We start from the raw sequence: 144,179 nt of genomic DNA on the forward strand, positions 1-144,179 counted from the left end.
CAGAGGAACACCCATTCTGAATATCTAAATGTGGGTTCATTTAATGATACACAGAATAACTCTACTAACACATTAATATTTCCAGCATACTACTTTAAATGTCCTAAGGCAGGTATTTGAAAGTGAGATTCCAGTGCTGCTGACCTTTTCATAGAAGGAGTTTGGAGTAGACATTGCTGCCTTCCCACGGTATAGAGCTAACATGTCTTGTCCATAAGTGGAATGGTATAGACCTGCCATAAGAGAGACGTTGGCCCTCACCACGCTCCCATTCACTTCTCTGCTGAGACTTTAAATGAAGATCCCAAGGCAGTTGTGAGCTATGATGTGATGATGGTAAAACCAAGTCATTCAGAACTAGACTCCTATAACTTAGGACTTAAAATAACCTGTATATGACATCATTGCTTTAGGGACATAGTTGAGCTGCTGAGTCATTAACTCTAACTGGTTTGCCAAATACCTCTAGCTTAATAAATTACTGACAATATCAGTGTCGTGAAATTAATAAGCAGCACTAACATTCAACTGTCTGAATTTCCTTTTCTATTTGAAAAAATAAATAAGTATGTTCAGAATAGATTAGACAAAGATTAGCTGCAGGAAGACGTTTCAACATCCTAATGAAAATGGTGAACTTCAAAAGAATTACTATATTTTTTCATTTAATCTTTGTGGCTTACCAAAAAATATCATTAAACTAAGTTCAGAAGATTTCATACAAGGGATTTCTTTGGAATTTGCTCTTTAACCCTTTGCATTGTCACGATTGCCTACCTCTAAAGAAAATGATTTAAAATAGCAAAATGAGAAAGTTAAATGGGAATGATATTCAAACACATTTAAACTTTGTGAATCTTGAATATTTATACTTGTACCTGTATTTACATTATTTGCAGTGGTTTCTTTCTGTTTATTGCAATAGAGTTCTGAGATTAAGTGTATATAAGTAGTCAGTAATTAATATTATTAACAGAGATTTTGCTTATTTCTTTTGTCTTAGAAACACAGTAACCCTAATAAGTGTTATAATGTAAGACTTAGAGCATTTAAGTAATAGCAACTCTCACGATTACCTAGACCTCATGCCTGAAATACGAAGCAAGCCACAGGAACATAGAAGCAGCCCCAATTCCTGTGCTGTGGGATCTGTCCTCTACTCCTGTGTCCTGCTCTGTGGGCAAAGCTTTCTCCTTGCTCCAGTAATGAGTGATTTCTTCCCTTGGGCTGGGATTTGCTGTGGGTAAGCTACTGTCTCTTGCTGCAGTTGCTTCACTGGTAAACACTGTCCTGTGCCTTTTTAACCCCAGCCCTGAGGAAAGGGTTGTGGTATGGGGGAGGATTACGCTGCCAGTTATATCTACATTTAAACTCCTCCTGGCAGTCAGGGGTACAGTCGGCAGGATTATGTTGTATATCCATACAGTCCCTAATATATCCATATATCCCTAATGCTTAGGGAAGTAAAATAAACAGTCTTCAGGTCCTAGCAAAAGAGTACAGGAGACACCTTTAGTGAGGGTAGAACTGGTCCATATTTTCCAAACAGAAATGAAAAAACAGCACTTAAAAATTTCAAAAATATAGAGTTAAGTTGAATAACATTTATTTTAAAATCTCAAATTGAAACAATTTTACCATCAACTATTTGTGGGGGAAAGGTGTGGGCAGAAGGGGCAGGAAGGAAAGAAGGGGGGAAGGGGGCTAGGAAAACTTTATAATGGTAAGAATGAAGTACCAAAGTAAAGCACAGAGTAAAATGGAAAATATGTTCTTTTCTCCTTGCATATTTTCCTGTCCCTTGTCAAGCCCTAATTTTGAGTTAGAGAAGTAGAGATTCTTTGTTTCTTTCCCCTTCCCCACAAAATTTTCCAGATCTTATTTATTCATCATGGAGAAATAAAATCTCAACTGTTTTTCTCATGCACTCTCTCTTAAATGAAGCAAAAAAGTATAGATTTAACCATACAACACATGCCCCATAGAAGTAATACTAAAAGATTACATTAATTCAATTCCTGAGACTGTATTTTAGGATGTTTTACTATGTCTTACTATATACTAAAAACTTAAGAAAATGCATAAACCTTCACAAAGGATTTAAAATATTTTAAATATTTTAGAAAAATTAAGTGACTTGAGGTATGACAAGTTAAAAGCACATCCAACAAACACAGTCTTAATTGCACTTCACTAAATGGGATATTCATGGGACTGCACATTCACATTGCAGTACAAGTAGATACAGTCTTGCTTCTATGATGAGAGTCACACCAGTGTTTAAAAAGAAATAAAGTAAGTCAAAAACATATGCGTCTAACTCATCTTTCACAATTAATTGAGCATGTTCAGTGCTAGACTAGGTCTTCTATGACAATTCTGAATTAAATCTATAAAGCTTTGATGTCTGTTGCTCCACTGCTGACTTCCTTCCCCTGTTCTTGCAGCTGGTCTGCGGAAAGTGACCACTGATAACTCTCCTTATCCGCCACAATCACATAAACATACTCCTGTTCCAGTATCATTCTCTTAATGAGACTGTGCTTTTGCTTTTCAGGGGTTTTTCACTGCTTTTTACCTTTCTTTTCAATTATATTCTGCCTGTGAAAGGAAAAGAGAGATACAAAGAAGAAGTCACAAGGAGGCCTGCAGAGATGTGGATTCCAAATCATTTTATGGAAAAGTTCATGTTTGGTGAGGCAAATACATATTAACCTAGTGATTCTGAACTCATTGTGGCTCATCTAGCAGTATTCCTTTGAGTAAATAAATTATAATCTGTTTCAGATTAGTTTTCTCTCACAGCTTTTTCTTCTTTAGTTGCAGGATGTTGTTACTGCGTCAGGTCAACTTGGAATAAAATATGGTGGCTTAACTGGAGGTTCTGGAGGTAGGTGATCCAGTTTCAAGTGGAGCTCCGTGAGCTGGACATGGTTAGGAAGTAGCCAGATAACATTATATATTGTTATATAACCTTTCGGTTCTCATCACACCCTCCTCAAGGTTCCAGCTCTGTTCACTGATAGAAGTCTATACATACACCTGCAAGAATCACAATTATTTTTAGAATTTGATATGCCTCTTCACTGTGCGCAATACCTGCAACCAGCGAGAAAAGGAGACCAATGCCTGGGAAAGGAGTTGAAGGCAGACAAACACTATTTTAAGGAAGCTATGAAAAACTGGTTCCTACCGCTGCCATAAAGTATTTTAGATTGGAAAAAAATAATTACTAACTGCTGTATTTACACTTCCCTATTAATTTTTACTATGAGAAAACCTGAGCTCAACAGGAATACAACTAAAAAATTCAGAAGTGTTATAAATATATCACAGAAATCTTAAGGGAAATAATATCCTAACATTTTTAGTCTGGACACTTAGTATGTGGGTACTTTTCTGTAATTTTGCTCTTAATCCATCTCTCTGTCAGTTTTCTATTTGGAAAGGTATGGTAAATCCATGTATTTGCTTAAGTATACTGTGTAATCAACCTTTCAGATATTATGATGAGGGTAATTAAAAATGTACTTCCAGAAGTTCAGGGCTTGGATTTTTTTTCTCTGATCAGTACCTTTTTATTTTAATTAATTGCTCTCATACTTAATGAGCCCTGGGAGCCCAAAACATGGGTTTAATTGTTACTCTGAATTCACATCAGAGTCTGTCCTATTTAGTTCAGCTTTTAAAGCATTCCTAATTGTTCAGTTTGGGGTGCTGAAGGCTGCCAGACAAAGCATTACCTGTATCACTCCAACCTGTGCTTCAGGCTCAAGAAACTGTCTCATTTCATTCTCGTCTTCTGGAACAGACAGTATATGCACTTCTGTAATTTATAATGATGCATATGTACAGGAAATGGAATTTAAATTATAAAGGCAGGTCAAATTTTTACATAGTTTTGAACCAATATTGTTGTGGGGGTTTTTTGTATAGTTTATTTAAACCTGGAATTGCAAGTACTTTTTCTCGTATCTTCAAAACAATACTTTACAGTATTATCCTAAAACATTGGTGTGGAACTCCTGTGGTTTCAGCCTGAACACAGTGAGAAGTTCCAGAAAAGTAGTGGGCAGCTAGTTAATCACAATCATGGTTCTAGCTCATTTTTTCTTTCATTCTCTTAAAAGTTAGAAAGGTTTTATACATCTGTATGTTTACTGTTTTCACCATAGAACTACAACTCTGCTCTTTGAATCCTTTTTTTAATGTTGCACTTGTGTTTAGTATCTGATTTCCATTCTGCATAAGTATATTATTTTTTATGAAATGGGAAAAAGTTAATTGATTATGATTAACATGCAATTATTACTATTTCTATGTGATTCTACAATTTTGTTACCACTTGTGCAGTTTTTATAAAGAATGATGAATGAACTTCATACTGTTCACTTTGGTTTCAGTTCTGATAAGCATCCAAATATTTTGATGCTTACTCAAAACTTATCCAAACTTTCCTAAGCTCTTGAGTCTTCAAAACTAATCTGAACAGTTAGAGAAGGGCTTTCCTCGTGAGGTTTCCAGTTGTTCCACTAGTGGAACCTGATGGAAATACCATGAAGTCAGCTTTTCTTCCAGTTGCTCCAAATATTTAACATCTGGACAGAAACTGGAAGTGAGAAATCCTGCCCAGAAGTTGTATTGTAGGAAAAGTTGGGTTCTAAAAATAGGTGAATGACTGAGTTTTTTAACTCCTCCAAACTGGCTAATCCATGACTAAAAAAAAAATAAAATCAAGAATCCAGAATTAGAGATTAATAAATTTAACTGGTACCATAAAAATATAGCCCTACTCAGCTGAAACCCATTGCTCCTTAGAATTTTTTTATTTGTGAAGTAACATATGTGGAGCAAAATTCAAATTTGTTGACATTTTAGAATCTTTCAGGGATGAATATTTATTCTCATTCCAGTCAAGTATGTATTCATTCATGAGAAGGTTGTACACAGATCCCAGCAGGAAAAGGTTATCTTGGTCTTGTACAAAAATATTGGTGTGTTTGCTCCCAGCATCAACACTGTGGGAGAGACCCCAGCTATCAGTGTAACCTTCTCTAAATAGTTCCAATTTCAGAGTTAATCTATTGAGGAGGTGGGGCAGTTTAACTGATGTTGAATTTACCATTGAAATGACTTGCCGCCACAGAGCCACATTGGATAGCTTAATCCGATAGTTTACCATGTTCATATCTAAGAAATTCAAAAGTATACTTGGCAGAATTATCTCTTTGATGAAGCCTCTGTTTTCACTACTGAGCTTTTTCCCCTGTGCTTTATATCACACCGAATTGACTAGCTCTCCCTGCGTATCCTCTGATTCTCTCTTACCAGGTTTATCTTCCTGTTCAAACACCAGACACCATCTCAGATCAGGCTGCCAGTAATTTTTCATTACTGATAACAATCATCCTACAGGTTTTTTATAGTAAGAGTGCATCATCATGTAAAGTGAGCACCACTTCTAAGTTCAATCATTTGAAGCTAGAAAAAAGTTATGAAGCTCCTCTTCCCCTTCAGAGAAATGAAAGTTCAGGAAGCAAGGACCTCCAGCATCCTCCCAACCCCACAGATCAGAAATGTGTGCAAAACCACCAGTGGCAGCATGATCCAGCAGGCTAAGGTTTAGGACCCCTGGAGTGCCTGATCAAGAGTAAGGAGTTGAAATGGGCTCAAAACCAAGAGTGATCAAAGCTATCAAATATTTTGTGAAAACCATCCAAATTAATTTGCTGCCTGATCTATCTCGTGCTTTGCTTGAGGTCACAGACTTTACAGGATTTTACGGAGTGCAATGTGTGCAGGCACTGGATACGCCATGCTCTCAGCACTTCATCAAAGACATCTCACCTGGCACAATGCACAATGTTTTAGCTAGTGGTAACCTCCCTGACAGGAAATATTTCATAACCTAAGTTTTATGCATATGAAAGCACACAGACAAAGTACCAATGAAGCAAACATCTGAGTGTATGTTAGTCCCTGAACTTCTGCACGTGCATTGTAAAAATACATTAGAGTTACAATTCACTTTATGCTTGCTTTCAGAAGATAAAAAATTAAATTCAAGGACATACATGTCCTTGAATTTAAGTGCAATCATTTATAGGCAGTTTCACCAATTACTAACTTGAGTCAACATGGTCCTTACAATTTCCTTGCCTCCCAAGTTCCTGGAAGCCCATGTTTGAATGGAACTTGGTCAAGCACGCAGGCTGCATGCCATTCCTCCCTATCTACTGGGTCAGCAGCCTCTAAAACACGCTCACTCACTCAGCATTGTACTTAGGCAAAACCATTGTGCCCCTGCCCAGTACTTAATTGAAACCATTGCACTAAGGGCCACAGTGAAAACTGACTTGCCACCTCTTCAGTCTCTTACTAATGGGAACCAGCTTTGTCTGGATGGCATCTCAAATCTGAAGGGAAAATATCTCCCTGGAAAAAAAAAAAAAGAACTAAACAAAGTAAAACACACTCCTGATCCAGTTCACACTGCCTTTACACCTGAAACAGAAACATAAGGCTCTTAATCTCTCAGACAAGGGAAAATAAGGGAAAAGGAGCTGTTTAGAGACCTCCTGGCAGTAGAAAAGCCATGAAGTTTGGTCAGATTGTCCTGTGGACTATGAAAAATGAATTCTGCAGTGACCCAGGTAGGGGCAAACAAGGCCGATCGGTGCTGGGAAATCTGGGAGCTGATTAAGTAGTCTTTAGAGGGATAGAAGACTCTCAAAAAGGAAAAGCTGTGAGACTGTAGAGACTACTTAATGTAAAAGCACAGTGAAACAGAGTCCTTGCCTGCTATATGTCAACAGTCTGAAGTACTTCTTGAATTCTTGAATTGATGTGAACTGCTGTTCCCAACAGTTCACATAAATTCTGCTACTTCACCTTTTAGACCAACACCCAGACTTTGATCCTGAAAACCAGCTTTTGAGAGCTCACCTTTGAACTTTCAGATTCAGGTGTGGGTATCTATCATGTTTTCTCCAAAACAGAATGACCAGGCAGAAAGCCTGGAACGATTGTAAAATGCAAAGATAACTTTTTTTTCCCCTTGGACTTTTTGAGAATGCATATGATCTTGAATTTTCTTCATGAGGTTATAGCACTGCACTGTTTATATTCAGCTTCCTCTTTATTGTTCCAGGTTAAGTGTTTTCTCTTTTGCACTGTTACGGGCAATAAAGTTGCAGTATTTGCACTTCTTTGGAAAATAAACACAGATTTTCCTAAATGAAATTGATATAATAAAGAGGAAATTTTCGAAACAAAAGTTCAGTGAAAAATCATGTGTCTCATAGGTTAAAATGAAGTATCCAGACATAAAATATGGTATTTCTTATTATTTATGAACCATTCTTTGACATTCTTATAAATATTTTTAGAAGTCCATGCAAACTTGCACAAAATATAAGAAAGCCACCCTAACTGTAAGCTTAAAGAAATACATGAACAAAGCCATAAAAATAGGGGCCTATAAAATGAATACAAAATATTTCACTAATCATCTCAGAATATTCATTAAACGTTTTGGATTATTTGTAGAATATGCTACCCCTGTACCTAAAAATATTCAGACACCATTGCTTATAGTATAGTAAAAATAAGTGTGAAGCCACATTGTCACTACAGATGCAGTAAGAAGAGAATAAAAAGATGTGCTTGCCTTTCTGGTGGCATCACTCACTAGATGTCAATATAAAGTACCTTTCAGTTGTTGATTATAGTGCTGTTTTCCAGACTTTTTTAATTTTTTTCCCTCTTAATCATATTGTGCAAAACACAGCCTGCAATGTTAACCTGAGACGAGTTGTTGTAAGGTAGCCTGCAGTTTGTCACTGTAATCTACACAGAAACTCTCACTCTTGCTAAGCAGCAGCCAGAAATGTAGCCTTCTCTGCCTAGCCACTCCATGCCAAGTTGTTTCACTATTGATTAAAGGCAGATGTGGCACAGTGAGCTGCTGCCAGATAATGATGGGCATTTTCTCATGACCGATTAGGCTTCTCTTTGCTGCTCTGCAGCTCTGAGACTGTCTCCAGCAACATGCTACTTCAGTATCCAGAAAATCTGCACTGCACATTATCCCCACAAGACAGTACAGGCATTTCTCACTGGGCAGTGTCCAGTGAGATCCAGGAGTAGCAGTGCTCCTATTGTGGAGCAGAAAGCAGACTGACAATTGCAAAACTATATGACAGCAAATTCAGAACAGGAGAATTAACCAAGAAACAGCTCAACAAAAACATGATAGGGAAAAAAAACCAATGATTTCTTTTTTTCCTTTTTTTTTAGCTTGACTGCAAGGTTCTGGAATTGCAATCACCTTTAATGCCTTCCAAGTAGGGAAGGAAGATGAAAGTTTCCAACACAGCCAGCAAATACACACTACACACATATCACTAATCTCCTTATGAATGGCAGATTGACTTCTGTCAGATGCTCTCGATTTACTGCGCACATCTCATACACAGTGGGTCCAATATGCCCAGGAGATTCAGAGCTCACAGTGAGTCCAGTGCATTCTAGAAGCACAGACTTTGCTGTGCACATAAGGTAAATGCAATCAGGGGGTGTACAGTAAACCCAGGCTGTGAGAACTTTTAGTTTGATTTTGCCCAAGCCTGCACTGTTGGCCATGTAGATTTGGCTGACACAGGCCCAGAGGTTCCTGCACCCACATTCAGTGCCAGGAATTTACAATGAAAGCAGGCCTATAGATTACAGGTTTTAAAGACAGAGAATAAAAATTGACCAGAATAAGTGAATATTAATGTTCAGTATAAAGTTCATGAAAAATTTAGTGATGTTTTCTTTATTTTTTAAAATAGGAACTCTGCTTGCTTGTAACTGCCATTGCAGGCTGATAACTTCATTGGATGATTCACTTTCTTCCCCCATCCTTGTTCATCCTACGAGCTCAGATCCATAGAGTACTGTGAAAATTTTGGATTTCTCTGCTGACCTTTTGGTTTTTCCTTTCTATCCATGTTTTCCTACCTACCTGTAGTGCAGTAGCACATTGGACAGATTTCAACTCAACAAAGCAACTCAGGATCTTTAGGAAATGGCACAAGCTACCATCCTCCAAAAACGATACCCAGGAGCGAGGTGTGGGCCAGCACTCTATGTGGGAGCAGCATTACTGCCTTGCACGCTTCAGAAAGTAGGTCAGAGCTGCGTCACCTCCACCTACCCATCTTGTATCCCAAGTATAGTGTGTTGTATGCTTCAAAGGAAAACAACACAAAGTGCCTTGGGGTCTGTGTCAACAGCTCTGGGACACAGTGAGACAGAGTGTTGGGGCAAGCAGGCACATCTGTGGGCGCTCACCTCTGCAGTGCACGTTGTGGTGGGTGTGCAGGGTGTGCTTGCGCCCAGGGGCCTTGCTGCCACTGGGATGCTGCAAGGTGCAACATGCCCAGGGCGCTGTGACCACCAAGGTCAGTGTCCCTGGTATGGAATCTTCTCAGAGGAGGCCCGTGTCCTTTGCGGGTGGCTTTGGGCCTGTGGCTACCACCCCCTGAGGGGTGTTTGGGGGCTGCACACCCCTGGGCTGGCCCTTAACCATCGAGCCGGGGCGCTGCATGGCCGTGCCGCGTGGTGCCGCCCGGGGAGCGCCCTCCCAGGGGTCGCCGGCAGCGGGGGCCCGGTAGCCACCTCTCTGCCCAGAGGGGCGCGCCAGCCCCGTGGAGCAGGTCCTCGGAGCAGTGCGCGGGGGCCCCCGCTGGCGGCTCGGCGGGTCCCGTCCTGCCCCCGGTGCGGCGGGGGGGTCGGGCCAGCCCGCGGGGCCGCGCCGGAGCCTCCGGAGCCGCCACCTGACTGCGGGGCGCAGGGCGCGGGGATCGGCCAGCGGGCGGGGCGGCCCCTGCCCTCTGCGGGGGCGACTTCCCTTCGCACCGAAGTTTCCTCCACTTGTGCAGAGAGAGGCAGGTCCCGGCGCGGCGCGGGGTGGGGGAAGCATCGCGGCGGAGGAGGAGCAGATCAGCGCGGGCGGGGAAGAGAGGTGGGCAAGGAGTGATGACCTTTGCGAGAAGCCGGCGAGGGAGCGGGCCAGAGGCAGAGCGAGCGGCAGCGAGGGAGGATGGTTGCTGAGAGCCGGAGTAGAGCCGTCCCGTAATGTCACCATGTAAGTCTCTTCTCCGGTCTCTGGGGCGAGGGCTGCTGCCGGCCACCCGCGGCGCTGGGGGAGCGCGGATAATCCCCGCGGGCTCCATCGTGGGGCAGGGAACCCCGGGCAGAGCGGCAGGGCTCCCCCACCACCACCACCCACAGTAGGTGGTGAGTAATACCAGGCTTGAGCCGCGCAGGTAGGTAGGGCTGAAGGAATGGGGAAACGGGGGAATTTCACGCCGGGAACTCAGAGGGCAGGACTGGCGGGGCTCTGCCCTGTCCGGGCTCCGCGTCCGTCGGCGGCTGCCCTGCAGGCTCCCGGACGGCCGCTGCCTTTCACAGGGCACTCTAATCCCGTCCTTAGGACCGTCCTGGTGAGTTTCCCCGTGTTTGCAGACAAGTAGCGAAACCCTCGGCCCCGCTCGCCACTTTCCTTGAACGCCGGTGCCCCGGCACCCGCCCGGTCCCGGCCTCTCGGCTCGGGGCCGCGGTCGTTCACGTCGAGAAGCGCTGGCACCACAGGCACCACGGGGGGCCTTCCAGGTGCGGTGCCAAAACAAGTAGGGAAAAAATAAAAAGGGGAGAGGCAGTGCCGGACGGCCTTCATAAAACATTCCCAGCCCCACCGCGACTCTCCGCAGCGCACGGCGGAGCGGGGGCAGCGCGGGGCTCTGCCGCCGTCGGGGGACGAGGGGCGGGCGGGGGCGTCGTAGCCGGGTCGGGGGTTCTCCCTCCTGCCGTACGCTGCCTGGCCCCGGGCGGGCTGGTGCCGTTGCCTCTGGGCGCCTTCCCCGAGATATTTCTCCTTTACTGACTGTCTCTCGCCGACGGTAAGGAGAAGTGCTGAGGTTTGGTGTTTGACGTTTCGCCGGTGCGTTCGCAGTCAAGAGCGAAGACCTGTGGCTAGACCTGAGGGAATCCGTACAAGGGGAAGAGGGTAGGGCGTCCACACAGTACACCGTGAAGTTGAGGCAGAAAATGAAAAGGAGTTCCTAAAGACCTGATGTTGCAGTGCTACTGAGCTGGAAACAGCCAGCAGATTTGTTGCCTGCAACTTGGAAAAGCTTCTTTTGAAAGGAAAACCAAGGGACTTAGATGGCTCTGATAGAGCTGATACTGTTCAAATTAAAAGGAACAGTCTTAATTTTTTTTCATCTCTTTTGATGAGCATGATAGTGTTTTCAAGGTTGACTGTAAGAATAATTAGGAACAAGTAGTGCTTAACAAAATGAAATTTTTAAGGGGTATTGTGTAATTAATCTTTCAAGACATTCATGTGCTACAGTTTAAAGCAAGGATTTCAAAGTTAAAATCAACTCCTCTATTAACCTGTGTGAACTAAACTGTGAGTTGCCATCGCCTTTTACTTGTAGTTCACTTGAGAGTGATTAGGCTTAAAGTATTTTTGTTTACAACCTCTATGAGAAAAAAAAATTGTGAAATTGATCTTATCTTTCTTTTAATTTTTAAAGTGTCAGCAACATTTTTCCTTAATAGCTTTAGACATGTCAAAGACCAAAGAAAGTCATGTCAGTGTGCCTGAGGCACACTGTAGAATTCACATGTTACTTCAGGGAACTTTGACAAAGCTCTGAACAAGGAAGATGGTGTATTCAAATTTGTATTGCATGTTTTGAGACTGTACAGTATACAAATGATATGCTTCAGGATTATTCACATTTTGTGTATGTTGTCTTGCGGAGCTATATACTCCCTAAAAGGTGATAATGTTGTTCTTGCTAGCTGGCTGCTGGCACGTAGAGTAAAAGATTTAGTAGTTGGATGTAGCAAAACTTGCAGTAATCCCATCTTGGACTATGTCAAGTTACATCCATTTATGGTTTAGATAAATTACGTGTCTATTTTGCTCTTCTGGAATGAATTGTGAATAAGCTCATTGTCTCCTTATGTTATAGGAAATAAAAGTAGCTGTGGACTGGACTTTACTGAATTGGTAGCTAGAGTGGTCATATCACACAGTGTCTACTATAGGAAATGCAAGTCCATAGAAAAAAATAGTACTTCTATCAGACTCCACAGAAGGCCAAAAAACCCCAAAACGTTACGAGGGATTGCTGTTTTGAGACTACATCCAGCTGTAATGGATATACTTCTACCATAGGTGTCCTAATAGTTTCCAAATACATTAGGTAAAATGTTTTGGTTCTCTGTTTGACACTTTACAATGATTTCTTCAGAACTGCTAGAGTGTTACCAGCTGGGGACAGAACAGGGCTTTTTCATTTAAATTGATACAAAATAGAGAAGAAAATAATAGAGAAGAACACTTAGTATGCTCTCCGCAATTTTAATGTAACCAAAGCTAAAGAGTGAAATAATCCATATATGTTGCTGTGGACAAAGATCCGTCCCTTTGCTTACTCATGGTGTGTTTTAGTACATTGCTGTGCAGATAGCCATTCTCTGTGCTGCTGCTGAATATTAAATGACAGAACACATCTTTTTAATACTATTAAAAATAATAACACAAGACCAAAGAGCCATCAAGTCAGTGCTGTCAGGGGACCATATCATCCCTTGATAAGCTATAAACTAGCCCAGAACTGTTTGCTGGTTTTTGTACTGAATTATTCGTATGCTGTTTGGATTCACTTCTAGATGTTAATTAACACAAATAATCAAGAAAAAGAACTTTAAAATAAATATAAACATAGTGGATATTAAGAGGTGAATATTATCTGCAACTAGGCTGTCTTTTTAATGTCTTGGAAGTATTTGTCAGTTACTACAACACCTTATCGTAATTGTCTGGGATGTCACACTAAAAAATATCACGGATGGATTTTGTTGTGCAAGAAGCCTTTTTGTTGGCAATGTGTTAGCTGACTTCCATCTCTGACAATTTCTTGTGTGGACAAGGGTGTGACATATCACAGTGGAAAACTGTAGGCAGTCAGTTTTCTGAATTTTGACTTTTTATCTCCACAAGATCAAATATATATCATATATATCTCAAGGGTCAATGACCTTTCCCAAATCTTCGCTCGCGAAGACTGGCCATTAATATCTCATATATATAAATAAAGTGATTTCCTCACTTATTTGTAGCACTCAGGTAGAGGTTATGCTTTGTAAAATAGTTCTTCAAAAATCCTCTCCAAAAGAAACAGTTCTGACTCATGGTGCCCACATTAGTGGAGTGTTTTGGTAGCATGCCTCTCCTGTGGTCATTCTTGTGTGAGTTTGATAAACCTTTCTTGTCAACTGAGATGATGTAGTGTAAAGAGAATTGTTTTGTCCTTCAACTGTAAAACATGTAAGTGGAGAAGACAGTTTTGGTATTGTTTACATATTTGTTTATTTATTTTGGTGGAGAATTGTATATTTTTTTAATAGCAATTTTATAACTATCTAGCTTTTTTTTCTCTGGGGAAAAATCTTTATACCTACTTTCTGCCTTACTGTTTGCACTTATTTATACTCTGCTCTGTTGTTGATTATCCATGTTCTTGAAATCTTTCTTAACTTGTACTACTTTCATAAGTAAGGAAACAGAATGTAAACTGTCACCAGGGAGTACCATGAAGTACTGGCCTCATGAGCATTACTGCAATGCAAGTGAACATTAACAATAGCAAATTGGCCAAATTAAATACCTCTTTCAGACTAATGCAGAATTTCATATTCTTTAAGAAAGGCACTAAAGGCAATGTGACTGGGTAGATTCACACCAGACCTAGGCAGCAGAAGCTTGTCATGTTATTTTTCCTCAAGTATTTCAAACTCAGTGTCTTGGATTCCCCAGCTGTTAAATGAGCAAAAGCTTTGGCTGAGTTCACAGACACATCAAAAGTGATGATACAGACAATGTTTCGGTTTGATAAAAACCAACACAGATTTTTTCTGAGTTAATAAATAATTGTTTGCAGCTATTTCCTAGTCTGATAACTGTATCTGTGCTTGCTCAAAACAAAGCAACGGTCAAAAACTAGTAATGCAACTGCTTCTACACATTTGCATTCGTAGATTATGCAGCAGGATGGCATGTAGCTCATCAGTACCTGCGAATTCTTCTGTAGGAAGAGCAGTGTTCTCTTGTATCTCTGATATGTCATGCTGCTAGCCTCAACATTTCCATTTCCTCACTCTGTGAAAACATACGTATGTTGTACATGCTTGCATGTGTGTGCAACTGGTTTTGTATCTTACAAGGACTTCTGTTCAAATTGTGTTTTCTAAATTAATATTAAAAGTACTGTGGATTTATGAATTGTATACATTGAACAGTAATGGTTTCAAAACCTCTGCATTCTCTTGTCTGAAATTTTAATAGGGATTTTGGATATTAAGTTGAAGGACAATAATTCTATTGTTTGATAATCTGGTTACTTTGTGTGTCTGGCTTCATCAAAGAGATTCTTGTATTTCAGAGCCCAGTGTTTTCTGTGCTTGTCTTCAACACTTGTTAAGTTTGACTTTACAGTATTTCAGAAAAAATAAGTCTGCTTCAGATTCTTAATTTGATACAACTACCCATAAAGAACTGAAATTCTTTTGTAATCAGATACCTGTTCTGTGTAACACTGCACTAAATGAAAGCCTGACTGACTGCAGTCTTCAGCAGTCTGCTGAAGTGCCATTTACTTGGGCCCACTGGCGTCTGGCCCAGGGGGGTGCTTTGATGAACTACCACTTTCTAATCTGAAACATTAGTTGTTCCTTTATAGTGGTTTATCTTGCTGCATTAAGTTTGGCTTCTGCTTTGGGAAGAAACAGAAGCTGATACTGGGAAAGGTTTTATATTTGCCCCAGCTTTCACTGGCAGGTTCACAGCCGTGTCTGTGGAGCAAACAAGTTTTCTCCCAGTATAGGTAGATAATATCTTACTGAACAAAAAGTCAGTTATCATCACCAAATAGGAGGGGAAGGAGTTGGTCAAAATAATGTGTGTTGTGTTTCATTATATGTTGCTTCCTTTTGCTTGCCAGTAATTTGTTGAATAAGATGAGATGGTAATGTAGTGGAACACCGTTCATTTTGGATACCTGGTTAAAGACCTGTCCAAATTTATTAAGTCTTTTTTGCTTCCTTTTCTGCTCACTATGGAGGACACATTTTGGTTTAGCCATTGAATATCCTGTATGCTTCAAGGGAAAGGAAGCTTCAATTTCAAGCTATAACTGATAGAGACTTTTATATAATTGCATTTGTTTTATTAAAGAATAAAGCTGTCCCTGACTTCACTGGCAGCACAGATGAGCTCCTAGATTTTAGCAAGGAAAGTTTCAGGATTTTCATAAAAGTTTTCAGCAGAAAATGTTATAACTCTCAAAATATTAGCACTGCAAGATGGAAAGCCTTGTTAAGGGCAGAGGCAAATGATCACCTACCATCTTTATATATGTATGTATTATATATGTTTAAATAGCATAAATGTGTTTATATGTGTAAATTAGGTAAATTAAGCAAAAGTATTTAAAAAGAACCCTACATCTTAACTCATTCAGACTGTGCTTCTTGTTTCTTTTACTGAAATACCACCCACATATATCTGCTTAGAAGCCCAATGCTGACCAGTCTTACACTTTGTTGTCTGCTAAGAACCAGACAATATAATTTCTGACCCTTTTTGGCAAACTTGTGTCCCCATTTAAGCAATACTAGGGCCATCCATAATTTTCAAGTGCTGCTTTATTTACTGCTAGTTACTTGTTTGACTAACAACAGTGTTTTCCTCTTTTTCTTGTCTTCTTGGAAAACTCCCTGAATTCTTTCTTGCTTTTTCCCCCCCCCACAGGATGTCTCATGTAAGTGAAATGTGGTGCTATCACTGGAAATGGAAGCTGCAGTACTGTCTCATTTTGTTAACCACATATATTATATGCATGCAGAAAGCAGGTAAGTCAGCAATTTATCTTCTTGCATAAATAAGTGGTCTAGGAGCCAATGTTTTGATGACTGAGGATTATGCTTATGTATGACTGAATTATGTACAATATAAGAATTTGATGAAAGTTATGCATTATAGTAATTGGTTGTGATTTGTTACCTTGTTCTGCTACCACTGAATTTTCTTTTTGTTGTTTTTTTTATCATTTTGCCTTGCTTTGTTTTGTTACTCATTATTTTTGTTATTAAGTGTTACTATTTTTTTCCTTTTTTTTTTTTTCTTTTTAATTCTTTCATGCTGTCCTTTCTTTGTGTTTACCTTGCCTATCTCTTTTGAATTTCTTCTAATTTTTGGAATACTGTGAGTAATCATGTAGCTCTTCTATTTTCCACAGTACTGTTTGTGCCTGTAAATTATGTATTCAGTAACTCTTCACTCTAGTTCAAAGTTGTAAAATAACTGTAGTGTGCTTATTATTTTTAAATGCTTTTATGATTCATATAATAGAAACATTCCTCAGCAATTTATATGTATCTGAGATAATAATACACTGTAAAGAAGAATCAGTTTTAACTTGACATCGTCTTGATCTATGGTGACACTTCAGCACAGCATAATGTAATACGTTCTGACTGTTTTCTTTAAATAAATGAATGACAGGTTTCATTTACTAAATGTCTTGTCCTAACCACTAGAGTGCAAAGTATATTAGAAGCTCCAGCTGCTTTACTGGAAAAAATCTCTGGAGTTTATTCTGGAGCATATGAAAATTTTGGAGCAGCTTGTGCTCAGCTGATTCCATATCGGATGAGTAGTTTTGCTTTTACAGACTTGCCATTGGAAAAAAGGATTGTTTATATATAGCAAGAGCTTTTAACTTCTTTGATAATGTTTTTTTTTTCCTTTAGGTAAAAGGTGCATTTTTTTACATTTTTAGTACCCGCACTTTTAGAGAAAAAACAATGCAGTTGCTGTGCAGTAACAGTTTCCAGATTCATGTCACTTTATTAGGTGTTCTTCATTTTCATTAAATTGTGTAGCCAGAAGAATACCTGGGATCTGCTCTTGCCTATGACTCCATTGGCTGGCAGATTTTGTGTCCCGGTGATCCTGGGCCGTGCAGCTGCCATCCTTAGCATGAAGTAAATCGGCAAAACCTGATCTAATTTACATGTCCTGTGGGCTGTTACCTGGTGACTAGAACATTAAGACCAAAGATTATTAGCCTTTGCTAATTCCTCTCGATAACAGTTCAGTTATTGAAAGTGCAGGTGACACGGCAAGCCTAAGTCCCGTGAGGCAGAAGGTCCAAGCCAGTATGCTGTGAGGACAGAGGAAGCCAACCACAGGCTCACCTGTGCATTCAGCTAACCACAGCGTGCCATCGCTAGCTGTGCTGGTACTGAACAAGTAGCTGGGTGAAAAGACCTGTGCCAAACTCCAAGATGTGTTTTTATGAAATCGTATATGCCCCTGGCTAACCACTTCAGCAATAAAATGGTTGGTGTCATTGGATTGGTAAAAGCAGACAAAGTGTTCCAGCCTCTAACTGTTCACGCTTTTTTCTCAGGCACTGGCTTGGCATGTAGGAAACTCAGAACCAGGTCTCTGATGGAAATCAGAGCAAAGACCTGAACCTGAGTCTTTTACACCTCAAGTGCATCCCTGTGGGGGCTTTTCCTCTCTTGACTCCACAGGAACAGATTTGAAATCTTCAAACCTTTCAATAAATGCAAAAGATATTTCCCTATCTGTCTGAATGATAAGTAGATAAAGAAGGTACCCTGGAAATGCCCACATTCAATAGACAAATGTTTGCTGTTCAACAGTGAAATAGATGATAGGTAGTCTGCTGTTAACAGTCGACTGAAATGAAATGAGACATTTACCTTTACAGGAACCTGTCACTTGGCAGTGCTTGCCTGTAGACCCCCAGGATTCATATTTCTTTTTACGTTGATGTAAAAGCATAGGTTATGCTGGAAAATAGAATATTTTCATCTGCTTTTTTTAATAGAGCAAGACACACAAAGTGGGAAACACTGCTGCTCCTGCATTTTTTTATTTCATATTCTTAAAAGGTATTGGTCACCTTGGCTATGGGTTCATATGGTATTCATAATCTCTCTGGCAGCTTAAGCTTTGCTAAAGTTACAGTAGAAATATCATGAAGCCTGACATTCATACAGCCTCTCTAGTGAGCTGTAAGCTTAGAAATCTTTTGGGGCTTATTAAGCTTTGCCTAGAGGAGGTTACATACAAGCGAGGGATTAAGATCATCAGGTCTAGGTTTTATGGATTATTTAAGGGGCTATTCATTAAGATAAAGATATCAGTCACACTGTGACATGGAAAAATGCAAAAGTAGTAATTTTATAGTTTACCTTGAGAAAAACTACAGCACTTGGCCTGCTTTCAGAAACAAAGGTTAGGAGAAGGCTTACGCCGCAGAAAATTTAGAACGGGAGTGGGATGGTCTGTGGAAGCAATGTTTAGCCACAAATTGATAAGTAAGGTCCTGACAAGCAGGTGCAGCAAAAGCGCAGTCCCAAAATATAGCTCTGATACCTCAAAGGAATCAATGGATGGACTGTGACACTTGAAATAGAAGAACACAAAGAAATTATTAAAATGAAAATAATTTATAAAAATATATCATGTTAGTTAAAATCTCAGCAACCATAACTGTTTTGGCGGACTGGCTTAACATCATGTGTTGTGACACGGGGTGAGGTTACAGCACAGCTCAGTTAGTAACTTGACAAGTTTCCGTTCCTCTCTGGGGCAGATGTCTCTGATGGCCTTATGTGAGTCATTTAGCTGTGCCTCAGTTTCCCCGTGATGAGTGTATATCTCGCCTCTGTTGTAAACAGCTTACATATCTTCCAGTGAAAGGACTGTATAGAAGCTGAGATGTTAGAATGAGGGTGCTTTAAACAGAATTAGTTAAATCTGCTTTTATATCACGTTCACACATTCCTAACTTTTTGTTTCTACGTACATTTCATTGGTTTCAGAGAGCCCAAAAGAGAACAACAAGAGTGAACAGATTTGTGGAAAACATAACTAATGAAGGCAGACTGAAAGAACTAAGATTTTTTGGTCTAGAGTAGTCAGAGGGGGAAATGCATAAAAATTGAGATTATTTAAAGAGATAGTGGGAAGGGATAGACTGATCTTTCTGGGCAGTTGGAAGGGAAAAAAAGAATAGGCCTAAATTACAGCAAGGTAAATGAAGGGAGGACGTCTCATCAAAAGGTTTAGAGGAATAGACTGCCAAGAAAGGCTGGGGAATCTCAGTCCTTGGGAATGTATAGTAATATCTGCCAGAAATGGTTTAAATCTACATTCCTCTTTCCTTGGGGCCAAGAAATACATTAGATAATTTCCAAACTTCCCTATTTCTATAGTGCTTCCGTAATCATTGCCCTGTAGAATCTATTTTGGTTAAAAATCTGGGAAATGAGGAGATCCTTTGGAAACTGCACTTCTCAGAATATGACAGTGGTTTTGCTCTGCCTAAAATTTGTGTTGGTGTTTGTCCTGTTGCAGTGGCCTCATTTTTATCTCACATAAGGAAGCAGCAGTTCACTACAGAAAGTAAAAATCAGTTGCTTCGACTGTGTATAGCCTCACAAAAATGTTCAGTTTAGTCCCCCCTTGCTTTTCACTTTTCAGTTGTCATAGCAAAATGTCTAATGTTTTAACATTGTGCTATCTTTTGGAGTTGTCTGTGCTCTCTCTGGTAACCCAGGAGAAGAACTGGAGTTTTCTCAGTGACCTTAAAAGCAGATTCCAGTTTACATAATTGCTTTCCAGTCTAATTTTCAAGTGTCTTGTCAGTATTAGACTTTCAAAGTTTTGAACACTTGAACATTTGAGGAGATCACATCCTCATAAGAGTTTTTACCTTCTTATATCATTAATAAACATATAATTACATAAGAGTCAATAGACATTTCAAATGTTGACTGCTGTGCGACCATGTTTAGTTTTATTCAGAATGTGGAAAGTATTTATCTTAGTAAAACCATGAGGACATTTGTAATTCTTACTATACTATTTCTTATGCCCCATACTGATGTTATCATAGAATTACTATGACTGTAGCTAATGCCAGGGTGAGGATTTGTTGTTTTGGTCATCTGTTGGTAAAATGCACTGATGTCTGTAATCATGATTCCATGTTCCCAAAAGGGTTTAATCAGTTCCTAGAAGTTCACCAAAGAGTAGTTTCAATTCTATTACAAGCCTTGAAATTTTAATTAGTGGTGATTCAAAGCAAAATTTTGTGCTATATTTAATTCATCAAGAAGGAGAGGTTAGGAAAAAGAATAAATCTGAAAGCAGGTCCTTCACCCACGTGGCTGATGATGATCCCAATATCAGATCATCTCTGTCTATTGTGCTCCTTAATTGGGCCTATGTAGATAAAGGGGAGATTAAAGTCCTCTCTCGTTTATGGGAGTATTTCAGATTGAACCTGTGGGTTCAACAGCCTAATAAGAGATTGGAAGTCAGTATGGTGGGAAGTATTGCTCATACCACCAGCCCTAGCAGCAAGAGTTAGTGACGTTGCCATTCGTGAAAATGGATTGGGTTTTATCTGGAACAGCCAAATCAGGAAGTGTGTTTTTTCACCACAGATCTCAAGCTGTGTACCCCAGACAGGGGCCAAAGATCCTATCACTGAGCAAATGATGAAATGGTTGTCAGCACATTGCCTTATCTTCCTCTTTCTTACCATGTGCACAGCAAGAACCGAAGTGCCAAGGCATTAACCCTGTCACTCAGCACAATCCTCGCGTACAGCAAGGAATGATTTTATAACATTGTTTTATAACTGGTGCTTTGTGAAGCTTCTTTCATGGCATTCCACAGGTGGGAACAGATGTGCATAGGTAAAGCAACAGCTGAGTAGGGTAAATGTGACTGAGAGTGCCATCCCTGACTCAAGTATGGAAATTCATGTTTCTGAAAGCTATGGAAAAACTCAAGAAACCTGAAAAGTTTGAAAAAATGTTCAGTCTGGTAGTTTCTTTCCTTACACAGGCCTCATAAGTAATTGGGAGATTAGTCAGAAGGAATCTGTGTATTTAATGAAAAGTTCTCAAGTATTTTTATTCTTTCTCTTTTCTCTGTCAGTCTTCTTTTATATTTTAATTTAGCTTAAGCAAAACATATGAAAAGCAATCCTCTTCATGTTCTGTTTAATATCTCCTTTTTTCCTGACTTGAGGCATGTGTTTAGAATTTCTGTTCATACAAACCTTGCAGAGAAAAAATTGCTAGTTGGCTTTCTTGTATTTCCCCTAGTTGACAATTTGTTAATGTAAAAGTAAATTACTGTTGGAATGAATGTCACAGGAACCTGCCTCTCATTACCTCTGTTTACTTTTTTCAGCTATTATTTTTTATGGTGTTGATAATTCTTTTCCCTAAAGAGTTTGGACCTCCTTGCAGTAACCATAACAATATTGCCTTAAAAACACGGTGATTTTTCCCGCTCCTCTGGTATGCACTGATAGCTAAACCCACATGGAATACGCTCAAACATCACAGAATTTCAAGGCTGACTGGGACCTCATCTTACAGGGTCTCTGCACTCCTTTATTAGAACATAGGCTAAATAATTTACCTTTCCATAAAGAGTATACCTTTAAAGAAAAGAACAATCTGGCACTGAAGGTCCAGTCTTTATGACCTATAGGATTTCAGAATCCATTTATAAATTATTTTTGACTCATTTTTTTCTGTTCACTGTTAGAAATTAAAAACATAGCCAACAACAATTTGGATGTTTGTCTATGACAAAAGATAATAAAAGTACCTACCTGAGTGGTATATCCAACAATAGCCCCAAGATAACTTGTGACTGTGCTTTACAAAAGGCTGCCCTTGATAAAGGTTATTATTTTTTAAAAAAATTAATTTATGCTATTTGTCAGTTCCTCTCAATAATGTGAATGAACATTTTAGAGCAAAATGTGTTTCTCTCTTACTAAAAGACTGAAGTCTTTGAGAATGTCACTTTTTTCTAGCATGTATTAGTAATGGGACAAGTGTTGCATCATGAAGTGAAGGTGTTGATTAGGAATAGAAGCTTTCCAGACAAAAGTTCCGTACATACAGGTCTAGCAATCGTGTGATGCACATTTCAGTATGCATCACAATTAATACTGAGTAATTAAAATGGTTGATTTAATATCCCAGTGGACCTTTTAGAAGTGAGTGATTACCACTGTAAAGTCAGCATTTCTCAATCAGAAGAGCTGATCTTGCAGATTTGAGGTGCCTATTGCTGTGTCAATGATTGTTTTGCTAGAATATAGGATTTGGTTACTTAATGAGATTGCTTAAGTGATTTACACAAGGTATAACATGCAACTAACTAAATCAAGGCCTCAGTTATCACTTCCTGATAATAAAATGTTAAAATTTGCATTTTTATAAAACCACAGCACAGAAATGTCTGAGATAAATATACAATACTAAAATGAAGAAAAGTATGTATGACTTATTTTTCAAAAATATGGAAAAAATCATGGACTTGTAGCTACAATTTAGTAAGATACTATGATACTTTTCACCTAGAAAAGTACATTCCTTGTTAAGATTGTGTATGAATTACCTCTGATTAAATAACTTACCTGTACTGTTTCCAAATTTTTTCCAAATCTCTCCTATGAGAGAAAAATAAAGTATTTTAGCTATATACTGTAAACATTTTCTACAGAGCTAATGAAAATAATAGTGTAATAATGGTAAGTTGCATCAAAGAAGTACATCCCTTACAGTGATACTTAGAACCAAAATATAAATTCCCATATCAAGGGAAGGGAGGACTTCCAGAAACACCTCTTGTTTTGTCTGAGTTCAGTGCTTCTTGGTCTGCTCAGTTCCTGTAAATGACAGACTAAGCTCTAACTCTTGCTGCAGTACGGGAAAATTAAGTGTATAATTCATAGTTAGAGGACTGCTTATGTAGTCTGGCCTCCAGTAGTTAATTTTGTTTGCCGTCTCTTGAAAGATCAAGCCAATTTCCACCCTAAACACAATTCCAGTCACAATTTTTTGGTACCACTATGAACTTGTGCTCCATTATTATCATCTTTCATGTTGTACTTTTAATCTTCCGTGTTGTAGGGGGTTTTTTGAGTTTTTTACCCTACTGTCTGGGACTACAGCCGCATGAACAGTATGCTGACTGTTTTCAATTTGTTGGTTGGAAACTATTTTGCTAATTGTCCTCAAGATTTCAGCCCCCAAACATGTTTACCAATTCCCATTTTGTGAATTTCCTTTTCAGCAATTTCTGAACATCTTTTCAGTTATTTACTGGTTTGTTCAAATTCCAGTGTTGCAAATAGTCAAATTTGACAATCGAGGCCACCACGGTGGTAACTCAGATTGAGTAATGCTCTAAAACTGCAGCTATGTCTATTAAGATGCAAGATACTTAATATTGTGTAGAAATGTCAGCATGGCATATTTTCAGAGAACTTATTTTTTGAAAGTTCTTGTAGACTGAAAAAACGTGTTGGAAAATATTTTATTCAATTAAAGAGTGACAAAAAGTTAGTTCCTATTCTTGAAACCATTTTTCTTCTGGATATCCCCAAAGTAGTCCAACTGTCTCCCAGTACATTGTAAAACAGCTGCTTTTTTTTCCAGGGCTAAATATCTACAAGAGTTAGCTCTTGCAGAACATAGGGTAAATTCATGAAAAGATTGTCACACAGCTAACCTAATTTTTGAAAGGATACAAAGCAATCAGAGTTTTTCCCAATTCCAGCTTTTTCCCTCATGAATATGCTTCTTAATGGGTGTCAGCCAGAAAGCTGCGACTCCCTATCTTGAACAGAGTTTGTTTTGTTCGGATGCATGCTCTGGCTTCTCACAGCTCTTTTAATTAAGAGCTGTTCAGTGAGAAATCCATACTATGAAGCTGAAGGCATTTTTTAATCAGAACTTGCTATTTAGGTGGAGAAAAAGACCTCATGGTTGAAGTTATCACAGAGGCATTTGTACAAGTGACCCAGTCTGTGACATTTGTTCCTGTGTTGTGAGGACAACTGTTTTTTCTCATTGTCTTCAATTTACAGGAAAGGTCTCTAAGCAGGTTTAAATTTTGAATATTTTAGTGTTTTTTTTTCTTCTGATTCTGTCTAAATATCTTCCACTTCCAAAGTATGTTAGTCATATATTATACTGCACTTTAGAGAAACTGAGAGCATACAGAGAATCCTGAAATCATCTTGACTGATGATTTGTTAGAAATACACAAAGGAACACCAGTAATATGTCTTTTGTAATGAAATCTAAAATAACTTAGAGATTTTGTGCTGAGTGTGGGTGCCCACCTATCCAATATTTTGAACAACAAATCACCCAAATGGTGTTCAACTCATGTTGGATTTTAACTTTGGTTTAGAGAGCCATTATTTTTCAAGTATGTATTTAATATACACACAAGAATAAAAGGGCAAATGTAGGTGTTGAACAAAGGCATCATTCGTACAGTGAGTTACAGGTTGTGGGGCTTTTAGAAAACAAAAATTGTTTGACTGATAAAGATATTTAAAGGAAATGTAATAATAAAAATAATGAACCCCCTCGCTCACATGGGTAAGCCCGTTACCTCAGTTATGCTGTGTCCGCCAGCTGCTCTGGTTACAGTTTATTATGTAAGTAGTTTATAAAGCACAGGATTTTTTCTTTGACCTGTCAGATTTTGGGAGTATACTGTTTCCATGATGTCTAGTATTTTGATCTTGTTTTGGATTGGGTGTGCTTCTGTTAAGATATTGCCACTGGAACTGGCAAAGGCATGTATATCAGAAATGCTACCTGTCGGGGCTTCCCTCTGTCTGTCTCTGCATATGAGGAATTGCTTTTCTGTTAAGTGATTATTTCACTGCTTTACAAGTGATTTGCTTTTAACCCTTCTGCATTCTTGGAAGGATGGAAGTCAAAAAGAAAGACGTCGCATTGGTAGAATAATAAATTTCTCCTTCTGGTGGCCCATGGCAATCATAAGATAGTACTGAGGATTAAAAAGGCAAACATCTCTCTATGTATACAGTCCTTTCCTCTAATAAAATGTTCACATTTTTCATGTGTGGGTAGTACCAAATAAGCAATTTTTAAATCTTGCCAAACACTGGTAACTTAGAAGTTACCTGCAAATAATATCTGGCATAGTCGGTTGTCTTTTGGTTTAGGTGGTTTTCTTCCTCTCATTTTCAGCAATGTTGATGTGTGTGATAGAAGTATCCTTTTTCAGGCAACTCCTGTAGTTACTGACTGTTTTGACTGTTATCTTCAACAAAAGTATCTGAAGTTGTTCTATTTGGAAAAAAATGCTTGGCTGCATAAAACTTTTCTGAATAGCACATCATAGCAATGGAATGTATCAGATATGTAGCTGAGAAGAGTCCAGTTTTTAAAGATGTTGTTTTCAAAACATTTATCTTGCTTTATCATCTTAATCAGTTTTCTGATGTAATAAATACTCTGAATTTGAAGGAGAAAATTATGTTCATTTTAAAATTTCAGCGTGTTTTCTTAAAAGAACGAATTTTCTTAAATAGAGATTTTTTTCCAAAAAAAAGAAAAAAACTTAGTAATAGTATGATTGAAAAAATAATGAAATAATCTCACAACAATCATGCAATTTGCTTTTTTGTGCTTAAGAGTGGTGAAATTGAGACAAATATGCTTTAACCTTGAAATATTTTTACACAACTTCTGGAATAAGATATAAAAAAACTCTTCAGTGAATGTTCAGCTGTGTATGGTCTGGTCATTTTTCCATTTTAACTGGATTACGTATCATTAAATTTACTGGGTCCCACCAAAGTCAATGCAGGTTTTACTATCTTTGAATAAGTGCAGAGGTACATCACTGTGGAGCTCTTTGGAAAATCCCTCCCCAGATGTCCAAATAGAAACTACTTGGTAGTTCGTGTCTTAGCCAAACAATGTTCCTATGTTAGAGGAAGCCAAAGTTGTGCCCCATGCCTTTAAAGATTTAACTTGTGTGGTGCTGCATCATTGCTGTTCACTGTTCAGAAAGGAAAAAGGCTTAAAGAACTCTAAAAAGAGTTGCTATGTACACTTGCCAGTGATTATATGCTGTAACTTGTGGGTTTTGTCTGCAGATTACTGTGATCTCACCCAGTGAAATGGAAGAGGTTTTTGTATTCTGCTTTTTGTCTGTGTAATTCTCATGTCATGTGAATCCCTTCTTGGTACTTAAGAACTGACTTGAGCTCCAGCAAAAAACTCAGATGCACAATCTCTTCTGAAAGGAATATTACTGAATTTTTCTTCCAGCACTTTTCATGCTTTGTGCAGGACAGACACAGTAACATTTGCAGGAGTCAGAGAACCTCTGATTCTGAGATTTGATGGGAATTAACATTCTCAGCACTCAAAAACTAAGCCAAGGAGAAACCAGCATTTTTGACATATCATCCTCTTTTTCAGTTAGGTTGGGGATTGTTCAGTAACTGGCAGAGTCATTTAAAGTATCGTAAGAATCCAGACATCCACTCTTGTTTCTACCTACCCATCCATCCATAATCTGACTGCTTTTTAATCCTAACATGCAGAGGAAAGCTTTCTTTTTCCCCTTGAAGTGGATTGCTTTTGATTATAGTGGCATGATTTTTTGAGCTTTCCTCATATTTTACTGTAGTTTCTGTTTCTAATGAGAAGACAGCTCAGCCTGACCAGAGTTTTAATCTTTAGGGTGAGGTCTCCAATGCTTCTTATCTTAATCAGCTACTGTGTTTATTCACTTGAAATATGTGGAAATCTGTAGAAACATCTTCTATTAGCAGGGATCAAGCCAAACTTAAAAAAAAATCTAGTCTCTTAGCAATTTGTAGTATTTCACATTAGGTTTCTATTAGTTTTCCTTTACAGAATTCAATATCAGAAATGATACAATGACAGTAGAATGGAAAGTAATGTTACATATTCTAAAAACAAAGGAAGGTCTTAAACTAGAATCTGGTCATGAAAACATGAATGCTGTGAGTCACAAAAATAAATTACTTAATAGCAGTTGGTGAAACTTTTTGTTTCGTGCAGAGAAGCTCTTCCGTTTGTTCTTTGCAGTTTGTTCTTTGCAGTTTGTCATAATTTATTTGTCTTTATGTTTGTGGTTCAGTATTTTATACTGGCCCTCACAACAGTTCTCATCAACAGTCCCCATTATTCCTTTTATATCATTCCTCATAATAATTACAGCCTCAGAGTGTAGACTTAGAGGTATGTATACAAGTACCAGTGGTAACAAATACCATGATAGTCAAGTGCTATGCAGGTAGACTTTGTATGGCTGAGGTAGTCTATACATTCAAGAGCAAGTTACTTCAAATGCAAGGAGACATTCTGCACCATTAGATATCAGTGTTGGGCTATGCTTACCAATTTGTCAACAATTATGAAAAACACTGAAGACCAATATGCCCAGTCTAAACAATGATCTAGTGAATATGTTCCCTTAGGGACCTTTTTTGGGGTTATGGTATGTATTACACATACAAAGTTTTCATTAAGGTTAACAATTTGCCTGTTATATTTTTAAAGCTACTCCAAGAGGGTTGTCCCCTTGAAGTAATAATATCATAATAATATAAATGTTAAATAGTAATAATAGTGAAATGGTTTCTTTTTCTCCATATAGTATGAACTTTCATAAGTAAACTAATACTAGTCAGCATTATCATATCTCACCGGAGATACATTGTTTGGAGGTAGGATTGACCATTACCCCGTGCTTGCATACTGCTATAAATAAAGTTACTTGGCTTATTCTCGAACACTACTTTAAAAATACAGTAATATAAATTATATGCAATAAAAATGACTGATAAAAATTATCCTAAAACATTATATGTTTAAAAAGCAACTTAAACTTTGATACGTTATTGTGTTTATTTGAATTGTGCAGGTGGATCTCCTGTACTGCCTGTGTGCGGTGACAGATTTATAAATCCAGCCCAATAGCACAGAGCCTTTGTCCACCCTTTAAGTAAATTGTTCTTGAGTAAAGGCTGCTTTGATCATGGAAAAATATATCTCTATGAGACTTGAATGAATAATGGTTTTAATTGTTAGCACCTTTTTATCAGCAGCAATAAGAGAGGTTTGAGTAAATATCTAGGCTCCCAATTATATACAAATATCGCCATATCCCTGTAATCTGTCTTTTCTAATTATGACACAGTATGTTTATTTCTGAAATGTCATATGCTTTTAAATGTCTCTTACTTGTCTGTTACTGCTTTAAAGTAACACAACCCTTCAATCACACCAATTCTGACAGAGTAAGACATTTATATATTTTTACTTTCTCATCATTTCCTGTCTTATGTGGAGGTGAGGAAAAGCTTGGGATTCAGCTAGTGCAATAGAGAACGATAATCTAGAATCGGCACTTGCTAATTCAGTTGAAATGTCAGATACCTGTGTGGTAGACGAGGAGGGTAGGTTTCCTTTGACTGTCACACAAGGGTGGTTTTCAAATTTGACTTATTTTAAATAACAGAAGAAAGCTTTACTAAGAAAATAATTTAAAGAAAGCATTAAGGCTAGAAAGCTGTCAATTCAGTAATTTGGAAATAACGGAATGGAAGAATTCAGGTTGCCTATGGATTTTTCCATTTTCACATCCACGGTGATGATGCAGTTTTTATTACAAAGCCACCTGCTTTTTGTCATTGGCCTCCAGCTTTGGACAGAGCAGACGTGATATGAGGCTGAAAACAGGTTTTAAGATCTTTGCTTAAACTGTGGCCAGAGGTAAAATATGTACACTAAATGAGGTACTGGATTGCAAGAAAATCTCATTGCTAGGGTGGCTGAAGGCTATGTTAGAAAACTCTGACTCTTTTCTGCTAGGGGTGGCTAAGCAAATGAATTTCATGGCTGTCTTCAATGAGTCTCATTTTCTGTGCCTAATTTAAACCTATAGAATGATTTGCATCTGTAATTGCAACTGAAGCGAAGAGGAACTGTATTTGACTATATTAACCTCTGTATAATGCCGGAAATCACAAGTAAGTTAGGTCCTGTGTGTCTGAAATGAGATACCTAACATCAGAAGATTCTTCTGATCTTGATATTCCCCAGATACACTTCTGTAAAATGAATTTAAGAATACTTCTTCCCTCACAGTAATATTGTAAGTTTTTAATTAAAATAATTGTTGAAGAAATGTTCAAATGTTACACTAATGAACACCAGAGAAAAGCTCATGAGGAAATCAGTGTTTATGTCTTAGGAGAGGTCTGGAATTGCTTCAAGGCTGAGGGTAACACTTTGAAGAATTGAGGTAAAGCAGGATACTGCAAAGTTGCTTATTTCATGTGTTTTGTCCTTCCTGTGAACTAAATGAGATCCAAAATGAGTATGTGATTATGTAATTGAGGCGTTTTTTTTTTTCAATTATCTATGTACAAAGGCCAGAGGAAGGTTAACTGTGGCATTTCCTAACTTCAGTAGTCCTTGATTGTACAATCCTAGTGGTGTCTGAATGTTTCTGGGAGGAGTTTATATTGTTGAGATGACTGTGTATATGTAGATAAAAATATAATTACTCTTCAAGGTGCTGAGTTAGAATTTTAATGTATCCCATATGCAGAGCAGAAAGTCTTGTTAACAAAATATAATTTACTGATTTTTCTTGTATCGCTCATATTCACTTAATTGAGATGTTCTCCACTATATTTTTGAGACAGTTTAAGAAGGCTGAAATTGACAGTGATTGGAGTAATCAAACTACTTCCCTGTGAAGCAATTTGCTTAGAAGACCTTTCTTTTTAATTTTATTATTTATTGCATCCTTTGAGTGATCCAGCAGTTAGATCAACAGCAACCTGGTCCTGCATGACCTAAGTAACACCAGAACATAGTCTTTTATAATGAAAAAGAAAAAAAATGAACAGAGAGGTATTCCATGTACTTCCCACATGCTCCTACCACTTGAAAAAAAAAATTCCCTTTGATTTTTTATTCCATGGGTATTTCTGGTTGCGCATTTGAAAAATATTGTTTCTCCATCTTCTCTAGTATTCTCTCTAGGGTGATACTGTGCATGGGTGTGGTTTGGTGTGTTTTTTGGGTTTTGGGGATTTTTTTGGCTTGCTTGTTTGCTTTTTTGTGTGTTTGTTTGTTTTAAGGCACTGTAATTATTAGTTTATTGATGATTGATTTGTATCATGCTGTTGGAAAAAGAAAACAAAACGCTTGGCATTTGGAATAGAGTATTCAATGTTACACTTAGCAAAACACTGACAAGAAAATATCTATCTAGAGAAAAGATGTTCAGTCTTTCACTTCTGCAGTGTTAGTTTCTGGAGGAGCACTTGGGGAGTGTTGGAGTTTGGATGAGTAGGTCCTGTGTGGACTGAGGTTTGAACGAAGGTGGCATTTTGCTAGGAAGTGGGCTTCTCTGAAACACATAAAATCTTTGTGTATCTGAAGTAATGGCAGGGTGCCCAGAGCTTTGTGGAAAGATTCCTAATTCTTCAGCAACAAATAAGTAAATAAATAAATATATTCAGTAAAGAGTAGGATATCTTTGATGTGAAGATATTCTGCTAGATGAAAGACTGGAACTGGCATGCAGTGCCAACCATCCCCCGGCTTCCTTAGCGCCTTTGGTGCCAACATCCTCAAAAAGAACAAGGATTGTAATCCTTAAGACATCAGATTTGAAAAAGGATTTCCTTTAGAGCTAAGGGTGTTTTTCTTACCCTCCAGACATGTAGCCAGTGGTAAGACAAATGAGTCTTCCAGAAATTATGACATGTTTAATAACTGTGGCAGTTTTCAGATTACAGGTCCTCAAATAATTTAATTTTCCTGTAACTGTGGACAAGGTCCTGATGCCCATCTGCCCTTGGAACAGAAGTAAGTCTGTTATTGGTTGAAGCCAGGGGTCAAAGCAGCCCAGTGTTTATAGATGGGCACCTGGAACAGAAGAGTTAAAACAAGGCCTGTGTACATGATGCTTCACCACAAAATTCTCCCAGTCTTCAACTATTTCCATTTGGGGAATGCAAATCTCACTGAGGCTGGTGTGGCTTGCCTTTTTAGTAGTCTGTAATGGATTTCTGCCAACTAGTTGCCCACTCTCCCTTTGAACTTGCGCATCCACAGTTGCCCTCAGGCAGGGAGTGCCATGTGTCCACTTCCCACTGCATGAAGAATCACCTTGTTCTCCTTACTTTGAACCAGGCTTCTATAACATGGGGTCACCAAGTGAAAACAGTGAGCAGGTACTCCCTATCTCTCTTTTCCCTGTCCCCCAAAGACCTTTTGTAGACCTTTGTCAGATGTCATTATATCATCTCTTTCCCAGCTTGAAAAGTACCTGACTACTCCCTCTCTTGCCCTGACCATCCCCACCCCAGACCCAGACCTATGCATTTTCTGCCTGTGGCTCAACATCTTCATTGAACCCAGGCTGGGATACTCAGCTGTCACCTGGTGGGAGCAGTAGAAGCTGGGTTGTCCATGATGGAGGAGGATCTGGAAGCCAGGCTGACTCCAGCACAGAGTTCTCACTGACTGGCACAGTCTCACCATGTCTCAGCTGGTTTAGTAGACATGGTGAGGTGAAGAAGTAGGCCCAGGGTCAGTCCAGGAAGTCGTGTCAGGAGCAGCCAGAGACAAAGGCCAGATACAGATACACCTACAGCATATGTCCAGGAACAACTGAAAGCCAATTAAGGGCTTTTAGTGCACTCAGGACACTGTCACACTTATCTATGTTGAATTTTATTTGTTATTTTATTGCCCAGTCACTCTGCCTTATGAGATTCATTTTTCTGTTCTTTGCACTTTGCCTTCAAGGTATCTACTGTCTGGAGGAGCTTTCCATCATCAGCAAACTTTGTACTCTTCTACTGCTTTTCCAGATACTTTCTGGGTATGTTAATTAATGTGGATCCTAGCAAAGACCCCTATGGCACTCTGCTGGTGACTTTTTTGTGTTTTTGCAGCTTCATATTTGCTCCTATACCCTAACTCTTAACCAGTTACTTATCTGTGCCAGAACCTTCCATTTAATACAATGGCGCTTAGTTTCCTTTAAAGCTTATGGTGAGAGTCTTTGCCAGAAAGTTTCTGGATATCCAAGTGAACCATGTCAGCTGGATTACATTAACCCACATGGCACAACTAAACCCTGCAGAGAACATCCAAGAAGTTTAAAAGACAAAATGTCACTTTTTATTTGTCCAGGTGTCCACTAATTCTAGCATTTCTTATACCGCAGATCCTTTGCGGTAGCGAAGACACTGGTCTGGTCAGAGGGAAAAACTGGAGTAAACTCGTTTTACCTGACTGCCAGTTACTGGCAACCTTTACAAGTGTTAACATTATTAGCATACCTTCAGGATGTGTGACTTGTAATTACACTCCTCTCCCAGTGCTCTAGACTAAGACTGCATCTGGCAGAAATGGGCTTGAAAATATTGGGATATGTTTGATCATGTTGACAAGCAGTGGAAAAGACTGAGCTAGTACTTTACTAAAATGTAATGAAAGCTTGAAGCAACTCACTTGAGTGGTAGCTCCTCACAACTGTAAACATAAGCAGAAGAACCTTTTCAGTTGCAACAAATAGCCCGACCACAGTTTTACCACCTTGAGAAAGGTGTCAAGTGTCTGGTTTTCATATAATGCTCCCTGAGACTGTGAAGGAGAATAAAAAGAACCATCACTGGAAAAAGAAAGCATTAATTTCTGCTTTCTTCTGAAATGCAGAAGAGACAGAAATAAACGAAGATGAAGAAGGAACCAAGATAGTCAGCAATTCACCATATATTCTATAAGTTCTTTCTCACAAATGAGGGAACAAACCTGCTATTCTGCACAGTGCAGATCTGGTAACCATGGGACTAATGGTTCTACCTCTCCCTAGAAGGATAGAGCACTTCTGCATATCCTCATATCAACTCAGATATGGTCACATAAATAGATGATTTCTTATTGATGGGCAGTTCAGAGATCAGCTGGCTCAGACACAGATGTTTTCAGACCTTTCCATTTGAAACTGTTGTGCTGGTTTCAGTTTTTTAGTAAGTCCAAATGCCAAGAAACTTCTGATACTGTTACTTCCTGTAAAGTAACTGCTTTCTCAGAACAGGAAGGTTTGGTTACTTGTAAATAAAATAGCAAGATTTGCATTTGCAGACAATAACAAAATTGGCTTTGGAAGAAAAGGTGCAATTGTTTGCCTCGTCATAAATGAATGAAGACTCTTCTGGCTAATGTCTGCAAGTCACAGCTGACAGATGAATCTAGGAGTTGCCTGATTACTTACAAACAACCCTTGCCCATTTCCATAACCAAAAACTGCCTAAAGTTGCTGCTGACACTTAATTATATTTAAGTTTAGAGTTCAGGCTGAAGCAAACTTACCAGATGAGCCAAAAAAAGTGTTGAGACTGACACCATTAGTTCTCTGTAGTGCAGCGTGTGATTCAGTACTGGAAGATGTGGTCACACTTTCGTAACCATTTAGATCAGGATGACATCAACTTTTTGTTTCTATGGCATTGCATAGATACAAGTGGTACCTGAATGGTTCTGTTGGAAGGAAGGCATTCCACCTAATCATCAAGTGCTCTTCCGTTTTCATTACTGATACAGACTGAAGAAAATATGCAAGCAGTTACCATCTGAGCTATTATAAGAATTTTTTCCTTCTTGTGATTGTTGCAGCCTGATCATAATGACTCAATTACCACACACTACAAAATGCTGTAATTGCTGTTCTTCTAGTAAGCTGTCAGAGCCTGTTTTGGCTGTTCTGGGTGAACAGTCTTGAGTCTGACTACAAGAGGGGATGGGAACTGCCTTCACTGAGAAAAACCTGCAGTCATGACAGCCACAGAAGAGCTGTCTTGCACACCCAAAAGCTTTTTAGACTACAGATGGATCTCCAGCACTCTGTCTCATTTCAGAGTTTGCTGCACAATAAAAAGAGGAAAGAAAATATTGGAGTTCCTGGAAAGCTTGGATGAGGAATTCGGTTGTTATTAAATAAGATTGATTTTTCTTCCCCAAACATATTGTTTTTGTTTAAACTGAAAAGTATATCAATTTTAAAGAAAAGTGACAGGATAAAAATGCTAGATTAAGTGTTTTAATGATGGAGAAAAAAATTTTGCTTTGCAAATTCAAAACAAATTTTTAAATAATTGTTTTGAATTTCCTTCGATATTTGAAAAAGGTTTTCTAAAGGTTTTGAAAGTGATGACAATGAAAAGGTTTTACAATTATTTGCTATTACTTTACAGAATATTTTTGAAGGAGATTTCTTAATTTTTCCTTTTTTTGAAATAAGATTTTCCATCTAGTTTTTCATATGCTACTTATTTTCAGGAGGTTACTTCTTTGCTACATCAAATTAATGTCTGGATCAGCTGACCAGGTATTAGGTTCATATTAGATTTAATACCTGCAGGTATTAAAAGGTCTCGACTTTTCCATGTGTGCTAAGGGAGAGCTATACTGAAGCTATTCTGAACCATACTGAAGACTTCCCTGTTGGTTTGCACACACTGACTGCTCAGCAACTTTTGCTGAAAAACTTGCAATGATTGATGCTAGTGCCAGCCACACAGCTACTAAAATAGATTTAATAGATTTCATAAGTACTAGGAGATCTGGAATAGCCTGTCTCTTAAGGAAGTAGATACAATAATTCTTTAACTCTTGGCCAACATCTGTTTTGCAGACTAGACTTCGCACTAGGGTCTAGTCAAGTAATTAGAAAAAAAAAAGGAATACTTTCCCTGAGGAGCTCCTTATATTGACTGTTTCTGAACTGAGCTACTAGCTGAAAGTCTTTGATTAAAAAACTCTAGAAGAAAGCAAGCATAAAGTCACTAAGTTTTATTGATGAACTCCTGACCAAACTCAGATGAGCTGCTGCCTAAAATTCTGCTACAGGAGTCTACCATAGTTCTAGGCTTAGTCAGTGGCTTTTGTGGAAGAAATAATGCAGTCACAGGACTGTAGCAAGGTGGATTTAGGTCAAGAGGGCATGTGGAGTGCAACAGCTACTTGGTTATGCACATAGGTAGCGTGAAAGGAATTGTTTAATTTTTCTTATCCATAGCAATTAGACACTATGGTCAGGGTGAAATGCAAGACTTCCTTTACTTCCTGTTTACGCAAGCTCTATCCTTTTTACTCTGCTTCTTACTGATGATTTTTGGACTCTCTCTCCTTGTTCCTCTGTGCTCTGACAGTCCAGCTAAGTTGTCCCACAGCCATAGTGTTGAACTAATTTCTGCAGAGTTGTTATGAAATGACTCACGACTCATTCTTTTCTTACTTGCATGAGTGAAATATGACCACTAAAAAAGTCTCACTGTGGTGTGGCAAGAAACACTTACCAACTTGTTAAGTAGGCTGAGCTGTGTTTAAGCAGGTCTGTAAAGCGGGTTCCAACCTATACAGCATAGTATTAATATGCCTTTTCCTAATTCCTATCTGTACCATGGCCTGATGGATGTTTCACAGTATCCTTGCTCTCAGGATATAGTATATCATATTAGAAGGAGACACTATTAGGAGAAAGGAAGAGTCAGATACAACCATCACTGTTTTTTCACTAGTCTTTGTCCGCTTTTTTCTCATCCACGCTTGCGTGAGTATAATTATATGATCATTTAGCATGGAAAGTGTCATTATGCTATGCCTTACCTTATTTTCAGTAGCTGTAGTTGTTCGATTGTGACTCTGCGTTACAGACAAGACTCACCAAACAAGTCAATTCTATGTTTTTAGACCACTTCTCACCTTTTCTGATGCTACCTCTACGAAGGTAGCACATTGCCCAGGTGAGGCCTTGTATTTATGTTTTTCTTTCACTCTGGAAAAGTGCTGTGGTTTGCTTCATTATCTTACAGTTTTTATTACTTGCTGCATTCAGATATTAGAGGGACATAGGGCAATGTTGTTGGAACAATTTTTCAAATTACTTCTTGTTTGTGCAGATTTTCTCTTTCTTGTGTATACCTGGTAGGGACCACATTGAATAATAATTCAGAACTCAAACTGTGAGGTTTCTTAGTAAGAAGAACTTTTTCCACTCTGTTGCCTGCTGTTTTCTGATCAGATATTATAGTCACTCACAGGTAGTATGCTTTCCGTATGAAATCTTGCCACGCTTCAGGTATTCACTTTAAGCAACTTCTATATTTCGGTTGAACTTAGTGTGTGAAGATAGTAAGGTAGGTTATTTGTTTCTATGACAGAAACTGTACATGACCAGCAGCCAGATCACCCTATCAGGTTCCGTTTTTGTCGGTTACAGTTTTTCATGTTTGAGCCTATCGGGTGTGATCCAAATCCAACTGCAAACCGTGAGAGCATTTCTTTTGAGTTTAAACAGTTCTGGATGAAGCCTGACATTAGATGATCTAGCAAAGGATGATGAAAGGATAAAAGCTTTTAGTTAAGCGTAGAATTTTGAACTGAAATAAAGAGAATTAGATAAATTTTATGTATATTTTTGTTTAATATGTTTAAACATATCTTCTTCTTCAAAACCTTAAATTTATTACCCTAATAATTTATTACCCTATTTTGAAGTGTTCATCCAGACTTTCGATGAAATATCTAGAATATCTAGGTGGACAACAGTGCACAGAGTTCACACTAACTTTGTTCTTGATCCTATGATAGGCTGAGTATGTGGGAGACAGCCACTGTTCCCACCAGTCTCCTTAAACTGCTTTTGAACACTGCACTGATGTGCTTCAGTAGCCTCTGAAGCAAATTTTCAATGCAGGGAAACAATCACTGAGATAAATCCTAAAAGAGTGGAGTTAAAAGTAATTGATGGGTTCATTTATAAACTCAAGTTTATAGTTTAATAGATTACACAACATATGTGAAGAAATTGGGCAAAAAAACCCAAACTAAAAAATGACAAGAGAACTCCCAAGAACACTGCTTTATTCTCTTTGTTGTAGGAGGCGAATTAAATACCTTGCTGCTGTACTTAGTGTATTGTGATGGGTCATACTGGTAGCATAATGAAGGGTGTCATAGCAATGGGCATATGCTTTATGTTTTGCTGCTTTTTTATTAATTGTCACACCTGGCAAATTGCTTTTCTGTTAATCATTTTGTTCCATAACACTTGAGATATTTCTCTCTAGTTCTCCCTCCAAACTTTGCAATTAACTCTGCATAATCATAAACCTGGAGTCTTGGGTAAAAATATACTGACTTTTAACTATTTGCTTCTAACTTTTGTTATTGACTGTTACTGTAAAGTAAATCTACATTCAGGGAGCAAAATCCTCTCCCTCTTTAAGAGAAGTATGCTTATACTCTCCACACTGGTATGTTTATGTCTTTGGGCTTGTACCATTGGTTGTTCAAATGCTAGCTCAGAAGTTATAGTATTGTGATCTTTAAGATTTTGCGTATCTGCAGAATCAAAGAAATTGTGATTAAAAACTACATTAAAAGGTAAGTAATGGGAAAGCAGTGGGAATTGTAAGTACTCTTGGAAATTCAGCATCAAATGCTCAATACTAGAGTTTGATTAGTGTGTCTTCCGTATTTACTCTTTTTATTAGGCCCATTTTATTTTATATCTCAGTCAGACTTCATCATTGGAAGAGCCAGGACATAGGATCCTGAAAGATTCAATCTCTGCGGGTTTGAGAATTTCAGAAATAGAAAACTTTCAGTCAAACTGGGCTTTGATTCTCAGAGGTGTCCAGATAATCTCTCTAGGTACTCAGTTACTTTTATATAGTTATTAGTTCATATTTCAGGTGCAAAGACAGAAAATACTGATAAATGGACTCCAACTCTAAATAAGAAGATATCTTTTTCACTGTGGCTTTGAAATAGGCTCTCCTTGAAAAACAGTTGAAATGTAATAACAAATGGTGTTGGAAATGATGTGGAAAAGGAGAGTGCCATGGTCACTGGTATTCTCTGAGGTAGGTTTTGCTAGAAAGATTAGCTGAAAAATTGTGAGGTGAGAATGTTAAGCTTTGAAATTAATTCACATGTTGGCTTGCTTGAACTTCAAAGTTTTGTTGAATACAAAACCACTGCAGAGTTTAATATTTCAGGAAAATATTTTAAAAAAATAATCTCAGACAGAAGGAATATGGAAGCAACCCAGGACTTGGCTGTCATTAATTGAATAGTTAAGGCAATTAATGCAGTACAGTGTGTTAAAGGTCAAGTAAAGGCACAATACTTGGTTGTAAATGTTAGTGTATAGTCATTATTAAGAGAGAACAGTTTGTTCATTTAGTTTTACAGAAGGATGATGCCATAAAATTCTGTCTCGTACTCACTTCCCGTCTCATTTTAAGGAACACTCTGCACCTGTCATTAGACTTCCTAATCTTTTAAAACCTCCTTAAACTGTGTCTCCAGAGCTAACAAAATACCTTTTCCTGTCTGCTTTATATGTCAATAACAGATTCATGAAAGAGATTTCCTTTGGTTGATTGGCTTGGTTTGGTTTCAGAAATTGCAGAGCAAATCAGTTGTAAAACTCTGCAGTTTCCATTAAATGGCAAGTGCTTCAGATGTTGTGTCCAAATAATGCTGATGATTGCAGAACCATCACAGAAAATAAAATAAATTCCTTCACATGAAGAAAGTTCTCTTAAGACTAAGAAAGCGTTCTTGTTCTTATAATAAGCTGAATAACTTGCTGATTTGGATTTCTGGAAACAAGAACTTTCCCCAGACAAACAAGAAGTGTATTTTCAGAATTCCTCTTTCAGTGAAGAATTGATTTATCTTAGTATTTAAGATTGAAGTGGTCCAGTATTGCATAATTAAATACAATACATGTCTTTAATACAGAGATTAGTTTAACATTGTAGCAGACATGTTTAAAAACATCACACCATATTTGTAAAGCTGTTCTTTAAGATGTAAACAAATAATAAAATCAAGACACTAAGCATTTTGGAATCTACCAGAGAGGTTTTAAAGCCAAACTTGGTCAAGCTTATCATAGTTTTTTTGCTTAAAGAGAGAATATTTTCAGTTTTTATGTGGTAAGTGGTCATAGTTAACAAAAAAGGCACAGTTAATCACTTATTTATTTCTGATTTGATCATTGTAAATTTGTTTTTTTCCTTTCAGTAAAGAAGCAAGATGCAAAAAGAGAAGTGGGGCACATACTGTCTGTACTCAAGGAGTTCGATCAGAATCAAATTCCTAACTTTCGAGTCCATTCATCCACAGATATCTGTCTTTAGAGAACTGGTAGAAAAAGCTTATAGAGTTGGAAAAAGCAATGGAATGTGTAGGTAGGCTTTTTGATTGATTGCAGTGGGAGTTCAGTGTCTAGAGCAGTTGGAGAACTGGATGGAGGTTAGAAAAATAAATCACATAGCCCAGAGTGACAAAAAATAAAAGGTTCGGGTATAGTCACACAAAGATCAGTCATTTTAAGTTTAATGAAAGATAAGGAGACACTTCACTGTTTAATACAAGACTTCGCTGTCTGTGTTCATAATGTTTTCTTTTCTCCAGCAAATACACCAACAAACTAGGGGTGGAAATTAGTAATACAGCAGTTGAAAGAACTAGTGTTTTGAGTTAGGTATGCCATTCCTTACCACATTTACATCTGATAGAAACAATACGAAAAGAAAGCTAGATGCTGTATCACTGAAATTATTTAAAATTATAATGAGTGCCTTGTTTAAGAATATGGACCAAAAAACAGCATTAGAGAGATCAAAGTAGCACTAAGGGTCCAAAATGGACACACTTCCCCCCAACAAGAGGTATCATTCTGCATTAGTCTGCCATATCATGGCATTATTCTTTTATGGCAGCATTCTGTTCTCAGCAATGAAAAATATTAAGAAGTAATTTCTGATCTCACTTGTGTAGCTGCACTATTTCTAGCAAGTCTCTAAATGAAGCAGGAAGGGTGAAAACTTGGGCTAGCAAAGAGACTCTAACCCCTTCCAGTCTCCTCACCTCTCAATATTAACAGTGCACAAGAAAATACCTGATATAATTATTCAACATCTTTTCAATTTGGTCTGGGCAGAACTGATTGAATAATAAGTGTTAACATTGAATATGTTATTTTCTGTGGAAGGTGAAAGAATGGCTAATTTTCTATGATAGGATAGAACAAAATATCTCTGTTTGTAATAGAAAAACTCTTTATTATTTTGTGATGTTAAAAAAACTCAAATATTTTGACTTACATTGCTCCTTCTTGCAGATCAGCTGAGACAGATATATTGCTAACAGCATCTATTTTTTATGGCTTAATAAAATGATCCAGAAAATACTAAAGTACTGAAATATAAGTAACCCAAATAATACTGAACTAGACAGTCTGAAAACTGGTATAAAGGCCAGTTAATAAAGTCTTAAAATGTTATGAAGGCCCCATATGAAATCAATTTTGAGTTGGTGTTTCCCAGTATGTCTAGAATGCTTTAGTCTTGTATTATAATAGTAAATTCTAGTGTAAAGTAATTTGGCATAGCTTCTGTATATTGTTAAACCCCAGCAAAATGTAGTTTCATCCTCTGCTGCAAGTGATCCATGTAATTAATAGCAAATTTTCTGGGATAGCTAAGCAATTCTAAAAAAATTTCTAAACACAAAATACAACCAATAAACACACAAAGCTTGAAGAATATCACTGATAAGAAGTAGTATAACCCTCTCCACCTTGTGTTTTTAGAGGCCTTTCTGGGAGTTTAAAATTATGCTTATTCAGAATACTGATAGTAGCAGCAGGAAAAGACATTTCAACACTGAAGCCTGGGAAAGTAAACTCTGCAATTGAACTGTCTTCTTACAAGCAATAAAAGATGTTGAAGGCATCATGGGTCAAATGGAAACTGCTTTGGGTATTGGGTGTGTGTTGGATTTGTTGGGTAAAGCACCTAGTGAAAAGGCAGTATTTTCTACTTTTACTACACAGAATATTCTGTTACCTAGAAATTTTATTCTAACAATTTCTTTAGTCTGTGTCCAGTGTATATGTAGAAGAAATGTATTTCTTGTCTGCATCTGTCTGATTGAGATTTACTAAGAAGCTGACCTGTGCCTAGATGTAATCTTATTTTAACCAATATCCGTGCGCTTCGGTGGGATCTCACGTTCTACAACCCACACCTCACTAAAAGATTGTCAGCTGTTTTCCCACTAATTTTTTGAACAGCTTCCCAGACAAGCATGACGCTCATTTGCACGACTGATACCCAAGAATTTATTTAGCCATAATAAGCTCTTCAGCCTGTGCAGCCTGGTGTAGCTGTGTTGATGCTAACTGTGCTTATCGATTTACTCCAGCTGAGGATGGGATCCTCTTTATAACACTGCAGTGGCAGACCAGCTGGGAGCCAGCAGCCAGAACTTCTTGCTGGAGTAGACAAAACCACGACATTCTTGATGACCATTTCTTTTGTAAAGCTTAGCATGATTTGTGATAGACTATGATATGTAGATCTCAAGATTGAAAACACTGTTACATGCATCAGCCTTTCAAAAAACACTTCACCTGTTCCCACCCTATCCCTTCAATAACTTAATTTTCTCTTTACTAACATACACGTTAGCTTATGTGCTTATTGCATTCACCTATATATAGTTACTAGTTAATACTTTTTCAACCAGCATATCTAAACTGAACTGCCAATACCACTCTTTGTCCCAAACTTCTGTTACTTTGTGGAAAAAAAATCCAACTCAGGCCAAAATCAGCAAGTCAATTCTGTTATTTTTATAAGATTATCACAGGAATGCCAATGAAAATATTCTTAAGTTACAATGGGTGTAACACAGGATTTTCACATTACCCCCTCCCTCTGGGGGAAATCCATAACTTTGTCTACAGTGTGAACTCTACTCATATGGGTCAGGGCAGATTTACCTAGTCAGTGTGTTTGTTTCCACTTCCATTTTCATTGGCACAAAACCAAACAACTAAGGGGAAACAGGCAGTGCAGGGCCCCCACCCTGGCTCTGAGTGTATTTTCTTCTATTGTAGCTGGTTCCCTTAATTTCCCAGATCAATCAAAACCTGCTGGAGTCACTGCTGTGATAAAGCTGGTTGCTGTCAGGGGATAGGATATCTGTGCTAGAGTGATGAAGAGGGGTCAGAGCTTTTTTAGGGCTTTAATAACCCTAAAGAAATAAATACCTACCAAATTCTAGCACAAAATGGGGCCTGGGTGCAGTATAGAATATCTGGAAGCACAATGAATGTCTAATGGTCTCTATATTGTGCTAGCATCCCACTCTGAGAAGAGCATCAGCTCTTACCTTTCCAGGACTATCATAAAGGTTTGGAGATCCAGTGTGTAACAAGTGCTGAAAATGTCAATACTTAGGTAACTCCTTTGAGTTTGAGGGCTGGATAGGATGCTTGAGAAGTCAAGAGGTCAGTTCCCTGAAATGTCCTGTCCAAAGTCTCAACAGCCTGAATACAAATGGTACACGCTCAATCACTGTAAAATTCCAGTCCATCTGTGTCCCTTACAAAAAGGACTAATAATCAAGCCATGGTTTCTATATTTATTTATGAGAAAATAAACAACAAAATCTCTTTTGGTGTAGGACCGCATCATACAGTTTTGTCAAGAGGAAGTGCAGACCAGCTTCTACTATCTTGGTTTTAGTGAAAAGCTTGCTGCTGGGTTTAGTGGTAGGTGGTGACTGCCTGTGTTCTTGGTAAATGCTGCCCGAGTCAGTAATTTACTATTCTCACTTCTGCTCTTCTAATCTTAACCTGATTTCAAAATTAAGCTTTGCTCTTCCTGATTTTTTTTGGTACATTATTGCTGTTACTGACCTCACATGTATCCTGAAAGTTAATTTTGATTATCATGTTAGAAACAGGATGTAATACCACCTGTTTCTCCCAGATTTCAGTATAATGTTGGAACATCAAAACTAGCGACAACTGCTCTGTTTGCTGCTACATAAGATACACAAGACAGAGCCTTGTCTCTGCCTCACATGACTTCTTCCCGTTCTCCACACCTGCAATGGCCAATTCTACTCCAGTAAATGAGATATGCCCAGGGCTGTTCTCTGCTCACGCTGTGCCTTAGGTGCACACATTATAAAACTAGGGTAGCTGTATCCAGGCTGCATGTTGGGAATGGCCTCCAGCCTGTGCTGGCTGCTCAGCTGTACCCAGGAAGGGTTTGTAGAAGAGCTGTCTGGACTGGCCTAAGTAGTGCCAGAACCTTGTTCTACAGCCATATGGGCAGTTGAGTTCCAGAGACTGGGAGTGTGTCCACAAGCAAGGTGGAACTATTAATACTATTCCTGATCAGTTGGTTAAGATTAATTTCAGACATAAGTCAGAAGGTTTACAATTCCTTACAGTTATTTTACAATTCCTTATCAATTATTTTATATCTGGAGGGATTCAGAGGTCCTATTAGATGCTTGGAAAAATGTCTGTTCACTTTCTGCATTTTACATTCCCTGCTTTGATACTTTTCAGGTCCGAGTTCCATGGGGTTACAGTGTAACATAAGAGAAAATATTGTCTTTTATCAGTTTTCAATTTGCCACATACAATTTCATTAATTGCTTTGTTCTTGTCCTACAAAAGAGAGAAAATAATCAGTTCTAATTACATGTGATGACAAATTTAATTTGTTAATTAACTGATAAGTAATAAGGGCTAGAGCAACAGGAAGCAGGAATAATAAGTTATTTCATAGACAACAGTTACACTTTTATATGTCTCTATATTAGCCTGTGAGGAGATTTTTTTTTTCCTACCATTTCATTATTCTTAGGTGCACCAACTGGTTCAGCCGTTTAAAGCATATGTTGCAGGACATAATGCGTCAGCAAGAGATGATGTGAGGGAAGCTGATAGGACTGGCCAAGGCATAGTACTCCCTTTGTCTCCTGGATTCAGTGGCCAAATCCCAATTGTTGAATTATTTTGTGAGAGCACAATCTTGTCTTTCATTGAATTATAAAAGACTCTGCCAGGGTTATGTGCTATTTCCAGTCAGGAATATGGAGGCTTTAAATTCTTGCTGGGTACAAGAAGTACTATGAAGATGATGCAATGGGAATGATGCAGAATGAGAGTCTGGACTGAGTTTTTAATAGCGCTTAAAATAGTGTTTTCTTACCAATCAACAAAAAAAGTCACATTTCCAAATAAAGAATAACACAGATGCAAAAGATTCTTCCTAATTACAACTTTATTGTACTTATGCTGTGCAAAATATGTTTGATTATGTGTTGCAGGAGAATAATGTAAAGTTTTACTCACATAAAGCTTATAAAATTTTATTTTATAAATTATGCTGGTTATATTACTGATGAGTCTATGCAGGTGATTTCACAGAGAAACTTGTAATGTTTATCCTGTTAGGAATTCTACATATTAAACTTTGCATTTCCTGGTCTTGAGGTGGAAAGCAATTTGGAAAGGAAATTTAAAGTCTGGAAGGAACTATTTCATTACAGTTTGGTATAAAAGATCAACCTCTGTCTCCCCCTAAATTCAATCAGCATTATTTATTCACATGGTTACCAGCTTTCCATACTCATCGTATGTGTGTTCGAGAGTGGATCTCACTCCCTGAATGGATGTTTGCCTATGTTGGTCCAGTTATTACTTCTTTCATTAAAAAGAAAATAAAATTATCAGAAGTAGGTAGGATGGCACAGTCTTTTTCCCTGCTCGGATCCATGCACTGCCTCCCCTGTGGTTTTCAGATGGCAACAGTTACGGAGTCATGTCCTCCCGTTTGCCTTGAGGGGGCTGCAAGGCTGAAGAGAGGGCTGTAAAGCTTCAAATACAGGACTCAAAGGCACCATTGTGCAGGAGAGGACTTTAAACAGTTGCTGAATTTTAAGTCTATGCTTAAATTCAAATCGTATCTGTGAGATTTTAGGGTTTGCTCAAAACTTTTGTGAATTTAGAGCTGTGCACACCTAGTAGAAATGCTGAAGTAAAAATTGTACCATGTGATGATTACAAATCAGGGGACACAGCCATGCTTCCAAACAGTAGACCTCAACCCTGTAACATTGTATGTGTAGGGACAAACTTTTGTACACATCAGGATGAGAGTCTTACTTTCCTTCTATTTATTGCAGAGATAATCCTTTATTTTATTTTTTAAATCTGGATGTTTAAATAGAATTAGAATTGTCTGTTTGCTTTGAGGATTGCAATACATGCTAACATAAAATTATGTATGTATATGGTAATTTTTATCAGCATACTGTAGCATAATATTTTTGGGAGCTTAAACAGCTACAATTTGGATAGCAAATATAGAAGCAAAAGTAAACCTGTCACATCTCCTCATTTGCACTTTCTCAGACTGAACTCAAAAAGTGCACAGAGAGCAGAGTACATGGTTTGGTCTGCAGAGGCTCCAGAAGAGTGCTAGGCTTCATATTATGCATGAAAATTGTCTACGTCATATCTCATAACTAACTTACAACTGAGTAAGCAGAACAGAGCATTACTTTATGTTCAGAGTGAATGATGGGACATTTCTTTGCAAATAATATGCTCACACTTTGAATATAGATATTTTTGTGGATCTACAGATCCCCTTTACATCAAAATGATTTTTAAAGTGAAGATAAGCTACTGTGGAAGCCTTGCCATGTGATAGCTGTTCTGAGTTTGGTGTTTGTGTCTTTTTGGAATAACACGGGTTTGTTTGTTCTGTAGCCATTCCAGGCCACCCACATCTTGGTGGTTTGGCCCTTCCTCTTGCTTGTCTGCAGGTGTGCCCGTTCTGACCTCATTCACCCATCTATTTGCAGTCATAAATACATCTAACCTAATGTTTGGCCATATTTGTGTTATGATATCCTTGAAATAGAAAAAAACCCCTGACAATTAATTGCTTATTCAAAGCAAATTTTTTTTCCACCTAATGTTCATCAAAATAGATTTTTTTTTTTCATGCTGTTGCAGCAAATGATTGTAAAGCTTTTCTATTTTGGCCATCACCACACACTTAAAAGTATCTCTGTCATGTCACCTGGCTGTGCTTCTCTCCTACTTAATTCAAATCACCATCACAAAAAAAGTGCTGCCTTTTCAAATGCATGTAAAGTGCTTGAAAGGTCTCCCATGTCAACATGAAAGCAAATTATAGTTAATTCTTTACTGCTTTTTATACCTAAAGTGCTGGGTACTCTAGGTAAGATTTTCTGTGGTTTAGGATTGCTCTAATTCTGTCAGGCAGGGGAGATTTTGTTGTCCACTTTTAATATGACTAGAGTGAGCATGAAATGTTTTGGGTTTTTTTCTGAAAATTCAATTCCAGAGCGACATAGATTTATTTTAGGATATTTTCGTATGAAAATTGTATCATCTACAGAGAGAAGTAAATTTAATTTTCATGCCAAAATGAAATCCATCAGCATTCTGTTTTATGAAGGAACCTTTTAAAGTATTAAAAAAAAATACCAGTAGTGTTAATTCAACCCACGCAGGCTATCATTGGTGTCCTGTGCCACTGCCTACACATACGTAGTCATTTACGCTTCTGTCAGATGGAAAATGCTGCATCCCACAGCTGGAAAAAGAAAGACCCAATGCAAGGTGTCAATTAGTTTGAAAACAAACTGGATAATGCACAATTTGCAAATGCAGACTTTTTTCCCCAAAGACGCTGTTTTCTTTTGATCCTAACCTTCACAAAATTTAGGTCTTTAGGGCTGAAATAGACAGTGTCCCAAGCTGGATCGCTTTTGCGCTCTTCTGAAAATTCTCAGCCAAACGAAACTTGTTGTCCAGCACTTCTCCAAGCTTGGATAAGTGCAGAAATGAAAGCAGGTGGAGAGGTAGAAGTCAAAACTCATGCCTGATAAAGAAGCGCAGAGCATAATAGGGTAAAAGATAGGTTTGGGGGGAAAGGATGATAATAGAAGTAGAGAAATGTGGGAAGCTACAGGAAAATATGATTTGGAGGCAGATTTTGGAGGCAAGTACTGGAATGTGTTAGTCATTTAAGAAAAAATTTTAAAAAAAGAGAAGTATGAACAAACGTGATAAGGTTATATAAAGAATGTTTCCTTCCCAAATCTGCAGTTAAGTATTGTAGCTCTGTGTCTGATTGTTGCTTCAGCTGCCCACAACTGGCTTATGAAAGTTGCTTTCAAATTGTGCATTTCAGTGCTTACACGTGTCTTCATGAGTTCCAGTGGTGGAATTGTGTGCTAGGACTCTATAAAGAGTCCTATAAAGAGGCAAAATCGGTAGACAGAACAAGACGGTCAATTAATTTTTTTTCACAGGGTATGAAGTTTGTGTGTACGCATCTCTTGGTATGGTGCAATCTTTAATGCATCACATACTGTTTCACTTAGCCCCTTAGTTTTAGGGCAGTCTTCAGATGATTCAGAATAGTATAAGATACTTTCCCCTGAATAGAAACTAAAAGGTATATATGTAAAATTGGCAGGAGACTCATAGAAGAGAGGGGAATGTTTTCATGGTTAGGAATGTCAGCAACTACGAGAATGGGATTGTATTCCTGCCTTTACTGACAAGTTCCTATCAAAGATAGCCAAATTGTTGTGACCAAAATTTTCCATTGGCCATTAAATACTCATTTTTTTATTTTCTGCAGTGGGTCAGATTGGCAGAGTGCTCTCCCAGCTGCAGTTTCAAGTCATTGATAGTGTGCTTTGGACATATAAAACCCTGTACAAATACAGTAGTTAAGAAAAATCAAGTCTCATTTCTTCTTTGAGGAACCCAAAATCTGTGGAAAGTTTTGCCATTTTTGTCCCATTATCTCCATGCCATTTCCACTATAGTTAATTCCCCTTCTGAAGTCAATTAACATTTGTGAATTGCTTTGATAACTTTGGTGAAACCTCTAGGGTACTCCAGAAGAATTTATTCATTTCCCTTTTTAGCATAGTGTTGAAGTGTCACACTAAAAGCTTAATTATTCTTTTATTATAGGAAGTATGAGTATGATGCAGGGAAAAGAAAGTGTAACTCTGAGTTTACAAAATGTTGAAATTAAGTGCTTGATTTCACTATCTAAAGAAGTGCTCATTTTGGTTTGGGGAAGAATACGGGGGGGGAAGAGAAAGGCGTTGTAAAAATATATTTGTATAAAATATATTTAGAGAGTGAATTTCCTGTGGTCTAAAGTGGTAAAAATTACAGGTCAGCAGATTCTGCTTATGTGGGGTTCCTGACCAGGAATATCATACCTAAGTTTGTTCGCATTAAAATCAATAAATATCTTGGATTGCTTGTGGAAATATTTGTGGTGTGTATTGCAACAAGTATTCAGTCTCCGTAGTTCAGAACTGCTCTGGGCCAATGGGATTGCAAAATATCTGTCAGCTTTGGCTGACAGCCTAAGGTTGCCACAGCAGTTTTTCTCTTTAATGAGTAAAATAGGTGATGTTTATAGAAAAATAACTGTCTCATGAGAAGCTGTGCAAAAAGTTCCATTCAAAACCATTCTGTTTATATATAGTTTTGTTGTTTGTTTTCTTTTCTTTTTACTTACTACTGTGGACATTTGCATGAAAACAGGATATTTCTCCTTCAAATTGCAGTCATGGACAGAATAGCTACTATGCCAAAATGGAGCCAACCCACTTCAAAAAAAGTAAACTATTTTGCTTACCAAATCTGTTTCTTCTGTGTATGCAAAGTTTTGAGCACTTATTTTCCTACCTAAATTTAGGGGCTGGGTTTTTTTGATGTAAAACCAACAAAAGTGTATGGATGTAATAAAATGAGAATACATTACTCCGAAAATTAAATTATTAAAAAAAATACCAGAAACAGCATTTATGTTTTAATATTTGCAGTGACAGCAGGGATAAAAATATTTTTTCTTATGTGTGCTGACTTTTTTTTTTTTTAAGCAGTCTCGAAACAATGATACATACTCAAGGGAGAGATGAATAGAAAAGATGAGTCCTGTTTTGGCTGGTGACAATCAATAGAATTAATAAAGACAAGGAACATCGGTATTCTTTCTGAGGGACAAATTTGACTTTTCCAGTCTCAGGTTGAATGCAATATTCTACCAATAAGGGAACAGCAGTTTTACTGACAAGTAACATATTTTATGTGGTTCAGCAATGTTTTATAATGCCTTAAAATTACATTAGGTGTCTAAGAACAAATGAGCGTACATTAACACCTATGTTCCTATTTGTATTTACATCACTTAACAGATTAGTCCCTGACTCCAAGTCCATCTGAGTGCTCAGGGAAAGCTCCCAACTGCCCATGACTGTGTCATTTGTTTCTCTGGCAGGAATGAGTAGGAGAGTGAGTGAGGCATGCTGCCAAATTCTCAGCCCCTGTGAGCTCTCATCCTAGCAATAAGGAAGGCAGGAGCTTGAATCAGTGAGCCTTCCAGTGGGAGGCAGATCCAGCCAGAACTGTCTTACAGCTGCTCTGCCCTGTAAAGGCTCACTAGCCCTGGACTAGCAGACTGCCTGCACTGGCTTGTGGCATAGAGCATGCTTTTCCTGTTCCTCCTCCTCCTTTCAATCTAGGGTGGTTCTCTAAAAGCTATACCTATCTGTGCAAAATCTATGATGGCAATTAAGCCATCATCTGTTTGTACAACTGCAGGATTTAGAGTCACCGTACTAATAAGTAAATATTCCCTCTCTGATTAATAAATGGAACACCAGGGTTGCAGTGCAGGTTAGAATAGTCCTCTAACTGTAAAGATTTGCAGAGAAAATCAGCGTGGATAGGCTTCTCTTTATACTACACAGATCAAGTTTTCCAATGCCAGGAGCACTACTTCTTCCCAAAGGTACCTGCAAATATTTCAGACAATCCTTTTTTCTCATTTGAACAAAGAAGGATCCCACTGAGCTTTCCTGATGTAACCAGCCTGCATTTGGCTCTGAGAGGCCAAATAATGAACAGTCTCTTTACCTCTTTGCCGTCATATGATTTGTGTTTTGCAAATAAAAATTATAAAAAGTGTAACAATTCTACCTGCGGATGTAAACTACTTTTTTTGGCATGTCGATTTACAGGGTCAGGGTCTATTTGCTTAGGCCAAACAGCATTTAAATGTGACTGAAAAATATCAGACCCCAGGTAGTGGTAAGAAACATCAAGGGCTCTTTGCAGAAGTAAGTTGCATTTATTGCTATTTTATAGGTGCTCCATATGTAGTTTGCACTTGACAAACTTTTTTAGTTTTTTTTAGTTTGGGCAGCTAATAATGCATATTCACATTGTCCTATTTTTTCCGTACTTGTAGTACTTGACTCAGAATTGTGGCTTGATGGAATATTAGCAAAGTAATTCAGCATAAATGTGACAAATACTTTCTTAGGTTATCTGTTGGTGATATTCAGTTCCCACCTAGTTTATTCAGTAATGCTTTGACAAATTGTTACAGATTTTAGCAGCAGGAAGTTTATGGTAATTATATCATATATTATGCTAAGTAAATATATGATAAATGAGCAAATGTAAACGAAACAAGAAACGCAACCCTGGGGGCTAACTGGGCTTGCAGTTCTCGTGGATGAGCACAGCAGGTGAGCAAAGGAGTATGAGGAATACAATAAGAATTTCTTAAAGCCTGACTGCTACAAATATGTCAATGGAGCTGATTCAGCATGGGAAGAACACAGTAATTTACTGTTGATTCAAAAGCCAGTAGCTCACTGCTACTCTTCTGGGTGATGTGGAATGCATTAGCTGGAAATGCAGATGACTAACCTTCAGGAACTGCCACTTCTGCTGCTCTTCAACCCGTCTCCTGCTCCTTTCTGGGGACACTTCTCTGGAAACAGTGGCATGGCATAGAGCTGCTGGGACAGCCACCAGTCAGCATCAGACCAGCAGTCAAAAAATGAAATTATACCAGTCATCTTTCTTGAAGTAGCAGTTTCAGAATTTGCCTTTCTGAATTCAAAAAGACTGCATTCGCTTTGCCTTTATCAGGCCAATATTAATGGCAAATATATATCATGTGCACAAATTAATATTTAGCAGTATAATTTATATTTCTTTGCTGTAAAATTTCTTATATAAAATACTCTTTTCCTATACTATTCCTCCAGCATTTTGCCCACTAGAAATGAGGCCTTTTCCTGCCTTTCTTTCTCCCATCTCTGTTTATGTTTTTCTGTATAGAAATACATTTACTTATTGTGTTGATGATTACTTGCCTTTTAAGTTACCTTTCTGCCTGACCTCCACCCTTCTCTGTTTTGATTGTCAGCTCATGGATGCTACGACTGTAGGATCGTGCTAACTGACCCCTCTGGAGTTTTCACTTCCCCGTGCTTCCCCAGTGACTATCCCAACAGCCAAGCATGCAAGTGGATCATCCGAGCACCTCATGGATTTATCGTACAGCTAACATTTATTGATTTTGACATTGAAGAAGCTCCAGGCTGCATTTATGATTCACTGACATTAGACAATGGAGAAAGCCCAATGAACCTTTGTGGTATCACTGCCAAAGGATTATCCTATAACTCTACTGGGAATGAAATGATTGTGTCATTTAAAAGTGACTTCAGTATCCAAAAGAAAGGTTTCAATGCCAGTTATGTACGAAGTAAGTAAAACCAAAGCATTTCATCCCTTTATAGATGTTAGAAGGAAATGTCCTATAAGGATTAGAATGACACTTCCCAAAGGAATCAAGTCCTCCATGAGAAGGGAAAGGATGGGGGGACTGCAGGATACAGGCTACAGGGTTCTCTTGTATGTTTTTTTAACTAATTTATTTTTCTTTGAATCAAAATTATTTTATTCTGACACATGACAGGAAATGTGTTAGAAAAACTTTTCACATGCAAAGATTTTAGGCCTAACAGTTCCTGACTCTACCAATTTATGCGGGCAGATTTGAAAGCAGGATGCGTGTCCTTCAGGTCAGCATACCTGCAGAGGACATAGGAACCTAAAGACAGCATGACAGGGAACTTAGCTGAGATAGAAACAACACCAGCCCAGACCTCTGTCCCAGTGAAATGACCAGTGGTAGGGAGGAGTTTGTACAGAAAGTAGAACTTCTCAGAGTTTGTCCAGTCTCTGGAACGAACTTCCAGGAATGAACTGATGTTGCAAATAGCTACCTTTTGTTCCAGTTCCTTGATACTTCTTTCCCTTCCTTAGACACATAACAGTGGTTTTAAAGGTTTTAAAAAGCCTAAAACTGCAAAAAACAAGACACTCCTGCTTTTTCTCCTAAAGGGGTACAAATAGCTTCTGATTGGTGTTTGTTTTTTTATTTAAAGTGTTAATTAGAAGTTACATGACATTAAATGGAGGGCATTAGGATGATCACTGCCAGGCCCTATATGCGGCTCACTGTTCATTCCACTTCTTTAGTTTCCAATTGCATTCTCTTAGTAGGCTTTCTTTTTGTAGAAGTTGCACACCTTAAACTGAACACTAGTACTGCATTGAGCATTTACATTATTGTAGCACACTTATGTTCTGTGGATTGGCTGGCTGCCTTAAAATCACAGAGCAGGGATGCTTGGCAGTTCTGTCTTCAGTCACAAACACATCTTCCTTTATTTAAATTTTAAAAATATTTATTACATGTCATATATTTTAAAATAATTAAGATAGTAACTGCCAGGAATGATAAGACAAAAGTAGGCCTGATTATGACAGCAAAATTTGTGTGCAGTTCTTAAAATTAAAAAGGTAACATCACAGAGGAGCTGACAATATCTCTTTCTACTGAGGTCCTTTCATGCTGACAAAATGAATGTAGTAATAATTCTAGAAGCGCTGGTTTTTTTGTGAAAGTGGAAACAAATTTTCGGAAAGGTTTCTTAATTTGAAAATAGAACTCTTGCTGTGTTGTAAGAAGTTGTAAAATCAAGTGGATCCTAAAAATTATTTGCAGTCAGATTATTCAAATGATTTATTTCTTTATTCCTCTTCAATATTTTAATGTTTAATTATCACTGTAAGGGTAAGATGACTTTCAATTGGAATTTAAAGATGCAATCTTACCCTCAGCTGTGTTTAATGAGGAAGAGAGGAAAGGTCCACAGACATAGTCTGAGAGCCCTTTGTGTATATATACCTAGAGGTAATGTATGTTTATGACAGCAAAAATATTACCTCTATGCCATGTTGGATAGTGCCTTCTGTTCATGGATAGCACCATTAAATAGTCTTGGAAATCCTTTTATTTTGAAAAAGAAGGCTATTCCCCAGTGTGAATAAAAGTGTTGGAGACCTTCACCAGTGACTTGTATTTTAATGTTTCATATATATTGGTTCAGAAGGTCTGTGTTAAAGCTTTTTGTTAAGCATCTAGACTGAGGCCAATGAATTTGGCTTCATTACTGGGAATGTGTAACTTTCACCTGACATCTTGATTTTGACCATGGATGCTGGGAGAGCTGCCCACATGCTTCTAGGGCAAATTAAAACTGTATTCTGCTTATTGCCACAGTTGTGCAATTATGTTAGTTTCAGAAGGTTGTTACAGACAAAGATCATAGTGACATTTAACCTGGAAATGGATACAGAAAATGGGCTTGGTAAAGGTATTGTAATGTACCACTTGCTTTTCAAGTTATAAAAGCAAGTGGACAATAGGACATCAGCACACACACACATTGAAATTACAACTCATCCTCATGGCACATGTCAATGAGTTTTGGGAGGGAAGTAGATTGGGAATAGAACAGCTTTTCTGTGACAGCTCAGTGTTATGTAAGAACAAACAAGTTTCAAAATGAGTTTTGCAAAGTGTGTTCTGTTATCCATAGCAAGTTGGCTGCCTACATAAATATTGATTTTCTGATTGTGACCTACTGCAACACACCAACAGCAGATGGATGGGCCATATCCTCAGCTTCAGTAAACAAATGCAGCTTTGCCAGTCTTAGGGAAATTAATGTCTATTTACACCAGCTGAAGAGCTGGCCTGGTAAATAATTTTCTAGTAATAGTTAACTGCATAAGTAATAGCTCCACTAGTCAGTAAAAGTCACTCAATTGCCAAAAGGGGAGGACAAGACATGGCAAGAGGCCAAGAGATGACTGTTAGTACAGAAATGCTTGAGACAATGTCAGATTAGCATACTATTGAGTAGTACTGCAGTAGCTCAGATTAATAGCACAATTCACTGAGGTAGTAACAAGACACTCTCAAACAGGCACTTGGTATGTAGACTTTTGTAGATCTCATTGAAGTTTGATACATTTCTTCAGCATCAGTGACAGGGCAGACAAAGGCACCAGTCAAGCACTGAACCGTGCTGAAAAGCCCATCAGCTGACAGGAAAGCAGTTTTCCCTGCAAGGGATGGTAAAATGCAGTCTAGGGACTCCTGGCTTGCTTATGCATAAAGGGGTGTATGAAATGTGAGATAGTGAGATGCAAGTAAATTTTTTTGTACCTTCTTCATGAGAAAATCGCAATATGTCAGAAAAGCCCATGTCCATTGTAATCCAGTTGTCTTCCTAAGAGAAACAATTTAACATCATTTTGAATGCAGTATAAACACTTGGATGAATATTCCAAGAATATATGTATATTCTTCCTCAAAGAATAAGCAGTTTCTCCAGTACTAACATCTGAAATTTGTCAGTGTGATGACTGAGTGCAACAGCAATCAGGAAAGACACCTGCACGGGATTCTGTTTTCTTCATGGGGACAAAATACTTCTCAGTTTTGCACTTTCATACAGCAAAGTTGAGGAGATTTCTTCAGTATGGGAGCAATGTCCTCTCTGTTTATTTCTCTTTCTGTACTGTTTAAATTTGACCAAGTGGTCCACAACTTTCCTGACCACCCTAACACAGGCTGAATAGTGCTCATATGAATAAGCTTTCTTCTTTTCCAAGTTGCGAATCCTTATACTTCTTCTGGAACACTTTCCATGTTACGTAAAGGAGCTTACAGTATAATTACCCCACTAAAAAAATGCCCCTGTTTTCAATGGAGAGTTGAACACATTTTCTATCTATAAAATTGTTACAACATACTTTTTCCCTTGGGAAGAAAAATAAATCTATGAAGTAAATCCAGTAACTATAAAAGCCCAGTATTTTTCTCTCTTCCCTCCCGTTCTGCAGTTGGTGGGTTGGCGGATAGTGAGCAATGCTTTATGTTCTTTTAGTATGTAATATATTGGTCAAATTATATCCTTGTGTATATCCAAATATGGTAGTTTAGAGCTCAGTCTTTGCAAGCAGCTGTGTCTTGGTTGGCAAAAGGAACTTGCAGTACCACAGACAACACAGAATCCTTATACCCCATATATCTGCATCTTTTCCCAAGTATGATGTGACAGTCACCCTTCCCTACTGTCTCACCCTCTCATATTAAAAAGGTTTTTATTTCATTCTGAGAAGACAAAAGTTGTAGTAATGAGTGTAAGAGTTGTGACATCACTGAAAAATCCCAGAGGAGTCTAGGAATTAGCTACTGTGGCAGTTATCCTTCAGGTGCAGCAAGAAACAGTTTCACTTCCAGCATATTTGCTGTGAAAATGTGTAAGAGGTAGCAAACATTTGCTGGAGATATGGTCTGACAAAGAACTGTGGAGCCAGAAGTAAAACCAGGAGCTGCTCCAATCTGATCTTGACTGCCTGTGCATGTCTGATAGCCAGAAACTTAATTCTGTGGAGAAATTTGCTGGAAGAATTTTGCTGCCATAAATGTGCCAATAAAACTGAGCATATTGACATTTTATTTTGAAAACTAATGTTCTCCAAAATAGAGTGAACAGAATTGTCATTAATGTACTCATGGAGAAAAAGCATATGTCATGGGATACGTCTTCTCACATTTGGTGACTGCCATTTTGTCCATGAAAGTGAGAATACTTAATAACAGAGAGAGCAATTTTGCCCATGCCTAAATACCTTTACAGCAGTACATAATTTACAGGAGGACTAGACATTTCTAGACACTTGTGCAAAATCCAAAACTGCTGACCCAACTGTTAGCAAATAGTGAGCAGCTTGGATATAAATATTCGTGAACACGCGATTGCAGTATTCAACCAGAGAGCTGCTGGGGACAAAATGAGAAGATGCCTAATGCTTTGCAGAAAGCCATTAGCTGAATTCAGAAACAAAAGGCTTCAGTTTGCCAAAGAATGTAATGGCAGCTTTCTTCTATTGTGATAATTAAAAGAAGCAAGGCCTGAACTTCACTGGTGTAATACAGTCATGCAGACAAGTAATCAAAATAATATATCTTAAAAGCAAGTCATACTGTGTTTTTCAGATAACTGGTTTACTCCATTGCCTAGTGCATCCTTAGTCGATGAATGAGTAGTAATTTTTATAAAGTGAGCTGAGGCGGAATTGGAAATTAGCAAGTAATATGTCCTAATATTGCTCTTAATGCAATGTAGGGGGTTGTTAGCTGTTACACAGCATTTTCTGTGCCATTGAAAGGATCTCTGCATATTTTCACCAGAGTGTACTAGTAAGTCTAATTTCCCCTTGTTGTGTGCTATTGATATATTACTGTGGCAGTTTGAGCCACACCCCCAGAGGGGGAGAGAGGGAGCCCAGCCACCCCCTGGCCTTCTCCACCTACACGCAGCAGACACCAACAGCCAAAACAACAAGACAGAACTGCCAACCGTTTCCAGTGCTGTGATATATGATTTTGAGCAGAAGCGAACAACATGAGTGGTGATTGGTTCTCCAGGGAACACTGTCCTGGCACCCAATCACCTCTGAGCCCCCCCCAGCCTCTCAGGGGGGCCAATTTCAAACTATGACAATTACAGTGATAAATACCACCTAATGAATGTTTGATTTAATGAATCTTACTTTGAACCCCGCTGCCAGTCTGCCTATATTTCTATATGATGAAATTTTTTTTTGTTAATTTACTCATCTGCTCTTGTTTCTAGTCGCTGTGTCTCTGAGGAATCAGAAAGTCATCATTCCCCAGGTTCCCGACATAGATGCTGTGTCTGTGGCAGAGACTGTCTCAGTGCCAGATCTTAGCCAGTTTACACTGTGCTTCGAAGCAACCAAAGGCAACAGTGATGACAACGACGACTGGAAGGTTTTCTCCTACACTAATGCATTGTCGACAGAATTCTTCAGCTTCGGAAAGACCACAAAAGGCCATTTTCTGTCCGTCTCAGGCACACAGTGCATCCTTGAGAATGCATTGCCCCGAAATGCAGAGTTTTTCACGGGAACCTTTCAACAGCTCTGTGTTGTATGGGACAGATTCTCAGAGACTATAGGTATATATGCCAAAAGCACCTATCATACAGTGTATTGTCCAGGTATCTTTGACAAAGTTATCCCTGGAAATGGGAGGCTGGTGCTGGGCTCTAACAGCAATGAAATGAGCTCTCTAAATGGAGACATTTACAACTTCCGCCTCTGGAATTTCACCATGAATGCACAAACACTGGCCAACCTCAGCTGCGATGTGAAAGGAAACATTGTAGACTGGGAAAATGAATTCTGGAGTATTCCAACTTCAGCACTGAAAGCAGAAAACAATTTGAGTTGTGGTGAGTACGCCTTGCCAAGACTTTTTTGCTTATTTCCCCCCCCCCACTTCTGCACTGTGCTGAACATATCATATACCAAGATGGAAAAAGATGAGAGTGTTCCTGTGAAAGTAAAATAGCTAGGTCTTACTTTTTTTAGACTTTAGCTCAACTCTTACCATACACAGAGGCTTTGAAAGGTATAGAGTTGATTCCTTAAAGGAAAAGAACAAGTTCCCTAAGTATATTGAGTTGCTGCTTGAAATGATCTGCAGATCAAAGTTTTTCCCAAACACTCCTTATTGGCTCATGCAAAAGGGGGATAACTGCAACTACCTGCTAGCCCCAAGTAAGATTACAGTGGTCTCTGGAGACAAAAAAAATAAAGTATGTTGACTAACTAATTACTAATTTTTGTACCTGCCCTTTCACCCTTTGATTAGCCAGGGGAGTGCTTGGTGGCCTTCTGCTGAGTGTACAAAGCCAGCAAAATCAGTGACAAAATGACAATTCATATGAGACAGGAAAGTAGGAGAAAATATTAAATTAGAGGAGGCAGACAGGAAGGAAGAGTTTTAGATCAAAATCATCAGATTTTGTCTCCCTGATGATATATTATCAGTCCTTCTTTTAATTGGTAATTACTGAAGGTCTTTTTTCCTGTAGATTACTCTAGAAGATAAATTTCAATACATTGTCCAACCTGTTCTCGTTTCATGGCTCAGACACTTGATTCTCATCAAGTGTCCAGATGTATTTTTTGTATATGTATATATTTTTACAGCTGGTTGGCAGTTTTCTGCTGAAATGAAAAAAAAATCAAAGCTGAAAACTCTTTGTCACTTTGGAAGAATAATAATAAAAACCAATAAGTAATAGATAATTTAATAACAATAATAATTTTTAAAGAATGTTTTGCTTAATAGCTTTGGAGATATTTAGATAATTATAAAACGCACAGTGAAAAATCTGAACCATGGCCAGGAACAGCCTATACACATACATATGATGCTTGTAAAATGAGCTGCTGTCAAACTCCATGTCCACAGAGTTTAAGCTCTCCAATAATAATGAATACATGTTGACAAAAACAAAAGCAAAAAAATCAAAGAAAATGGTTACAGATATTGCTTCTTTCTAAACCAGGTGGGGTCTCTTCACATCTAATGTCCTCTCCAATTTTGCCTTCTTGCTCCTCTGACACCTTATTACTTACTGGTTTAAGCACAGTTTAAGTGGTGTCAATATAAACATCTCCTGACAGAGCATCTGTCAGCACTAAGAGAGTCATTAGCTTAGAACAGAAGCTGGCACCATTAAGACATGCTAGTTTCTGTATCTAATAGTTCATAAGGGATTAAGGTGGCTAAAAAAGCTATCTTGCTTGCTTTATTTTACTCAAATCAAAGTGTGAGACACAATCACAGCTAGACCCACTGAGACAGATCTCAGCGTGCCTCTGCTAAAAAAGGTTAAGCAACACTTCTATAAAACCAGAAGCAACTGGATACTTTCACCTTTCTACCAGAACAAAGAAAAGACTGATCTGACTATGGCTGATAAAGGTGTTCTGGACAAGAAAGTTGTTTCTATTTCATCAGTATAAACTGATCTCATAGCGAATAACTTTCCAAAAAATCTTACTCTTCTTACACTGTTATACCATGATGACTACCATAACACTTTTACCAAACAACCTACCAAGACCTCTTTAAAAGCTGCAGTCTCATTTAATTTTGACTGAAGTAGGGGTCTTGTTCTTCTTTCTGTTGAAGACTGTACAGTCCTGTAACACAAATGTAGTATCACAGCTGTGGTAATAGAAACAGTAGACTTACTTTCATTGCACAGCTTTATTCCTTGGGATATCAGTGTCCAGCAGAGCACTGTTTTAGAAAAAGTATATTAGTGTTCCTACTTTAGGCCCAAGAGTCTATACAAGTCACTTAAAATGTATCTACATATAAGCATTGTTATTTCCTCTAAATCAGCCTATGAGAAAACTAACTCATTAGTCAGTGTTTTTCTTTCTTAGATGTTAAATCACCCTCTGTGATAAAGGCTTTCCTGAGCCAGAGTATTTCCTAAAAGAAAATACTGGATGCAATACCATTTCAAAGATGGTTACTAATCCCAGTGATTAAATTGTTAGAATTTTCTTCCCTTCCTCTCCTTGAGTAAAAGCCTTCTTTGTAAAACCATCCTTCAACAGGAGAGTTGATGAGTCAGACTATCAACCATGAATAAACCACTAACATTGGAGAGCTGACTCTGATTAGGCTTCATTTAACAGCAATGGAAGGATTTATGCAGAAAAGAGGTTTTCACACAGCTCCAATAATGCTTCACCAGGAAGCAGCATGTCACTTTAAAAAAAAGCAAGCCAAGCATTTAGCCGTGATCTCAACGTATCTGTGCCTGAACAGTGCTTATGTTTATCAAGGGGTATTATTTTCAGGGTTTTTCAGACAAAGCTTTTACAAGTAGGTTTGTGAAGCTTGAAAACACTGGCAGATTGTTTCAGATAGTCTTTTCCTAGTTTTACCTTTTACTAGTTTATTCCCTAGACTAATGTTTTCACAGCTGCGCAGTCATGGTGGGGTGCTTGTGTAGGACTTGACAGAATTCTGTTTTTATTGCCATACCTTTGCACAGATTGCATTTAAAGGTATACATACACAGCCTGGGTATCTGAACTAATTTTAAAACAAGTAGCCTAGGTAATGATAGCACTTTATTGCTACTGAACACTGGTTCAGAGTTCAGTGCAGGCAAATTGAGGAGCATTTAAACAACTTCTGGTTCTGATTTTGAACTCTGAATTGGCTACACCTATAGCAGGATATGATCTACTCAGTTTAAGGATAATGTGGCAGCATGTGTCTCCATGCCTGCAATTGCATTTATTTTATATGCATTTTATATGAGTTCTTCATTTCCAAAGGCCAAAGGAATTCTTAATTTCACTGTCAGATTTAACTCAGTGTGGGATGTTTCTGCCTTAGGCAGCTGGACAATTTTTCAGGCAGAGATAATTGCCCTCAGTACTGTTTATGAACAGTGGAATCAAAAAGGCTATTCCACAGGTCAGTGCATCTCATACTGGAGAAGATGTCTTAGTGAAGTCAGAAGTTTTTTTGCTGTAGGAGTGCTTGTTCCTCTCCACTGACTATGAAGAAAGTCTATTATGACATGCAGATATGGATGTCTGAGTCAGACATTTGGAGTGAGATGTATCACACAATTGCCTGTAATACAAATCCATCGGGTCATAAGTCCTGTTGGCAAACCTGCTTCAGCATGGGCTTCTGTCTCCATGGGTCCACAGATCCCTCCAGGAGACTTCTCTAGCATGGGCTTCCCATGGGGTCACAGCCTCCTTCAGGAATCCACCTCCTCCAGCGTGGGGTCCTCCATGGTCTGCAGGTGGATATCTGTTCCACTGTGGACCTCCATGGGCTGCAGGAAGACAGCCTGCCTCACCATGGGCTGCACCATGGGCTGTAGGGAAATCTCTGGTCCAGCACCTGGAGCACCTCCTCCCGCTCCTTTTTAACTGACCTTGGTGTCTGCAGGGTTTTACTCTCACATATTCTCACTCCTCTCTTGGCTGCATTGCTGTTGTCCTGTAACTTTCCCCCTTCTTAAAATCTGTTATCCCAGAGGCACTACCACTGTTGCTGATGGACTCGGCCAGTGGCAGGTCCATTTTTGGAGCTGAGTGCCATTGTCTCCATTGGACACAGGAGAGACTTCTTGCAGCTTCTCACAGAATCACTCTTGTAGCCCCGCTGCTGCCAAACCCTTGCCATGCAAACTCAATACAACAGTCTTCTGACTTAAATGTTTTGTAAAGTTGGATTGGATTTTTTTTAGTTTCACCAAATAAAATCACAGTCTTGTTTTAAATACTAAAGAAAATATGAATGCCTGCAGATTTTCCAGCCAACTCTCAGGTAGGTCATTGTTCCATGTTACAGAGCAGAGATTAAACTTAGAGTAGGTTTTGATATTGACTGTTTAATATTAGCATATTTATTTTGGGGGGAAAAAGAAAGCTCATGCAGGATGTAGTGCATTCACTTAGAACATCCTTTCTGGAGTTCATATACCAAGGGAGTGAATTTACCTCTATCTCTTAATCTGTTAAAAAAATTTTGCTGAGTTTTAATACTTGTTGAGGATCACGTTTTTAATTCTGCCTTATATTTGTCAGCAACACACGTAGTAGTATCTGCAGCATCATACGATGTCTGTGTCGAGGGTCCATGCTTCATTTGTTCTTGCGTCACAGGAAATACTTTCTTAACTATCTTTACAAGCTGCTGGATGGTGGCTGTTGAATTTTATGGAAGGAGACAACCTCATTGAATTGATATGATTCTGAGGTGGTAAAGCAAAGTCAAAAGGGCAGCACTCTTAGTAGGTTCACATTTTGCAGGTGCTCTATGGTCTCATTATTTTCAACACAATGTGCAAAGGCAGCTCTGTCTGCAGCTGAACTTCTGGGATACACAAAGTGCAACTAATTCAGTTGCACCGTTTGTTTTTCTGTAGCCATTCTTACGTGCCCTGTTTTTGCCTCCAGATCATCGAAGCGTATGCTTGTTGTAATGAACAATTCTGTAGAGATACAGACTTATAACATTATTTGTTTATAAATCATGCATACCAGAATATTAATCACACCCACGCCCTGGGCAAAGAAACAAGTTTAATTACCTTTTATCTGGTTGGTGTCTGTCACAGGGAGATTACTCAGAATTGTGTGGCGGGTAACCTGTGCTATAGTAGCAGAGTGTAGTTGCTCCTCCAAGGCAGGGGTTATTACTCACAAAGATTGCATAAATCCTATGGCCATACTGAACCTTTGCTTAAATTCATTTCACACAGTACATGCAAGCTGCATTCCTTTAATGTGATGTTATTTAGTGAAAGCTAAGAAAACCATGGGAGGATACACAAGTGACTATAACTTGCAAGTCAGCGGGGTTTTCAAGTATCCCGCAGAGGAAACAGAAAATGAAAACACATTAAGTCTTATAGGCAAATGGCAGTGTCAGTTTTGCCACTGAGAGAAATTAGGAAGGGGATTGCACTGAATGATATAATATGTTTTCAGACATGATAGCTTTATGCCCAGTAGTCAACCCTTTCTAAATTATTCGCTTTCTTCTTTTAAAGGCTCATATCTAATTCCCTCTTCTTCAATTGAACCAACCAGTTGTGCAAACCTAGGAAGCCTTTGCCAAGGTAAGAAGCCCAGGTCCTTTTCACAGTTTCATCTTTGGGAAATCCTGAGTTTTTTATTCCATTTCTTTTTTATTATTGTTTCTAAAAGGGTGAGTGGCAATAAAAAATAGCAAGGAAAGGAATTCTTTGGTCTCATCAAGTGTGTGGGTGTCCTGTATGTACAATATGTGGAAAAAATGTGATCGCTCCCATGATAATACATTTTCCAAATAGTCTCCATTATATCAAAACTGCATTAATTGACTGCTTTCATTTCTTTCTGCCCATCTTTTCTTCCTGCACATTTTGACAGTAAAATATTAACCAGTATAAGAAGTGCATACATCTGTAAATAAAAAATGAGCAGATGGAAATAAAGGAAGTGGCTCTTGTTCAGAGTTTTTTTCAATAAGCTATTTTGAGACTAGATGCATCGAGATTAGTAGGCAAAAAAATCAACATTAAACTGCAAAATCCAGTAGCTATTAGTTAATGCAACACATGCTACAGCACTTAGTGAGGGTTTAATAGCGTAAAAATCACCACATATAAGAATGCATTAGATGTCTTTAAAGGTCAGCTCAGTTGAATGCAAGGAATTGGTGAACCCTGAAGATTTCCATGTCATGTGAATCAGTGGACATGCAAGGATGGTTAATTTGTTCTGTTCACCTTAGATGCTGAAGTTCCATAAAAAGTGCTTTACACGAACAACATCAATGCATTTCCACAACACCTTCATGAACACAAACCTGATAACGTGTTGGCCTTTTATGTTAGACTTTAATCACAGCAGCAACTGCACCAAAAATGTCTAGCTCTGTAACCCTTTTCTGGACAAATGGTGGAAGAAGGAGACAGGAGACAATAAAATATAAGAGGGGAAGAGGAAGTCTGAGAACTCTTTCAAAACCAATATTACAAGTAAATCAGATTAGGTCAAATATAAAAGGGAAAATGTACTCTTCATGGAAAGCCAGTAAGGGATCTGTGTCAGTCTTTAGTTTACTTTTCCCAGATTTTCCTGAGGTAAATTTGGTTCAGGTTCTTGGAGCATAGTGTACTGGTCTCCACAGGGAAAGTGAAATGCTGTTAATGTTCATAATCAGATTCAAACAGTAATTTTCAGGCATCATATTCACAAAGCACAGTGTGATGTAAATACTACCACTCAAATACCTTGGTAAATGAGGCATCCACAATTATTCAGTATTAGTCTTTTTATATGTAAAGGGTAATACAGCCATCATATAAATAACTTTGTATATTCTCTTGGAAGAACTCTGAGTGTTTTCCTATATCAAAGTGGCACGGGATGAAAAGATGATACTATCATTACGTCAGCTAATATGGCTGCAGAAATGGACACACTTTCGTCAAAACAAACCTGCTTTTCTAAAAGCCTTATCCTTTTTTCCAGCTTTATTAACTTGTCTAGTAGAAGATATTGCGTTTCAAACTTGCCTCTCTTAACTTCCTAGGCCATCATATATTCAATAAAGACTGAGTATTTTCACTTCGCTTCTCTAAAAAGTGTTTGGTAAAGTGTCCCTTGTGTTCAGTTCATCACTTTGGAATAAGATGCCATATCAGATTTACCCCGTTCAGCGCCATCATCATTATTGTAATAATCATGGAAATCATAAAAAGATGTCCATCTATTTCTGTTGACACTGCAGACTTTCTCTAAACTGAGAGGCAAGTTTGGATTCCTTTTTTGTTTGTTTGTTGTATGCTGTGCAATAACACCAGGCAAAAAGTTTGTGGATGCCAGATCACTACAGTCTGATGAAAGCTGTTTTCTCCGTCATGCTTAGTAAATATTTTCATTCATTAAAAGATGCCTGCTTTGACAGCACTGACTGGAAGATACAATCCATTAGAAGCCTTATAACTTGTTTCTCAGACAATATAGCTCTGAAGTTTCATGAGAGAAGAGCTTTTTTTAGGTGTCACTTTATATGCTCACTTTCCCAGTTATATATAACCTGTTTGCTCCAGCGTGCAACTTCTTCTCTCTCCCTAATTGTCTTGTCTCACTGAAACCTTAACATGAACCTACTCCCTAAGTTGTGACTTGAATTTATGACTTTCAGACTCAGAAGGTTAGTTAAATCCACATAACAAAACATAAAAAATGCGATTTTTGTCCAAAATACGATTGTTTAACCTTTCCACATTGTTTCTTGGTCAAAGTCGTCCAAAGCCATGTAACATTTGGGATTTTACCATACCAACCTTCAGATTTTAACTAAGAGTTTTCAGGAGAAAAGTAAGTATGTCAGTGAGTGGATCTGCATTCCTTGGGAGTTACTGGACAAAATTAAATTATTTCCCAAATCATTATTTGAAAATTGATTGGCATAATCTTTGAATTCCTCTAGCACGGATACCAACCCAGTCTACTGTGGGGAAATATTGCAGGTTTTGGCTCCTCCCTCTAATTTTGGAAAGTGTCCAGATGGTTTCTAGAATTGTTCGGAGTGACTCCTATTGGTATCAGTGAGATAAGTACAGCTGAGCTCCTACGTCAGGCTTTCAAAATATATATTCCTCTTCACCTATTCCAAGTCTGATTTCAGTTCTCTTTATTATTTGGAGCTCGGTGGAGTTAATTAGATGGATGGAGTTAATTAGATGGATGTTTTAGTTTCTCATTTGTTTGTCATATTCAGTCTTTGAGTCGGGACAATGATTCTTTTCACAGGCAATAAGTGCATCTTCAAACTTATTTTCTGGTCTTTGCACAGCTGTTTCGATCTAAAGCTCTCATAAGAGGATTTTGAGTTTATGAAAGCAGTATAGGACTGATCTTGCAAACTTTACACTGGCAAAACTCCCAGTGAAGTCAATGCAAGTGAAGATTGCAGGACTGGGGCCTCAGTTCATATCTATTCATCACTTTGTGCAGAAAAAATAATATGTTTATTTAACATTTATGGCATTGTGTGTAGATGGTTTCATTTTACATGGTCATGCATTGTTCCCATTTTGTCTTACCTTATTAACATTCATATTTCATTCAAGTTCACCTCTTTCTCATCTTTATTACCAGCTACTGTAAATGCTACTACTCCTACACCACCCACTGTCACCACTAACATGCCTGATACTAATAGAAACGATAAGCCAAACAATGGTAAGAAATCCTGTGTTACATTTTTCTTGTACTGTGTGTAAAGCAAATTTGTTGTATTTTAAGGTGTGTTTTTCCGACTATCGTAATGTCAAGGGTCATGTCTCAATTCTGATCTCATTTATGCTGAAATAAATCAGGACTAACTTCACTGGACCATGTCAGAATGGTGCAAATGAGAACAGAATCAGACTCAGTGTTTATTTGTATCATGTTTACCTGGCTCTTCTATGAAAGCGGTTAACTTTGTGTCACCCGTTGTATTAACCCATGCAAAGAACTACGGAAGGGAGAGGGATTTTTGAAAAGGGTCCGAAAAGAACTGTGCTGTTGAAACGTTTCAAGGCTGAAGATTGTGTGGCTCCCGCTTGTGCAGCCAGGGTGGTAGTATGCTTGGATTGTCTGTTCCTCACTAGTCAGGCGCAGGAGCCAAGTGGAACCATTCCTATGGAGCAAAGCCACTTCCACTGAGTCAACAGGAATCTTTCCACTGACTTCAAGAAGAGCTGGATCAGACTTTACTAGGGAAAATGTTGACAGTATCACATATCGTTTACTTTTCATTTAGAAAGATTAAGGGAAAAAATAAGGTAGTAAATGAGCCTATTATTAGCACAGGATTAAAGCCAGGATTTCTTTTGAGGTTTTCTCAAATTCTATGATATCACTGTCTCCTAAAGACTGAGCATCATTTTGTGAGGTGCTGCTAAAATATTTATTCATTTGTTAAAGATGGTTGTTAAATATTATTACCAACACAGAGATAGGTTTCTGCAATTTTCATCTGAGGCTTAAAGATTTATTTTTTTAAAGATTTATTTTTTCAGTGTGCTCCACAGAAATAAATTAGGATCTGGGTGTTTTTTGTCATTTGGTTTTTAGCTTGTTTGGTTTGGGGTTATTTTTTTACCCAATGCATCAGTTGTTACTGTAGGATTTAAAACTCTTGGAGTATTTTTTCTTTTGGCAGATCATTTATTGTACGTTGGCAATCAGGCAATGCAGTACACAATGTGAAAGAATTTATCTGAATCCAGACTCTTTGGATTTAGTAAACTGTAAAAGTGAGAAGAAAATATTGAACATTTCTTGCAAGTTGTGTTTGTTTCCTTTTTGTGGATCCACTCACTCTGTGTTCACCATGAGCAGTTACTCTAATTTTTTTAATGACAGAAGGAATCAAATCTTATTAATGTTAATATGAATAAAAATTGGACAATTAAGTCCTTTCTGTGGCTTTGAAACACCCAGGGCAAAGTAGAAAGACTAAGAAAATAAGCCAAATTCACTTATGGCAGAAGCAAATTGAACTTTCACTCAGCTAACTGGCGTCGTTCTCCACTCTTGGTAAGTCGATTTTTAAACCAAGAGCAGACAGCCAAGAACATACACATTACATATATTTTCTTTAATCCATTAACTGTGTGGCTTACTGCACACAGACTTGCCAGAATTCAGCCTTCCTGCTATACTTATCTTCAGAAAGAAGAGAAATTTACCTGAATTCTCCCGTTCACAACCACAGTGGCAGCAGGAGTCTAAGATAGAAGGGGTCAAAATTATAGGAATTATCTCAACCCCAATTACTTGGCCAGTGAAACAAAGGCCTCTGCGTTTCAGTAAAAACTCAGCAGATGAGAACCCAGAGAGAAAAAATCCATACAGCTTGTTTCTTCCAACTATGTCTACATCAGCTGCTTCTGAGATACACAGTGAAATTTTGGCTGCTTTTACAGAAAAAATCAACCTAGACAATACTATGATGGAACAGTTGCCAAATGAAAATATTTTTAGTTATTCTAGAAGTGCACTTCATGGCACTTCTTATGCAGTAGATGCAGTTATAGAGCCTTCTGTGAATGCAGCAGTTCCTCTTCTTCACAGCAGAAGTCCTAATGCAGAGTTAGCATGGACTTTGGCAAATGGACTAGGTCACTCTGACTCTGAGCCAGCGTTCTGCTCTCCTGTTAGCAGCAGCAGCAGCAGTGCTTACAAACACAAAAAAGAAACTATTTAGATTTCATCCTCCAACATCAACACAACCAATTTCTTGTGTGTCTTGGAGCCTGTGAACTGGTGGAATGAGACCGTATTTTGTCATCACATCACCTCTGACATTCAAGAAGACAGACATCATTCTCCTTCTGGCTTTTCTATATCATCTACACAGGAGATATCACCATTCCAGAAAAATAGGCTAGATTTGCTAGACTTGGCACCTGAAAATTTTTACATGGAAATGATAGAAGGCAATGCTGATAGGAAAACTTTTTCGATGTTACCAGCAAACAGTGCATTTCATTTTAGAAAATCTACGTACATTAAGGAACATCACTCAGAAGGCGTTACAAATTTAATCTCTGTAGAGACTCCATGTGCAAACCCAACATACACAAAATTTATGCCTGACATCCAACTAACAAATTCAGTCCTAGGACCCAGTAGAATGTTGTTATCAAACTGTTTTAGGACAAAACTCCATTGAAAATCAAGCGGACAGTCTGAGATACTCTCTATGGTCAGTAGAACATTGACAATAATGAAGACATAGGGAATTTTGCTGTTTTGACACCAACAAACATATTGAGGTTTTCTGAATGGGATTCAGAAGGGGAGGGGTATGGATCCTTCAGCAAGGACAGAGAAGGAATGTCTTCTCTGAATATTGTTACTACTCATGTCTTGGATTTTAAAAATGCTGATTATGGGCATTTTGCAAATCGCTCTTCTATTTTGGAGTCATCCAGAACTGCAGTAATGAATGGTGCGATACCTCTACCATTTTCATAGTGGAGTTGTTATTCAGCACAAAGAGACCATTTTGACAGGCGCTCTGACAACAGCTGCTACAGCAGCTATCCATCACTCTCTCATGCGGTTCCAAACACAAGTTTCTTCTATAACATACCATCAGTCATCAGTTTCGGCACATGTTCATTCCTCGGCCAATTTACCATCTGGGACAAGCCAAAACAGCACCACTTACCCATCACTGAATCAACTTACTAGCTCTGCTGCAGTCCTTTTGTCTTGTTTATGTCTCCTTCACTGATTCTTGCTGCCTGTGTTGACCTGAGGTCACCTACAGTATGTCAAGCTATTAAGTTAGATGTATAAAAAACCCCACATCATCTTATCTATTAGATATTCAGTTTGTAGAATGAACATAGAAGTAGCTGTCTTTCATCCTTTAGATGTATGTCGATTTAGCATATGAAGATGTTTTGGAATAATAATTTAATTGCAGTAGAAGGGAATTTGTAACATCTTAGTGATAGTACATGTCATTAACGTGATTTCTAGTATTTGTGTACTTTTCTAAAACAGCTCTCATGACACTGTGAGGATAATATATTGGTTGCCATGTATTTTATATAATTTTATGCCATTTAATTGTTTGGGATTGTATGAATGTTTTTTACTTACATTTTTTTTAAGATTTTGATTTCAAAAATCAAAGATTTTTTAAAAAAGGAATATTTAGATAATTTGCCTAACAGAATTTAAAAAAAAATACTGGTATTTCATTGATCTTTATATTTTTGTAGTTGATGGTGGGTGTGGGGAGAATTGATATCCATGCTATTTTTTTCTCTTTTATTTTCAAATTATCTTTGACTACTTTTTATCAATTTTGTACCCGTATTTTTTTTTCAGTCAGCATTTTGAGATGGATTTCCACAGTTTAATGTGGAGAGTGAGAAATAATTTTTAGTTTTTACTATCGGCCACTGCAGTCTCCTGAGAGTGTTTTAAAATATAAATTTGTTCTTTGTTCTTATTCTTTTTTTCATTAAAACCATGCTTTGGGTCACTATCTGGTGGAGATCTCGAAGGTATTGACTGTTTTGTACTTACTATGTTTGATTTTAAAAATATTTTGCATATTCCTATATTAAGGTGGTTTTGTCCATATGTATAATTATCTGAATAAGGTTGTAATTATACATATGTGTAATTATATATGAATATGTGAGAATATATTAAATGAACACCTTCTGTATGTGTGTATCTGTATAGCACACGTACATTATAGATATAAAATTGAATATGTGTATATACAAAGATATATACATATAAATGAGATCCAGGCCTTGCAAGTGTTTTCAACTTGCGCAAAGTCCAATTTTTTACTTTCAAAGACTTAATTTTTCCTCTTTTATTTAAATTTAAAACTATCACAGTAATAATATAAAACTAAAATACATTTTCAGATTAAACTGTACATCAAATTTGTGTATCTCCTGAGTTAAGGGAGGAAAAAAAGACATTAAATCAAAAAGCAAGTTCATTCTATTCATATATAAAATTTAATCATAGTTTACCAAAGAAGGTAACTAGGAAACCATCTTTAGTATTTTATCATAGAGGATTTTTCAGACTAATCTCAGTGTTCATGTGATTAATTCCATATTGATAAGAAAGAACAATATTCAAGCCATCTCATGAATAAGATAGTAACCAATGTATGCACAATTAAACTGGAAAACGCTGGCTTCAGATTTTCTTTCCGGATACTTCTGTTTCAAGCTCTTGTACAATAATTATCTATGAAGTTGTAAAATTATGACATTTGCTCCACTTAGAATAAAAGATCTTTTATTTAGATTCAGAAAAATGAATACATGTATCCATGATCAAGACCCACAACTTTGTTTGGTAATAGCCCTGAACCAAGCAATGCCACATGTGCACATATATGCAAGTGAATTCATCCAGAAGTTCTTAAACCCTCCCCCACATCCTGGGAAATTTTGTCCAACTGGAGCTTAGAGGCTTTTTAGTAGCTTAATGAAAAAAAAAGTGACTTGTGAGAAGTACAGACTTTTGACACAGAGCATAACCATGAAATGATTTGATGTTATTTGTTAGATGTAAAATCTTGTAATGCTGCCTACCCACTCATGAGCTTAAAGACAATTTATATTTGCCCAGTGACATTTCAAAACAGCTTTCTGAATATAAAATTGCACCAAGCCAAGTGTTACACATTTTGTGACTGAAAGATGGTTTGTTCAGCTGCCAGTTTTGTAAAGCTAATGTGAGTTCATCTACTCTCTGGCCATCACCAGGCCTGAGAGAAAGACTGCTTTTGAAACAAGAGCTGTATATCCCTTCTCACACCTATTCCTATGTCCTCAGTTACCTTGTTACTTTTAATTGATGAGCTTTATCTGCTCTCACAAAGTTTTAAATGTAACCTGCAGTGGTTCAATTCTGAATTATAACAATATGACTTAGAGCAGTATTTATCTGCTTTTACAAACTTCATTAATTATAATAGTTTTTTAATTAATGGCACTTTCATGATATTGCTTTAACACACCACATTAGAGGCATATGCAAAATAATATTTTTATATACGTTGCCTGTGAATTTCCATGTCACATTTCAAATGTCTCTGAAAATATGAAGGGGAAGGGAACTCTTGTCAAAATCAACAGCACTAGCGAGAATGGTCCCAAACCTGCAGGCCTTGTTCACTTCGAACTTTATAATGCCGAGAAGAGCCTGAGATGTCCTTGTATATGAGGTTCAGCCTAATCTTTATATTAATCATGAAACTAAAGTCTCATTATTAAAAAGGTAAATTTTCTCAGTTTCTAACATTATAATGCTGTTTTTAATGGACAGGTGGGCTATTCTACAGGATATCTATAACTGTCTTTAGTTCCAACTCCAACTCAGTGTCAAAAGTACATGATGTCATTGCAGAATGGGTAAGTTAAGTTTCTTTCCTGTATGATTACATATATGAATCTGGTGCATCAATATTATCAGTTGGAAAAGGAAAAAAATAGGCTACCAGATAAACTCTAAATATGTGTTCTCTAAATATCTTTCTATTATTGATTTGTGCAGTAGTGAATTCAGCTCTGTGGAACTGGAGCTCTTCAGCTCTACAGATAAAATTTTGAAATGTCTCCACTTCTTAAGAAATGTAGATACTAGGTAAGATTTTGAAAAGTATGGAGAAATTGTAATTGTCCACTGAAAGCGGTAGATGTCTGATTTCCAACCTCACTGTACAGGACAAAATTTTTCTGCCCAAATGCTAATATGCTTTTGAAGTTATATAGTAAAAGAAATTATTAAAAAAGCCAGGCAGTGCTGATTTGTGTGAAGCAATAAACTTTTCCAGTTTATCCTTATGTTCTCTGCTTCAGAAGGCTTCTCCTTTGGGTCAGTTGCTGAGGATTCTAGTAGTCTCTGGGTTTTCAGCCCATTTTAGTAGACATAAGCTCCTTTCCGGGCCCTCTGGGTGGAGGATTCTTGAAGTTCTTGTCTCTGAAAGTTCTTCCTGCCTGAATACAGATATTCTCTGTTCTTTTGACAGTTCACATAGTCACACTCACACAGTTCCTAAGTAGTCTTTATACAACTACTTACATGAAAATATATCATGAATATATGGCAACTATTCTTTATTTTTCTTTTAATAAACCTGAAACTTTCAGCTTTCAGAAGCTAGGGAAACCACCTATAGTAGTAATCTACAAACCAGAAATGCAGTCATCCACACCTGCCAAGGTTGTTCTCTTAGCATCAGTAGCCAGGCAAAGTACTTTAGGTGCCTGAGCCAAAGAATATAGAAAGGTGTCACTTGACCCTAGCAGAGTATGCAGAAGTGTCTCTTGAGAGGAAAACCGAGCAGCCACTGTGCACTCAGAATAAATAGTACAAAGGTCTGAAAAGAAGATCATCAAAAGTTTGAAGACTTTCAGGTGAATATTTACCTGGTAGCTTTGTCAGGAAATCTATTCTTATCAAAGTGTTCCTGAGAATTTAAGAGGGGAAAAAAGGAAAAGGTCAGCATCCTGTGCACTCGCCTATTCACTGTGTCATGACGTTATAGAGATTTCCTTCTATCTATAAAAAAGGCCACATTTCTCACTACCAGTGAGAAATACAACATTCAACATTCACCTCATTGAAATGTGAGAGTGTTCTCTTTGCTTTGCAAAACTGAAGGGAGTTTCTCAAGGGGCAGAAGGGTGAAATTCTAACTGTGCCTTAAGCAATGAAGAGCCCCATTAACATCTCACTATTCATGTGATCAATGTCTTCCTGTTTTTCAGTTGAACCGTACTTTCCAGAACTGGAATTACACTGTATATGTGGTCAACATCAGGTAAATTAAGGAGGAAGATGTTTATGCTGTATTCCTTTGGAGAATTATTCCACCCTAATTAATGTCTATTTCTTTTATAGCATCCACCCAGGCTCCATAAAAGATGGAGCAAGAGAAAAAAGAAGTATTCAAAGGTAACATGTTTAAAGACATTTTCTCAATAGAGGCAACAGCTGCTATTACAAGTGGCTTTACAACAGGCTATATTTTCTGTTATTGGATTCATTGTCTCTTATTTGGCATATGCTGCAAGTCTGCAAATATATGACTGCTGACAAGCTGAGTGCTCTGGATGTGCTTAGAAACCTAATACTGGTTATCATGTTTGTTTTAGTTTAAACCTCCGGAGCTTTAAACCTTAACAGATAATTTTTTTGAGAGCTCAGGTTTCATCTCTCAGAGAACTGAATAGAGATATGATATGTAAGTTGCATGGCACACCCAGCTTTCTTTAGCAACAAGCTGCAGTACACTGGTGTCTGTCCACTGTCATTGTATTTGTTCTCTTTAACCAGAGCCTTTTGAGTTAATAGACATCTTACTAGATGCAAAACACTGAAAAATCATGTTAGAATTGAAAGCCAAACTAGTGTGAGTTAAACTATTTACCATATGCTCTCATTTCCTGACTTCTGCTGGGCTTTGAGGCGCTAGAGTTGGAACAACCTCAAAGGCACAAAGTTAGATGGGTCACACCCCCTGAAAATTTGACCTCTGGGGGTTTCTTTGAAAGCAGCAGGCTGATTCTGAGGGTAGTATGGGGAGGGAGGGAATCTTAGGACCAAACTGAGGAGAGGAAACCAAAACATCATTAGTCTTGTGAGGATGGGGCAATAAATGGGTATGGGATGTATCTATTTGCAGTGTAGGCAAAAGTCCCATAGAAAAGGACTTTAGCTGATGACTCTTGAGAACTGTCATGATAATGGTAGTAAAAGCTGGGCTTTTTAATTTCAGAGATAGGCCAGGATTCCCAATTTACCGTCAGGAAGTAGCCAGTGATGCTTCCAGTTTTCTGCAGAGTTTACCTAGGTGTGAAAAGATCTGTAAAAGGTAGTAGCTGCTTCCCACATAGACACAGCAGAAAGACAGCTTTTGTTGGCAAAACCATTTAACTGGTACACTGTAAGCCCAGTCTCTGAATGGGCTATTTTGCTGCTTGACCTACATTTACAGTAGGGTGTAGTGATGTGGGTAGGATTTTTTTTCCCACTTCTAAATGATATGGTTATGCCAGCAGCGCCTTTCAAGTGGAGGCCATGCCTCAGGTTGTACCAACAATCTGGGATGGCTGAGGAATGTTAAGCTTTCCCCATCCTTATTCCTGCATCTTTTACGAGGATGGCAGCCTGGCTGCACACCTGATTTCTTCTTGTCTCGTCTTCCCACTATCCCATCCTCTGGATTTTTTTTCTTCTTCTTGGTCTACTAAAAAAAGGTGAAGAGGGAGAAATTATTCTAGTAATTTCCCTTTCCGTTTCCTTTTCCTCCCTTTTTGACATACAGTGATTGTGCCACTAAATTACTTCTCATAATGTATTACTCTTATGGGGAAGTAACCCCATTTCTACACTTTGTGTCAAGGTCAAATAGCATTTTGTCATCATTCCAAATAATTTAGTATAAATGTTAATCTTGTCACACAAAATGTTAATGTTCTCCAAATAATCAGGAGTGTTACTATGAAAACTTAGAAAACTAAACGAAAAAAAGAAGTCAAGATCCCGCCCAGCCTACCCTGTTGTGGTAACACAGGGGTAATTAAAAATTTAGGTAGCTACATGATAGATGACTAACAAAATTTACACCTATTACACATATACGTATATAGGAATATATATACACAGTAATTTTTTGTCTTTTTTGTATATCTTTCATGTCTTGCATACATTTTCATGCATCATTTACCTCTTACAGAAGAAACATTTGAGAAAAGTTGGTTGAAACAGCTTTAGGTCTTAAATCTTCTGAGCATACATCTATGCTTGTACATCCTTCCCTTATGAAAAAAAAGAATGATCAGCTTACCAGTAGTCTTTAGTGTTCCTGGCTTTAGTAACCAGACTGGCAGTTCTTTGAGGTTTCTAGATTTTGCGAGGAAGTTGAACTTCTGAAGATCCAGAAAGCAAACTTTTTTTTCCTACTGCTTCCCATTCGTTGCTTTCAAGATTCTTTGTTAGGTTTTCCACTTTCTTGGATTTTTCCTGTATAGGATTCTTAGGAAATCCTACAAGACACTAGGGTAACATTTCAGAGTATAAAAAATTAATTTAAGGGTTAGAAATTCCTAATACCTGATGGAAGTAATGGTAATTTCTAACTGCCCAGACGATCCACTAAAATATTATGACTGTCATATGGAACTTGCTCACAATGTGATTTCATGCAGTTACTATTAATTAAATATCCCTATAATTTATTTCTGTGAATAGTTGTCCAACTATTTTCTTATTTCTCCATTTTGTACAGCCAAGAACAAGACTGTTGCAGTCTCAAGACATTCTACTTTGTTTTTAAGTACTTCTTATTCTATTTACCTTCGTGTTCATCTGAACAGAAATTCACTCCACATTTAAAATTTAAGACCTAAACAGTAACTATCATGGCCTTATCTTTATCTTTTACGGCAGTTAACCCATTAATCTTAACTCTAACTAAAACTTATTTCCCTTTTCTTAATTTTCCACAAGATCATAGCCTTATTTCTGAGACACTATCATAATTCTTAAAAATTACTCTCTGAGAAGGTTCTTCCTCTCTACATGAATTCATATTCTTATCATTCAGATCACGTATGTTTGTTTTCCTTTTCTTTTGGATTAGTATTTTATACAGCAGTAAAATAAAACCTAACAAAGCAACCTTCCCCAGCCTTTTCTATGCATTTTGCTTTACTTCACCTTAATTCACCACACTGCTACCTTATCAAGGAACTTCATTTGTCAGTCTCCTCACCTAGTCTTCTTGCATGGGAAAGAGAGAGAATGGTTAGAGAGAATGATTCAGAGAAGAAACAGCAGCTGGAAGTGGGAGGTAGGAAGCTGGCTTTTTTTGTCACGTTAAAAATAGGTGTTGTCCAAAAAAATATTTTAAACTCTACTGCATTCTGGACAACAGCAAAACAAAAGAAAATTATTTAATTGGATTGTTTCTCTTTCACTGTTGTGTTCAATGAGCTGCAGAAATCCAAAGTACACTGTGCTTATTAGGTGTTTGTGTACCTGATGATGAGAGACAGTTCAAGTCCAAATGTGCATATTATCATCAGCACCTTTAATACTGTGACATCCCCGGATGACAGAAGTATATATCAAGTTAATACTTTGGTAGATTATTAACTACTTTAATAGACAGAATTTTTCATAGCTATATTTGACTTTGTGTCTGTGTTTAATTTTTACCTCTGGTCTCTTAATGAGAGGCCAGCTGTTCAAAATAGACAAGAAATCAGCATGGCCTGTGGACATAGCTCTTTCTTTGTTCCTCATTGCTCTTGCATAAACCTTTGAAAGTGAAACCAATTTATGGATTTTGTGTAGATAAACTATAAATGTGTTTGTTTCTTTCATTAATTCTTTACCTTTTATGACTCTGCAGCCTTGTCAAGCTTCCTGTGACTGCTGCCGCTGCCTTTTCTTAGAAGGGCCCTACTGATCCTAGGTTTTGTCAGATGACTATATAGTGTTGCCTCACAGTAGGGGAATTGGTCTTTAACAAACAGCTCAGCTCCCCTGCTTCTTCTTTCTTTTATTTTCCAAGCAATTTTGAGGATTCAGGCCCCAATTAATTTATAAACTTTTCTCTACTTAACATACAAGTAAGTTTATGCTTTTTCCAGCTTCCACTGCTTGATTTCATAATTTTGGCCTATTTCCAATGTTCAATTGCTTCTACTATGGGAAACAACATTAATGTTAGTACTGTTAAACGTCTCATCCAGATTAAAAACCACAGGGGTAGCTGTGGTGCAAAGACTATTAAACCTAAACAGAAATCTTTTCTCTTAGGAATGAAAATAGAAAGGAAAAAATCAGAACTGCCCAGGCCTAGTCCTGCTTTTTGAAGTTTGTGGGAGTTTTGCCACTAGTGTCACTGAGGCACATTCAGGATCCTGCATGCCGTGGTTTTGGGTGTCGTTTTGCTTAATGTAAAGTTTAATGCATTTGGATAGAATTTACATTAATTAGATTTAGGCAGAAGTTAGGAACATCAAAGCAGCATAATTTTGCTTTTCTAGTCCTAAGTGAAGTGTTAGGCTTTTTACATTCTTTGTAGATTACTTCAAATTGTTTGTTATAAAACAATTGTGCTATTCTTGTTATAAGCGAACGTATCTGTGATGTCTACTCCTGTTTCAAAAGTTTTCCTGGTTTCTACTGGTGAGGTTTTAGGAACAACTTAGACCTGGCCCACCTCTACTCCCTGCAACTTCAACTTCAGTGCCTCCATTGCTGAAGGCAGTAATGGACAGCCTTTACTAGGGCTGAGAAACATTTTAAACTGCCATACAATGTGTATATTACGTATAATATTCTGTTTGAAAAACCAACCAACAAAGCGCCAAGCAGAAGTCCTCAGGTTTCTCCACAGTGGCTTGCTGGCATCTTGTGTCCATGACCTGTAAAGAAAGCCTTCATCACAGATAGAGGAGGTTGGGAATTCCTTTCAAGTGACTGAAGGATGATCTCTTCTTAATCTCTTACTGAAGCTTCTTGCTCTTGGTCCAGCTTCCAGTTACTTCCTTTATCTTTCCACTGGCTTTAACTAGTTTTAATGTAGGTCTGACATTGTTAGATGCTGTTTTTAGAAAAGTAGTGCATTGGGGAATGAGGAATGGGGAATGGGGGTTTTCTTCGTTGTTTCAGAACATAGTTCAAAGGGTAACCAAAAACTCATTTCAGCAAAGACCAGATGTTAAATGCAAGGGATTCCAGCCCTTTCTATTTTGGCTCTTTGCAACATTCTGTAATAATGAATAGCCTTCATACCAAGTTATCACATATTATAAGTGCCTTCTGTTGAAAAACCATAGTTGATTGTATTCCTAGACCAGATCTGCAAGGAGCAGCAAGGCCCAGAGACACAAGGACAAGCACAGATGCATGACTATGGTGCTTCCAACACTGTTCCGCTACAACCGTCATTAACTTAAAAAGGAAGGCTTAGGATACTTTTATTTTTAATAGTCCAAAAAGTAGCTGCAATTTTTAGTTTTGTGTCTTGAAGTCTCAGATTTTATATTTTATTATAACATCACCTTCTCCTGAGAAAGGAAACTCTTTATCCTTGGCATTACTTTGAATGTCTGTGTTATGCTGAATCATAGTTTTTTACTCTCTGTTCTGAACATTTTAGTAGTATTGCAGTCAAAATCACCTCAAGTAAAAATTTATCCACAACTCAGATGCTTTTGTGGAATGCTTTTCGTTTCCCTCTACTTTCTTAGTTATTTCTGTCTCATTCTGTGTGTTTTCTAACATTTTGTCTGCTCTTTGTGTTGCATCTTCACTGAGTGACTTATGCAATAGTCAGCTCTTTTTTTGTCTGTCTTGTTAATGTGAAGAAGTTAGTACTGTTCACAGGTGACTCTGTGGGCCTACTTGTGCTGCCAGTCTTGAGTTATAGCTACCCATCGCTGCTCGTCTTCAGAGCCAACATAACAGCAAGATTGATAAAGAATTTAATGTTGACATCTTAAAACTTTTTAAAATACACCAGGGTAGTTAGCAATGACATTCCCAGTGATGTTGAGTGGAAATTTAGATTCCCTGAGTATTTAGCTTCTTTAAAAATTATTCTTTATATTCTTTAAATCAAGTAACATTAACTATGAAAGAAATTAATAGCAATTTGTGAAACAGTTTGACAACAACAGTAATTCAGTATTGGTTCAGCCTGTCTAGTACAACAGAAAGGAGAAATGTGCATTGCTAATTATCAGCCACATCTCTTCAGGTACAAGACAGTCTGTGCTGCATGGTTCACATGGTTTCTTAATCCTTCCTTCAGGCTCCTTGCATCGTGAAGCAGTGAGACCACAGCCCGTGTGTAGGCACACTGTCCTGGAATAGCTCTGAGTCACACTGCCAGAGAATAAAGCTGGCTTTGTGGTACAAGCCATGGCAGTGCAGGCTCCACCACCGCCTCCTGTGCCTCTGATGAGGGTGCAGCTTAGCAAATTCCTCTTTCTGAGCCAGCTTAGCTCAACAGACCAGGACAAAGCAGAAGAAACACTGGTCTTCCCCTGCTTTCCTGCTTGCTCCAGCTGTCACCATTTCAATCAAAGAAAAGAGAAACATACTTATCTTCATTGTGTTTACATATACCACAGTCCATTTTTTTTAATATCAATAGCTGTAATGCTGGAAGTACAGGTTACTGTAGATTATGTGTAATTTGTAATTGATTACTGCTGTGAGAATCTATCTGCTTTTATATGGCACACAATAAATAGCAAATCCAGTGGCATGGCAGAGTTGTAGGGCTACTGTTTCCCAAATTGAGAATTTGTTCTTCACCATTAAAATGTTTTCTTTCTGCAATCTGAGTGTGACAAAAGTGGAAGGAAGCACTCAGCTTCATATTGCGTCAGCTGTCAAGTTAAAAGATATTTATTTACTTTGGAAAGCTAGCATGAGTCATTCTGAAAAGTTAATAGACTTTTTTTGTCATATTATGGAGGAGGTTCTTATTATATAGTATACATGACTTGCGATCTAGGATTTTCTCAGAAAACAAGTAACAGATTGGTTTAAGAGATTATTTTTATCAGTGCTTCATTATCAATACCTTCCTCTATAATTTTTCAAGATAACTGCAACCAGTTCTACCTCGTCTATCATTATACATTCTATTTTGTTACTATTATCCCTCTGCACAGTTATGGGTAGTAAATATCATTTTGGTTAGTTGGGAGTCCTGAAACAGGCAGCTTAACAGTAGCAGTGACTGTTCAGAACTCTTTTGCAGCCAGAGTGCTGAGGTAGGGAGTGGCATCAATATATTAAGTTTTCCTCTTCTGAAGTAAAGGGAATAGGCGAGTGAAGCCAGGATCTTTTAGGAAAAATGGTTAAGTGCCAGGAGACTCAGGCTGAAGTACTGAAGGGCTGAAGGAATTGGCAGTCGCTTAGGCAATTTCCATGCTTCTTCTAAAAATAAATGCCATAATAAACTTGGCTTTGTAATATATCCGAGGTATACAGCAAAAGCCTACTAATGCTCATCTACCCTACTGAGGCTATTTGCTGTTTATGTTAAACACTCCACAGAGACGAATGGAATGTTAGAAGGAACTTGGTATATCTGGGAGCAGGGCAGGAGCAACCTGGCCAGGGATAGTTGTCATTTCTCTGCTAAAATACATCCACTGGGAAAAAGGCAAGCCAAGCCAGCAGGTGGTGACATTTTTATCTTTCGTCTCCAGTAACATGTTACCAGTAAAACAGTAAATATGGCAAGAAAAAAGAAAAGTGTGCTGGTGTTCAACAACAATAAAAGAAAATAAACAACCAGTGACTGTGTATATTTATTTACTTATTTATTTACATCTGCAAAAGTTAAATGTGTGGAGTATTTAGTTCACATTTGTGATTTCTGTATGAGGTTTGGACTTCGCTTTTCCTTTTTGTTGTTTTTTTTTTTTTTTCCTAGACTGAGAGGTTGTTTTCTAATGCCAATTGTTTTAATGCCATTTCACTTATGAGAGAGTACTTCAGAATTATTGGCTGGAGTTACTCAGTTTTCAGAATGATGCCTGACAGAAAGAGGGTTAAATCTGCCATCTTAGACCAATATCTGTACACTAAGCTGTAGTTTTATACTGTACCAGATTAGGCACCTCTGGAAAGTACAATTCTGAGCTGTCATCATGGGGATGTCTTTCTGGAAGATTTTTTTTGAGTTGAAGTCCTTGTCTGTCGTAGAAAGCAGTACCTGAAAACCCTACTAGCCCTCTTCAGCACCCCTGTAGTTTTTTTGTGCTTCTTTCTGTAGACCACAAGACCCTTTAGCTGACAGTTGCTTTCTTGTACAGGGGGCTGCAGGTGAAGGCAGCTCTGATTAGTTTGTGCCGTGCTCACAGTATGTGTGCTGGCAGTGCTGCTGCTTCCCAGCCTGCCAGGAATGGCTCACACTGCAAAGGTCTGTCTTTATTCAGGCTGATGGGTATCCAAGGGCAAGGCTAAGATGAAGACAGCCTAAAGCAGGTTTGCTTTTTCCTTTTTTCCACATTTTGGCTTGCATGGAGATCCAGTGTTCCATACTTTAGTGGCGTCATGTCCTACTAGCCAGAGCCAACCAATGCTCTTGGGTACCAACATATTCTTGTCTCCAACGTGTGTTTCTTTGTGTCCCAGGAGGAAATTTCTGGGCTTTCCACTGTGAGCTTATTTCCTTTGTCCTGCTAGAACTGCTTGGCTGTTCATGGTTTCCCTTCCAGAAAAGCTATGTTTTTGGACAAGGGTGGGGACTGTTTTATTTCTCTCACAGGAAAGAGGCTTGGGCACTTTGAACTACTTCTTATGCCCAAGAAAGTAGCAGTGGGCCACAGTACAAAACAGCTATTAGTGCTCAGACTTGAATTACTCATCTGAGCAACTTGACTTTCGTAATTACATCTAAAAGCTTCAGAAGTGTGTCATGGTGTTTTTCATTCCATTAGAATCCAGAGATTTAAGTGTTAGGCATCTGTTCTTTGTTAATCTTCTAGTCTTCCTCTGTAGTCAATGTAGAGGTAGATCCTCTGGGGGTGGCATGAATCAGTTCTTAAATTTCTAAGCCATCAGCAACCAGATTTTTAAAATTAATTAGGATCCATTTAGAACTCACAAGTCTATGGTTTCATCTTTTAATATCTTTTAAAATATTCTTACTCTTCTGAAAACATTTCTTAGCTCTTTTAATGAGACACTTCTTTAATGGTAACTAGAAGATGAAATTTCCCAACCATATTTTCTTGTTGTGGCCTTATATATAAAAATAATTTACAGATAATGTGCAGCATTGTGTTGGTGACACCGTTCTATACTCAGAAAATCAGAGGTTGACAGATATTTTTATTTCCACACATTTGGCCTCTGCTGTTCTGACTGAAACACTTGGATAATTTTCTTTGCAGTTTTGGTGTTTTGGCTCTTCTGGTTTATAATTCTACCAACAACATCAATTTAGAAGAGGAAGACATCCGACAGAAGCTCATAAGTAATAATCGAACCATAGAAGAAGGATATAAACTTCATACTGTGGATGTTGATCCAGTGGGTAAGTAGTGTTTGGCTTTGCTACACAACAAATTTTGTTTGCTTGTCTATAAATAAGCATCTTCTGTGTTAAAATGATCACACATTTCCAAATGATATGAATGTTTGAGATTTTCAATTGTCCCTATAAGGTTCATTGTTCCACTAATCTCAAAAAGCCATGGTCAAGATATCATTTTAACACAAACACAGTTGTCCAGGTTGCTTTAGTCAGTGTTTTGCTGTCTGGTTCAGAGGCTGGGACAGTTCCTGACAGCTCCTCTGGTAGTTTGAGGATAAAGAAGTATGTTTTACAGCCAGAGCTAAAATGACCTCTATTTTGGACCTCCGAGGCCTCTCGTCCTCACTTGTCAATGCTGTTTGTGCTCCTGCCAACTGCTGCCCTTAATCTGTCTCTTTTTAGCTGTTGTCTTTTCCCATTCAACTACTGCCAGTCAAAGATTACTTTTCTTTCGGGAGGGAGGAGGTGGAGGCTGTTGGAATGCAAATGGATGCAGCATGCATGTTCAGCCCTTTCCCTTGAGCAGCAGCAGTATCTATTGACACTCTATAGCAAACAACCAAGAGTTTAATTTGAAGACAGTTTTGTACTGTAGACTGATTGATATGCTGACAAGAAATGCAAGATGGTTAGGTGGTGAAATTTACTGTTAACAATGATATTAACACTCTTTTTTACAGAAAAATGTTTAGCTGAAGAAAACCCTCCAAACTATTTTTGGCCAGATACCAGACCTACTGTGACCAACTTCACGTTTTGCCATGGGAGCTCAGTTCAGACTGCATCAAGAACCTGGTAGGTATTCAAATGTCTGAGAAGCTGAGTTGCTTCAGATGCAACTTTCTGGTTATATTGTTAATCTAAATTCTCTATAATGGTTGCCATTGGCTGGTATTGTGTTTCAGGAAGACGATTTCTATACTGTGAGAGATTTTGTGCATGCAGTAAGAGTATGTACTTGATTGATAGGAAAAAAAGGCTCATCTACCACTTCTGTAGGGCATATTGAGGCCCAAAATTAATACATGTTCAAAGTGATTATAAAAATAGCATCTTCTTACAGAATGAAACTGCTTTATTCAAGTCACAGAATCATAGGATGGTTTGGGTTGGAAGGGACCTTCTAAGGTCATTTGATTCCAATCCCCCTGCCCTGGGCAGGGACACCTTTCAATAGTCCAAGTTATTCAGAGCCTTTTCCAGCCTGATCTTGAATACTGCCAGGTATGGGGCACCCACAGCCTCTCCAGGTAACCTGTTCTAGCATCTCACCACCCTGAAAGTAAAACATTTCTTCCTAATATCTGAAATCTAATCTCTCTCAGTTTGAAACCATTCACCACTGTTCTATCACTACATGCCCTTGTAAAAAGTTCCTGTGCAGATCTCTTGTAGCCCCCTGTAGGTACTGGAGGCTTCTATAAAGTGTCCTCAGAGCCTTCACTTCTCCAGGTAGAACAACTCCAAATCTCTCAGCCTGTCTTTATAGGAGAGGTGTTGCAGCCCTTTGATCATCTCTGTGGCTCTTCTCTGGACTTGCTCCAAGAGATCTACATTCTTCTTATGTTGGGGGCCCCGGAGCTGGATGCAGCACTCCAGTCGAGGTCTCATGAGAGCAAAGGGGCAGAATCACCTCCCTTGACCTGCTGACCACACTGCTTTTGATGCATCCCAGTATACAGTTGGATTTCTAGGCTGCAAGCTTGTATTGACTGGTCGCATTAAGCTTTTCTTCAACCAACATCCCCAAATCCTTCTCCTCGAGGTTGCTCTCAATCTATTCTCCTCCCAGCCTGTATTTGTGCTTGAGATTGCCCTGCCCACGTTCAGGACCTTGTACTTGGCCATGATGTTTATGTTACTGAAACCAAAGTTTCACATATGCTACCACTCCACTACTACTATCTCCCATGTGTAAGAAACAGAATAAAATTCTATGAATTTGAGATGTGTATTTGGTTAGTCCAGAACATCTCATCTCATCAGGGGAAAGTAAAAGAAATTGTGAAACAAACATTTTGCCAGTAGTTAATCATAACTGAAGGTGGGAATAATCTTATGCTTGAAGATTTGAACTTGTGTTTTTAAGGTTTAGGACATATTTTCCCTAATGTAGGCTTTCTTTGCAAACATCTACAAAAGACTTTGACTCTGTATCTCTATTTCCCATTTGTAAAATGGGAATATTATTACCTCCGTTGATGTATTACCAAAACACTATGGCTTTGATCTTTTCGAGTGCCTTAAATGTGGTTATGATGATGCAATATTAATTAATTTGCTCAGTATTTAGGATGATTACCATTAAAAGCAATATATTAGTCTTATCTGCCCACATTGCATCTGGAACATGTTTTGAGAAGACCACATCTCTTACTTCTTGAAAACAGTATGGCAACATGGATATGAATCAGCTTTGAGGTTCTGTGCCAAACAGGAAAGCAACCTGCATTATATTTAAATAACTCACTTCCTCAGCCTCCTAATCTTGTACAAGAACTGATCCTGATTGACCAACTTTTGTTGTAGAGCGAGTAGTACAGAAGTCAAACTGGTTTTATGTCAGAACTTCCGAATCATTAAAAATTAAGGTTTCTGGCCTTTGCTGTCCCAGTATTGCTTATCTTTATTGTTTATTTGTGGTCTACACAATACCATTGATTGTCTGTGTACAGCACTTCTCCTAAAAAAAATTACTGTGTTCTGCCCTGTGCTGTGCTTTCCTTCCCTCTGACTCCACTAGCTTTTACCAGTATGGAGCGTTGGTGGGATGTGTTTCAAAAGAAGAGGAAGCTCTTCTAACAGTTTCTTTTAGTCCTGTGCATCCCACAGTAGAAGGTTACCTGCTAGTATGCTGTTATAATAAATGTGATCAGCTGAGGAATAATGTTATTTTATCATGCACTTAGTGAAAGGATAAGTTTTTCCCTTTCAGCATCCTGCCTTTGCCATGCTGTGACAACATGATTGTCTTTAAAGAAAATTGAGGAAAAAGTGTGTTTAATTTTGGACCCATTGTTACAGGGTGACAAAGATGATTAAGGGACTCATACATCTCTGTTACTAGGAAAGGCTGAGGGAGCTGGGCCTTTTCAGCCTCGAGAAGAGGTGACTGAAAGGGGATCTCATCAGTGTCTCTTAAGTATCTGAAGGGAGGATGTCAAGAGGATTGAGCCAGGCTCTTCTTGGTGGTGCCAAGCAATAGGGCAAGAGGGAACAAACAGAAACTGATGCACGGAAAATTCCACCACAGTATGAGGGAGAACGTCCTTACTGTGAGGGTGACCAAGCACTGGAACAGATTGCCCAGAGAGGTTGTGGAGTCTTCCTCACTGGAGATATTCAAGAACCATCTGGATGCAATTTTGTGCCGTGTGCTCCAGGATGACCCTGCTTGAGCAGGGAGGTTGGACCATATGATCCGCTGTGGTCCCTTTCAACCTGACCCATTCTGTGATTCCGTATTTTGCTATGGTAAGGCTTTAAAAAAAAAAAAAAAAGGGAATCTTTTTATCTGCCCCTTACTTTGGATCTACATCTGAAAGTGACTTGCCCTAGTTTTCCTGGATGGCATAATTTATATCTTCACATAGCTCCTCTGCATGTTCTTCTGAGAGGTATTATGACTTGCAATTGACTTAATCAAAGCCATTTACATCAAGGATAAATTATAGGAACAGCACCTGAGTGGCCATAATAGAGGCATAATAGTTTGTGTTAGCATTTGGGTATTTCCTGAAATAAAAGGCTAGAGTTTCCATTGAAGCAGTTTGTCAAATCAGTATAGGAATCAGCTGGTAATTTATTCTAAAGAACTAGGGTTTCTGTTTGCGCTGTCACTTAATCGATCACATTTGATTCGATACCACTCTCAAGTATTCATATTGCATTTCACTAGGGGCCATGTTGCTAGCAATGTTGTGAATTGAGAAGAGTGGACCACTGTGACACCTGCATAAGAATTATGAAATATGTATGTAATTTTGTTACTATATTTCATGTGAATTTTGTCATTTTCCTCTTTAGCTATTTGGGTCTGCAGAATTATACATCATACTGGGGTCAACCTGATCTTAGAAATTGCACAGGTGGGTATATTGATGTTGGTCTTCGGCTAAAGGAATAGTGTGGTAGACTTTGATTACTGCTTCCTATAAGGAAGTTACATTAAGGAAGAATATCTTTCTTCTTTATGCTAAGTTGTTTGAAAATCTTTCTAAATAATCAGAGTAAATAATTAAACTCTGAGGAAGGGCACCGGGTTCAATTCAGCTCACCCATTATAACCTCTGAATACGAATTACTGAAATAAATCAAACTCTTCAGGCAATTCAAGCAAGAGTAGATGAAGGTGGTATCTTGCCTCTATTTGATATTCAAGTTAGGACAAATTTTTAAATGTTTCCAATGCCTGTAGCTGCCAGGGGAAAGACGCCCACTCTCTTCACTGGACTTACAATCAGACGTATTCAGATTTATTCTCAGTTTGTAAAATACCCCTTGATGTCACTCTGGCTATAAAGGAGTAATAAAATAACAAGACAACAATTTTATGGCCTTTTTTTTTATTGTCAGAGCTAGTGAAGAGAATTATACTCTTGTGTGTATTTCAGAGCACCTACAAGTAAGGTCCTGTTCTGAATTGCTTTCTTGAAGAAGCCTCTTTTTCTTTCTTCATTGATAGAGGTGTCCTAGGGAGCCCGGCTTCATAATGTAGTTGATTGAGTACTTGCAGTCAGACTATAGGAAAATATCATGTCATGTAAAGTAAACATTCTAAAGTAAACGTACCAAAAGCTGTATTATAAAAAACCAGCATTAAAAACCCACAGCCTGTTGCAGACGGAAGAAGGCTGATATTTCAAAATCTTATTTGAGAATTCCAATAAATCTCAAATATTTTGATATTGTAAAAGGTTAGCATTCACATTAGTTTTTGTCCAGGTGGCAATGAGGTTACAGTTTAACATGTGATTTACACTAGTGTTTTGCCATTGGACACACTATAAAACTTTCCTTACCAGGAAGATTCTTCTCATGAAATTTGCTTGTGTGTCATACTTGCCAGCCCTCTGATGAGTAAGAGAACCATCCTCTGAAAGAACTGAAACATTTGCAATGGGGTCAGTCTTTCTTCACAAAGCTTAAAAGAGTGAATACTCTTTCAGTAATAGTGAAAGAGTGAACCTCTTTTTCCCAGTGGGGAAAAAAAAAGGATAACATAAGGAGGAAAAAAAAGAGAAAAAATAGACTTTTTATTCCTTACTTTTTGTTTCAGTCAGCTCTTTCAATAATAGTTCTGATTTACAAACTCAAATCCAAATAAAGAAAAGAAAAGCACAGCCAATGAGGACCGTATGTAATCAGCAGGTTCTATATACTTTTTTCATAAAATTATAAATTTGACAAAATTATAAAATCCTGTGATCATTCCCAGCACCCTGGAATATTCTCTAGATTTCAACAATGTGAATAAAAACTTGTATTTCTGTATTACTTCAGGACTATAATGCATTATTTTCTCTTTTTTACTTGACTGTATGCTTACAGAAAATGCAGCTGATATAGCCAATCAGCTTCTGAATCTCACTGGTGAAGGGCAGCAGCTAACCTCAGACAAAGTAAATGACGTTGTGCAGAAGCTCAAAAAAATTGTTAATGATGAAGAAATTGATGAATCTCTGGGTTCTACTGTGGTGACCATTTTTTCCAATATTCTAACCAGTTCAGATAGTGTATTGGCAGCCTCATCTTCAGAGTAAGTATTTCTTCATTTGAGACAAGCTTTTGAGAGCAACCTGCAAGGCTGTAAGGATTCATCCTTCCATAAATAGGCAAATGATTGCAGCACAAAAATCAAACTTTTCTGATTTTCATCAAAAAGAATTTTCCAAATTAGATACACAAATATTTCTTCTTGTACTAAAATTAATGTGCATGACTAAGACGAAGTATTTCAATGGAAAAAAAGAAGTCTTCTGACACATGACACAGCATAGATATAAGTATTGTTGAAAAATTATTTCAGGAGCAGTGATAGTTTCTGTCAGTCAAAAGCTTTTGTTTTAGAATAATTTAACTTCTGTTTTTAGGGCTCTAAAAACTATTGATGCCTTGGCTTTAAAGATCCATTTCACTGGACCATCCATGAGTATTTCAACACGAAATCTCGCACTCGGAGTGTCTTCTATAAACTCAACTTCATTCAAAGGTGGTTCTTTCAGTGTCAGTTCACAGAATAATGCATCTGATTTCCAGGTACAGAACAAGCAGTTGTATTTGAACATGAAATGTGTGTGTTGTTCCAAGTGTGTTTACTGTGGTTCCTGTAAAAACAGTTACAACTCCCAATTCTCCCCTTACTTTCTATTTCCTTTTTCCTGCAATCGTCCAAACAGATTAATGTAGTATTTCCTTGAATGACAGGAAACACAGATAAACTCACATTCCATGCAGATAAAAAGTGATTTGCTTATAAATCCAGAACAACTTGACCCTTTTTCAGTTTTGTGAGTTTTTTTACTAGTGAAAAAGGAAAATAATCTTCAGCAGTCTGTTGTATTATCCATTGTACACTACCTAACAATTCCATTGATGCCTTTCAGCTTTAGAATAAGACTCCTAGATGTAGGTATCCACATACAGATTTCTTCAGATACAATAGGTCTTCAATCTTCCAGTATAGTTTTAACACTTACTGCTGAAAGAGACCTACGACTGATCCTGTTGTCCACACATAGGTTGATAGGCTTGTACCATTTAGGAATGTCTGATGTGGTTCAGGTCATTCATGTGGAGCTTGGCCAGCCTAGACATAAAAAAAAAAAAGAAACAGAGATCACTCAAAATGCAGGAAGGTCTCCCGTGCTACACTGTCTAGACAGGCTAGTATATTAAAGTTATTTATTGTCACCTCAAAAATATTTTTTTCTCCTTCCCCCCACAAATAGAAAAAATCAGACATCTGAAAGCTTGAAATAGAATTTGAGATGCACATGAACACCTATAGGATTTTCCAAAGGTTCTTTGGAAATCTGTAGTGATGAGATGCTGAGACTTTAAATTTCACTAGATGCCTAACTGCATCCTATGGCACCTGAATGCTTTCAAAAGTGCAATACAATGTTTTCGGGGTTTTTTTGCAGTTAAATAGGAAGTCTGTGACAATGTAATCTCAGTTTCCTGGGTGTTTAACCATTCAAGTACAGTGAGCATTACTTGGAGAAACACACAGAAAATATTACACAGAAAAAGAAAAAAATCTACTGTCATTTGGGCCAGAGGAACCAAAACTGAATTCAACAATACTTGTCATTATGCAGTTAAAGGCTAATCTTTAAAGGTCTAAGAGACTAAGAATAATTTACAAAAAGTAGTAGTAACATAGTAGGCTTCAGGCCTTTTACATGTATCTAGACTTAGGATCAAAACTCAGGTGCTGTTTAAATAGATATGAATACATTTCATGTAATTGAGTTTTCACATATTTCTATTCATAGACATTTGGCTAAAATTTCTTTGAATCAATTTTATCAGAAATTTTTGATAATGGTAAATCTACTTTTGTTTAGCTCTCATATTAATGAAGCTCCTCAGTAGCTGTTTTCAGCTTTGTTTTCAAAAGAATGTTTCTCCTCCAGATTTCATCCTTCATTTATGGAAAGAGGAAAGGAAAAATTCTAAACCCAGGTTTTGGATGTTTGCTTGTATAACAAGAATTACCATCTGTGGCTTGAGGACATCCAGGAATCTTCTCGTCCTGGAATCATTTATTACAGCACTGCCGAAATAATCATAAAATCCAAACTCTGTCGAAGTATTTATAATGTTCCTATTGGAACATGAGTTTCTTCTGAGGCTTTCACATTTCAAACAGCTGATTGAGAATTCTTAGCATCCTTCCTGCTAGAAAAATCTTCGGGATTATTTTCCATACCTGTCAGGAAAGATACTTGCTATCCCTCCTGGAGGGAGATTCCCTTGTGAAAGCCCATGTTTTTCACCAGCAATGTGATGTCCTATCCTAGGCTCATCAGGGAACAATAACAAGCTGTATGTCAGAATGTTTCCAGATTTTATTTCTTTTTTTTTTTTTTTTAAAGTAGATATCAAGCAAATTTATCCATGGCAAATTGGAAAGATTCTATTTCAGTCCCCTATGTCTTTATGTTTCTTGCCAAACCTTTGACTAAGTTAGGTTTTGGTGATTCGTATTATTAAATTGTTCCTGTAATATATCCATGCTTCTTTATAGAAGTCTCTTCCACTCTATTTGCAGACAGTGCCCGGGACATCTTTATCACACACATTTTCTGTTTACTGTAGCAGAATTACCCTCTGAAAACCTGTTTTTCAACTACATCTATCCCTGTCAGGAGATATCTATGAACCACTTCTGACTGATTTACCACGGTGTCTGTTATTCACAGTAAACCAGTGAATAATCTGTCAGTAACCTATGACTTTTAACTTTCTATTAGCTAATGGTGCTTTTAGAATCAAATATCTGATAGTGAGAGGCATAAATACATGACCAGGATGCCTCTGGGGAAGTCAGAAGTGTGAGTTTCCATATCTCACAGTAAAATTCTTAAATGCTTTTACTATAGAGCCATTGTGAGATGGCTTGTTCCCCTTCCTTTGATGGCTACGGTGGCACACCTTGAGTATGTCATGGTGGGAAAGTGTGCAGTCGTAGAATTGCTAATAAAATGCAAGGTTGCATCCTCATTTATTTCGTACTCACTTGTAACATCCCTGGGCCATAGTGGGCTTTTAGATGTCTGACACGTTGCCAGTATATATTACATTTATATTGATGGCAGAAAGTGTCTTTTTTTTGTGCTATATAGCACAATAAATATAGATGGGTGGCACTAATAATTATTTTAAGATCTCCTTTTTGTAGTAGAGAAACTATAAAAGCTCGTAAGAAAATTATTTCAGATATGTGGATCAATCCAACTAATACAACTTAAGAAAGAAGGATTCAGAGCATATTTTTTAGATCTCAGCATTGTTTTCTATGAGAAAAAGTATCTTGAAGGTTACTGAAAATGATTATGACTGCCGTTATTGCCATCCATTATTTCCAAATCATCATTATAGCCATGGAGGAGTTTGTTTCTTTGCTGGTTTTATCTAATACATTTTTATAGCAGAAGGCTGATCTCATGCTGGAAAGGTGGCAAACCTACCAAGCCTTAAAAAAAACCTGTTTATTGCATCAACTCTTACATAGACACAGGTCATATAAGTGTTGATTGATTCTATACCCATGTTTAGATATCTTTGTGTAAAGGTGTGAACCCAGTTGTGGACAACAGATGGTTTGATTTTTGTTTGAACATGTTCTTCTCTTGTTTTATTTAACAGATAGATTTTGACAAGGATCAGACAAGTGCCTTTGCCTCTGTTGTTCTGCCACCAAGTTTACTGAAGAATTTAAGTCAAGATGAATTTGAAGTTATATCCAGGGCTCAGTTTACTTTCTTCAATAAAAATGGTCTTTTTCAGGTAAACATTAATGTGTTTGAAGTAATTTCAGATAGGGTGAGTCAAAGCCAGCTGTTAAAAATTTCCTATAGTGTAGGAATCATTTCACAGCGTTTTGTGAGTTACAGGAATTAAAAGATGATACCAAATGTAGGCACTGAAGACAGTCTTATGTTCAGAGTGACAATACAGTTGAAGTTCCCAGGATGGGTTAAAGTCTGTGATTTGAGTGCAGATTCCTGTGAAATGTAAGATAAACCTTTTCTCGGTAATCTGTGGAAAACTGTATCCCAGCTGCTTATGATCAGAGGAAAGTAGCATGTCCTTTTAAAGGGCATAAGTTGTGTTTAAATGTATTAATATAAGTCCTTGATGTTCAGGGGAGCCAGGTTCTTTCCTATCAGAAGGGAATTTGGCCTGTAACACTGCAAGTACTCTCTTTTCCTTATAAGAGTTGGTTAGTAATCATATCCAGCTGGCTACTTTATATTCAGTTGGAAACTCTGAGCTGATGGTCAGTAGCCAGAGAACTTTTGTTTTGATATATACTATTCTTTTCATACCTGTGTTCTCATAAGCTCTCCATATTTTAATAGGGAATAAGGATAACAATTCTTACACCTGAAAAATAAAGGTACTGAGGTAGATTTGGTTTTCGTCTTTTTGGGGTCCCATCAAATGGTAATTGTAAAAAGTGCCTGCATGGTAGATGCCAAAAAAAGTATGAAGAACTTGCAACCTGAAAAACAGAAAACCAAAACCATATCTATTTTGAAAAAACAAAAAAGATAATTAAGAAGGAAATATTGTTTCATGGTGAACTGTAGAATGTGTCTCAGAAGACTTGAGTTTGTTTTCCCATCAGTATTTTAAGTGACCTTTGACTCTTGTGCATCCGCAGAACTCCGTAGTATTGTATTGTCTCTATATTATCGTTTTTATTGGCAGTGTATCCAGATTCATCAGATAATCTAGGGCAAGAAAATACCCATGACCCACAGTTGCCTTCTGAAATACACCCCAAAGTATTTTAACTTTTTAAAATGGATTAATTTTAGGCCTGCTTTTGAGAAAAACAGGATGGATATCTTTAATAAAAAAAACCCAGAAGAATACAGATGGACTCTTGTCATACAAAATTAGAATGTGTCCTTTAGTAGTTTAAGAATGTGTTTCTAAGTGATACTTAATAAGCCATTGAAAAGCAAAAAACCAGGAAAAATTGCATCTGAGTTTGCAACTAAAATGCCTTTTATTTTTTGTGTGTTTTTCAAACTATTCATGGGTGGTATGATTAACACAATTAAAATTGTGGTTTAGTAGGTCTAAAAATAAAGGAAGTTAAAAAAAAGGGCATTAAAATAAGGCCTACAAATAAATTAATCCACATGCCATCTCAAACCCAGTAACTTTATTCATTAGAATAAAAGTATTTCATAGATACATTTATTTCAATTGCAATTAAAAAGCCCGAATGCTCTTAGCTGTATTCCTTGTAAGTAGTCAATGTAACAGTGAAACATTTTACTTTACAGTACTGGAGGGGGTTTTTTTATTGCAACTGGGAGAATTCAGAAACTTTTATCTTGTCATTCATTAAAATCTGATGGTTATATTAATTAGAAGACTATATAAAAGCTATTCAGAGTGGGATTCATTTCACCAAAGGCAGGTGTGTTCTATGTACACATCAATGCCTGAACTGTTGTTCATAAGTTGCCTTCAAAGCTAGTCGATGGAAAAGAATAGACACCGTTGAGGTGTAACATAACTCATCCCAATGCAGAACTCAGCATCAGTTCTCCAGACAAAGGAGCAATTGCAATTTGAGATACTCCAAGGTGCAAAAGTACTGATGGATGTGATAGTGAACCTGTGAGAGTAAGAGATGTGACATCTTCTGCAGTAGCAGCTGGAGACTGGGCAGAATACCCTAAAGCCTCTAAAATGGACACTTATTTTTAGGCAAGTCGTATTTTGACCTAGATGTATAGAATAGATACAATGAATTATGCCCTGGATGTGCCAGTTTCCTTTCATTCACTATGTTAAGAAACACTAGAATGGTGTTTTCCCTTAATTTAGCTGAACACGGCCTTACAGCTAAATAATAAGTTACCTGTATTTTACTTTACTACACACATTATTTCTATTCATTTCTAAGGATGAGTAAGAATTTATTAAATTGCCTTCCCTAGAGAGACCAACTGATATTTATTTCTAGTTTTTCATATCTGCTAGAGACACAATCGACTGAAACCTGTAGAAATATGTCCAAGGACTTCCACAGACTTGGTCAGATGTTAAAATTTAGGTGGTAGCCAAGAGATTTTGTCTTGTTTGAGTGCTCAAGAACTATCTAGATATTTGAATTTTCTTTCCTCTTCGACTTTTAAAGTTTTAGGAAATTTTATTACAAAGCTCCAGTATAATCTGAAATACTGCATCTGAAAATTCTTGGATATGAATGTTTTTAAGGAATGAAATAGTCTTCTCAGGATAATGTGTACTTAAAAACTGAAGCTGTTCTGTCTTTCAGAAGACAGAAGTGGTGGGATCTCATGAGCCCAGTGCTGAGCTGATACCTGACATCTTGTTAGGTTAATAAAACCCCTAGACAGAAGAAATGAAGGGTTCAGGAATTTGACAGACCAGATTTTGGGAGGGAAAGTGAGTGACAATAGACTTCATTTGACCTGAGATCTGCCACAGGCAGTGACCAAGCTTCCCAACCAGGCATGTAACTATGCAGGTCTCAATGGAAGCTCATCAAAAGAAATTAGTATTTCCATTTTAATAAATAATTGGTTTCCAAGGAAAACTTCTCAGTTGGAAGATTCTTAGCTGCAGGTTAAAAATAGGATTGCTCAGTGATAATATCAGAATTCTGTTTAAATTCCCATCAAATAAGAGCTTGCAGAAAATACTACCTCCTTCAGTACATAACATTACTTTGAATTTGTTTACTTCTTCTTAGTCATTCATTTTAAGATGGAGGATGATTTAGCAACCATACACAAAAAACAGGTTATTCTCTGAAAACTTTTCATCTACTCAAAAGGATAGTGTCAACAATAAGGGAGCTAGTTCATTCTTGTTTAGGGAAATGAGCTAATCATATCATGAGTTGTTATCTGCTACATTGTTTGAGTTATAATTTTGTTTGTCTTCTAACCTCTCTCTATAATTGTGCCCATGTATGTTTATGACTATAAGGAAAATAGGGAAACTTCAGTGAAGCTAACCCATAATTTGATTTTATAAACATAATGTTCTTATATTGCGTAATCAAAAGTACAGAAATGCTGACAACTTACTTATTCTGGCATGCTGCAAAAATGAAACTATGTACTCTGGCTTTTATGTTATGTGCTGTGTAAGCATTTATTATGTTTTTCTTAATCTTTCAAAGGATGCAGAAAATCCTGACAATTTGACCAGTTTTGTGGTGGCATGCAGTATTGGAAATTTAACCATTCAGGATCTTCAGGATTATGTGAAGGTTACAATCAAGCATACCAAAATTCAGGTAAAACAAGACTGATTATTCAGAGGAACAGGAATGCAGAGTGCATGTGGTAAAGGCTAAGCATTAAACCTGATTTATTGGGATGGATTTTGAGTAAGAACATAAATGGAAATCAAAAACTCTAGAACAAAAGCACGTAAGCAAAAAGTTAAAACAAGTAACCTCTCCCATCCTCATGCATTCGCACTCCATTCATGGTCTAAGAATTACCTGAAAAACTGTTCATTCTGTCCCTCAGAAGCAATTTCTGTGCCAATAACTAAGTAAAACCTGTGTTCATGACCATGGTTTTGACCAGGGACATGATTTATTACACTGGAACTTTAGAATTACTTAAATTCTTTGATCAAATTTAATACTTCCCTTAATTATTTTGTTGTTATGTGGTTTTCAGCAAAGGAGGAATGAACAGAACATGTTAAAAGATGACCACAGCAAATTTAGGGAAATAGAGACCAAATGCAATCTTTTGGCACATACTGTTTCAGTTAAAAAATGGGTGAGCTTGACTCTGTTCTCAGACACAGTCAGTATCTAATCCAAAAGAGGCAATAGCACTAGAGATGTTAAAAAAGAAAATGTTAAAATGTAGTACCAAAGTAAATTGTAAGAACCTGATTTGTAATTTTCACGGTTCCGTTAACTTTATCTTGTGTTTCATTACAATGAATATTTTAAGGTGAGGCAAAAGAACCTCCACTTGGGTTCAGCAGGCATTTGCATATTGTCAAGGACGTACATAAAGGATTCACGGAGAAGCCCTAAGAAAGTGAACAGTACAAAGTGTTTAGATTCTGTAAAGACATACTCAAAGATAACTTCACTGAGACAATAAAACTTCATTGTTCTGAGGATGTGGAAAAGGAGCAGTGGAGCAGTGGAACAGTGCAGAGAAGCAGTGCTCTAGATTTGAAAATCTGGACAAATCTGTTTTTCTAGAAATTTTTTCTAGAATCATATGGAAACTGCAGCTCATTGCTGCTGGAAGATCCCCAAACAAGCAGTACTGCCAGAGGAAATTCTAATTTGACACTAGACAAATTTTCAACAGTCTAAATGATATGGATTATTCTGCTCAGTAAATGAAATATGCATTACAACAACTGTTGTAAATGTTGATGAGATTTATGCCTGAAGAGGTACACAAAGTCTCCTTTTGCATCTGTTTTTAGGAAGATCCTAAACCTACCTGCGTCTTCTGGGATATGGACAAAAACAGTAAGTTTAAAAATACTGTAATTTCTTTCATGTGGGGAATAAAGTTGTTTTGAGTTTTAAAATCAGATACAGTATTTGCCATTTTTCCTCCTAATTAATCCTTACAGAATTCAATTAAGTCCATTCAATGAAGCGTACAATTTTTTCTGGTTAGTATAGTTACTTGTAACAGTAGATGTTATATACTCCTTTTCAAAGTTTGTTTTTAATGTAAATGTTTCTAACATTTTAAATTTTTCAATCAAGTTTCTCTACTTTTCCATAGCTGATTGCAGTTTTTCACTGATCTGTCTGTATGCGCAAATTAAATTATAATGCTACTCAAACACAACAGTGGTTCTTAGCCATACTTTTAACTGCTCGTTTGTTCTCTGGGATGGCTTTCCATATCCTTCTATTTTAGAGATCACTACAGACATGTTACTCTTCTTTACAATCAAACAGATAGAGCAGTAGGAGTTTGGATGGAGAGGTTTAATACAGAGAGTCTTGCAAGAAATAAAATTTGCTATTCAAGTTTGCACTTCAAAGCAGGAAATACAGAACAACTGAGGAGAATGCAGGAGGATAAAAAAAGAGCACAAAATCATAGAACCTACCTATGAAGCTAAACTTAGGAAGCACAATAAAGGAGAAACACACAGGGAAGAAACTATTCCCAGTGGCTGCTTAAGTGGGGAAGAGCTTTGAGTGGTTTTGGAACATCTTCACAGTCTTTTGAGAAATTGTCTTGAATTTGAGCATTTGATTGTCTTGAAATTACAGAGCAAATTATGCTGGATTTTGTCAGGAATTATGAAAAAATGTCTTTAGAAGTCAGAGAATATGAACTATTTCACAAAATTAGTTCATATTTTAGCAGGGGGAAAACAAAGAAAACAGATTTTACTTTTTAACATTTAATTTTTAAAAATAAAATCTTTCTACTTATTTTTCAGAATGACCTTTTCAGGTGGGGTGAGTAGGGAATAGTTTATTCCGAGTTTTTTCATAAGGCCACAAGGGATCTTTGGGATTATCCACTCTGACCTCCTGCTTTACATGCTGCAGGGAGGAAGGGAAGGACCCTCTCTGGTCCTGTGCCATAAATGAGGATATATGAGTGGGAGGCAGGCAGGTGCACACGTCACATCAGTGGGGTAAAAGGGAGTTCTAAAACTGTCTTATTATTGGGTAAAACTAAGGTGTGTCTTAATGCATGATCCACATAATAGGTCTTATTCACTAACCAAAAAGCTCCCTACTTTTATTATAGATCTCCATCTATTGCTTCTGCTCAGTAATCCATTACTGAGACACTCACCTGCTGTAATTCTCTGCAGAAACTAGGAAATCTGTTACTTGCTTCTCTCCTGGTTGTTTTTAATGCTTGCTCGTTCAATTTGAGAGAGCGCTTCTGCATTTGCACAAGGTGAAGTGAGAAATCCGTTTAAAAGAGAGGTTGATGTTAAAAGAGAGACAGCAGTTTCTCATGTTTCATTTCCACAGGTGGCAATGGTGGCTGGAACCCTGCGGGCTGCCAAGTGGATGCAGAGTCCAATGAAAACAAAACAGTGTGCTTATGCAACCACCTCACACACTTTGGGGTCCTAATGGTAGGCAAACTCGCTGTTCACCAAGTTACCTTTCCTAGGAACACCAGTGCGGTTTTTCTCTTGTGTCAAGACAAGTCTCAGTTTTGTTACTTGGGTTATTTCTTTTGCATATGATTTTTAATAACAATAATAAATAATTTCCCCCCTTATTGTCATAAAGTTATCTTTTCATAATAAAGTAACTAGTGATAAGGATTCAGGAATGAAGTAATAAAGTTAGTAATGAAAGAATATTATTGTTGTTATTATTATAATTATTACATTCTTTACAAATTATTACATTCTTTTGCAAATACTGTGGCACAAAAGACCTGGGGTTGAGGCTTCTGAGCAATACCAAAATACCAGTACTAACACTTCCACAGAGAAACAGAAAAAAATTGATCTTAATGATCCTGAAGTGCAGGGATCCCCGACATATCCCTCAGTAGTATAATCTGTCAAAACTGACCTGCAGCTGAGGGTGTGACAAGAGGGAAGTGAATGAGAAACAAGTCTAAGTATATTTAAAATTTTCAGATTGGGAAAGTGGGAAGTTGTTTACAGAAAAAAAAATCATGAAAAAAATTAGGAATTGCTGTTTTCAGAACAAAAGGGAGAGAGACACATATTGTCAGGAAAAACAGGGAAAGAAAAATGTCCTACAGTCAGTAAAACTCCTAATGAGGATGAAAAGTCAAGGGAGCACAATAATTCCCTTTCATCCTTCTATCGAGAGGCTAATTTGTCCCTTGCAAATATAGGCTGCAAATCTGACAAGATTTATCTAAATGTCAAAAAGTATAAAGCAGTACCTTCTTTTGCAAAATGTGTAAGCATATATTGGCTCTTTTCTTACTTGGCTTTAATCAGCTTTGGGGATGCCTTACATTACAGACCTGCTCTGGGAAAAAGTCTGTCAACAGTGGGCTGGTACAGAACTTGTAGCTCATTCTCTGTCAGAGCCTTAAGCAAAGTCTCCAGAATGGCTGGCTGAGAAAGGTAGAGCAATGCCTAACAGGGAGATGAAAGAGGGAACCATAGAGTGCACTTTAGCCTCAGTAGCATAGCCTCTAGCCTTCAGCTGTCTCCAACAATTTGCACTTGTGAAGTGTTTTTCAGGGAAAAAAATCCCAACAAGAAAAAACGGAATACTGCTATCTTTTCTTAGCATTTGGTGATTGTTTATGCTCAGTAATGGCCTGAAACACTTCTTTCCAGCTGAAATTATCATTCTTTGGCCTCTAAAACATAGCGGCAGAAAAGATATTGGCTCTTGGTCACAGCAGTGCTCCTAAGTGGAAGTATTTGGGTTTTGAAGTAACTTGAGGCAGTATCACGTAAGAGTTTAACCCCGCAAGAGAGCCACACATGCTGACTTTTTCAGCTTTGGCCTTCAAGACCCTTCTTAATAGGACTGCTCTCTTCACATCATGCTGAGTTGTAGATATGAAAAAGCCACTAACTTTGTGTCTTCTTGCAAGCTAAATTGTGGTCTTGTTCCACTTTCTATCCTCAAAGGGAGAAAGAAAAGGCTTTCTTTAGGATATATTCAATGAGTCCCTTCTCTTCCCTGAATGCTTTAGTGGCAGTAGGAAATAAGGCAGAAGTTCTTTGAATTCGGGCTGCATTCCAATAGATTTTTACACAGTTTTGACCCTTCTAATTGCTTTTCCATTTTAATAATCGCTTCTGACTTTAATTCAGCTATTAAATTATTTTCAAATAACACTCTCCCTATGTATATATAAACTGTCATATAAGGTTGGGACAGGCTGTAAAAAAGCTGCTCCTGCCTTTTTCTACAAAGCATGTGAAGTTTTGTAGCATTTCGTTTCTTTTTGCTAGATAGTTTTGCTAGGGACAGCAGTGACACTGACTGTAGAATGAACATCGTTATCTGTTAGCATTTGCTTGCATTTTCTCCACAGTGATATAGATCCAAACATTCTTATAGTTTCTTGTCCTTAAATAAAGGAAATAACACTGGCATTTATTCTCAGATGGTACTATGTAGCAGTTACAGTTAGACAGAAAACTGGAAAAAAAATCCTCAGAATTTTCTGCTTCATTTCTAAATCTTTTTTTTTGTCTTCGTCACTGTTTTTCACATCAGTTCTATTATAATTTCAGCTTTTATGTCAAAGCAGACCATAAAACCAAAAAGCAGTATCTTGCCCTTGATTTCATCTGTAGATGATTAGCTACATTAACTCTTATGAACTTTTAATAACAAAAAGTAATGTCAGAAGTTCCCAATAATGTTGAACATTTCAGTATGAAAACTTTTAAATTACATTTTCCTAAATCTTACATCTTCTGAAAGACAGTTGTATATAAGTAACAAAACTAAAAAGTTTAAAAACTAGAGACTTTTCCAGAGAAGGACATTTGAACTCCTGGTACTGAATTATAAGGATCAGAATTAGGCTCTGACTATCTGCTGTTCCAAGCAGTTATAATACTTAAAGCACAATGTTTTGGAGAGCTGTGGGAAGGAAGTGAGAGGTGTAACAGCTATAGACAAAGTACACTCAGTAAAAATGAACCCCAGTGTCAAGGTTATAGTGGTATTGCCAAAGTGCTTTTGAGTTTTACTTGACTAATTACCAACAAAGAGTGTGGTGCTCATAGAAGAGGTGTTGGCTATAACTGGTATCTCTTCCTTTTCTCTCACATAGGACCTTCAGAGAACTGTGACACAAATAGACTCACAGAATAACAACGTCCTGACCTTTATCACTTACATAGGCTGTGGAATATCTGCTATATTTTCAGCTGCAACTCTTCTAACATACATTGCATTTGAGTAAGTGAAAAACATCACAAAGGTAGTACCTGTATGTGCTGAATAAAATAAATTAGTTACATGGATAGTGTGGTTTATTTGTCCAGGAAGGGAAATCTATGTTTAAAAAAAAACAAACCTGTAAAATCACGGTCACACTATTGTAAAAGTGAAATGTTTTTTCAAGGAGACATAAATTCAGAGTCTTTCCTCCAGTTTCTAATGTGTTGTGTTGCTCAGGCCTGGGAATAAGGTGAATGTATGTCAAAATTTTCCTCTTTTGGGAATACAGAATGCTCTAGATTCTGAACAGATATGTATTATTTTAAAATTCTCAAACGGGATTTTTATAAAAAAAATAAACAAGAACTTGCTTATGTGAACATAACATGACCCAGGTATAAAAAAATAAATTTCCAGCTAGGACAATTACATTCAAGAGCCCTTCAGAAAGAGGTGGGAAGAGAGATAAAATGAAGATAAATTGTGAAGTGGTACAACAATTTCAACAGCAGTTCTACTTAAATGTGAAAGTGACTCAAGAGAAGGCAAAAGTTTTGAAGTGATACAGTTCTGTGAACAGTGAAAAGAGAAATGAAGTCATGTCAGCACAAAGAAACCATTCTGCCTGTAACAGGATAAGACACAGTAGCTACTAAAGAACGATAGTTGGCTGGGGGTGAGGGAAGAGGTGGGGGTTTTCAAGCATTTTAAATGTCTTCAATGATGGCATTCCTATTAAATTACCTATGGCACAACGTTCTGGTCCAAGAGGGCAGAAGTTCTTGGCTGCCCCAAATTTCCTACATTTCAATGTGTATCAGTTCAAAAAAAAATTACTTGATCTTCAGTCTTCCTAAGATCCTATTCAAAAAAGCCAAACAAAGAAACAGAGAACAACATGCACTGGACAATACATTCCAAAAATTAAGTGAAGACTTACATATAAAATGATCACAGATGACCTTCTAGTCAGCTGTATCTTTTTTTTTCAATTTCTATCTAAAATACGAAGTACTGTTTTATATTTAATTTGAAAGGGTTTTTTTAAAGAAAAAATCAGTTGCTAAAATATTATGGCAGTTAATTAGCTCATTAAGGACCTAAAGAACTGGTAGCTTACCCCCACTACACACAGCAGAAGCCTTCAGCAATCTGACACAGAAGTACACATCACTACGTCTTACAGTACAAAAACACTTACAGCACAAACACTTACAGCTCGGAGGAGATCCCTGTACTTCTATTTACTTTGTGAACCAGTAAACCCAGCTGCTGAAAGTGGCTTGTGTGAGTACAGCAAGTTAATCACATGCACCTCTATTTCTCTCATTAGGAAGTTGCGAAGAGATTACCCATCCAAAATCCTGATGAATTTGAGCACAGCCCTGCTCTTTCTTAACCTGATTTTTTTGCTTGATGGCTGGATTGCATCATTTGATATCGATGGCCTCTGCATAGCTGTAGCTGCACTCTTGCACTTTTTTCTTCTGGCCACCTTTACATGGATGGGACTAGAAGCTGTTCATATGTACATTGCTCTGGTGAAGGTGTTCAACACGTATATACGGCGATACATACTGAAGTTTTGCATCATTGGCTGGGGTGAGTTCCGAAGATGCAATATTTACATGGCATGTATGCTGCTATATAAAATGCTCTCTATAAATGCTGCTATATAAAAGCTCTCTGTCAGAAGTACAGAGCAAAATTAATATCAACATGGTGTTTCCTTCCCCCCCCTCCCCGGCCTGCAGTAGTGCTGGCATGCAGCCAGCCCTCTCTGTCACGAAGTTCCCCTGTATAATTCTGTGTAAATACACTGTAACTGGCACCCTCCACCCAGGGCAGCTCACAGACCTTGGATGAGTGGAGAGACCGGATAAACTGGTCTTGCTCTCCGGAGAGGCCAGAATGGGAGAGGGGAAACAAGAGTGTCCTATCAGAGATGAAGAACCATAGCACACAATGAATGCAGAAACTCTTGCAGTTACTGCAACGCCTATGGGCATCTTTGCATTGATTTTCAAAAGCTTTTAAGTTCAGGTTAAATTTTCTTGCCAACAAATACATGTAGAAGTTGGTGGAATCAGAGACAACCCAAATTCTCTGAGCTTCAGTATGGTGTTTAAAACACAGAGAGATCCTGGCTGCCCTAAGCAATGTACAAAGCAGGTCTGAAATGGAAAATGTAATACTGAAAAATAACTGCAAGGCCCAGGCAGCAAGGCTTTTATTCTTCAGTTTTGTCTATATCAGGAATCTGTGCCTTCCCCCTGAATGCACATATTGTGTTTGAAATAATATAACACAATACAAAACCATTAACCTTACGGCTAGAGCACTGACCTCAGTACAGCTGATAATTGATGTCTTTCCATTGGCAACTAGCATCCTCTTTGGCAACCTCAGCAGAGAGCAAGGACTGAGTGGTCGGAAAAGCAAATTAACCTCTTCCCCTTTGAATCTGTTCTGTTATAGCAAGGGTAAGACATGTAAATAAGGCATATCAGGAAACGTACATTTCTTTTGTTTGAACTGTACCTTTCTGCACAGAGTTCTCTTCTGCGTAGTTGTCTGTTTTCCCAAAATACTCCTTTTACGTTATTATTAAGAAATATATATTTTGTTTTATAGGGTGGAGGGGCTTACGGTTGAGAGAAGCAGTGGAGAAATTACAGATTTAAGTTCATGTTCCCCAGTTACCCAACCTAATGAATTCCCATTAGCATCTCTGAAAAAAAATCCCTCAAAAAAGTCCCAATAATATCCTTCCATTAAAACTCATTTTTTAAAATATTTTTTTAATCTTCTCATAGAGAACCTATGTGAAGTTGCAAATTTAATTTTGGGTAATTAAGGGAGATTGTGTTATTTTCATTTCCATATCACATACTAAAATAATGGTTTTTGCCTCACAGAAGGTTACGAGGTGTATTCATTAATGCCCATTAAGTGCTTTGGAAGTTCTGTATATTTGTACTGTTTGAAAAATTGTTTTCTTCTACCTTCTCAGTGCAGTTTTTTCAGGATACTCTATACTAAAGCAATAGGGATGCAGACATCAATAATTCAGCTTAGCATGGTGAATGTAAAGGTTTAGGAGATTTGAAAGCTCCCAAGTTTTCTTGTGTTACAGGTTTGCCAGCTCTGGTGATAGCAATTGTTTTAGCAAGTGCTAATACAAGTGCAAGTCACGTTTATGGCAAGGAATTATATGGCAAAGATGCTAACGGGCAAGGAGGAGATGACTTGTGAGTATTTCTTTTGATCTCTTAAAATTGAGCATTTATAGTTTGGAAAAAAATTAGCATCAGTCAGATTGCTTTGGAAAAGTCAAAGATGCATTAAACAAGCAAAATGGGCAAAATTGTCTTCTAAGTTATTTGACTCTGAAATGTGAAGAAGGCCGTAAGAAAAAGTGGAGGGAAATCTGTATTACCCAATGCCAGGTACAAACACTCCTCTGGCAGAAGAAAAATTTATAGGTTTTGTCAGGAAAATAAAATAAATAAAATAAAATTTAGTTTATCTTAAATGAAAGCTGTATTTTCTAGGTAAGAGCAAAGAAAGAAGTAGTATAAAAATAGTTTCCTTTTTAAGTAAACTAGTCTTTTGCCAATGTAGTTCGATAGTCTTCTTTCTTGTCTTGATGTCCAGCTAATAATCTCCAGATGCCAAAATTTTTATATGAGTGCTCTGTTCCTTGCCTGGCAAAACTTCACCATGATAAATAAAAATGTCATTTTATATGTCTATTATAGTATCATCCTAAACATTCAGGCCATTTGCTGCTAGAGGTATAAGCTAGATATCTCATATGGCTGGCTGTCAAATGACTACCTCAAAAGTCCTACTGCTTCTCCAGTCATGTACAAGTTCTCCTTTAGCTCCAGCGGCAGAAAGTTGAAATTTCGACACTGAAGATCCCAGTTTGCCCATTCTGTTACTAAAACATACTATGCTTCACACAGATGACAGCCGTGAAGCTGCTTGTACTGAGTTTAAACTTTACACGATATGATTGCAGTTCCCACAGCTTTTATCTGAGTTTGGATTTCCTTTGTAATCGGTTTTGACAAAATTGTGGTACAATCCTTAGATTTCCAAGGTGATAGTACTCTGAGCCATAGTCACTTAAGACACCTCTGGACTTCATTCTATTTCCAAACAGAAAATGGACAAAGGTTTCATTTTCAAGCGTAGCTATGCATCAGTGGAATCAGAAATAGGCTGATTTTCCTTGTAGTCATGTGAATAATTGGAAGATAGTTTGCATTAACCAAAAATGATCATTTTTTGTATTTTTTTACAGCTGCTGGATCAAGAATGAAATTGTCTTCTATGTGACTTGTGCTGGCTACTTTGGAATCATGTTTCTAATGAATATTGCCATGTTTATTGTGGTGATGGTGCAAATCTGTGGGAGGAATGGGAAAAGAACTAATCGGAGCCTGAAGGAAGAGATCCTGAGGAACCTCCGTAGCGTGGTCAGCCTGACCTTCCTGCTGGGCATGACATGGGGCTTTGCCTTTTTTGCTTGGGGTCCCTTGACTCTCGCTTTCCTGTACCTCTTCTCAATTTTCAATTCTTTGCAAGGTAAGCTGAACTTTTGTTCTGTAAATGAATAATATTTGAGCTATTGCTGTTCTGGGGCATACTATGCCCAGTAATTTGACTGGGAACTCATATTCAATCTCTAGGTTTTCCATTGATACAAAACCATCATTGATTTATTTCCCTTATGTGGAATAATGATCCCAACTACATGTGGATTGAATATGTTTCATAAATTAGTTGACGTTTCAAGGTCTTTTCCATAAAATGTACTATATTATAAATAGAGCTATTCCTGACTAACAGTCTGAAGTGTTCACTGTTGAGATAGATGCTGTGTCGCCTTCAACATTTCTTTTCAAATATAGGAAGCCTTCTTCCCTACTTTATTCCTGTAGGGAATCTGTAAAGCTCACAACTATTTTATTAAGGCATGAAAAGCTCATAAAACAAAATTCAGTCCTCTTTTCCTGTTTCAGTGTGTAGAGATAGCACAGACTTATGGGATATTCTTTGGTTAAGAAAAATCCAGTGACTGTTTTAGTCAGATTATTTTCCTTTCCTTTAATCAAGTTTTGAATATTTTAATTTTCCAGCATAGTTTGTCTTTCTGAAAAATGTTGTGAACTGTACTCAAATGGCTATAAATTACAGAATTATATAGCTGACATTTAGAAAAAATTTCAGCTCAGAGCTAAAATTTGTGTATGTATCAAATGTTATAAGATTCTCAACCAACTCTTACCCTACCCACTAATAAAGAACTATTGAAAGCATAAGGAAGAGAAAAACCCAAGAAGATTATTGGAAGGGCATGTGTTATACCATACACATATTGATATAAAAAATTCATTTGGCTGAAAAAAAGCCAAAACAAAAAACAAACTCAAGAATGTCATTGAAGGAACACGTGTTGCAACACAAATATTAAGATAAAAATTAAATTTTCTTAGGGTTAGCAAAATATATTCCCTTTATGGAAAAAGTACTTAATGTTATCCTGTGTGGATTTTATCTGATACAGTTGAGATGTATTTATTGTGCTAAAAGATTTATTGTACTTTCATGGAAAGAGAGTAATGTTTTGGGCTTTTGTTTGGGTCAGTTTTAACCTAAAATTCTGGGCAAAATGGCAAAAATGGTTTATTGTTCTTACTGAAGCCTTTTTTTCCAAAGGACAGATTCTGATATTCCCCTAGCAGCATAATGAAGTATTTGCTGCATTGTGTCTGTGTGAGAAATTCAGAAGGGCCTAGAGAGATTAGAAGTATGGGAAGAACATGAAAAAAGATTTAAATTCTGAAAAGCGTGCCAAGGATCAAATTAAACAAGTTTTCTGTAACCAGAATTTCCAGTGCAATCAATTAAGCTTGTATGTGCAGAGTGCACACAAGGTTAACCACCACTGTTTAAGTCTCTGTGGGGTAACAGCACTGTTTAATGGAAAATGAGTATTTGGAAGGCAACTAAGTCAGAAGATGAAAGTGAAAAAGCTGAGGAGTAAACGCAAAAAGAAGAGTGATGAACTTTTCTTGGATTATGGTAGCAATAGTGACACAGTATACGCTCAGGCATGTCACATCAAGCCCAGGAAGATAACAATCTCCTATATGAAAGTACTTATTGCTGTGAAAGAGTTAGGCAAAGCTAAAGAAAAAAGAGGTATGTTTAAAATCACATAGAAGTGGTGCAGTGTTCATGTACCAGTAAGGGGGTGGAATGGAACAAACTAAAAATTAGGATTTGTGTCAGGAGGCATTTCCTAGCAGCCAAAAAGCAGTTCAGTATGGCAAATTTTTTAGCAGTATTAGCATGAGCTTAATTATCGAGACCTTGATAAATACGTTTATTTAATGAATACGTTTATTATTATTCTCTCTCAAGTTTTTGAAGGCTGCATGAGTATTTTAAGCTATACCAGCAGCCTCCATCAGCAGTTTTCTGTGCACTGGCAGTGAAAAAGCAAATTGCAGCAACTGCTGGTGTTACTGTACTTTGCTATTTCATCTACATAGGAAATTATTTTTCTCTCCTTGAGGCACAGAGTAAAAAATCTGGGAACATTTCTTTTTTGGCTGCTCATTTTATATATATGCCTGGGCAAGCCAAATACTTTCAAGTCAGAGCCAAGCTACAGCCAAGCCTAGGGTCTGATTTGTCTCTGGGAAACAAAACCAAAGCTGTACTACTAAAAGCACATTGTAAACTTAATGAATAATGAAATACAGAGAAAAAAATTCTGGAGACCAAGCCCAGACAGGGCAAAGGCAAAGTACTTAATGCAGTACATTTGTTTTGCATTACTACAGAATATGCATTTTCTTTTTTAACAATTCAGAATGTTCCAAACATTTACTGCGATTTAATAAAGCATCAATTTACAAAGTTTGTAGCTGTGCAGAAGCCCTAAGAGGAACTGCATGTCTCTAAGACTGTAAGACTGTAAGAGCTGCTGATGATTGCATTGGAATTGCTCGTGTGTTTTAAACAAATCACACAAAATTATTTCACTAAATGCAAACACAGTAACCATACTTTGAGAGAGGTTACATATGAGATGCATCAAGGTATGTTTGCCTTTTTTAAATTGTGTTTTTCCTTTTTTTTCCCCATCAGCTCTTGAAAAAATTTGGGAAAAACGTGTTTCATGACACAACCCTTACCTAAAGTTAAGTGATCTCAGAGGTCTCATCCTGGCCTGATGGCTATAAGCAAATACAAATCCAGTTCAATGACATGCATTAGTGGAAAATTAGACCTCAGCAATTTGGAGGAGAGAAGATAATTTGAGTCTCTAGAGCATTATTATCCAAGCTATACCCTGCCATTTTGTTCTACCAACTGAAACACAGTACTCATTAATATATGGAACCATTCATGATAATCATAAAGGAATGGTATTAGAGGAAGCCACTAGACCACGTTTGCCCACCTTATGTAGCATTTATTCATGTTTAATATGTAATCATGAGGGATTTGGCAGTAGCATTTTGCCATCAGGTGTTCAGCCTCAGGTTGGCTCTCTCCCAGAGAATACGAGTAAAACAAGAATAGGCTAAGCTGGAGAACAACGAAAGATTCCACAGACAGAGCCTGCCTGGGAAAAACTAGGAGTACATAAGATTTCCAGCTACTATATTTAGCTCCAAAGTGTATCTGTAGAATGATGAAATTGTACCATATGTCTTGTTAAGACCTACTTTATCACATGGTAGGATGCTTATCTCCTGTCTTGAAAATCAAAATTTAACAACTGCTTGAGAAAGATCAACTCTGCAAAAACATTCTTAAACACTTTTACTGCAATTCCATGCAAAAATCAGTTCATTTTCTTTGGAAGTTTGTAGTTGGACACCTGATTAATACTTCTGAACATATTCTTAACATTTTCATAATCTTTTCAAGTACATACATGTGATGCACGTAAATCCAAGTGTGCTTTTTTAGGACACCCATTAATGCCATTTGCAAGACTTCTGGTTTTAAAAGAATGCAGCCCACAGATCAGTAGGTATGGAACAGAAGGAGATAAATTATCTCCTTGCTAATATCATAGTGTCTGTATTTACTTTGCAGTCTGTCTCTTGCAGTCTTGTTGGTTGCAAAATAGTAATTTGGTTCAAAGAAAAAACCTTTTAATCATTTTCCTCTAAGCCAAAAAAAAAATAAAACTAAAAGGTCAGCACTGAGCTGAATCTATATCAACAGTGCCAATAAAATGGGTCCTGTTCTCTGTATTCTAATATCTCAAACACCCATATAGCAACTAGAGGATGGGAAAATTTTTCGTTAATTTCCGTACCTCTTAAATGAGGCATAGATGACAATAACAAAATCTTAAGATTATTTTTTCTTTGCTTGTACTTCATAGACTTTTGATCATAGACTTTAGTTAATCTGTTTATCTGTTTATAAATACATGCTTCATTTGGTGTTTGTTTGCTTTTTTCAAGGTTTGTTTATATTTGTATTCCATTGTGCTATGAAAGAAAATGTGCAAAAACAATGGAGGAGACATCTCTGTTGTGGCAGATTCCGACTGGCAGACAATTCAGGTAAAAACAGTTCACAGCTCCCGTCCTTAGGTGCTGCAGTTGTCTTTAAAAGTCCAGGTAAACAGCTTGTTAGTTACTTTTAATATAATAAAAGGTAAGCCAGAGATGTGGAAAAATATATTAATCACAGACTGTCACTTCAGTACTAACAGTGCCAAGGCACTTTTCAGATATCACTTCATAAAAACTCTCAAGTCTCTCAGTTTTCCACTGAAAGCAGCTGGTAAATTTTGTACTGCTATAAGCATGGTTTTGGAAGGCCCTTTGGGCCATGCAAAAAAAAAATTAAATAAGGATCCAGACATTCAAACTCTGTCATTCAAAATCCATTTTACTCATTTTCTCCTGCATTAAAGTATGTTGACTGAATTGTGTGAACTGCTAGGCTGATGTAGGAGCAACTCTTAAAAAGTGCGTAGAAATATTCTGTCTTCTTTTGCTTTTATCTTTCTTTTTAAACTGTCTGTCCTTCACCATTTAATTCAGAAAGACCATTAGACACTCAGAAATATAGAAAATTCCTTAAGCAGAAACCTGATTAGGTTCCATGGCTGAAGCTCAACTTTATCTGCAACAGTCAGGGAGCAAGGAGAGCAGTTGGTTTGGACACGTAAAAGTAACACTTGGGCCACTGCATTTGTAGTTTCCTGCACCTTTGGCCATCTCGGATGGCATTAGATTGCTGTGTTCAGGCATCTGGATTTTGCTTTGCTGCCTGATGTGGTGATTTGGACCATATAATTCTTTCTCATATGGTTCCTGCTCAATGACCAGTGTTCAAATCTAGAGCTGATGTAAAGTGGCATAAGCTCATAGCCCATTACGGTAAGCCAGTCTGTCCTGGGTAATAACAGTTCTCCAAATACCCTTGTGTCCTTTCTTTTTCTCTTGGCATACAGGGCTTGTTTCAGGGTTTAAAGTAACTGCTTTGCTATCAAGGCTTTTGCTTGTCCTGCTCTGTTTTGTTTAGGGAATGTATTCTCATTGTACACTCTAAAACATACTTTCATTTTGTAGTAAGAAAGCTTGATTCATTATTTCAAAGAGCTAATACAAATTGGGAAAATCATATTCATTCTGATCAGACATCCAAATTGTTTCATACGTTCAGCTTCTGTGTGGTTTATGCTGTAACTCCTGAACTGAAAAACGCAGATGGATCAAACTATTTTTTTTTATACTGCTGTTGAACAGCTTATGCATATGATAGAAATAAAAACATGAAGGATTTGAATACTTCAGTGGTATAGTTAATGTGATGTCATTATGTCTAGCATTAACTAGTCAATCTCTACGAGCTGGTTTTAATCTGCATGAACCTGACACCGTTTTCAGGCAGAACAGTGAAATATAAGTCAAATATGAACTTGCATACATAAACCCTATAGCAATGATTTTGGATAAAGTGACCTAGGTGTCTTTGGTTTGGACTTCTTTTCCATTTTGTGAATTTCATTGAAGTACAGTGAATAACAGCAAGGTGATTCAAATGTGAAACTTCCTGCACTTACCTGCAAGTATCTGATACAGAAGTAGTTGGATGCTTTTATTCTACTGATATTGGGACAGACTGCTGAGTTTTTCACTGGTAGTTTTCCTCACTCAGTTTATCAGTATTAGTTATTTAATTTGATTTTTTAAGTTGTTTTTCCAGCATAAGAGCCTATTATGTTAATGGTTTGGACAAAACTCTTAAAATGGGAATGACTGAATAAACAGTGTAAGATAATAGTGCACCAATATTCTAAACAATCAGCTGAGAATCTGCTAGTATGTAGTGTCTTCCTCAGCAGATCAAGCCCTCAGATGGTAAGATAACTGTAAATGATCCTATCCATCCCTTTAGATTTTGCTCTTCAGGTCATGAAAGTATGGTATCCTTATACTGCTACAGACCTTCTCTGCTCTCTTGTAGCCTGGAAAGCTAGGCCTTATTTGCAGTTCTAATCTAACAAATCTAATCTAACAAATGATTGTTAGAGTGTTAGAGCCACCAATTTTAACTATTGTGATAGAATAAATTAAGTTGGAATAATTTTGATTCTTAAGAACGAAAGAGGCTGCCTAACAGGAAAAGGATAGGCTGTTTGTTGTAAGCAATATTAAGAAATGGATCTGTTACCTGAAATAATCATAATTGAATAAATTAGGCATTTAGTATCTATGGTAGTTATTTATGTAAAACTTTTCAATCATTTTTAGACTGGAGCAAAACGGCAACCAATATTATAAAGAAGAGTTCTGATAATCTTGGGAAATCCTTATCCTCTAGTTCCATCGGCTCCAATTCAACCTACTTAACATCCAAATCAAAATCTACAACAAATACATATTGCAAACGAAACAGCCATACAGGTGAGTTCTTACACTGTGTGCAAGTGTGTCTGTGAATACACAGTTTCATGTTAAAGGTACAGTTGTTGTTTCTACCCAAAGGTCCATGTGAGAAAATTTCATCAATTTGTGTAGTGTATTTTTTAAATATATGTTACTTTAATAAGAATCATTATCTAACATGCAATACATCCAATATATAGTTCTGACCTTGGTATGTTCCCATACTAAATAAAGCAGGTGTGATGAAAGCAAATCTTGCTTATTATCCTATTGTAAACACAGGGTAGCCAAAGCACAGAGAGATGACGTTCATCACCCAAGGTAACATGAAAGCTGGCAGCACAGCTGGAAATAGGAATCAAGTCTTCAGAGTCCAAGTCCACAGCTGATGCACATGGTTAAACTCCTTCCATCTAACTGTAAAACATTTATGGGTAAAACGACAAATGGAGCCTACTTGGAAATGGATACAGTGTTCCTAGATTATGCATTGTCTTGGCCTTCTACAAATAGCATGCCATATCTACTGCTTATTTATTTAGATGTCGATGGTATATGTAATAAAAGGCATCATCTGTATTCCACTCATACCATGAAAATGTGCTCATTTTAAGAAGACTTTAAGGGAGCAAAGAAAGAGAGGAGCTGGAATGATTTGCAAGTTTGGTTATGTCTGAGATCATATTTCAGAAAATTACACATATAGTTCACTTTTTTTTTTGTTACTCTGTTTTGGTGAATTCCTGTTTTTGTCCTGTGTAAAGTCACATACATTATTACAGAATACTCTATTATAAACATAGTGGTAATAAAATCTGTGCACATATTTAACCCAAAGATGTGTTTACTTGCTTCAAAATTTTTATTAGAAACAATGTTTATATTTGAAGTAGATGATTTTACTAGAATGAAAGTTATGTTGTTTCTTAAGTATAAATTGTTTTCATAAGTCTCCAGTGTCTCTCTTATGATAGCACACTCTCTTTTGTTGATACATGGCATAGTTTCCAAGAAATACCTTCCATTTTTTTATTGATGATCATTGCCTGATTTGATTAGGCACACCGTTTTTGTCTAGAAATCTCATTTTTTTTTAAATTAAATTGTTATTTTCCCAGTGACCAATATTCATTGCATCCATTAGCAAGAGGGATTGCACATCAGGTATTATAAGAGTTTAAAATTTTTTTGGTTATAGAGAATGTCTGTGTATCTCAGAAATTCCCTGATAACACCTGAGCTTGCTCTCAGGACTGCTCTTCACAACTGTGCTGGGAGCACACAGCTGGTGCCTGCCTCCCTAGGCTGCCTGTCTTTGCTGCCATGTCAGGTTTGGTCTTCAGTGCACCCAGCTGCCCTGATCAAGCTGTCTTCATCTCTTCCCTATGGAAGGACACTTCTACCAGCAGTCTTCCACAAATAGCATCCTTAATATCCACCAATCACAGTGCTACTGTTGATTTAATAGTAGAGGACAGCCTTGTGTTCTGAAGCCAGAGAATCCCCATTTGTACTCTTGGCAGATCAGTTTTTAGACTCTTGGTCTTGGGATTAATGATAAAAATATGCTTAAATGTTTTGTTGGACTCGGGACTATTTATCAGGCTGACAATTAAACTTAGGGCTGGAGTTTTTGCAATGTGTTTTTAAAGCAAAACAAAGAAACTGTTTCCAGATACGAAGTAGTAAGTTAAAAGAAACTTGCTCATATACCTTTTTCAAAAGTTAGGAGCTTAATCCCATGCATAAATTGTTCCTAAAAGGGATTTTAGTTGGCAAGGTAATCGAAGTTTGTAATGTAAACGTTTATTGGGTATTAAGGGAATATGACTGTTTTATTTTTAAAATTTTAATGCATTTTGCTTTGATCTCTAAAAATACACATCTTATTGTGATACTTCACAGGAATTTTTGCTAACATATACTAGCATATCTTCTCATGTGTTAAAATAATAAAAAATAATATTCATATTCTGATTTTTAATACAACTGAACTTCTCAGTTTGATGACTTAGCTAAATTTCAGGCAAATAATGTAATAGCTACGTGTCTTGGCAAGTCTTGTTAATATGGTTATAATGTGCTCCCTGGAATTGACACAAGCATTCATGTGTTTGTGGTATAGATAATGTCTTCTAAGGCCCTTTCCTCATCAGTGGTGGAGCATTACAGGTAAAGTGAGAATTGCTTTTGTTGAATGCATGGTTGAAACAGGGTGGAGGGATGCTTCTTGCATGATGTCCTCATTGACACAAAGGATTTTGCTAATCAGAAACACTGCTTATTTCTCACTGTTACATCTTGCTCCATTGATGCTGAATCAAAGGATAAGCATGCTTCAAACTTTGGGTGTCTGCACTCTGCATGGGGCATGAAGCATTTGGAAGATACCATATTAGAAAAGAGACCATGTCCTGACATTAGTGCTTGTGTAGAGTAGTCTGGGTAAAGGAAATTGTCCTGAAACACCCATACACAAAGCATACATTAAAAAGCAAAACCAATCTGATTGAGTTCCAGAAGATTTGTTAGTATTTATAAAAGTTATCACAGGAATTTTAAGATAATGTATTTCTATTTGGTCTGTGGCCATTATCGTATTAGTCTTTTTTCTTTTTATATCCAGTCACACCCAGAATAACTCTGAGTGACAAAATGTATATGCCTGCAAGCCATCCTGTGAACTGCTGCTTGAATGCAGAATGCACCAACACAAATATTGGGTGGACCCTTCTGGGTGGACGAAAGAGGTCACTTCGGCATCTTGTGCCCCAGCTGTCTACAAGCCTGAAACAAACTACTTGTAGATAGTACTTAAATACCCTATGCAACACTTCTATGAATGAGAAATTAAGATTATGTCTGCAGAGAATTTTCTGATACAACTCCCATTTACTTCAGTGATACATGATTTTAACCCTTTATCTAGGTGTGAAGCCATAGGTTGGTAAATGCATACATTTGAAAGGCACAGAGTACCCAGAAATTTGCTATTGGACATGGAGTTACTCACTGCAATTCATGGACATTCTTGGGTGCTTTGAAAAAATCATCTCAATATTCCTGAACATGCCTGTTTCTGTTTTCATGAGTGAAACTGTTTTCATTTCTCAGTCTGCAAGCCATTTCTCCTTTGCAGCACTTTATACTCTTTTATGGCTTGATATCGTGACTTCTGCAGGGGCAAGTTACTGTTTATTTTTCAGTTAATTTATTGCTAAGAAAAAAGTTTTTATTGAATCATACTTGAAGTAATACGCTTAATTCTTAAATGATCCTTTAACAATGAATTTTTGAAGGTGATTTCACCAAGGTCTTGTAAACAGCCATCAAAAATGTCACCTGTAGAAAACATTGCTTCCCAGGGTACTCCACCTTACTGTCAGCTTGCAATGGTCCAAACCTTGCCTGGGTTAAGAGAATTAGTTCCAGCTTTATTCACTACAGTGGAAGAGATAAGAAAGAAAGCTCGTTAATACAACATACTTGAGAAAATGAGAGACAAGGTCTCTCCTTCTCATTTCTCACTACATGAGCTCTACCTACTGACCATTCTCCGAACAGCATTTATGTTAGCCACTGGAGCAGACTTTCTCAGTCTGTCTGGGAATTGCCTTGCTCCTTTTTCTCATCAGCTTCACCCTTGGCTTATAGCTCATGGACTCTGAAGGAATGCCTGGTTTTTGCATCTTTTTCTCCCCACAGTTGTTCAGTCTGTACCCTCCACATTATGGAAAAAAAAACGGTGATGCTAGACAAGCAGAAAGTTTAGGCCCGTTTCAGCTCTTGTTGTCTGCTTTAAGACGCGAGACATTTTCTGCTACATTCTGCACAGTTTATGTTATTTCTGTACATAGCTCAAAACCTCCACTGTTAAAATAATTAAATCTGTTTACTGTCATTTTCCACTACTGTATTACGTGAAGATGCTATTTATGGAGGCCACCCCTATTTCCTGTGCTATCAAAAGGTATCAAGATGCAAAGCATCAACAGTAAATTAATATATTAAAAAGTCATAGGAGTCAGTTACACTTTAGGCAAAAGAATAGGGGGATAATTTCAAGAAATACCCGAAAGGTCTGCCCACAAAATCAGGCATCTTAAAAGAATTTAGAAGAAGCAATGTCAAGCCAAAAAGTTCTTTGCTGGCTTTTAGGGCAGTAATTTCATTCAGCAGTAGTGGCAATTGAAGGCATATCTATATGGAAGTGACACATCTCTTAAACAGTGAGTCTGCGTAAGAGGCCCTAACTTCTTGTTGCTTTTTCCTCCTCCTAGAGAATGTTTTTCTTGACAAGCCATCTTCAAAATTTGCCCAAGAGGATGGAGAACAGACATCAATCATCCCCGTCCACCAGGTTATTGACAAGGTCAAAGGATATTGCAATCCTCACTCCGACAACTTCTATAAAAATATCATCATGTCTGACACATTTAGTCGTAGCACAAAGTTCTAACTGAGCTTATGATTTATTTTCTTTTTAATCAAAGGAAGTTAAAAAGTCTGCCTGGAATTGAGAATAGTGGATGTCATAGAATGTGACCTGTTTAGTTATTTTTTCCCCAGTTTATAATGCTCTTCTGTTAACAGCTTCCACTTAAGGACCGATTTCTCTACCTTCTTACTGTTGTGGAAAAAGACAATTTTCCACCATGGTATTGAGCTGTTTTTTAAGTGTGTGCCAGCCAACGTGATACCTGGACAGCTAATTGTAATCCTGTGCAAATATTTTTTAAGGCTAAAGAGCCACAAGCCTAACTTTAAATTATATAGTCCAAAGAGAAACAAGTCATGACTCCTGGAGAAAACAGCAGACATCTCACGCAGTACAGGCAAGCTTTCATTGAACAGTTTACTGATGGTCTTTTTCAACTGGAAAATATGGATTTTCCCTATGACACTTGTTAGATTCTTGCTTATTGACTGTCTAGTGCTGACTCTTCTTTATTCAGAAATGAGTAAAACCCTTACACCAGTTAGGGTTTTTAAACCATTTTTAACTAAATAGACTTAATCATGCAAAAGAGTATACGCTGTAAATTCAGGCCATTTTTTGTCCATGTACAAAGAAACACAATTTACACAAAGTCATGTTTCAGCATTTATTGATTGGTATATGTGAAATGCAGCATTTCCCATCACAAGTCTGTGTTTAATGTTCTTTTTCACAAAACAAAATTGAAGACATTCAACTATATATAGATCTATAAATAAATACCTAGAACTCTCTCCACACATATTTTTGTAGTAATGCACACTGTAAATATGACAGAGAAAACCACAGAGTGTACCACAGACATTCTAAAAACAATGGATGGTGCTAAAACTTAAGTATTTAAATACAAGGTGAATTCTTTGTAAACCCATGAGTTCATCAGTCTCTGTATTTCAGATATACTGTATGTGTAAACACCTCCATCAGATGGCATTGCAATATTAGAATAACCTGGATACATTTACCAATAATAAACAAATAACATCTTTCCAGGCACCTAATGTTTCCAGGCATCCCTGTTGGATGACTTGATGGAGGTTGTTGGAGGCACAGAGTTTAAACAGTCTTCAGGCAATATTAGGGAATTTACATTGCTACACTGTGTTCACAGTGACTGGGGAGGGGGGGCTGTGGTGTGTATGTGCAGAGAATAGACAAGAGCATAAAATGCTTACTTGTTTAAACTTTATAAATATATGACATATTAGCATGTGGCCATGAGTGGCAAAAGGGCGTCTCTCCTCATTAAGCATGTTTGATCCAATGACAGGGTTTATAAAAATTGTAGCTGCACACATTCCTGAAAGCATGCACTGAAACATCACAGGTATTTTCAAGTACTATTTTCAGAGGAGAGTGTCCCCTAATGGAAGTTTTCGTTTTTAAAATTACTTTTTTTAACCAAATTATTTTTAGCCAAATATTTAATTATTTGCATTCAGAAGGTGACCAGAAAGTTGTGCTGAGATTTTTCAGTTGCCAAGCAGGTGGATGCTCAGTGATTAGGGATATGGATTTGTGCTTTCTCTGCTCTTTGCACATGCTTTTGTGTGTAGAGATCATTTAATGCTGTGACCGCACAAATGGCATATTTTCCCTGGCTGCAAACACCTGGTGGGAGGAGGATGTCCTGATGGTATTCCATCCAGAAACACTGTTGTTGCTACATGGGCCTTAACGAAACCTCAGTCTTGTAACTGCAGATACTTACATGGTGGTATGAAAAAAAGTCAACCTGATTCACTTAAAATGTTATTAATAACAGGGATGAGTGTTGTCAGATATCTTTAATAAGTGAAATAGTCTAGGGAGAGATTATGTACAAGCATTTACTGAACTTATATTTTATCATCCCACTTGCTTAACTACTGTAGATAATAGGGTTCACATAGCAGCTTACTGTGAGATTTATACCTGATTAAGGTGTTTAAAAGCAAAGGAACACGAAATATTCCTGAAAAAATAAGGAATCAATAAAACATAGGTAAAATAAAAATATCAGTAAAATATAAATAAAAAGAAAACACAGTATCCTGAATGAAGCTGAGCTGTAACCTATCAGTTTAATGTACAGCTACTATATTTTTGCCGAATTAAGATTTTTTTCTTTTTTTTTACTACCATGTAGTAATCTTAAACTGTCTATGTCAGCTCTTGAATGCTCTCAATTCTACAATGTAAAGCTTCTGTTTTGTAGTTGACATGCTGTAACCTCCCTTGTATATATTTATTTATTTGTGAGGTTAGATATGTCAAATATATTCGGTTCTGTAATGACTGTTCTTGTTACTTTAAAACTAGATTTCTGCTTTATCATAGAAGAAGAGGGAAAGAATAATTTCTTATATATGTCTTTTTCTAAACACCGTGTGAAACGATTTACTGTAGTTCTGTCTTTTACAAGTATAAGAAAACATGTTGATCTAATTTGTAATACTAGTCAGTGAAATATAGTGTAACAGGTTTGAAGATGGACTAAAGTGGAAAGAAATCTTTTCAAGTAAACAGTTTTGATGTTAGTGTTCCAAATAATTAAAGTCTTTTAATAATGAATGGTTTACTTTTATTTTTCTTTTTTAGTGTTTAATGCCAAAAATTGCACAGTGGAATTCTGGTACACGCCTAGCCAGAATGTTGGAAATAAATGTGCAAGCCTAACTCCATCTCATCAGAGGAACACATTTTGCAGAATATGCCTTTCCCTTCTGTAATTTACTCAATGCCACATTCAGTGAATGATCTACAAGTTATGCAAGCTCATTTATTTATGGTAGCTGTCATGTCATATAAATGAAAGGAAAATCAAGGCAACAGACAATATGCTGGGATGATCTTTTAAAGTAATACAAATGAATAATCTAAAACTCAGAAGTTATTTCTTTTCATATGTTTCTCTCCAGCTGAATTTAGTCCCTCATTATCAATAACTTCTTTCAACTTGTAGTCATACTTTGATCACTGCTGAAATATTTTCTTGAGCCAATCACTTGATTAGTGATTACTAATCTATAAACAATAAATGTCTCACGAGTGGTCTACCTTTACATGCTTACCTTTAAAGAATAAAGAAATCTGTTGAAATGTGTTAGATCTGTAATTAAGTCTCATCACAGAAAATGCACAAAATATGAAGATTTAGCAGTAATATTTTTTAGAAAGCATTAAAAATCCCCATGGGATAGGTGGCATTTATTAATAAGCATGCTGGGTATGCCTGTGTATGGTCTGTCCATGTGTGTCTGGATGGTGAACACTACCCTTGAGATTTATGCCTTGAACAGTGTGGGAAGGAGCCTAGTTTTTTTTCCAAGTAGGATCTTGGCAGATGCCAAACTTGTAAAGAGTGATTTGCAGCATTTGGGGGTGGATTTATTTTTCTCCTCACTTCATCACTTTTTAAATACCAAGAACAATTTTATTTTAATCCTCTACCGTTAACAGCTTCCTACTGTAACCCATTGAGTTACATAAATGCCACTTCATTTTATTGCTTTTGAAAGGCTGATCTATAATCAGACACATCTGTGTAACCACAGGGACAGCTACAGAGTTGCAGGGCAGCAATGTGTCATTCATGGAGTCATTATAAAAAGTTTTTATGCATTTACTGTATATAAAGACGTAAACCCATATATGGGTCAGCAAATTAGGCAAAGGGCTTTGAAGTTAATGTCAGGAAAGTCAATCATGCAAACCAGTCTGTGGAGCAGACATTTCATGCCCAGTGCTCCAGCAGCTGCTATGCCAAGGAGGCTTTCCTCTTCACTCTCCACTTAGCTAGTCTTTGGTTACTCGGTCCATTTAATTTTCAGATCTCCTGTCACTATCGTGACACTTCCATCCTCAGGACAATCATTTACTGTAGCACTGGGAAAAGGGAAAGGGAAAAATAAAGAAGAGAAAGGGAAAACGAGATGGAAAGAAGGGGAAGGACAGTTGTCAAGGGCTGCTCTGCATGTTCGTATACTTTCAATGGGATTTCTTGCCCCTTCCTCAGAATATGTCACCCTGACCAGCAACGGAGGCAGGCCAGTGGAGTGGGTGGAACACAGCACCATGGCTATTTGTGGCATCTGTCAATGTAAACTAGTATTTTTGACCCTCCAGCTTTAAGCTGAAAATTTGTCATGGTTCTTCAAGGCAGCAGCTCCAGAATTTCCATGCTTGGAGACTAACCTAGCAATAATACCTCTGTAGTTCAGGAAGAAACTAGTGCCCCTCATGATGAGAAATCAGTCTGATAAACACCACACCAGGAATAGCTAAATAAAACTTATGGAAGCCCATTCTGGAAAGGTAGCCCATTCAGATACATCTGCTCACTCAAAGCCCATGCTGCTGTTGGTCTCAGATTAAGTCCAGATTTAGTACTCATGGGGCATGCACATTGAGGGGATCTCCATATGGATAGCATAACGACAGCTATCTGACAGCAATTTGAGTGACATGGTTTTCTCAAGGTGCATTGAGTGATCTTTACCTTACAAAATAAATGCCAGTTTCAGTCTTTAGCGTGTAACAGCCTAAATTGGGCACATTTTATCCAGACTATTCTAGTAAGGCCTCTCAAAAAACATAGCTCTCAAAAACCCCAGCTGTATTCCATACATGAAGCACAGAAGAAAGATTGATAACTCTGGTCTGATGTTTTCTTCCACTGCAAGGTTTTTCTCATCCTGGGAGCCCTCCAAAATGAGGGAGAAAGTCAGCCGTGGTAAGAGAGTGCATGCTGCTCTGCCCTGCGTGCAGATGACTCCCACTTTCCCTGTCTTGCTGCACTTCACAGTTCTCCCGTGCCAAGTGCAGTAAATGCAATAATGTTACACATTTACAGAATTCCACTCTGATTTTCTTTTCTGCTCGCCTGGCTTGTGCTTTTCCAGCAGAGGGCAGTGGCGTATTTCTAGTTGCAAAGCTGTTAAAATCCAGAGAAAAATGCAGAAATGTTCTTCCATATGCACACCAGCACAGAGATAAGTAGGAGAGTTCATACCAGGTTTGTCTATTATTTAGCAATTGGTTACATCACCGGAAAAAGCAAACACTCTGCATTCAGGGAAGTGAGGGGAGAGAGCTGTCTGCCTGCATTTGGGCGTATTTAGTGGAAAGTGCAATAGAGTCTGTATTTTCTCTGCCGGTTGCTACATTTTCTCCTTTTTTGCTCTGAGGGGATGCATGGAATTAGCAACTGCTACACTGTTGTCAGCTGAGCAAACAGAACCTGCTCACAATTTCAGGCTTATACACTGGCTTATTCCAGTACTGGGCAAATGATTTGATCTGCAAGGATGCCAACCTGTGACTCAGAAATTCACTGTATGCTTAATTGTCCAGGGAGGACAAACCCCAGCAGCATGTTCCTTCCCCTTGGTATGCATTACCAGTCAGCTCAAGCATAGTGCAGAACTGCTGAGCTACAGACTCAGCTGTACAGCTGCCCCATGGCCATTCCGTTGTAGGGCAGGACTGACCAGAAAGCTGGAGAATGGCACCGTGTTTAAATTAATATGTTTGGTCTGCAATTTTGGACTCTCACTGGCATGTCCCTCTGATTCCACACTTTCACCAGCACTAAGCTAAGGGAAGAGGGGTGGTCTGAAGTAGATGGGAGGAGGGGCGGGGGGCAGGGAAGGACATGACCTGATTTAACCTCACGACCTGCTCTGAGCTCACTAACTCTTTCTGGAGACAGCCCACATGCCTGTGGGAAGAAGGAGCAGTAGGAAGGGAGGCCCAGGAACAGTCAGGACTTGGTGTACAGAGCAGGGCACAAGATTAGTATGACAGATGTCATGACACCGTCATTTCTTCAAAATATTTATGTTGTTGGTATTGCACAAGTTCAGAGTCACAGCACAGCTGTGTTACTGGCATATCAACTTTTGGTGACCTTACACAGGTATGGCTCTGTGCAAGGTAGGAGCCAGCATGAGCTCCCCAAAGTTTATGTCCTCCCTACAACCAGTGCTCACTTTCCAGGAAAGCAGACATGCCAGTATGCCTCTCAGTCTGGCTGCAAACATGTCCTTGCTCAGATATGGTCATTTTTTAGAATTATCTGAGGTGCAGGGTGGTCTGGGGATTATGCAGCACTACTCAGCCATAATTGACAGCGTATGACAGAGTACTCAAGAAAGGAGGGCACGCGTGGAAAACTAGCATTGGCAAAGCTTTTCAGGGACACTGGATGACAGGGGCTGAAATACTGTGGTTTTCCATGCAGAGTGCAACTCAAAGAGCTCTCAGAGGAGTTTTGTGTGTGTTTGCAGAGGCCTGGGCTGAGCTCTGCAGGGAGGGCAGCTCAAGGGGATGTAGCTCCAGCAGCCTTGCTGGACCTCAACCCATGGGTGTCTTCTTCACCCTTTCTTTGGTGTAGCCTAGAGTTGGTGGTAACTGTGGAGCAAGATTTGAAGCAGTCTGGTTAATGTCTCTTGTATGTTAGCAAGATGTGTTCAGGCAGACTGGGACTTACTTAAAATGGTAGTCCAAAGCAGCCCACACCCCTTGCTGTAGTTAGGTGGCAGCTCTTACCAGAAATGAAGAATTTACCTTTATTTTAGCTGGATTAGATCCTCAGATCTTTGCACCAGTTTTAGCCAGAGACATGGTGATGTGTCTGCCCTGAGCTGGCAGGGCAGAACTGAGGGAAAAGCCAAATGCACATTTCAATGCAGAAAAGATCAGTCAGAAAAAGATCAGCACAGGCAGAAGCAGCCTGTCCCTGAGAGTGTGGCTGTTGGATACTGTTGCTGGGTAACAGCCAGTTGATTTTAACGCATTCTGCTCTTTTATTCTCACTGATTTTTTAGTGTCTTCCAAAGACGGGTCTTTTTCACTTTGCCTTTTGCTTTCACCCAAACCGAAGTGAACAGGCAATCCTCTGATCGTATTTTATCCTACCAGATGCTGTATATGAAGTTTCCTATATTCAAGCAAAGAAAGCCTCTCACTGCAATCAGACTGGACATCACTTGGAAACTACTGTAAGGATAGTCTACAAATTGCCTCCTGAAGGCAAAGGTGAAGATGTCGTACTGAAGCACTGGAAGACTTTCAGGACAGAGAAGACCCTCTGTCTGGAGGTGACTAAAAACAGGCTGAACCTGGGCTTCCTAAACCCACTCTTCATGGGTGCCATCACGAACACTGACAGCAGTATCAGATGACACACAGGGACAACCTCCTGCCCTATGATGATCCTCTTTAATTTCATGTAGCTATTTTTACTAACACAGCACACTGCCTGAGGAGGAAGGTGCTCCCACAAAAAAATTCATAAGTACCCTCTCACCTTGGCTGATCTTCTTCTCACTTCAATTTCTCAGCTGCAAACCCTTTGCCCATAACAACTGCCTCATCCACCAAATAGCTTCACCCTCCCTAACAAGGAGCCCACAGCCATCACACTCCACACTACCATTAATCACTTCAGTCACCAGCCTCTCTCCACTGCAGCAACAGCCCATCCCTTCACTTACCAAAACGTGTTGCTGTAGGTTTAAAGCAGAGATGACCACAACAGCAACATCTCCCAACTCTTGAGCAGCCTGGCACTGGTATGGTGCTGTGGTGCAGAGGTCAGCAGTAACCAGCACATGTGCTGGAGGAGCAAGTGCAGGCACCGTTGCTACGCTGCCTATGAGCCCTGGTCTGTTTTAGAGGTGGGTTTTAGAGGTGAGTTAGGTTTAGGCATATGTATCTCGGGGTTGATTTTGACAGAGGTACATTTGCCTTAAATGGGGGATGGTGGGGGGTGGGAAGCAGACACTCTCCTGAGAACCTTTCTGGTTCAATTTTCCTTTTTCTTTATTATTTTGCTCAGTATAACTTCCAGTATAGGCTTGTGTGAGCTTTTTATACTAGAAACTGGGGCTTGTCTCTGGCACCTTTATGAACCGGGTTAAATCTGTACCAGAGGTTCAGATGTTTGTTTCACTTCTTAACCTTTGTGCTAAATTCATGCAGTTGCCTGTGGGAGCATGGCAGCTGGCACCTCCATTGTCTCTACCAGTAAAATTGACAGGGCCTTTATTTCCCAGTTGAAAGAAATATATCCATTGCTGAAAATGCTGCAAATGACATTTCAGTGTTTTCTTTTGGTTAGGCTGAAAAAAGAGGGTGAGAAAGAAGCTTCGGGGTAATGTTCATATGAAGAAGTTTGCCTCAAACTGTTGAGTTTACTCAAAAGTTGACATTTGCCAGGGATGGCAAGAATTAACTTCTCGAACACTTGGCAAGCAGGCACAGAGTCTGCTGCAGTGGCCCCTGTTTAAGAAGCCATTTCAGCAGGTACTCAGCAGGCAGTGGGGTGGGAAGGATCTAAGGAACAACACATATTGGTACCACATGCGTAGACAGGAATACCCCGATGCACATACACACATCCCAGAGAGCTCTGAGAAATGGGCCATGTGTTTGTTCTCTGCTTTTTTTTCTGAACTGCTATATAAACAATCCATTACAAAAGTAAAACACTAGCTGCAGTTGTCCGAGAGTCAAGCTACAGAAACAAATAGTTTCCTAGGATATTTGCAAATAAATGTATTGACCTAATTCCACTTTTAGACATTAAATTAAATGGCTTGATTGTTGTTATTTTTCATACCATAGGAAAAAAAATTCTCCCTTTGGCAAAGAGTCCTTCCTCCTTAGGTTGTAATCTCTGCCTAACAGGGCTTTTTTGCACACGAACCTTGAATTGTCTTGGTGCATACAAATCACAACAGTTTTGGCTGCCTGATGATAGGAGCTGCAATGGCTTATTCCCATAAACCAGACATTTCAATGTGTGTCGAGCAGCCCTGTGATTGTGATTGGCATGTGGTTACTTTCAACCAGCCTGTTTCTCCCTTGGCTGGCACAATGCCAAGAGAAGCATTTTAATACTAAGGTGGATGTGGAAAAGTAGCAGATGCAATAGCTGAGGAACAAAACAAATATTGTTTTATGAAGTGTTTTGGCCCATTTACCTGTTCTAAATAATTACCGGTGACTTAGTGCCTGAGTTCAGAAAACAAAGGTTGTTTGTCTTGCACAATTCCATTTGTCCAGTTTCGGATGGATAGGGTCCACTTAACCAATACCCACATATAAGATTCCTGTCTTACTCACAGAAATAGTTTTCTTTATATCAGCTAAAACAGGATCAGTATACTTTAACTCTTTTGCCATACACTTGTGATTTATTTATTAAGCCATGCTGTGTAGGATGATGAGGAGCATCATCTTCACTTAGGTTGATCAGAGCCCTCTTACTTTCCTCAGATGAAGAGCTCAGCCTGAGCCTAGTATTGTACATAGCCTCCCTATACAATTTTTGGTTTTCTAGCATGCAGGTCCTTTCAATGGGGCATTGGAGCTATGGAGCTATGGTTCCCCAGAACTTGCTCATATATTGCAAAACAAATGCACAGACAATGCCTATGGGTTATCCGCTTTAACATTTTAGCAGGATCCATTTAGCTGCACAGCAATAGCTTTTAAATTCAGGTAGTTTTATGGCATATATTTTCACTGTGGAAGTAGCAGAAGCTTAAAGCCATGGGTGGATGCTTCACCATGTGTTATCTCCTTGGCTGGCCTCTCACATCCACAAAGTTTGACCTCTTTTTTCAAGCACTCAGCCTTCCCTTTCCATAAATCTTGGGGCTCAGACTTATGATGAAGCTATTGCCATTTAAAAAGTTTGCCCTGTCCTCCTGAGTCATCAGGACTGCCAAGGTGAAAGTTTTTCATTCACTTCTTTTTCTCTCTAACATGTTTTACCTGTCAGTTGTGACAAGTTAAGAATTGCGCTAGCAGCTGCCAGTCCTCACTCAGCTGATGCACACTGAATTGCTATAACAGAGCTATGTGCTCCAGACCTGAATGCACTGATTTATTAAGTATGACATGCTACTGATGGCTTCTTCTTGTGCCTATGAGTCAGGGTGTAACCAGCTGTATAAAAAATGATAAATGGTTGCTTGTCTTTGCAACGATTTTGGTCATAAGAATAAATTATTTCAGAGTGGATGAATGAGGCAATACTATTTGTAGCCTTTATAGCCGAATGATTTCTAAATGTAAATGAAATTATCATTTTTAAAAGGCAGGAACATCAACTTACAAATCATTGGATAACATATATTTAGTGTTTAAAAATATCTGAACTTTTTTTGGGAAAACCAAAAGAAATCCTCTACCATACTGGATTTATCATACATTTGTCAGCAGAAGGAATGCTGCTTTCAAGTTATAGGTGAAAACAGACATCAAAGTCTTGAGTAAAGAAGGGGGAATTGCAGCTGGTCAGTCACTGCGTGAGAGTGAATGAACAGCACATCTTGCACTTCTCTGTCTGAGAGGATAAAAAACCATTTGCAAGCACACTTACTGAAATATAAATCAACTGTCTCCACTTGTCCTGATCAATCTATCAATTGCAAGAAACTGTCAGATAGCTTAAACCAAAAACAAATTTATAGTTAAGACTCAGGGATGGGACAAAACTAAAAATCAAGGCAAAGGGCAGCTTTAAATTGTGTCATTTATCTCCTGAAAACATGAAACTCTGAGGTAAAAGCCATCCCAAGTCTGGTCCCAAAGACTGTCCCCAGGATGGGTGGCATGTGACTCCTGTGACACTGTGCACCAGGTGGATGGCCCTCTGGGTCGCTCTGCTCAAAGAACATCAGACCTACAATGAGATGTCCAGGCTTGAATGTGGTTCTGTTGGAACAATTTGTATTTAGTGCTCAGTGAGGGGCTTAGCACATGGCCTGGCCTCTGAGGAAGGGACCTGCCAGGGCACTCCTCTGAGCCACTCCTCTGAAAAACAGGGAGTGAAGAAGGAGAAGGGAGTTGGGTACTCAGTGTGTAGCCTAACGTGGATGTTCATCCTTACTAGGGATCTGGGAGAGTTGCTGCACTCTGCACTGAGACCAAATAGAGCTTGGACGTGAGACATGCATCAAGGCATTAGAAGGGCAAGAGAGCACTAGTAAATCCTAAGTTCTGTGAGCTTTGCTCAGTAAGAGTCTTGCTAGAGCACCACAGGATTTCCTCCCAGCAGGAAACTGCATTATAGAGCAAGACACCATCTCCCCTTTCCCTCACATTCCTGACCATTTTCATCTTGCGGTTGCTATGCCACTAAGACCTTCCTCCTGACAGCAGTGCTAGGCAAAGCTCAGTTTCTGGAAGATCATTATTCTAGCTGTCATCTTGTCCTCAAGATTCCCGTGGATCTCCTGGTGAGCACTCTGGCACTCAGAGCACAACAGTGCTTGGAGGTAGACACAAGGGTAGAAAGGAGATAGCACTTCCCAAGCACCTTACTGGCACCCTCAGAGCCTCATGCTCTTTATCTCAGCCCTAGGCTTCCTCTGTGACCCTCAGCAGTGCCACGTTTTTCACTGTTTTCCTCTGGCAGCAGTTTAGAGATAACTCCATCTAACAGGGCACTATTCTTAGCCAGTGGCCCAGCGGCAGGTGCAGCCGTGGGCACAAAGCCGCACGTGGGAAGGTGGCAGAGCATCAGTGATACCATCCCTGCAAGCAGCCCCAGGGCTTCAGGCAAACTGGGAGTGCTCAGGCATGAGTGGATGACTAAAAATAAACTAATTAAGGCCCAGGGTACTGAACAGTTAGAAAAAAATCCTATCTAGAAATTTAGAGGAATAATGAGTGATAAGCAGCCATGGAGTAAGTAGTGATAAGCCAAGCAGATGCCTTTGCCGTTAGAAGTCATGCTGCCGGTGGCAGCTGCAGCTGTGTCTGTGCTCACTGTGCTCCTGTAGCCACAGCAGTGACAGACATGCAAAAGTGGAAGTTTTATCTTTCTTTGAACTTTTTTCTCTCTGTGAAAAGTGCTGCCTCTCATACTTGGCCAATAAACCTAGTCCAACTTCTGTATGGAGCCGTTCATAAAAAAAGCACATGAGAGGGGAAGCAGGGAAAAACGAATGTCACTGAGATTCATCTGCAACATTAAAGAGCTCTAGACTCATGACCAAAGGTGTTCTTATGAAATCTGTCACATGCCAAATGTTAAACTTCTGTGTGGTATAACTGGCTTCAAATACAGGTAAAGACAGAGATAAATTGATGCGTAAGCTATAAAGCAACAAAGACATTCAAGAGTAATAAGAGAAAATGTTGGAAAAGTCTCAAAAACTTTTACTGGAATATGTTAACAAACTACACATTTTTAATTCTTCAGCATCTTTTTTCAATTTAAAACAAAAACTGTGTATATAAAAAAACCTGCAGACACTGACAGATGTTTTCTTTTTATGTATTTATGTTTCTAAAAAGAAAACTGCTATGGGAAATAGTGGTCAAAACAAAGTTTTATTTTTGTCAGATATCACTTTTCATTCCACATTAGTTTCAAACCTGTGCTTTCCTGTGTTCAGAGAAGCTCCTCTGTTCCTGAGCAGTGCCATCTGACTGCAAGCAGCACTGAGGATAATACGCTTTTCCAATTCTGTAAAAGGATGTAGGATTTTTCCTGCTTGATATAGAGAAAATCCGTTGAAATAAGAATTCCCAGGAGAGGACCTTATAACTTAGGGCACTAGCATAAGTTCTTTCTGAACTCTTCCAGTGCAGAGATCCAACAACTGAGGACATTACAGGCTACAGTGTATGGCTGAATTAAAAATAGTTTTACTGTCCTTTGAGTGGGCAAGTAAGGCTACAGTAGTCAGTCTAAGAGCTGTCTCTACCTCCTACCATCCCCTTTGGCAGCCTCCTGAATGGTCTTATCTATTTTATAGAGTTTCATATGGCTCTTTGCATATATGAATTTTGCCTCGCCTAGTATCTGCAGAATAACTGAGTTATATGTTGTACATGCAAAATTAATTCCCAACATGTCTGCAAAATCACTGCCTGCATCCATCTTCCATATAGTTCTGGGGTTGCAGGGAAGCCACCTGGATCCTGTAGCAATGTGACCTGCAAGTCACTTTTCAGCCTTGTCACCCCAAAATACCATTTGACTTGTAGATCATTCTCTGGGGCACTGTTCTTTGGTGTTGAGGGGGCGAGTCAACATTCTACATGCTACCTGCTGTTGGATAACTGTTGGGCTCAGCAAAACTGGGACATCCTTAAGAAAAAGCAAGGGGGAGGGAAAGAAATTGATGTGCTAGGTCTGAATAATAAATAGCTGCAGTAGAAATGCCTGATGAATTGCAGCTGTAAGGTCCCCCAGCTCTGGAGCACCTGGCTGTGAATTGAAGGGGCCTACAGCTACCTCAGAGTCAGTTTTGACATTTATTTTTTTTTAATTCTTTCAGAATATTAGAAAAATAAGAAGTTTTAGACATCTTTGCGATGTTGTTGCTTATCTGCAACAATTTTTGTCACTTTACTGAATGATTTTCTACATTTCCATGGTATCTGGGGCTTTTTAGCTTGCCAAGTAGACTGGTCTGTGAAGACAGGCATGTAGGTTTCTCTCCCCTGACCAGTGCCCACAGGAACACCATGCAAACACACAGCATGGTCACACAGAAATTCCAAACAAAGCTGCTGTGCTCCCCACCTACCATCTGAGCTCTTTCATTGAGTTCACCCTCTTCCAGGTTTACACTCTGAAGAGTGTGAGAAAATAATTGCTTCTTCTCTTTCTGGAGCCCAGGAAAAATATCCCTAGGAAACAGACATTTGTTATAGTCTGGCTCAGCAGCAACACCAGTAAGTCACTGAACGTTGGCAGAATACCACTGAAGGCAAGCCATAAAAGCAAGAAAAGGTTTGGTAGACTGTACATGCTGCTTCTTGTTCTGTATCTGGCTGGTGAATGGAGAATTCAATCTCTATTATGGCCAAACCAGTACACTTTACAACGTTAAATTGTTTGGAAAAATGAAAATAATTAGAAGTTTGCAACGAATCTCAATTAGAAGTCCTCCTGAAAAGAATTAGAAGTTTGCAACTAATTTCAGTGTGGTCATGGATTTAAATTCTTTTCTTACTGGTTGTTCAATCAAAAGAGGTTTCAAATATTTTAGTGTGAAATTTTGGGAAAATATATTTTCAAATTCATGAGTCCAAAATTCTTAGGAACCAATCAATTTCTCCAGAAAAGCAGAACATAATTTTCTTACTACATTCACTAGATCTGCTTCTGTCAAACTTGCCTAATTTTTATGCTAAAGATTGCTTACCTTAAGTAATGTTTACTGCCTTTTGACACTGTTTGAAAGATGCACCAAAAAAAAAAAAAACCAACAAAAAAGAGGGAAAACTACCATTTTACAAAACTCCTATGAAATTCTCAAAATAGTCTGAAAACAATTAGGAATCATTTTCTTTAAGTACCATGAGATTAACCTAATACCATTAGGTTGTCTTATAATTGCATTCTTCTTCTTCTAACAATTAGATGCACTTACGTTTTCAAGCACTTCTCTGCAAACATGAGGATTAGAAATGAATACTTTACTTTTTAAATGCAATTAACACAAGCAAACAAACAATCAGCTTCAGTTGGCATTAATCAGCATAGTCACACTGGTGGAATTACAGTCTATGCTGAATTTTTTCAGTTAATAATCACAGGTTCTTCCCATACATCTTTTTGTCACTCTATCTCACATGATGCTTCTTTCCCAGCCCTGTAATAAATTCTAAAGAATTAAGATATGAATGATTACAAAGCAACATTTTCACTGGGACAGGCTAAACCCTTTGCTTTGAACCATAACTGATGCAGCTACAGGCTGAAATGTTTGTCCATGCAAGAGGTCTCTCTATACTTAGTAAACATTCTCAATGCTTAAGCAGTTAATTTAGGGTCTCACTGCGGTCTTGCAATGCACCAGAACTGATGGCAGTGTAACAGCAGTGCCATAAAACATCAGATTAGATTAGAATTAGCCCTACAGGCTCCAGTGGCTGGGTATGCATCTTCATGGGGCAACCAGCACAGTCGTAGGAGTGCAAACATGTCCATTTCTGCCTCTGCTAAGTCTGCCTTGGTTTTGGTTGTTCTGCTCCTCTTACTCCTTTTCTTTTCTGGGTCACTCATGAAGTCAGGGGTGGGGAGACAGTGCTGGATCCTAGCCTGGGAAAGCTGCAGTCCCTTTGTTGTTTACCTGTTTGGACCCGCTGGTCCTCAACAGGCATTGACGGCTCTATGTGCTCTTTTCTCACTGGAAACCAGAGCTATTCCTTCTCTCAGAAAAAAAAAACCAGCCCAGACCCGGGATTGGAAGAACTGAAGATAAACTGAAGAGTCACAGATGGCACTCTGCTTTTGCCCCCTTTTTAAGGAGCTTGTTCTGTTTTTCCTTTCTTTATCACCATTGCTGAGGCAGGAACAAGCCTAAGTGGTGGTGTAAGAGGACTCGTCACAAAGTTTATTTTCTCAACTTAATTATTCTGTAACATGACTTTGCTCATAGCATTTTATAGCCACAAATAATGTAACTGCCTTCTGGTGCACAGTTGCCAAAGTAGCAGAGCAGTGCTAAGTAAAAGGCCTATTTTACATTAGCCATAATCCCTTTTAAACTGAGTGCTTCAATTTGTAATTTCCTGTCCTATACTACTGGTGTTTATTTTTGTTTAACTTCTATGTTGAAAACATCCTATTTCAGATATTTCGGCATAATAATAATTCTACATAGGTTTAAAAATTCCAATTATAATATAATTTTAGAATCCAATACTGTTTTATGGGCTGGCTCATTGCACCTTTTTTTTTTTTATTTCTTCCTTTATTCTTTTATGAAAAGCAAATTCCAGTTGTGAGTTCATGAGCTGTAATAGAAAGAAAATACAGATGAAACCTTTGTTCTGGGCTCAATAAACTACAAGTATGATATACAGCTTATGAAGGGGAATTCTTCCCATATTTTTTTTTCTACTTCACCATACAGAAACAAATTTCTGATTTATTCTTCCTCCCTTTCCAGAGGTTCTGTTTCAGCAATAGACCATGTTCCACTCACTGCTATACAAGGGTCACAACCCTTGAGCTTATGATTTACGCAAGATAATGCTTTGCAAACGTGTGCAGCACATTCCAGTATAGAACGGATGATATTTAGGGGAAAGCATAGAGGAGAAATAAAAATCAATAGGAGAAAAGATGACCCTCACTTCATGGTTCTGCCAGCCAAGAGGGCACAGTAAACAGTATCTATTCCACTGTGGCTCTTCATATGCAGAGGATGGTCTAGGGAGAACACAGAATTCTGTCTCTGAGCGTAGATACGTCTCTTTGATGTCATCTTTCCACCCAATACATGGACTACAACAGAGGAGAAGGAGAGCTAAGACTTTTCTAGATGACAGCCCTGAGTGAGGACATGGTTTTCAAGTGGCAAATCCCTCCTACCCCCTTGCTCCTTTCACCAGTGTTGATGCATAAAGGCCACTGCCAGACAAGTTTTGGTCTATGATAGCGTCAGACTGAAAGGCCCTGAACAAGGCACTGATGATGATGTTTTTCACTCTTGCCCACCAGAGAACCTTGATCCTTCTCAAAATGGCACAGAAAGAAACCTCTTAAATCACCAGGGTAATATAACAAATGCAAGTGCAATACAGCATCTGTAGAGAAACACATGAGTACTGGGAAGAAAAAAAAACATACGCAAAGAAAAAAAGGTTAAAACTTTATATTTGCATAAACAGAATATAATCATCCATGCTAGATTTAGCCATGCTAGTATTAAAATTCATTTCTGGTCCAAAATACAATATTTTATCTGTGTTTTACAGAATCAGAAGTGAATGTTTCACAGGATCAGAAGTGAACTCTCAAGAGATTTAAATCATGATTTTTTAGTCTTATATAAAACATTATATAAAACAGAAGCATTCAAGTATTTATACATGCTTATATTCCCAAATCCTATTGCCACTGCAACCTCATCTGAGTTTCCTCTGTTTTCTGGATTGCATGGTGAGAATGACACAATTTATATGTATTGTCCTATAAGTCTGTCTTCTGTCAGTATTACAGTAGTAATGATTCAAACATTTTAAGATAACATTCATCACCACAGAAAGGTTAAGAAAGCAAAAAACATTTAAAGTGGACTCATGAAATCTGCATCTCTTCCCGATCTTTCCATTAAAATTTCTAACCACAACAAAATGCCACATTTGTTCAGACTGAAAATTCATCCATCTGTTGTCTGGCCAACAGAAGCTATCTACAGGTACTTTGGGAAAAAGTATAAAAAACAAGCCGTGTCTGAAGTGATTGCTGGTAGCCGCCCCCACCTCTTTCCCCTGTGCAGTATTTACATTACTTTTCATCTGTAATTTTATTCCCCTGTTGCCCAATAGTGTGATATCACACTCCAGCTTCTTACTGTCATTTTTCCCCTGAGTATTTCAAATCACCTTCAGACTTCATCACCTCTCTATTTGTGTATGGGTGTGTTTAACAGTACAGCCTGCAGTAATTCATCTCTCATGGGGCTCCATTAGTAACCTCATTCTAACGCTAAAAGTTTTCATTCTCTATCTTTTAGCAGTTATTTGTCCCAAAGGGGCTTCTTTCCTCTTTGGAGAGGGTTTTAGGAGTTTTTAGGTTTTTTAAGACCTCTGGCTAATGATCTTGCTGAAAGCTTTTAGAAAGTTCATATATACTACATGGATCCACATATATTACTTACAAAGGACTCCAACAGCTCTGTGAGGTGTAACTGCCTTGATAACATCCATATTGCCTGTTCCTTTCTGCAATGTGTTATCCAGTATCTGTTTATTCTACTCTTTATAAAGTTTTTCTATTGATTTTCCAGAGTGAAAAATTAGACCATTCTTCAGGGACTTAAGTTATCTTTATCAACTTTCCTTTCTTTGGTATTGCTGAAGGTTCAAACTATGTATTATTGCCACATGTGATAGTTCAGCAATTTTATGTCTGAGATTCTTCTGAACTCATGGCACCAGCATCATTTAGATCTGGAGATCTGTAAAGTTTTTCCTGCTTCACCCAAAAACCTGAAACAGAAATACCTGCAAGAAATTTCTGTTATGGTTTACATGGTAGCTTGACCTGAAAAATACATGGGGTTTTCTGTTTTAACAAAGCCTTTCTCATGGTTTATGTGTAAGGCATTCTCCTGCCAGTGAAAGTAAAAAGTATCATATTTTTTTCTGGGATCCTCTCTTCCTTCCAGCTGTGCCTCAATACAGACAGCATCACCTAGACAACAGCTGGCCACAGGTGATGCATAGCAGCAGTTCACTTCTGGGCCCCTCACAGTTTCTGGCCAACCTTCTCTCAGTGGTTATCACCCCATGGCATCAGAAGAAGAAGGATTTAATGACCTTCTCTGTTCATCTATGCATTCTGATGCCACTTCTTAGTAGTTAAGCCTGGATTCCCATTTTGCATAATCACTATTCCTAAAAAGCAGGAGAAAGTAATAACCTTGTAGATATGAACTGAAGTGAGGCTAGATGAACCACTAGAAAATATAACAAGAGAGCCCTTCTGGAGATAAATCTGAATAAGATGGATTAACAAGATCTTTGCATCTCCAACTTCCATGCCTTGACTAAGATTTTCCATAGTTTACGAAGAGTGCTAATTCACAGCTTTCCCCCACATACACAGTCTTCTTTAGAAAATCTAATATTGGCTATGTCAGGAGAATGGATGTAGGTTTTCCTGAGTCGTTGTCCTCATTCAGGTTCATCCACTCCCTCTTCCTCAGAGATGTGTAGAGCAGTCTGTAGCTTGACTATAGATGGTAATTGTGCATAATTTTAAACATCGTGGTGGAGATAATTCTGGACTTTTCTCAGCTCTTTTCAATATTTTCCTCAACTTCCTTATCATTATCAGCCCAAGATAATTTGACTTTATTTTTAGTTGTCCTGCAAACCCCTTTATTCAGGGAGAAGAAATAATTCACAGCTGGTACGTTCCTTAGTGCCTTTGCCAATCAAAACATACAGATCACCTTTTACTGGCAACATGGTTATCATGATTCGAGCCACTTGGCTCTTCTCTCAGCTCTCTCTGGCGAGTAAAGGAAAATTCACACCAATGAAGGAGAACATCGTTGAGTCATTAAATATATTTATTTGAATATTTAAATCTTTGGCTGCAGAGAAGTGTCTAGGAAGGGTTCCATGTTTATCAAGGGGGCTTACTGAAACCACACCCAAAGACAGCCCTTTTGCAATTTGTTGACACCTTTGCTGTACACCCCTCTGTAAAAGAAAGAGGGAACTCTGTATTGCAAGAGACACTAAAATATAAAGACAATCCTCTCCTTTGAGACTGCAAAGTGTTGCTGATGGAACGGGAAATCCAATTTCCAATGGTACCACATGTGGTGATAAGGAAATTATGCTCCTCTTAGTCAGAGACACCCTGGGTAATAAGCTGAAAGTCAAGTGCAATGATCCAAGACTTGACTGAAGTACAGTGTGACCTGTCATGTCTCACACATTGAGCACTTTCAGACTTAGACAATCCATGCTCTTTGGGATTTTTAGGCTTGAGCTGAACTTTGCTCATTTTCAAAGAAACTCTGTTTGGAGCACAGGCTCAGCAGCTGAAAGACCACTCAGCCAGTGTGGAAAGAGTTATAGTACAAATAGGAGCTCTACCTGTTGCAGGTGCTGCCTGGTAACATGGTTCCTCCTCATTCCTCCTCCTTTATGTAACTGCTATGAACCAAGGCAGTATCCCTTATGTGCTCTCTTATAGCATTGTCTCCTCTCACGAAGTAGGAGAAACCTTACAGGTCTGTGAGATAAAAAGGAGAAAGGCAAAATCAAGTTCATCCACTAGACATGCAAAGCAAAGAAAACACTTCTTTCCTTCTTTCAAATGAAATCTGTTGTACTGTAAGAGTTACTGCAACCTTAAAAAAGAACTTAGATAAAATCAAGACCCACACAGGAAATACAGTAGAAGAGTGTTTTTTGATCTTTCCAAAACAATTTTGAATCAAATTTTAAACACATAAGGGCAGGCAAATAAACAATAATTTTACACTTACATTTTTTTAGCAAACCAAATGGGCAAAATTCCTGAAAATAATACATTCCTAAGGAATGATCAAGTAAATCAGTCAAATGCTTGGAAAAAGAGGCAGGAAATCAGGAAGGTCTTCTTGGGAAGACTTCACTGGTTTTTCTAGATGAGAAACAGCAATACTGTGATGACGTAAAAGCCTTTCTTTTCTCTTTCTTTACCCATGTAAGTTCTAAGGGAAAATTTGTTTCTTAGAGGACTGAATATTATAAATTTGTCTATACAAATCTAAACTGACATGAGTGACAGCTATCAAGTTTCAAATCCATTTTCCTAATGAGTGTCTTCTTGTTAATCACAAGGAAACAAGTCTAAGAAGAGAAACCCACTTCCTAAACCAATCTATCCCTATTGGTTAAAGTGCTCAGTTATTCTTAGAAAATCAATCCTGATTTTCTAAGAAACTAGACCAGATGTTGGTCACTGGCACCATTGGGTTCTTGGTCTCTGAGCTGACATTGCCCACAGGAATTGTCAGTTTTGTGCTAGACTAACTGGTCAAAAAAACCCCAAATACACTATGTTCAAGGACTCATTACCACACACTTAATCATATTCATAATGCCAGGCTGGCACAGCTGTGTACTAATGCAAATAACGCCTTTTGAAAACTAAGCTAAAAGTAAAAAAATTCCCTGGCTTAACAGAAGAAATATTATTTATTTATTTATTTTATCCTTGGCCGAAGTCTAGCCATTAGGAGGCCAGCAAATAAGTAAGTTTAAGTAAGTTAAATAAGCTTTCAGGATCTCCTTATTTTCTTCATCATTAAAGGGCAAAACAAATTAAAATTGGAAATATTCCCTGCTGTCCTGAAACAGCTCATCAATCACAGATTTGTGTTTGTGTTGACATCTTTTTCTTTTCCCTCTAAAGAAAAGAAGCTGGCTAAACAGATCGTCTGCCTAGAGCCAATCTTTTCCCCAAAGGAATCTGGTGCTTATTCGAGTGAAATGAAATTACCAGATTCCAACAAATATTTGTGAGAGGGTAACAGGAATAAAGGCATTAAAAGTATTTGCTTGGTCAATTTTAAACACTTGCATAAGCAAAGCTCCTCTTTCTCCAAAATGGCAATAATTATAACTTTAGGCCTCTTGACAGTAAATCTTTCTCTTTGCCACCTCACAACTCACTCTAGGGCTATAGATATACTTGCTACGTGTTCAACATATGTAATAAAAAAACTCCTGAAAAGAATTTTCAAGCACCAAGGGACCCAACTTGCAGAAGAGGAGAAACATACACAGTCAGGAGACATTTGTGTCATTTCCATTATCCATTGCACACAGAAAAGAAGTAAACTCAATTGGAGAAGGGAAGGCTTAGGATTGAATGTATAACAACATCTGATTTGAAGGACCAAGCTCTGCTTTGTGACTTAGCATGCTAAACCTTACTGTATTCTTCTATAATGTGTTTCTAGAGTTAATAAAAAATATAATGTAAAAAATTTAGACAAGGACAAATCAGAAATATAATACCTCCATCTCTGTGCAGGAAAACTCTAGAGAGTCAACTAAAAACCTTTTTCAATTGCCTCCTTTGAGAAAAGAGAGGACATATTTGCAGGTAGCACTGAGCACAGGTGAGAGACATAGAAGAACAAAGGCTCTGCTTGTCATTTTGCGTTTCCTTAGCTTTTGCCAGTTACCACCAGAGCCTATAAATATCTACCTCTGGGCAGTGCAAGGCTCCCTGAGCCTTGGTCATACTGAACTTCCCAGCACCCGCCTCATCCCCAGGCCTTCTAGGGTCCACAGATGGGTGATCCTGACCACGGGTATGCCTACAGGAAACACAGAGGCATTCTCTCCAGGTTTTACTCATTTTGGCAGTTAAAGTACATGGGAAACGTGAGGCTGTGCTTCAAGGTCTTCTTGGCTTGGACAAAGAGAAGACTATTTCTCTTCATCTGAATTCAGGCCCCATGTGAGCTATCCTCCTGTTGCCCAGGTTGGCAAGTTTGAGGTTTCTGTATCTGATCCTCCGCCCTCCCCATTCAACCCATCAAAGTGGTTCACATGCCACTGCCTCTGTCCTTTTTTTCCTCCAGTCTTCTCCTACGGTTCATTTGCCGTGTCTCCAGTCTCCTGGATATTGTCATTGGTTACAGCTCCACTCATAACCACTGGTTTAGTTTCAGCATATGGAGCTGAGGATTGAAGGGGGTATGACTGGGACAGAGTTGTTCTCTGCTACAGCTGTCAGCAGTCTGGTCCTTGCTTTCTTCTCACTCTGCCTGACCATTGCTACCTCCATTCCTCTAGGCCTGTCCCTGGAAATCCACACCAATGGAATGACTTTCAGGGAGCTGAGATAACATTCAGGCTTTCACTTACAAACTGAGTGACCCATGAACATCTTGTATTTAAAAGTTTTGCCTGTGGACCTCCTAAATGCTGATGTATAGAGAATTTGGTGACATTTGCTTACTGTGTACAGTGAGAGCAAACAGCACTGGTCAGGTGCCAGAATTTTGAAAACAAATAAATCTCTGGCCACTAATAAGCTTACTGAGAAGTTCCCTTCCACATTTCAGCATGTCTTGATAAAAATCTCATAGTTTCTAGGGCCGAGTCTTTGAACAACATTATGCTCCCACTTTCAAATAAAGTGGCCACTCTGCTGCTCTGAGACCTGTGAATATATGGCACTGCTCAGACTAAAGGATGATATTGTTAGTCTTGCTGAAAAGAGATCCACAGTAGTGGACAAAAATCTTTTCAGCCACAAATGAACTATCATACCCACAACCCAACAAGGCATCTTTAGTTTTTATCTTTTCAAGACCATATGCATTTTGCTATACAGAGAGCACTATCACTTCTCATGTGGTTTGACCAAGAGGAGATTAACAAAGTGATCGTAGATAGCTGAAGGAAACCTGCAGGCACTCAATTGTGCCCTGCATTTCAGAGCTGCTCTGGCATTTGAATACTCATGTTTGTCTCTCTAGGGAACTCACCAAACCCGTTATCATTGTTAGGGAGCACATCCAGACAGTTCTCTGGCCAGACAAACCATCAAGGCAAAAGTATGAGTAGGTTAGTGCCTAAATAACTGTTCCACCATGTGGTTTCATACCCTGATCATTAATTCTGCATGAGAAAAGGTTTGCTGAGCTGTCTGTGCAGCATATGACCTTGCCAGTATCAGCTGAGACTTCCATCCTTACAATCCAGAGCAGGTGAAAAGTGGCTGTGTTTTAAGCCAGGTTTGCTCTTCTATTTGGACAGTTCACTTGCTTCAAAATTTAACACTGAGCATACCTGCCTGTGCATTAATTTCTTTAGGTAGTATCTCTTGTAACCTCCCAGAATGACTTTGTTTGGTTCAGTCATGCAATTTGAAAGACCTCTTGCAACTACAAATAGTTTCATCATACGATAATTTTTGGGCACAAGGTGAAATACAGGAAAATCCACTGAAACATAAGAAAAGCCTTTTTTTCACTATGTGGTTGTCTGAACATGGGAAGATGCCCAGAGAGGTTGTGACATCTCCACCCTTGTGGATACTCAAAATCTGACTGATCATGGCCCTGAGCTCTCTGCTCCACCTGACCCTGCATTGAGCAGGGAGGTTGAACTAGATGGTCTCCAGAGGGCCTCTCCCACCCTCAGCTGTTCTGGGATTCCATTTTGCATGAGCCATTTCATGTACGTAGGACAAAAGAAAACCTTGTGATAGCCTTTCGCACCCTATGATGGTCAGGAGTCCCAGTGAAGGCTTTACCTCATGCTTGTTGTTGGAGCCAAGGTCTCAGCTGCATTAGAAAAAGCTCTTCAAGGGGCAGGGAGGGAAGCCTTTGTGGCAGCACTGTAATGAAAACATGAAAATGTGATATAATGATTTTGAAGTCTCTAATCCATCAGAATGCAAACCATATGTTTAAGAAGTTTTAAATCAAAAAAAACTTATGAATATTCACTACTTCAAAAAAGGTTGATTTGTTTTTTCCAGACCAAAAATGTTTTTCCTGCTGCCATCAGTGAAGAATGTGTTAATGAAAACAAATTTCCCATGGACCTTTGATGTCATCTGAATGAAAGAAGAGAAATTGCTGTTCCTATTCAGACTTTGGTTTTTGTGACGCAAGCTGTCACTGGCAATGATGTTATACCACCACTTTCACAGTGTATATTTATCCAGCACTCACATATCCTGACTGGGTTGTAAAATTTGATTAATTCCTTCTGCATGCCCCACAAAAATGTCAGCGTCACTTGCATTATGACAGCACAATGACAATTTCTTGCATATTGTTTGTACTTCTATAAATTAAATGCGATTCCCCATCTCACCTCTCAGATTGTCCACCAACATATTGGATAGTAATTCCATACACTTTATACAATATTGTCTTCCAGGATATCTGTGTTTCGGTGAACTAAAATTACTTACAACATATTTTTAATTTTAAGCAATGATGATTACCATTGCAATGGACAGCAACAAATTAACCCCATGTATTGCCTTACATGAGGAAAATATTTGGTAAGCAATATACTACTGAAGTCAAGTCAACTTTCAAAGAGACATTTGTAAGTAACTCATATAACTTTGTACTCATTGCGGTAGCATAAAAATAGAGAAAATATGATAAAATATATTTTGAAAAATAATCACCTTATTTTCCCACAGCTGTATTTTTTCTCCTTGCCTAATGTTTTTAATGGCTCTGGAAAATATTTCCCTTCTATTTACTTGCATCCTCATCTGTGAACCAGAATTGCTGATGATATCAGGATAGACTTTAGAAAAAATTTCATTAAATATGATTAGCCTAAACCTGTAGTCCCTAAATGACTAAAATTTCTTTTAAAATTATTGTGAAATTGCTCTGTAAGAGAACTTAGCATTATTATTTTTCTGCACTATGCTTCATTGTTCCAGACATCATTAAGCATAGTGCACAAACATATCTTGAAAAATTTGCATGAGGAGCAAGTTCCTGAAAACCCACAAAAATACTTATTGCTGGTTATGCTTAACTCTACCACTCTAATAAACATTACGATGATAGGTACTTGTTGAAATGTTGGTGTATAATTTTTATTGTTTGGTTTAGCACACATGTAATCAAGAGTAATTTTTTTCCTTCCTAAAGGAAATTATTGCAAAAACAGAAGTTATATATATATATATATATAAAAATGCTATTATTTTAGCTATAGAGAGAAATTGTCTTACCAGAGATCAAAAGGTGACATGTCGCAGTGCTGTTAAAAGTTGAAAATATGGAAGTATGAAGGACATGTTTATATCATTACCTGGAGTGCTCATAGCCTGCAGCTTTCCTGCTCCAGTGAAGCAGAAACAGAACTTTAGATAGTTTTGTAACAATACCATGCAGACATTTACAGAAACAGCCCATGCAATACCTTAGATAGGATAAGCTTTAAGATCAGATAGTTCTGATGTGTCAAGGTGTAAACATAGTCACTATCTAGGCCAGTAACCTCTCTTTCTTCATCCTGCCACTCACCGGAGATGGTGAGTTTTGGGGTGAGGGGCTTCCCAGTGCCGGCCCCTGTGAAGGAGCAAGATTCAGGATGGAAGCGGTTCCAGGCGTGGAGAAGGGCATACAGCAATTGACAGGACTTTATTATATGGACTTTACCGTTATTATGTGGTTTCAGATATGTGTATCGCATTGTACCCACACTACACAGTGCACAGCCTGGGCATGCCCGGGCTTGCCACGAGTTTTACCTGCTCCCTGCTTCCCCACTCCCCTCTCTAACAGACTGAAGAAGCTGCAGAGAGGAGACAGTTACCATTTGCCCTTTCCTCCCCCGGTTCCTCCCACGTTCCTCCCCCTTTGCCTGTGTCCCTACCCCGATTTGCTCCCCCATTTGTCTGTCTCATGCTCCTCCCCATGTTCTAGCCCTTTTCCCGCCTAAACTCATAAAACCCCAGGCACACCTCAATAAGGTATTCCATTTGCACCTCTACCTCAACTGAGGATCCGTCCGTGCTGTGTAACGGCCCCATCCCGCCTTGGACCGTGGCAGGCCCCTTTGTGGTGCTGGATCTGGCAGGACCCAGCTCCTTGGACTACGCTGCACAGGCCTTAGACACAGAAATGTCAGCGTCCTTCTTCTACGCCTTGCCTTCTGCACTTCTGCCAGCTTGGGAAGCCCAGCTCAGATTGCAGTGTCACAGTGCCTGCAGGAACAGAGTTTTCATTCTGTGTCCTTTCCCCGGGGATTGAGGTTTAAACTGTCTGAATGCTATTTAGGTCTAGGGAATCTGGGCCACTTTAGTGAGCCATAAATTACACGCTAAGCAGTGCTTAATAAGAAACCAGAATTACGTATCGGAAGCACACTTGAAGTTTGTTGTATTTGACGATGCTTTTATAAAATGGTATGATTTTGTGTTTTAAATAATTATAAGTATTTGAAGTAATGAAATTACAGGACCTTTTTACTTTATATACAATCCTAACTAAAACTTCTGTTCTAAGATGTGAATGGGTTGAAAATATCTCTATTCTAGAATGGGCTCTTCAGTTCCAGGCATCGCACATTAAAAAGTAATTCTAAACCAAAGATATTTGTCCCCCCATGCATATACTAAATTTCCATGTATGATTGCACAACTCTAGGATTCCTGAATGCCAGATTTCAAGTTACACAGAAACATTAGTTTCTGAGTCACAATCTTAACTGATTATTAGGTATCACAGTGTCACAAAATGTCATATCGTAATTAGACTTGGTTTATCTCAATATATTCTTTCCAATGTAAATGTCTAAAGAATCAATAGACATAGGACTCCATGATATTTTTAATAAGAAAATCTTCTATTTTAAGAATATTGGCTGTTTAAATTATTAGTGGTCATATCTACCACCACCATACAGAGAAATCTTCCAGTGACTTATGGATGAAATTTTGTCTGGCAATCAATTTTGTTTGGTCTGCATTGTCCACGTCCTTCATATTCTACTGATTAATTCACACTAATTAGATAACCAAAACAAGGGGGAGGGGGTTGTTTCTAGAAATTATGTTTGTCGTGGAATTTGCCTGATTCAATACGTCTAGTACTCAGTCAAAAATCTACAAGTGAAGTAATTCTTAAACAAGAACAACTTAATGACGAAATCCTTAAAATTACATAATCTTTGAACTAAAGTCAAGGAAGATAGAGTAACTTTCTGATTAATCATTTGAGCTTCTGCTTAGTTCAATACTACCACAAATGCTCCTTTATAGTAGATGCCATGATGGATTTCAAACCCTGTTGAAAAGTTGATTCTTTTGTATCATATGTTCTCATCATATTACTTTCCTGTAATTCTTTTCACTTGAAAATTTCAAACTGCCTGAAAAACATTAATCAAAGATAATAAAACAAACAGTACAGAATGTCACTGTCTGAATTGGAGCCAAATACCTGATTTACAAATTGATTGCAAAAATGGGTAGAAAGAGTTGTAAGTAATTTTGTTCCAAGTTCTTGAACTGATGCCTAACATGTTTTGGACATTGACATTACAGTTTTCAACTGGTTTGGTTTTATGGTTACATAAGTATGTTTTTAAAAAATGACAATGCCCACTCTGCTAAAAAGTCTATATACAGATTGAAAAACTGGAATGAAAGTTGCTAAATAATAAAGTCTTGGGCCTTTTCTGGTTGGCAAGCTCACACATAAATGTTATCGGTTACTTTGGCTGAACACTCAGTGTCCTCCCAACCCCCCCCCAACAAAGAGAGAAGGAGGAGGGAAGGGGGGAAAGGAGGAACGGAGGCTGCTGATAAAGGCAGTTTTATATTTACACAGAGAAGAAAAAAAAAGAACTATAAGCACTATACACAGAGGGAAAACTAACATTAAAGACTACTTCCCCACGAAAGCTGTTTTCCTCCTCCGAAAACA

At 38.0% G+C, this 144,179-nt stretch overlaps 1 protein-coding gene and 1 long non-coding RNA gene across 7 annotated transcripts; one reads left to right on the forward strand and one right to left on the reverse strand.

Moving 5' to 3' along the window:
- Window positions 1-10,008: 10,008 nt before the first annotated feature.
- On the forward strand, window positions 10,009-119,300 carry ADGRG6 (adhesion G protein-coupled receptor G6). 6 transcript variants are annotated; one of them, XM_017825937.1, is made up of 26 exons: window positions 10,009-10,132; window positions 15,875-15,975; window positions 51,225-51,566; window positions 56,863-57,483; window positions 62,647-62,715; window positions 65,750-65,833; window positions 71,465-71,550; window positions 72,910-72,962; window positions 73,043-73,096; window positions 82,078-82,220; window positions 82,901-83,015; window positions 86,247-86,308; window positions 87,771-87,978; window positions 88,313-88,478; window positions 91,596-91,736; window positions 95,128-95,244; window positions 96,417-96,462; window positions 97,951-98,057; window positions 100,718-100,845; window positions 102,161-102,429; window positions 103,964-104,078; window positions 105,140-105,423; window positions 109,335-109,436; window positions 111,639-111,791; window positions 116,054-116,145; window positions 118,852-119,300. In XM_017825937.1, coding segments are annotated over exons 1-26 (3,738 nt in total). In that variant the 5' UTR covers window positions 10,009-10,130; the 3' UTR covers window positions 118,930-119,300. The 6 variants fall into 6 exon arrangements, with proteins under 6 accessions (XP_017681426.1, XP_017681430.1, XP_017681428.1 ...); XM_017825941.1 differs by lacking the exon at window positions 118,852-119,300 and adding an exon at window positions 113,899-113,945 and having other exon boundaries at window positions 116,054-118,841; XM_017825939.1 differs by lacking the exon at window positions 116,054-116,145.
- Window positions 119,301-132,992: 13,692 nt separating this feature from the next.
- Window positions 132,993-142,630, reverse strand: LOC108502731. The gene is made up of 4 exons (XR_001876577.1): window positions 142,244-142,630; window positions 141,479-141,585; window positions 140,021-140,104; window positions 132,993-135,991 (listed from the first exon to the last, which is right to left on the reverse strand). It is a non-coding gene; the product is annotated as an uncharacterized LOC108502731 (long non-coding RNA).
- Window positions 142,631-144,179: the final 1,549 nt, after the last annotated feature.

This window comes from Lepidothrix coronata, unplaced genomic scaffold, assembly GCF_001604755.1.
Source record: "Lepidothrix coronata isolate B3197 unplaced genomic scaffold, Lepidothrix_coronata-1.0 Scaffold123, whole genome shotgun sequence".
Classification (NCBI taxonomy): domain Eukaryota; kingdom Metazoa; phylum Chordata; class Aves; order Passeriformes; family Pipridae; genus Lepidothrix; species Lepidothrix coronata.

What these genes read in the sequence shown, in the direction of transcription:
- ADGRG6 (XM_017825936.1), top strand. An exon ending in ATAATGCATCTGATTTCCAG is followed by an intron (nt 88,479 to 91,595) that starts GTACAGAACAAG and finishes TTTATTTAACAG; the next exon opens with ATAGATTTTGACAAGGATCA. An exon ending in TCAAGCATACCAAAATTCAG is followed by an intron (nt 95,245 to 96,416) that starts GTAAAACAAGAC and finishes ATCTGTTTTTAG; the next exon opens with GAAGATCCTAAACCTACCTG.